General features: G+C 37.3%; 2 protein-coding genes across 3 annotated transcripts in view; one reads left to right on the forward strand and one right to left on the reverse strand.

The window, feature by feature from the left end:
* The window catches only part of LOC121342031 (mitochondrial intermediate peptidase), a 66,158-nt gene extending 32,031 nt beyond the window's left edge, over positions 1 to 34,127 (forward strand). Inside the window, exons 14-19 of the mRNA XM_041416088.1 lie at positions 1,298 to 1,407; positions 6,490 to 6,564; positions 12,213 to 12,332; positions 26,123 to 26,244; positions 27,037 to 27,110; positions 33,886 to 34,127. Of these exons, the coding sequence (XP_041272022.1) occupies positions 1,298 to 1,407; positions 6,490 to 6,564; positions 12,213 to 12,332; positions 26,123 to 26,244; positions 27,037 to 27,110; positions 33,886 to 33,980 (596 nt within the window). The 3' untranslated portion in view covers positions 33,981 to 34,127. The remainder of the gene's footprint in view (positions 1 to 1,297; positions 1,408 to 6,489; positions 6,565 to 12,212; positions 12,333 to 26,122; positions 26,245 to 27,036; positions 27,111 to 33,885) is intronic.
* Positions 34,128 to 50,388: 16,261 nt separating this feature from the next.
* Positions 50,389 to 107,068, reverse strand: TNFRSF19 (TNF receptor superfamily member 19). Of its 2 annotated transcripts, none has more exons than XM_041416109.1 (10): positions 106,997 to 107,068; positions 95,492 to 95,580; positions 94,836 to 94,946; positions 85,422 to 85,600; positions 82,690 to 82,775; positions 59,764 to 59,928; positions 58,375 to 58,500; positions 57,461 to 57,563; positions 55,035 to 55,435; positions 50,389 to 52,619 (listed from the first exon to the last, which is right to left on the reverse strand). In XM_041416109.1, the coding sequence occupies exons 2-9, from the start codon at positions 95,555 to 95,557 to the stop codon at positions 55,042 to 55,044; spliced, it is 1,230 nt and encodes a 409-aa protein (XP_041272043.1). In that variant the 5' UTR covers positions 95,558 to 95,580; positions 106,997 to 107,068; the 3' UTR covers positions 50,389 to 52,619; positions 55,035 to 55,041. The 2 variants fall into 2 exon arrangements, with proteins under 2 accessions (XP_041272043.1, XP_041272044.1); XM_041416110.1 differs by lacking the exon at positions 106,997 to 107,068 and adding an exon at positions 102,132 to 102,260.
* Between the last annotated feature and the right edge of the window lie 14,828 nt (positions 107,069 to 121,896).

The following is a 121,896-nucleotide window of genomic DNA, read 5'->3' on the forward strand; positions in this document are numbered from 1 at the left end:
TACAGTGCAGATCATGCATTTTCAGAATATAAGGAGAAATTTTGCTACTAAATGGATTTTTCAGCAGTGGTGCACAAACAGAATCACAGTTTTACGTGTCAATGCAGAAGTGCATATAGCTAATGTGTCTGTGAAAAGGTTTAGTGTGATTTGAAATTACATCAGAGTAAGTATTAGGATGGTAAAGGTACTGGTGAAACCTCATGCAGTATTTGGGCATGTTCATTTTTTGTGTCTAGTCTGAAGGTGAGTTCAAACTGCAGCAGGTACAGAGAACTGGAATTGATAGTTTCTTAGACTTTATCTTGCCTTTGGATAATGATGGCTCAGAGAGGATATAATTTCTCTCAATTTAGTAGGTAAAAACCAGTGTGATAAATGCTATTTCTATTAAGAGCAGTATCAGTCTGAATCACTGAATGTAAACAGATTATAAGTTAAGACTGAAAATTAGAGAAAGGTTTGTAGAGGTCAAAGGAGTGATTTTAAAAACCAGTCTTCAAATAATAGTAAAAGCAGACTGGGATTTAAGACTGATTCTGAATGTTGACGTTGTCTCTGGCAGACTGGGGTAGAGGTGATGACCCAGTGTGTCCACTACGAAAGCAACAGCTTTTCCATTGCTAACTTTAAGATAGAAATTAGAAATTCACCTTTGATTTGGCAATATTTTACGTTTTTAGTAACTTCCATTGGGTAAGATGCTGATAAAGATTAGAGTAAATAAGGTTTTTGGTAAAGTGCTTTTTGAAAATAGGAACAGCTGAGATATTACCTCATTGCACTTACATAGAACATGTCTTCAATCTGCAAGAGTGTTCCTTGAATGAATGACTCGGTATCATAAAGTGAGGTTAATATAAAGCATAAGAAAGCTCAGCAAACAGATGGAAGCTAAAACTTGTAACTGTGAATGGGATTAAGGCAGAGTTTTATTTACATTGTAGTTTAATTTAGGTTTAGGACACTTAAATAGATTTGGTGTTTCATGTAGGGCCAGTTTGGCTACAGTCTGGTTTAGTTTAAAAAGGGTGTGATCCAGAGCTTTATAAGGTGCCTCACCCAGCTGTTCAAATATTTTGTTTTACTTTGTGATTTATAGTAAAATGTGTAGGATTATAATGAAGCTTTTCTGGCAGTATGTACAACAATGGAAATAAAATATTGACTTAATAAATGAAAGAACATTAAAGTTCACCAAAAGTCCAAACTGAAAGTTGCAAAACCTTTTGGGAAGAGTTAACTATTTGTTAGTGAAAATAGCAGATGCTAATGTGTACAATTATTCTACCTCTAGGAACCAGATGTGCTACTGATTTTGCTGAAGTTCCCTCAATTCTGATGGAGTACTTTGCAAATGACTATCGAGTGGTTAACCAGTTTGCAAGGCATTATAAAACAGGACAGGTAGGGAAAAAATGTAAAATTTTGAAAATAGGAAAAAATGTGTGTAGGAAAAGAATCATCTTTACATGTGTTATTATTTAATAATGTTTAAAGTGGAAATAAAAAATGGATAAAATTGTTTTAGTATTACAATTTCAGTTATTCAGAAAAGATGCTAATATTGTCATTGCAAAAAAAGATAAATGTAATCTGTGGAAGAATACTAGGTTCTTATATCCTAGGTTCCAATTACATATTTAAAACTTCCAGCTTTTTTTCCTACAATGTATAGTAGGTGAACAACTTCTGTGTGAATCAAGTTGTTTGGAATGATTTAATATAATTACAGGTAAGTTATGACAAAAATAGCATTTGTCATTGAACTCTCTAAAGTCTGTCTTAAAATAAAGCTCAGGTAGCGAATCATGGATGCAAATGGACATGATCTACAGTGTTTCAAAATTTCTGTTTTTAGCACAGTGAAGGGCAGTGAGTGAAATATTTTGTGATGAAAAATATACTGTTCTATTTAGGATTATATTAGGATTAATTAGATTCTGTCAGTCATGAATTTCTGCATTGAAACTCTGATGCCTTTCTTACATGAGGTTATTCTTTATCAGTCTGTTGCAAGGATCTGCTTTCTGTGGGGTATTTGGAAAGCAGTGCTCTTTGGAACACAGTGATTTTTGGTGGTCACTTTAAGATATGATAATAGAAGATGATTTATATTTATACAGACATTTCAAAAATTCCTTCTAAGTTGTGTAGTGTTATATATCATTGGAGCTTATTATCCAATACTAAGCATTCAGTGAATTTCACTATTATGGTATAGAATTAATGTTTGCCTCCATTGAACAGTTAGGAAAATATGTTGTTTAACTTCTATTTTAATAGATACTGAAAATTTTGCTCTGTAATTTTTCTCTTTTTTTTCTTTTTTAATTTGCAAGAGAGCAATCATTTCTGCTGAATTGATTGTGCTAAGAAAGGTCTCTTTGAAACCTGGGAATTAAATTCAGTTCAGGAGTGTTGATCATTTGTCTACTTGTTGATCATTATCTACTTCCACACACAGAAATAGGACTTTCTAATGTTCTCTATAAAGTTCATGTAGTGTTTAAACAGCATGGAGTTAATTTTATTGCATATGAGTTCAGAGAATGAGCTTCACTAAAACATCTGAAAGAAATTTGTAAACATTATTTATGGCTTTGTATTTTCAAAATGACTTGACAAATCTAAACCATGTTTAGTTTCAGTGCAAAAGCTAAGAACCAGACACTGTCCCATTTGGCATTTTCATAAACTACTTCTGTTTATTGGTGGTGAAATCTTCCCCTTTCAGAAAGCAATTGAGAGAGGTTTGATGTAAAAATCCAGTCTCAAAGGGGACAAGAATGGATTATGCTGGAAGATGAGAAGAAGAGCCTGAAACTGCTCTGTGGCTCTTGAGAGCGTTACATTCCATCCTTTTAATTTTTTTTTTTTTGGGTTTTAATGTTAGAATGCATTTTTAAGCCATTATCCAACATCTACAAATCTGCTTTTGCTTATGTTGGTTCATCTAAGCTGACTTTAAGAATCTGATATCAAATTTCTATGTTTGTCATTTAAATTCAAATAGATTGAAGCAATCTTTTCTGTTGTGTATATGTTATGAAGTAGTTTGACTTGAAAATACCATCTCTCTTATATTTTCAACTTCACAAAGATCTGTTTGGGGCTTAATTTCTCTGCTTGTTCACTGATTAATTCTTTTGTTGTGCAAACAGGAAATTGGATTTTTTTTTTGTTTCTCCAGTTTTTGATTTATTTGGAAAAAAAAGAGTCCACTTTACCCCCTTTCCCAGGGGAAGTAAGGAAGGTGGACAAAAAGGGTAAAATGTGAAAATTGTGAAACCATTTTATCAGTATGTTGTTCTGTATGAGAACTTCCATTAATTTTCTTCTTATGAATTAAGAGACTGAGCTTTTCTATGCTAGAAGGCTGCTAGAAAGCTGTTTCCTGCACCAGCTACGCCAACGGAGCTCTGCTGGATGTTGGCAGAAGGTGGACTTACTACTGACCTAGTTTGTGTTGGTGGCAATGCAGATAATTTGACAAAGCATCTTCCTTTTGGCGTTTCTACACCTACATTCTAGTTTTTGCATGTAAACTTCAGGTGGTGTGGTTTCTAATATTCCTACTAAACATAATTGCATCAGAAAAACTTGCCAGTGTAATCTCATCTTATATTAGCCATTGCTATAAAAGTTAGTTGTAGAAGGACTCATCTTTGAGAATCTGCACTTACAATCAGTGCTTATGCTTGTGGGAAGAGGAGGGGAAAGAGGTGTTTTGATTATTAAAACATGTGAACTGTTGAGAATTGCATTTCAGTAGCATTTCAGGAAAAGAAATTGGTGGGCAGACCTTCAAAGATGAGAGTTCATTTTGATGTAGATCTTGAGGTTCTGGTCCAAACTATCTTGAAGTTTATTGAAAGCTTGTCTCTGCCTTCTGTCTCTTTTGAAAGGTTGTGCTGTTGAATGTTGAGGAGTGACAAAGCTTGCAAGCTCTTCTGTCAAGAGGAGCAGGTCTTTTGAAGTTAGTTGGAAAAGCTGGCCATTAGAAATCCATTTGTTTCAAGAAAATAGCAAGCCTCGTTTTCCTTTCATCCAAAAGATGACTCAAACCAAAAAGTCCTTGAGATAAAATGAATAAATAGAGAGGACTGTAATAATTAGTTACTAAAGTTGGATTAGTCAGGTAAGCTCATGAAGTCAAGCCATACCAAAATGAGGGCATTACAGTACTTAAGCAGACAGTCTGGTGCATGGGTGCCATTCTCTACCGCTGTGATTTTGTTTAATTCCATTTGTAAAGTGCAGAGATACATGGTAGGTCTGAGCTAAATAATTTGAAGCTTGTGTGTCTCTGGAGGCTCTCTTTAACAAAGGCCAGCGTTTCAGCTGTTCAAATTTGAACTGAGTTCATTTTTCACAGAGATGGAATTACAAAGACAGTATTGTATTAGCATGATCTCAAGAATAAGCCCACAGATAGTACAGTTGTATTGTGTTGCAATTGCTACACAATGATAAGGAGTTAAGCATGCTTTGGATCACAGTGAATTCTTTTCTTTTAGCCACCATGAAAAACATGCTGAAAAATTCATTCCAAGATCTTAAAGTTACTTAATGGAGAAGGATAGAAGAGTGGACTCAAAGTTAAGAATGTAGTGTTTAAATTTGAAAAATTGAATGGTTATTCAATGACATAGTTTTAGGCAAAGCTCTGTGAAGTCTTTCTTTTAGAAAGAAGATGACAGTCTCATTCTTGTTTTATCAGAGTTCATCTTTCAGGAGAAGTGAAGTAAGAATGCTGATACCTTTTTAAAATTAATTCAGCTGCTTATTAAGCAAATGTGTGAGATTGTAATGGAGCAAGGAGGAATAGTTTCTACTGCCTGAAACAGTACATGCTCCAGTTCAAGACCTCAGTGTATCTATGTGCATGACATTCACAGAAACATACCTTAGAGTGGAGTTGTGCTCTTTGAAAAACTCTCTGGAGTTCTGCTTCCCTGAAATGTTAAGATCCAAAAGGTGTTTTAAAATAAGTGACTTCTTTATCAATTTAAATTCTTTCAATTTAATCTGATTTCTGCAGTGTTTTTCTGGTGCCAGACTCTGTTTGGCTTGTGAATTATGATCACAACACAATCTTTGAGCCAGGTTAGTAACACTGATAGATTTAAGAAAGACATAAATGTTTTTTTCCTCCTTTGCCTTTTTGTCAACAGGTGGTCATAAGAGTGACCTGTACTTTCTTCTTGATTTTACTTTTACTTTCTTCTTGATTCTTTTGATTTTCTGCCTTATTAAATTCTTTGGTTCTATACCCTGCTTGACCTAGCTAACTTTTGACTTGGCGAAGAGGTTGCAAACCTTAGCAATTACTGCATAAAGCAGCTGTGCAGGCAGAGAATTTTTCTTATCTGTTTCAACTTTGAGATTCTAGAGTCAATTGATAAAATTTTCTTCACTTAGGTGTAACTTCTCTAAAGCTGGGTTTTTATTCTGTGGACATTGTTTGTCCACAGAATAATTGCAGAGAATCTAAACATATGGCTCTGCCATATCTGTAGACTTTCTTGGATTATTTCTTGAATGCTTCAACACACTATAAAAGCATAGGTATGATTTTAGAGTCAAGTTTGATACCTAGCATCTCTATAACATAGAGATGCTAGGTATTAAACTTGACTCTATACAAGTTCTACAACTTCTAGTACCTTTCTTAATATTTTAGCAAGAATGCAGTTATTTTAACCGTATTTCATTTGTTTGGTTAAAGAAGCTGCTAAGGAAAAAAAAAATGTTTGTTAGGAAAAACGTCTCCTGAAAAGTTTCAGCAAGTGGTGGAAGAAGTGTAAGGTCAAGCATTTGTAGACAGATGTTCCTAAAAATCTGGCATTGAAAAGTCTTTGGATGTATTTGCAGACATCTGGATGGAAAGTCAAAAGGTTTTTTTATAATGACTTGAAAAGTGTTTCTGACTTTTCAGTATGTGGTGGCATGGATAATTTTATAGCCACAAATGTGGAATAAATTTAACTTTGTTAAAAATTTCAAAGGGTAGATATTTACTGTTCAGTACAACTAAGTATTTTTATGTGGGTTAGGGTAGAAGGTCTGATGCTGTCTCAGTTGAAGTTATGAAAACCCAGTATTATTAAGCTCAGTATTATGAGTTATATGATGTGGGAGGGCTTTAACTGCCCCAGTCTGTTCTTTATGTTTAAAAATAGTAATAACATCTTTAACAGGCATGTAAGGGAATATGGAATCAGTTTATAGAAAAACAAAGAGATTTCGCTTAGTGATTTCTCTATTGCTATGTGGATTAAATGCTGATATCTTAATTGGCCATTTAATGCTTTGCTTGGCAAATATTTCCTTCCTCAATACAAAGCACTTCAAATGTGTTTTATTACCACCAGTTTTTTTTTTTTTTTTTTGTATCTTCAGCCTCTTCTAGTAATTAGTTATTTAAACACAATTTACAAATATACAATAAGTCTAAATGTGGCCTGTTTTTTTTTTTTTTCCAAGCCACTACCAAAAAACATGGTGTCAAGACTATGTGAGTCCAAAAAGGTGTGTGCTGCAGCTGATATGCAACTCCAGGTATGTGTTTCACCTTCTAGTTTCTACTCTCTATTCAGCACTTACAAAACATATTTTTGTTTATAATTTGACCAATCTTTTTATTTTAATGTAGATGTGTTATCTAAGTATATGAAAATTAATTAAAAATAATTAATTTTTATATTAATTGTTATGTTTGTTTTTCTGAACATATTCTGTGTTGCCTACTTAAACCTAAATGCTTATATCTGTAGGAAAATATCATGAAAACCACAGCTTTTGAAAGTGGTTGGATTATCAGAATTCCCAAATGTAGTTTAAGATTGAATTCTTGAGTAATGGAATTATTTAAGGACAACTTGAATTAGAGGAAGTATTGTGTACCTTGGATCATTAAAATACAGTAGGACTGAGAGATACAGGCTACCATAGTAAAATCAAACCAGCATGTCCATTTACTAGAATGTGATTTGAGCTCCTTGTCTTCTGCATCTCCAGATGAAAGTGGCCACTTGTCACATCCAAATTGCTAGCTGAGCAGTAGGGATGTAAGACTTCTCTCTCACAGTGTTAGGAGAAGTAACTACATTCATAAACCTTTATTTTCTGTGGGTAGGTGTGATTGATCAGTCATTTCTATAAACAATCAGTGATGCTGTTCTTTAAAGGAAGTAAAGGAAATCTGATTTCTATCTAGAATGGTATTTGGCCTTTTTCAGTCCTGCAACAGCAGTTCTCAAATGTGTACAGTAGCATTAGCATCCAGCCAAGTTTTTTTTTACAATAAGCATTTGGCTGTGCTTAGTGTGCTACAAGTTTTTGCTGTTTGATTTTGTTTTCTTCTTTGTTTTGCCTTAAGCCCAAAGCATGTAGTTTTTCCTTCTACAATTAACTTGGTGTTCAGGTGAGGTAACTCTTCTGGTACCTTAGGGAAGGTTAGTTACTGAGATGTGGAAAGAAACAGATTTACAGATCTTTGGTATTTCTTCCTTTGAGAAGTGGCCAAATTATCACCACCCTGTCTACAAACATGAGCTGGGCTGGTTAACTGAAGTTGATCTGAAAGAGAAACTTCAGTATTTGCAGTTTTTTCTGTGCAGTTACATAGAAAACTTTAATCAGAAGCCTGGAGCGTGGACCTGTAAGTTGTATACATGTTATTTACACTAATGTCAAAGCCAGACTGAACACTGTTTTCAGTGTATACATGTATTTTTCACTGGCTAAACTTAACGGACTTTTGATTTGTGCTTTCTACTGCAGTGCTGGCTGTCAGTAGCCAGTGTTGGCTGGGTAGGTGCTATCTGTGGCTATACCTCCATGACATGAAAAAAATAATTGCACTCTCTCAACAGGTCTGATATAAAAATGCACACTGCTGGCTTTGAACGATTGTCATAGAGATGTTTGATAATCCAGAAAGAATGTGGGCAAGAATATAAATAATTAATACAGGAGGTTTTTATTGGGGAAAAAAAAATCTGGATTGAAATAAAATTTATACTGTGAATGCTTAATTGTGGACTTTCATTCATGGGGGCACAACACATGTACAGATTAGTAACCACCAAAGTGCTGATCAGGTCCTTTGACATGCACCCTTTCTTTTCTGGGTCTCTGTCCATAACAGCTATGTATCAGTCTGACAGATTTCTTTCAACTTTTTATATGTATTTGCTATAATCTTGTCAAGGTTTGAGACCAAGTTGGCATTGTGGATGCTAAATGGGCTCAGATATCAAGCAATATAAATCACAAATATACTCACAAGTGACATGGCCTCCCCGTTCTGTGGTGCAGAAGAGATTATTCCAAAAGGAGAAGTCATTGCATCAGTTGCTTGTGGTGGGGCTGTGCAATGTCCCTGCTGTTGTTGACCCTCAGCTGCTCCTGGGGCCTCTTTAGAGTCTGTCTTGGAGTCATTCCACACCCTGTGGCTAAAGAACACCCACTTCTGGTGGGCTCAAGTTCCCGTGGGTGCCTAATCATTGACTGGTGCTGCCAGTGGTGCAGTAATTTAGCAGGCTGCTTGCCATCACATTTTTCTTGTGTAAATTAAGTTAAACTAGTTTCAACGCATGCCAAATGACCACAATGCCATACTGAGTAATATTATTAATTTCCTACTTTCAGCACTGTGTTCTTGGAGATGCCAGGTGTAAAACCTGCAGAAATGTGCACTCATTTCAAAGAGACAAATTGGCAAAGCTCTTCTGTTGAATAATTCAAAAAAATGTCCCAGAGAACTTGACTACATGGCAAATGCAAAATTAATACATTCCATTTTAGAAGTGCATATTGTAAGTTATGCAAATAAAAAAGTATAATAATTAATTGAAGCAAAATATATTTTAATTTGCAGATGCCAAAATATATACATACTGCTAGCTATATACTTGAAAATACTGGGAATGATGTTTCTAATACCATTCCTTCAGACTTTGCAAAGACTATATTCTGTATTGATGACTAGATGCTATGTTAGCTATATTTGACCTTTAAAATTAGAAAAATGCTGACAAATATTCCAGCAGTGTGGAAAACACCTGGAGGTTCTTCTTCTGTGGTCTGTTCAGAAAATAAGTCTATTGGCACATGAAAGTAAGAAATATTGCTGCTTTTTCATAACTATAATACCTCTGAATTTTCTTTTAGGTCGTGTAATCAGTTACTCAGAAGGAAAGATAGGAGAGCCTTACATCTTCTCCTAAGGCTTTTGCCAGGCAGATTGAATCCCAGAGTCTTTCAGTCAGTAGTAACTTCACTGGAAAATGCCTAAGTGTGTGCATATTAATGCTATTAAGCAGACAAGGAGCTAGAAAGAACTGGAATCAAGTGAAACTAATAAATACCAATGTAAGTGCAAAATAGGCAGACAGTATGAAGATTAATGAGTATTTGATGACGTTTTTATATTTTTACCTCTTTTCAGAAATGTGTTTTAATGAAATGAGAAATCATCTTCTATCTACTGCTTGATATTAAGTATTAGCTTGCTCCTCAGCAGTATAATCTAAAATCCTGTGGTCCTGGGATGTGTTTCCCTTTGCCATTTCAAAGGCCTGTGTAAACACACAGAACTGTGGTTTGTAGATGGAAATGCATGTGGGTATAAAGTTCATCCAAGTTTATTTTCAGGGATGGTTTTTTTAACCGTGCTGTCCAGGTGGCCTGGCTCATAGCTTTCTTCCCACACTGTATATGTGCCAGGATCAAGGGAGAGCTTATAGCTGACTTCAGTGACTCATTTCCCTGTCACCACATTGTTCTTTAGGCAGAACATTTCACCGGCCTTTAGTTGACATTTCCCCACTTCCTAGCTGTGAGTTGAGCTTTTGCTCCTTGACCACAAACTACTTCACTCCAAATTTTACTTTAGAGAAGGTCCCCTGCAGTGCAGATGCAGCACCCCCATCTTGTGAAGGACACTGAAGAGCAGCTGCAGACTGGTCCAAAAAATCATCTCCAAAGACGGGAGATAGAAAAAAGAGGATCAAGGCTGTGCTGGAGCTTGAAGCTAAACTCTGTTGTCAGATGAAGTTTCTCATGTTTGATTTAGGTTTTGTAGAGAGGAGAGGGGAAGTTAGTGTGAAATGACTACTGCAGAGTTAAAAAGGTCTAAGGTGACAGGAGAAAGTGAGCTTTTTAGGACTGTTACATGAGGTAATTTTCAGGTCTTTTCACGGTACTTACTGTGGGTCATACTCTCAGTCACCCTTACTGTCATAAACCTGTAGCTTTTGTTAAAGTGTGTAAAAAAAATGAATGGGATTCTAGTGACTAGGATTGCAAAGCCATTGTAAAGCCTCTTTCTCTTCTTAGCTAAATAAGAGTAAAAAAGTACTTTTGCAGTGTATTGTAGATTTCTCATTATATTTTTAATCTGAACAGATGCTTACTGGCTACTCTGTAGATGGACAGTGTTGAGTGCTTACATGTCTTGTTCAGTTTTGCTACCTGAGTCATAAAACCTGCAATGACATTAGTGGGTGATTGTGCAAATTGAGTCTTACTGACCTCTCTTCTCATTAGCCGTGGCTAATGAGGAGAAAGCAGGAAATCTAGGAGTAGCTCCTGCAAGTCACAGTTTATTCACCCCTCCTCCCCCACTTAGAACTCTCAGTTTTTCTTAGAAAAAAAATCAGTGTGCACACTTGTTATTTGCCAGGAGAGACTGTCAAAGGGTTTATCAGAATTCTGTATGTTAGTAGACAGCTTATTCAAATAGAAGGATTATACTCCTTTAGAAGCAGTAACAGTTTTGGTGAAACTGCATGTTGTATCCAGAACAAATAAAAGGATTCTGAATTCTGATAGATTATTAAAGAGTTCAGAATCATTTGTACTAACATTTCATAATAAACAATCTTTTCAGAGGTTCAAGGGGTTGTGTTATTTAGGTAACATAAAATGTCCAAACAACTTTTTTTTTCATAAAATTCCATGGTTATAGTTCCTGGAACAGTGTGTTTATGTCATTGGGGATGGTATTGCACCCTGGGAGTGTGACTGGGCCTGAATCTCTAGCCAGATTATTTGCTTCATTCCATGCAAAAAAGCTTTTTGAGGCTCCTTATTGCCAAGTTTCCTATGAAGTGTGCTGACCACAGGATGATCTGACCTCTTCCCTTAAGCATCTGGATCCATCAAACTACTAAAAAATAATCTTGTGTTGTAGAGCAGTGGGTGTCCTCTGTCTTCCTTGCACTTCCACAAAATAGGGAATCTTCATACCAAAAGAAAAGACTGCAATCATTTCTTCTGTCCATGTGTGTTTCATGTTTTTGTTACTGTTCCAGAGACTCTGCTTTGCTGTCTTTGCTTGGAAAGTCTTTTTAATGGTGCTGCTTTCCCAGCCTCTCAACACCTCAGTTATTTGGCCATGCACCTGTGTTCTGCTGTAGTTCGCATGCATAAAAATTGCTTATGGAGCAGCTCTTGCTTCTGGCAAAGTACCCTCCTGGTGCAGTGTGCTTTTAGCTAAGCTTACACTTAAGGAATTCATTGCTCTGATGGTGAGAGCTAAAATAAAGGAAAGATCAGCCTTAGTACTACACTGTTTTAGGGCTCTAGCAGAAAGGCAGTAGTGTCCACAGCTCTGTGTAGTGGGCATGGTCCTTTTAGGTCAAAGGTTGGGCTTGGTAATCTTGGAGGCCTTTTCCAACCTCATTGGTTCTGTAATATTCTTAACATAATTCTTATGTTCACTGCCTAAGCCATAACTTGCCCCTGCAGAGGTGAAGTGTTATCATGGCTACATGTACAGGTCTTGAAATAGCTTATTTTGCAGTGTCCACTTAAGTAACTTTAAAATAAATAACTTAAAAATAGGAGTTTTTATTAAATCTATTTTAAAATACTTTCTTGAAAAGTGGAATTGGTGGAGGGCCTTAGGGACAGATCTTAATTTATTTAAAAAGTGCAAACAATTTAGTACTTCCAGTGTGCTAAATGACATATGCATGGATTTACAAAAGGTCATGATGGTGGTGGTTGGTGTACTCTAAAAACCTGTTTCTCTCCTTGTGTAACATTAGTATGTTATACTAATTATAGAAGATTTCCAAACCATATGTATTTAAAATATTCCCTCTCTCGAGTCCATCTCTCATGTTGTTTTCTTTGTGTCTTTTTTGGTTTTCATATGCCAGTAACGTGTGCCAAAGACAAGTGTTTTCTCTCTTCAGGTTTTTTATGCTGTCTTGGACCAAATCTACCATGGTAAACACCCTCTAAATAAGTCAACCACAGAAATTTTAAAGGAAACACAGGAGAAAGTTTATGGACTGCCATACGTACCCAATACAGTGAGTAACAACAGAATAACTGTATAAGCTGCACCTTTTCTTTGGTAGCACAATAACACCCCTTCCTCTCTCTGACCCTTGCCCTGCACACTCATGTGTTTACTGCTGTATTGTTATACTGAAAGAGTTTTCTTTCTTTCACTCACTTTATCCAGAGAGTAGGGATGTTTTTGTATAAATGTAGTCTTTTAATGATGAAATTCATTACCTTGCCTTTATTTTCTTAGTAAAGAAGGCGCTGGAAACAATATATTGGAAAGAAGGTTTATTTGAGCTTTTCAAAGGCTGCTTATAAAAGGCAGCAAAACACTGTGCTGCACATTGGTGTGTGTATGCTGTCAGCATGAGAGAAAGTGTGAAGCAGGAAATGGAAGTGTGTTCTTCTCACTGCATTCCTGTGACCTTTGTCATGTCATTTATGCTTTCATGTGTGATCTGAAAGTGAAGAAGTCTTGAGTTCTACTTAGCTATCTAATTTTGATCTTCATCACGACATGTGTTCGTTCTGCACATCATGTGACAGCCAAAGGTGTAGTTTGTATACAGCAGTCATGGGATTTCCTGGTCTGTGTGAAGCTGAATTCCTGCCTGGAGCCTGGCTCCCCCGGTCACTGTTTGACACTGTGGTCAGAATACCCAAATGCTTTTGCTGCTTCACAGGAAGTGTACTTTTCTCCTTAGCAAAATGTCTTTCCTTTTCTGAGAATGGTGTTGGAAGATCCATTTCCTTGTCATAACTGTACTTCCCCTGCTCACCCCTCCAAAAGAGTGTAACATCTTATAGTGAGGCTATGGTAATTTTGAAGTAGGACAGCAGGCTTTGGCCTGGAACTTAATCCCAGCAAAATATACTGTGAATTTCAAAATAGTCAGAAAGTCTGTGTTTATATTTATTGAATGTAAAGTTAGTGTCAAGAACTGTAAGACAGTTTAAATTTCAGTAAAACATTGTGAAAAATTGCGTTAGGATAACGTTAGTACTCTGTAGAGTATTTAATGTCTGTAGTTTATCTTGCTGTCCTTTGCTGTTCCTCCTTCCAAACTTGAGACACATTTGCATGTTTAATTTCTAGTCCAGATAAAAAAAATAAAAGCCTTGAAGTAAAGGTTGGGGTTTTTGAGTGAAGAGAATATATTTCTTCCTTTCCTTTGATTTTAGAGCTAGACACTGAAATACAGTCGTAAGGACCAGGGTATTTTTTTGTCTGTTATTTGGCTAGGTACTTACAGAGCTGGCAGAGAAAACAAAGTGTTTTGATTATTTGAATTTATCTGTTCTCTATACATTTAGATTCCATTATGTATTGTTAATTCAGGTTTCTATATCTTAAGTTAGTGCTGTTGCATAAGAGTATTTCTTCCTTAGTGAAGATCTTCACAGCATTAATGTGATTTTTCTGTAGCAGCATTGTCTGTTAGGGCTGCAAGCATCCATTATTATCTCTTCCTGATGAAACCAAATTCTCTTTTACTGCTCTTGACAGGCAAGTAAACTCTGTAAATATCCTCTGAATGTACTTGGTTGGGCTTCAGTCTTATTGTGCAGACTTAATTCCTGGAGTAGAGCCACAGCATGTGTCTTCTGTCATTCTCAGGCACAGCTCAGATAATAGGGCAATTTGCATGTGTCTTTTTGTTTTTGTCTTTTGAAAATGAGGCATATAGACTACACCTCGTAAGTAAAAGCTGCTGCTGCACCTGTGGGGTGTGCCTATTTAAGGTAAACGTAAGCATCACGTGTTATGTGCCAGCAGTAGGAGGGATAGTGCAAAAAAAGTCCTGTTGAGAGATAGTGGAAAATAAGTCCAGATGAGTCTGTATTTGCCATTCAAACAGATTTTGCAGGCACTGGGGCAGCAGGCATTGCATGCAGCAGTGTTTGCATTGGCTCCGTTGATGCAGGCGAGCACGGGAGCTGGTGCCACATGCAAGGCAAAAAGGAAGTCGGATGGAAGCAGGGAGAAACAGCACCCCGCTAGACTTTGTTTGTCTGAATAATGCAAATCTCAATTTCTGGCTGGCCATTGCTTATCTGTTCAAAAGTATACAGAGTTTACTGCTGGCTCCTGGAGAACGAAATTCCCCTGGGAATTCATTGCTCTGTTACTGAATCCAGAAGCTGATGATTACCAGGCAGGGGGCAAGGAAACATGTCTGCCTGTTTTTGTAGTGTCTGGCAGTTTTTGTTGTCAGAGGAGATTAGTGTTACTGAGTTTGGAAAGTGAACAGCAATTTTGCACAGGCTAGATTCTTGAGTCCTTGTGATACCTTTAAAAAACAACCAGTCTTCTTTTTGATTCTTCTAGGTGAGCAAGATAAAGTAGTAATGACAATACTTTTTCCAGCCATTCCTTCCTGGATGTACATTGTGTCAAAATCTGTGCACTGTGGGGAATTCAGTACTCTGCTTTTGCTCCAAACTTTTGTTCAAATCATAGCTTATTTCTTATCTCTTGTGAAGTCAGTTTTCATTAATTATGGCCTGCCTTGCAGTTGATGGTACTGTCTGCTTTTAGAGTGTCTCCCCTAGTCTTCTCTACATTTGTCTTGTCCCCAGGATGCCCAGAGAGGCTTTTGAAAATGTATCGGGTGACTCTTTGATCAATCTGAGACATGATCAAAGTTTCTCCCCATAATCTGTTGCTTAGTCCCCTCATGTCCCCCAAGTTCAGACTTGAAAAGTACTTTCCTTTGAGACGGTCATCAAGACTTAATGATATGCCATGGCTAGTCCTTCGCCAAGCATAATAATTCCTATCTCCTGCTGGGGGCTTGGTTCAGTATTGTAACAGAAAATGACATACAGGGTAAGCAGACTCTGCAATGATAGTGGAGTTTGCAGCCCCCTGCAGTCACAGGAAGAGCTCTCAATAATGAAGTGGTACAATAAACACCACCTGCCCAGATTGTCATACCTGTATTTCTTTGTGAAGTAGTTTGAGTTATTAATTCTTGTTTTAAGAAAATGATGGACTTACATATTAATTGTCTGTTCATTGTAGTAACCTTTCTCTCTGGAATTTTGGTGGGAGATGGTTTGACTGTGACTGTGAGGAAAAATGGTTTGGAAGAGTGAGGCAAAAGGAATCTGGGTTCTTTTCTAGATCACTGCCAAATAGTCCCTTTTGCATTTTTCAAAATTACATGGTCTTCTGGTAGGCTTTTCTTCCAGAAACAGCTAAATTTCTTGTGTGGTACTTGAATACAAAGTGCAGTGATGGAATTAACCCACACACATAATTATAATTACATTTGGTAGGAGGCAACATGTTGGTATGTAGGGTGCCTTTGATATTTTTTTGGAACACTGAATAATTTACTAGATGCCTTTTTGTTTTCACATATTAAAAATACACATTACTTCAGAAGGACTACCTTTACTGGTACCCTAAAGTGTGCACCAGGTTACAGGTTTAATTATGGCTATATAGTTTTGTCCAGAGTGCAAGCTTCTTTGGCAGCATGGCCTGTGGTTGCTAGTGTTTGGAAAGACCGAAACACCTGTGAGACCAAAAATGTCAGCCAGCCAAGTTTGCCAACAGAAGACAAGGCAGGTATTGTGAGAGATACCCTAGAGCAAAGATGTGTATGAAAATGGTGTATCACCAGTGTGGTTCTTAGTCTGCCTTCTTCCTGCAGCTGGGAGGACTCTGCCCAGACAGGGATCCTGACCTTGGAAGGCTCCACCTAGGTCCTTGTCTTAACTTGCTATGGTTGTGTCTGTCATGCTCCTGTCAAAGGAAATCAATGGATGAGATGCAACCTAACATTTGGAGTGCTTGCTCAGGGAGGCTGTCAGGCACTATGGGAAGATGTGGCTTGCCATGGGAGCTGAAAACACAAGTTTTTCATTAACAGGGAACATGCAGAGGCTTGGGTTTTGGTCAGCTGAGGAGGAGTTGATGTCAATAGGCAGAACTGGCTTCTCTACAGAGAGAAAATAGTTTTTGCATCACACGTGGTTGCCATGAGCCAAAGCCTCCTGTTTTGTTGTTGTTGAAGAAATCTGTGTGCAAGAGAGTGTAGTTTTAACAGGCTTATTCCTCAGCCTACTGAGCTGGCAGTTCGGGTGAAGTATCTTGGTACAGAATTTGCCATCTGTGTCCTTGTGGCATCTGTCGTCTTAGGATTTCTTGTTAGGTTTTTGGAGTGACTACTAATGTGCAGTTATATATAACTCTGTTTTTGTGTAAAATTTTGTGTGAATATCAGTAATGCATATAAAAAGAATAAATAGACAGAGCAAGCAATGACACAGCTGGTTTAAAGTAAATAAGAGATAACCTTTAACCTCTGATGGTAAAAGTGGTTTTGAATTCTGAAAACTTAACTCAAGTGGTGAACATAAATCTTAAAATTATTGGTAAGTAAGGCTAAGTAGTGGCCACCTATTAAATTTTAAACTGTAATTTGACTTCATATTTATTCTGTCTAGAACCTTCCAAAATTCATTTTAGATTTATTAGGCTAAACTATGATGTAACCTTAGAACCTAAGCAAAACTGAAAGCCAGATTAAAGAAAATGTAAAAAACCAGTTAAAAGGTAGAATGGGTGCTATTGGCAACGAGCTTTTAAAGAAACAATTCTGGGTGGCAGATGAGGGAGTAAAATTTATGGTGCTAATCAATAAGATGCTAAAAAACTCCGTGGGAGAAAAAGCCTGTATATCTGACTGTCTGACAAAGGGGGGGGGGGGGGGGGGTGGGTTATTAGAAAAGTAAAAGCCATATAAAAGTGTGAAAAACAGCATACAGGGTAAGTTCTAATGAGCCAGATGTAAAGCTGTGGAAGTTTCAAGCAGCTTAGAAACCAAACCCAGCAATAATAATTAAAAACAATGCATCAAAAAGAAGAAGGCTGCCAGATATTTGCTGGAACTGGAACATAGCTAAGTATGATGATTCAAAAGACATTATGTAGTTATCCAAGAGAGTGAACCAAGGATAGAAACCATCCTGATGCAAAAAAGATTTGGCAGTAAAGGACCAAGCCCTTTAAAACTTTATGAAGATAATAAAAAGTAGAAATCATTATATGACTAGAGATAATTACTAAAAGAATGCAAGAATTCGGAACAAAAAAGGCTAGAAATACTGAGTTGAGAATTGCAAGTAGAGAAGGTAATAAATTCCATAATTACTCAAGAAGCAAGAGGAGAATGCGAGAAAGAGCAACAGTAAATGTCAGAGAAAGCAGTGATATTCTATTCTGCCTCAACATTTTTTGAACAATAAGTGAATTTTAATTAGGTAAGTAATACATGCAATTTTTGAGAGGCATTAAAACAGTAATGAGATTACAGAATAAAATAGAATAACTAGATTAGATATAGTCAAGTTTTCAGAATATTTAAGCTTGTCAGAACAGTCAGTGACTTGGAGGAATTACCATTCCTCCTTCAAACTCATGAAGAAGTAGTAGTGTTATGATAACTGCTCTTACGAAGGGAGAAGAACTTGAGAACTGTAGACTAATTGTTCAGATTTTGTCACTCAGCAAGTAACAGAAGCAATTATTAAGCAGCTCATAAATACCTTTTATGAAGAACAGTCAAGTGAGCAAAATAACCCCTGTTTTGTTAAGAACTGCCTAAGATGGAAAAAATCCACTTTCTTCCTAAGACATTGATTAATCTTGGAGACAGGATGTAAGTAATTGACAGCATGACTCTACGCTTAACAAGCTTTCTAACACTTGCAAATCATAAGTGTACAACCAAACTGTAGATTTGTGGCTGAGTCAACACACAGAAAACATGCTGACAAGGCAGGTGGAAGCTTAGTTTCAGACAGGGACATTTTAAGTGGACATCAGCAGGAATCTGTCCAGATTGGAAACAGGAACTATGAGGAAAGTTAAGGAAATCCAGTACTGGGCTAGCAAAGAGAAATTTATATGAGCACACATGAATGATACTGAAAATCTTTATGAAAAAATTATTTGGAATTGAGGCTGTGATTATTTGTTTCTTATTAATGAGAAAATAGTAGGAGGGGAAAAATGATATAATTTATAGCAAGTGCGACTATGGGTAGTATCTAATATTTTAAAGTATTGTTCATTTTTCCCTCATTTGTTGAAGAGGGAAGCAGACACCCAGTATGTCTCGCATCTCTCGTAGGCAGTTTTAAAGAAACCACTGTTGTAGATCACAGGCACATAAGTTTCATAATAAAGCCAGAGAGCCTTCCTAGAGGATGGCTTTTCCACTTCTCCCTCTGCAGTTACTTGAAAGGTACTGATGTTGCTCATATGGCACTTTTTTGAGTTTTGAAGAGAGGTCAAGTCATATGTTATTACTCAACCCCTTGAAGTTTGTGTAACCCCTTCAAGGTAATTTTTTACCTTGCCATGTTGGAAACTAAAGTTGTTTATACAGAGTGCAAGTTCCTGGATTAGTTTTCATATGAGCCTTTTTAAAAGTATACTGTAAAATCAAGTTGAAAAGTCTGAGTCTGAGGCAAAGATTAATAAAGGAGTGCACAGTGAACTCTGGGAAAGTGATAGTTCTATAAATAATTAATAGCTAAAAGCCATTTCAAGAAGATTGGTGCCCTGCTGAGGTCAGTATTAAAGTAGATGCTGGGACTTTCAAAAGCTCTTAAAGTCACCTCTCAAGGTTTGTTTAGGTTTCTGTCTTTGTGGAGTTGAGTTCATTTTATGATAAAGAAAATGCTGATAGCAAATACTGTGAAGATTTGTTTTCCAGTGGTTATATGACACTATTCACTGGGCAACTATCTACAGCAGTAGAGTGTTTACAGATATCATAAGATATGAAGCACTTTTAAGAAAATTCTTTTTCCAAGTGTTAGCCCCATGAAACTCAAACATACTTTAGTGATAGCATTTGCCATATTTACCATGTGGTAGACCATTTTAAGGAGCAGTGCAAGAAGTAGTTGCATACGTCTCCTGTTAAAATTCTGAATATATTTATATGTATTGTACATGTATGTGAAAGCACAGATAGCTTCATCTAGTTTGATATAGTTCAGTTTCATGGCTCAGAGGTTCTTTTTCCCCCCTGAGATTGCACTACTGGAGCTATATTTGACAGTGACAGATACAGCTGAATACCTCATTGCCATAAACACAGCCTAGAGAGTCTGAAATGAAATTCTCTTCAAGTGCCGTGGGGGCTGTCCTTTCTATGAAAAGTCAAAACGGAAAAGAGCAAGACAGAGGAACTGTTAGCACCCTTGCTTCACAGGAGGTGGCTGAGATGGGGTGAATGTAATTTCTTTAAATTCACTCTGCACTTATGGCAGATTAAGGATTAGAGTCATGATCTCTTAAATCCATTTCTAAAATGACTCTAGCAAAAGATAGTAAATAAACAGTACTGTAAACAGGTAGTGATGCCATCTTCCATTGTTGGTTCATATACTTTACTTGATTAAATTGTACTTGCAAATATATTTTGCGGTTACCATGTTGCTTAAAGTATTTCTTGGTTTTGTAAGGGTTTATCTTAAGCAGTATTCATGTTGTTTATTTTAAAATAATAGGTCAATACTTAAAATTAGGTTTAATTGGAAAAGTAGTGTAAGAAATTTGGGCTTCAGTGCAAGTCTGTATGCAAAGGAAACAGTGACCTGGTTCTATTTATCTCAGGCTTATGAATTTAAAGCTTAGGCAATAATAGAAATTATGAATTATAATTGAAAAGGGGGTATTTCATGTATATGTTTACCTGTGTAGAATTGCATGGTATGATGTGAAAGATTTGTTTGAAAATCATATGTTTGCAAATTTCTTATATCTTACTTCAAAGACTAGCTATAATGTTTACAAGTAATAGTGTCTCTTAAGTTGTCCAAATAAGATCAGTTAAAGAACACAATAAAGAATTAATTTTCGTATCTCTGTGTCTTTTAAAGATTTGAAGCAGTGCAAATCATACATAAAGATTTTTGATGTCAGTATACTTTATTATGACCCACATCTTCTTCCCTCAGTCTGTTTCTGGGGAGGAGAAAAGAGGGTATAGAGTAAATAGTTCTAAATGATTTTGCTATAAGCAGCTCAAATTCATGAATAGTTTATAAATAAAAATGAAATATTTTTCTTTAAGCAATTCAAAGACCATATGGTACATATCTAGAATCACCTAAGTGGTTAATTGAATGTTAAATTCCTTTTCTCTTTCTTAGTGTAAACAACTGCAAAAATATTTACATTTCCTGCCTTGCTAGATTTATTTATCATTTTATAATAAAAACACGGAAGTGTTATAAATCGAAATCTTAATCTCTTGCTTGACTCACTTTCTGAAATGTCAGCGGTGTCTCTGGTTTGGTTTACTTTGTGTTCTGCCCATTCCTAACACAGAAACTGGAAAACTGAAGAGTATTGATATTAGGCGAGTTAGAGGTGCAGCACAAGATGAGGTTTCTTGAAATTAGTTTTCTGTTATTCTAAGCAAGATTAGAAACTGCAGGAAAGAAAGTGGTTCTTTATTGCATTTTATTATTATTGTGAAACTCCAGAAGAATGATGATGTAATTCTATAAAACTTGGAGGGATTGAGGTCAAAAATCCAGACTGTAAGTTGACCAAGCAAGCCACTGTTATCTACGGAGAGAGTCGTTTCTACGGTCAGGGAGTGCTACAGCTTTTCTCCAAAGGTAGCTACTGGCACAAACAGTTTGCAAACTCTGCGCTCTGATACTCATCAAACCATTTCAAAGCACTGGCCAAAGTGTGCTTGTCTGCATGGCAGAGCAGCATTGTCCTGGGTTGCCGCTGGCGCTGATAAACCTCAGCCTCAGCAGAGGGAAATAGCCTGTGCTGATTCCCGTGCTGCCCGCCCTTCTCTTCTGGCTCCAAGGAGCCAGAGCCTGCAGCTTCCCTTGATCTCCCAGAGCTTTCCACCCCTGCTGATAGCTAAATTCAAGGGCTTTAGGAGCAATGGTGTCACGTAAGTGTCAGACACAAGGAGTTCTCCACCCAGTGGCCCCCAAAGGAGATAAGTTGGCTGCTCCTTTGTTGGGTTTTCTGCCAGAATAAAATTTTAATTAAGAAGGGGGAGGGCACCAGATATCATCTCCATCAAATATTGTTCTTCATGGAAACAATTCAACTTGCTCATTTATGTAATTACTGTAGCACACTTCTTGTAATTAGAAGTCTTAAATGACACAAGTACTTCCCTTAATTTAGTATTGGGTCTTTTCAGGTTCTCACTTGTGTTTTTGTCTTAAGATGCTAAGCAAAATGGACTTCATGGACGTAAATGTACTTCAAAGTACCTAAAGTCACAGCAGAAACTGTTGGAAGAACGTTTTGAAAAGTCCAAGCAAGAGTCAAGAATTTCTGTAGGATTTCTTTTCAAAAGATGTAGTAGGATTTTGTAGCACTGATTTCTGATGAAATTAGTGGAACCCTCCAGAACCATGTTTACCCACTCAAGCAAAAGCTAGCTTACTATATATTAAGATACCCACAGATTTTCTTTCAATTTTGTCTTTTTACCATCACATATAAATTTTTGTATCAGATTATTTTTGTAACAATATTAACAGTTCAAAACTTAAAATTCAAATAATTGAATCCTAAAGTAATGTAACCTGCAAAATAGTTTGGTTTAACTGATCCTACCATATTGTTAAAATGAATGAAGGAGCTTAACTTTTCAATAGAAGATGGAAGGTGTAGTAAATTATTCAGATTTCTCCTAAAGCAGTAATCCTATCCTCTCAAAAGATAACAGGATAAATATTTCTGTCCTCTGCTATAAAGGAGGCCTATGTGACTAGTTTGGGCAAGACACATTGAGTAAAATGAGCTGAATCTTCCCTAAGAATGTATTCTACAAGGACTTTAAAAAAAATTCCCTGATAAGGTATGAGAATACAAAAGTATCACTAAGGTATTTTTGTTTTCACATGATGGGGTGGAAAGTCATTGCACATGGAATTTTGGAAATGCTTCAGACATGGTTATAAGAAAAGATTGATAATGTTGGTGGAAAAAAAGCCTGTTTAATAACAGCAGTGGATCAGTCACACACCTTTATTGCAGTCTGTTGTGCTGAATAAAAAGCAGGCATGAACATGACCTGTGGATGGCATATTATCATAACCCATGGGCTATGCTGTAAAATGCACTGTTTTATAAACTCCTGGAATAGGTTCATGGAACTTTTTGAAGTAAGCAATTACTCAGAGTCTTCATTAACTTTCTAGCTGCTTACCAAAAATACAATGTTTAATAAGGAGACTGCCCTACATGTCTAGCCTTTACCCTGTCCAGAAGGGAATTTGATATGTCCTTTTTTTAAATGAAGAAATGTCTCCTTGTTGAAAATAACACAAGAAATCAAGTCATCTTATAGCTGAATCTATTAAAATGGAGAAATTGATTTTTATGATATGATGTCAATCATTTAGTTTTAAATATTTGTGATAATCTTTTAAAATTTCTCCTTTTTTGGTGATAAATATTTTCAAATATTATTTGTGCTAATCACCCCAGTAATGGGAGGGCATCTTTTTATTCATCATAAAACTTTTTAATGGAGCAATAGCCTATATATTCTTGTGGTTTTTTGAACATGTTATTGCCTAGGTCATAATCTTCTGTGTAAGAAATAGGAGAGGAAGAGGTTTTTTTATGTGGGCAGGTAGCTTCTTGTGAATTAGGGTAGAGGATGGGTGTTTTAATGTTTAAATATATTTTTATAGGTAGCTAAGTCCAGTCTTGAAAAGTTAATTGTTAGGACAGAATAGAATCAGAAAATATACTTGAATAATGTAATGGTTTCTGGGTAATATTGAAGATTGGGAGTTCCTGATCAGGAACTTTGTGTGAGGACTTGGACAAAAGTAGTGGCAGGAAATGATGACATGCTAGACTTATTAATGCTCTAGAGTGGGGAAAGTCTGTACTGATTGAAAAATAAAAAAATACAGGCTTCAAATTTCCGTAGGGAATAGCACTGTTTGTTATTGGTTTTCCTTTACTGCTGTTTAACAGTGAGAAAACAATCTTAGTTTCAGTTTGACTCATCCTCCATTTCTGTGTCTTGTTTTAGATACTGTTCTGTTCCAAATGAATTTTTGAAATTTCCACTTCATCATATTTGCAGGCTTCCCCAGATGCAGAGAGGGAGATGAGCAGTGTCATTCCTTGGTCTTTCTGTACTTTCCTTTTCCCTTATGAAAGAAAACAATGTGACATTTGTTACTAAAGCTTAGCAAAGACAAGGTCCAACAAAATTGAGCAGAGGGTACGGAGGCCATTTTAGGTACAGACTTTGAAATCAAGCTTGTGGTCTTGGGCAGATTGCTGAGAAGTTGTTCTTTTCTCCTTGCTTAACTGTGACACAGAGTTTCAACAAACCAAATGAATGGAATAGTTGATCAACCTGGAAGTGCAGATGAGCTGGTTTAGGTGCAAACCATTAAATGCCAAGAGCATTTGAGGAAACAGTGTAATCTGAGGTTTCAAGTAAGACATACTGTCTTAGTTACAGCTTATATGATTATCAAAGTAATTCCTTTCTGATGGGAGAGGTAGAAATATCCTTCACTATGCCAAACACCTGGAAATTATTTTTGTTTGTAGCCTAAAACCCATTTTTGAGTATATGAAACCAATTCATCAGTCAAGTTTTCCACATTCCAGAGAGAGAGAGTAGAAACTTCTAATCATAACTTTAAAAATTTATTATGAAAGAAACTGACATGTTTTCCTGCTCAGTCTTCTAAAAACGTAGTCTCTCTGCTCTGTTTCAAAATGTGCTTTTAGTTTAATGATTATGGTTGTAAATGAGGGACTAGTTAGAAAAACTATAGCTATAAAGTATAAACATGGCAACCAAAATACCTTTCAAAGCAAATTGGAGACTCTGTGTCTGAGCTGGATGTTGTAACACACTTGCATTACAATGAGATACAGTACAGTGCTTTACCTTAAAGAGAAAAAAAGTTAATAATTTTCAAGAATTTGTACCATGCATCAAGACCCATAGGAAAATTGAAGTCCAGAGATACTTTTTCATCTCGTTTAACCTTGCTACTCTACTTCAGTTGTGTAGGTCATCAGTACAGGCTCAATTGTTCACCCATGGCAAATTCCATTTGTATTGGGCACCTGTCTTAGGCTGGAGGTAACGATCTTGTAAAAAGTAGATTTTGAATGGCTGAACTACAGCTAACTTTGAGAACTTTATTTGTTGCTGTTGCTCAGGAAAGATAGTGGAGCTAGCAACCTGTTTCTCATCAGCTGTTAGAAGTACTTTAGATTATGAAGCACTGTTTGTTCCCTTTTCTTTTAAGGAAAAAAAAGACTAAGGAAAAGCCGAATACTTACTTTTTCTGCCCTTTTAGTTGGTAATTTTTTTTCTTTTTGGGTAATGGAGAATAAGATCATAGTCAGGACTTTCTTGAATAAAGAAGCATAGTTTATTTCATCTGTAAAAAAGGAGTTTGTTAATTGCAGTGTGCTAAAGAATCATAAAGACAAATAGTTTTGGAAAATTACATATGTCCTTTCACTTTTTTTGTTTGGCTTCATCAGAATTTTCAGCCAGTGACTGTAAAATAAGAACAAGCATCTGAGAGCCCACGGATTTAAATTTAAAACATCTGTTATGCTACCATATTGTGTATCTTTGAGTTCCTCTTTGAAACTCTGTTTTTTATAGTACCTGCAAAAATCATGACAACAGACATATTACAAGAATATTAAGAGTTTTGACTTTGGATAGGAAGGCAAATAAGATAGGGCACTTGTTTTCTCTATGGAGTTTCCTCAGAGCCAAAGGGCAAAGGAAGTTTCATACTCCTTCCTTTCTACAGTCATCCATTCTCATTTCAATCTGTTGAGAAACAGCATTTCAGTTTGGACCTACTTGCTTTACACATCACACTGGAGAGGTGATGAAATCTCATCCCTGGAGACTTTAGACAGGGCCCTGAGAAATCTCTTCAAAGCTGGCTTTGCTTTGAAGGTTGGACCAGATGACTTCTGGAGGTCTGTCACAATTTAAATTATTCTGTTGCAGTCAGGGAAATAAAAAGGAAAAAGTATTTTGATTTCTGTGAAGATAAGGCTGATAGTTCTGATTTGCTTTGCTGAGAAAACATAAGGAAACAGTCAACACTAAAAAGCATTAAAAAAAAGTCTGTCATCACTTTAATGAATCAGTATGTGAAGTAACAACCCATAAATGAATAGCAATATAATTGTGGAATATAATCTGCTATATATACACACATTTAAAAATGTGCAGACAAATCTGTGAATTACGGCATTGCATGTGGATGGAATTCGTGTACCTCTAAGATGGTTGCCACATGGACAGCTGTATATTTTTGTAGCATTAAACACAAATCACTATTACCATTTTGTTTCTGACAAAAGTTATAAATTGAACTTTTCTGAGTGTGATACTGCATGTACCCACATGGAAAATTATAAAATACTGTGTTACTTGTGAAAAGGTAATTGTTGGCTTTGTCCAAGACCAGTAGAACTACACAGCTATTATCATATATGAGTAATTTATTTTACTGCTTTATTTTCTCCCCTTCTGATCTTATTTATATATAGTTTCAATCCTGATGATCAACGTATTGGATGTACACCATTTAGATTGAAAAATGCTTCTTCTGGTAAAGGATTGTTCATTCTGGGATTTATTTCTGGTGGTTATTTTTTTTTTCTTTTTTGTTTGTCATTAATAGGATCATATTTCTTCCATCATACATAAGAAAATGTTGAACAACATAAAGAATTTAAAAAGATAACTTGGGGTTTGGGTTCTTTTTTGTTTTACAGGCCTGGCAGCTCCGATTCAGTCACCTCGTGGGCTATGGTGCCAAATACTACTCCTACCTCATGTCCAGGGCTGTTGCCTCTATGGTGTGGAAACAGTGCTTTGCTCAGAACCCCTTTGATAGGTAAAAATACAGAAATGTTAAATAGGTTGAAATGCTAGTTGTTTTTGGAAAACATGAAACAAATTGGGTTGGTGGGCTTTTTTGACACAAATAAGTTTTTAACATTTTTCTGGATTCTAAGAGGACTACAAAGCAGAAATTAACTATAGCTATGTATATATACACACACACATGTATATGCGTGTATATATATACTTTGGGACATGTTCATTGATGCAAAAAACATTGTGTCAATGTTTTAAAATACAGGTGTGTCAGTTGGGAGGCACTGAAATCCCTATTTAGATGTAATTAGAGAGCTTGAAATTCATAGATGCCTAATAGCTTGTAATTTTCTATTGAAATCAAAGCAACTGTGGGTATTAAACAAGCTTCATGTCACCAACATCAAAGCTCAGTAGAGCTATCCTACTCATTTTGCTTTGTGAAATTAAAAAAGCAAATTGTGAGGTCACAAATTGTAAGCATTCTTAAGCCTTTGCTGAATGTTCAGGACATTGTAACAGGACAACTTTTCCCTTTGACACAATGAAACCTGAAATGTTCGCAAATTACCTTCTATAAGCACCAACACACACTCATATGAATAAAATTTGTCTAGTTCAGTTCCTCATAGTGGTATTTTAAATGTAATTTGAATTTGAGGAGCCAACATGGCATCAGCCATTGTTTCAGGGTGGAAAATTTCATTTGGTCTCCGTCTGTGAGTTCCGTAGAGATGCTAGAAGCAAACCTGAGTGAAGGCTGGGCAGGTTGTGTTTGCAGATGGCTCTAACACCTGTGTTTCTCCAGGGCAATGGGGGAGCGCTATCGTAGAGAGATGCTGGCACACGGCGGTGGAAAGGAGCCCATGCTGATGGTGCAAGGTAGGAAATCAGTTACAACTCTTTTATTCCTCTGCAAAAGGAAGGAACTTCATCTTAACTGCATTTCCTAACTTGGTCTTTTTACTTTAATTATGATGTTCACTGGATTTATGAAAGAAAAATTTAAGTGGACTGGTCATCACCTTTGTATCATGGTCAGTAGAACTCCTTGTGGTATGTGGAGTACACACAGATAGCTGGTTGAAGTGTTGGAAAGGTTTGTATTACAAGGCTGCCTAAAGAATTCAGAATAAACTTGAAGGAAGATAGATTACATCATTTATTGGCTACAGTGAAGTAGTAACGTTTTTTTTAGTAACTTTTCCATACATGGAATTCATAAAATCTCTGGTTATTTTGTATAGAAGGTGAACTTGCTTTGGCCACATCATTTCAGTGTCATTAAAATATCTTTGGCTCTGTCAGTACTTCAGGTGTACATTTTCATGAAATGCAGCTCTTACAACTGTAGTAAAGAAACACAATTCATTATTCATCTTACTACCATATTTGCCATTTGAATCTGAAAAATAACTTTTAAAAATCATTCATACTCTTAGCAAAAATACTCTGTGTTCACACCTTAAAATATAATGCCAGGAGAATGAAACAATTTTGAGAAACTGTTGACTATCTCAAATCTATGAAATCAGGGTAAAGACTTTACTCTGTAATGTTGCAGAATTCAAACCAAACATTACTTTTGCTGTTCCTAAGGTGAGCGCTTAATAAGTCCTGGCACATCTTTCAACTTTCTCTGAAATTCTTAGTATTAAGAAGGAGTATGAATTCACTGGCCTCTGTAATCTCCATTTTAGCAGACTGGAACTTCTGGGACTTGTTTCTACAGATAAGGGAGATAGTTGCGTGTCTGTATTTCATCATGAGATTGGCACAGTTTCATGACTGGAACATTTCAGTTCTTTGACCCATCTGTTTATATTTGAGGCCATGACCTCTGCTCTCCTTAGACTCATCATATATTAAGCAACTATATATTCTTTAGGTTGTCTATTTATGTTTCTGATTTACAGGGTTACTTTTAATTCAATATGACTTCCCAAACTTACTTCTCCTTACTTTTCTTGAATAGTTTGTGTTTGTAACCTTGAAAAACTGTAGCCCAGAACTGTGGATTAAGAATTTGCAAGACAGGATTGTGCATCTTTACAAGCATATCCAGTTTTTACATTGTAAGTCATATGTTGGAGAAAGAAAAAAAGGTTTTAAACACCAGATATGCTTATGATCTCTTTCTGGGATATATTCTTTATTTTACTGAACATGGAATTTTCCTGGAATATCCCGGAGACTATGTTGAAGTTGCTGGCAGTGTGCTTCCATGAATCAAGTAGTATTTGAATGAAGTTTCAAAATTCATCTGTGGATGGTCTGACAGAAAATCTGTGGAAGTAAAACTGGCTTTCCCCCTTGCATGTGATAGGATCTTATGGGAGACAGTGTCAGAGGGCTCACTGAGGTCTAAAGGAGGTGACGTGCACTGCTCTCCTCTTTTCTGCCAGGGCAGTTATTTCATCATATCAAGTTATTTAAGCATGACTTGCCTTTGGTGAATCCATGGTGACTATTCCTGATTTTTTTGCTGTTTGTGAGTATGAAAACAGTTTCCAGGATTAGCTGGTCCAGACCCTTCCTAGGGACTGAGGTGAGACTGACCAGCCTCAGTTCCTTGGGTTCTGCTGCTCGCTCTTCCTGAAGATAGACATGACTTTTGCTTTTTTCCGGTCTTACAGTACCTCTCCTGTTTTAGTAGATTACTGAGAGTTGTCTAGCAATGCCATCTGCCAGCTCCCTTCATGCTCAGAGATGCATCCTTGCAGGGCCTGTGGGCTTGTTTATGCCCAGTTTTTTTAAGGTTCCATGATCTGATCCTCTTCCATCAAAGATACACCTCCTTGCTTCAGATTATCTGCCTGGCCACTTTTGTATTCTGAATTTCACTTTTACACTCTTTATTCAGAAATCCTAACTGATATTCAAGATCGTAAAAATAACCAGTGTTCATTGGCAGATTCTTATCTGTGCATATCATGATGTTCATTTGTAGACAGTAAAAGTAGTTAAGTAAAAAACTTAACAAACATGCTTGAATGACTCCCTGAAGAATGAAATCAGGGGGACTCAGGTGTTCTGACAAGACAATAACTTGATTTTTGATTTGGGATTATTGGAAGCTAAATCGTAGAACACACCTGATGAAAAAAGTTATATTTGTACTTGATTGTATTTCTTACAAAAAATGGGAATTTATGGAGAAAAGTAGGAACAATTCAATTTGTTTAGGTTCAATGAGCTTCTGATTCCTCTTGCTGCTTTTTTTTCATTATCGATTTTCCAGACTACTTGATTTCCGTCTCCTGTTGGTTTCCATCAGTTGCAAAACTGTGCTCCCATAGCAAATAACAAAACATATCTGATTAAAGACAGATTCCACTTTAAAGCTTGTTGATTTTACTCCTCTTCAGATAAACAGTCCAGAATCTGTGCTCACCAGCACCCTATTTCAAAAAGTTCTTTAGGTTGTTATTTCAGGTGGTTTTTTATATGGGCTTGCACATGTCTGGCTTTCGAATGCACATCTGCAGCCTCACCCTTGAAGTGTTTCCGTACCTCATTAGGAAGTTATCCATGTTCATTGGCTGCTTGATAGCAGGTTACTTCACAAACACATTTCATTTATGCAGATTCTTTGTTATGATTTTCTTCTCAGAAGCTATCTATTGTTTTTCTTTTGTGTTTGGATATGACCCTAGCTTTTCATCTTTCTCCAACATGATTCCATAGATGTACTGATTAGGAAAGATAAAGGATCTGACCTGTGGAGTTGCTGGCAAGGTTCCTGTTTGAACTAGTCTTTAATTAGGAAACACAATATACTTTTTGTTATTGTTGTTGTTTGTATTTGATTCTCTTGGTATTTTTTCCTTTAAAAAAACCAAAATTGTCGAGGTTTTTTGAGAACTGTTTAAACATTTTCTGAAGAGACCCTTTTTATCTTACCCCCTTGATAGTCAATGAAGTACAGAAATAGTCACAAATATGGGTTTCAGGAGCAATTGAAAATAGGTAGACAATGTTTTGTCTGAGAGGCTTATTTTCTTTTAAATTTTCCTTAGAGAAAAAATATGTTTTGAGCAGAACTTGTTTCCTCTGTGATTTTGTGTTGATTACATGGCTTTTGCAGATTTTCTCCTTCCTAGGATTACATGGCACTAGGGATTCCAGATTCCTTTAAAGTTATATAACCCAGGTATCCCTCCAGGTCCAGTTGTGTGCTGGTTGCAGGTCTGAACAAGATTCAGGTGTGCACCATTCCTCTCTCTCTCCCTTGGCACTCTCTGGCTGGAAAGAAACCCAGGTGCATAGGCAGAAAGTGAATTGCAGTGTGAAAACTACTGGGTTGGATGTTTTGGGAGCTAAGAGCATGGAACATATCCTGGAGTGCACTTCTCCTGCGGCCTTGATGCAGTCACATTGCCCTTGGGGCTTCTGAAGAAGTCCTTGTGCAAAATGCGTGTGAGGTTGCATTCTTGCTTTGTTGATTACATTACATTGCAGACAGTCATACTCAGCACTGAGCCTACATGGTAACCAAACCAACTGACTGTATAAATAAACACCCATTTGCTACAATGCTGTTTGAAAAGTTGCTTTTCCATGCCTCAGACTGTGCTTCGTGGAGTAATTATAATTTGAAGAGGCTGTAAAAATCTTCAGATCGTGATGGTACGTCTGTTTGAAAGTGTAAGAAATATGCATAAATCCTGGAAGGTGATGTGAACGGCAACATATGTTAGCTCAAACTACATGGACCCAGAATAATTAGTGTTCCAGGGGGGCAGAGGCCAAATTTTGCCACAGGCTTTATTCTTCTCTCAATTTTCAGTGATTGTAGGTTATAGCTAACCATCTCTCAAAAGGGTGTGGTTAACCACAGTGCTGTAATGTGAAAGAAACTTCAAAGCGACGAAGATAAGCTATGCAGTTGCCTTAGGCTTGGGAGAGACTGAGCTGAAATAGGAGTTGGGCTGAACGTATTAAAATACACTCCTAAATTTGAAAACTGCAACCATCAGACCTTGTGGACATCTTACTAAATCATTTAGACTGAAGTGCTGAGTACTTACCATATACCAAAGCTGATCTTGCTTTGATATATTTTAATGGGGTTTGAAGAGAGACATGACCACTCTTTAGCACATCAGTGTAGAGTAAGAGGTTAAAACACAGAAATTCCATCATTGCCTATTTCTTTTGGAGCTGTCTTACTCTAAAATCTGCAGTTATTTATTTAATGAGGGCATGATCATTTCACTACAGTAGGAGTTCTTTAGCAATGACCTCAGTTACTCTCTGTCCCTTCTTTGCAAAAGCGAAGTCTGTTGGTGTCTGCTTTTGATGTCAGTGTTGGAAAAATAGGAGTGCAACAAACCACTAATGCAAGAAATCTGAAATCTGTTTTTGTTATCAAAATCTGGAACTACTGGACTGGAGGTCAGTTGACATCACCATTGCCAGAATTATTTTGGAATCTCCTACATATTTAAAGCAAACTTGGTTTTAATAAATAAAATTTGTAACAAGTTTCGTGTGATATTTGATAAGACTGTATTCAGCTGCCCTCAAATACAAGTATACTGTAATTAATTATATTTCTCTTACTCATTTTTTAATATTGAGGGTTGGAATTTTTTTGTTATAATTTGCCATTTTTATGTAAGAGGGGAAATTAAATCTCCTTGAAGAAAATCCCAGCTTCAGTTTCTTCTCTTCTGCCTATCATTATACTATTGGCTCTTGGTTTTTTCCAGTGTATTGATAATTGGCAGAGTAATTGTTAGTGTGTTAAATAATTGGCTGAACATCATCCAGACTGTTTTGTATAGTCAGTAATGGAAGGGGAGTTTTATATAATGGGGCTCGAGGAGTGGTGGTTATATCTATTATGGCCATCTTTATGTAACGTCTGTGCAATATTTTATTTTGGAGTCAGGGGTCAATATGGAGTCATCTCTCCATATTGATCCCTGGTGAAAAAGGAATGACTGTACATGTTCCAGTGGGCTGCCATCCTTGTCACCTTCTTAAGGCACTCTCTCCTCTCCTCTCCTGTGAAAACTGCAGGAAAATATGAGTCTAACTGGAATTTTGCCAAGGCTGCTAGGGAGTAAATATGCATGTTCCCCAGCCAGGAACCTGAGAGAGGGAATCTGCAAGAGGCCACGGCTCTCTGGGGAGCTCAGATCAGTAGCTGAGTATCTGCACACATCTGTTTCTTAGCCCAGCACATAGCAAGCCATTTTTCATTGTGAACTACAAGTAATTCCACTGTGATTTTTCCAACATTAGAGAAGATGACAAGTTTACCAAGAACTTGGAAATCTTAATTCTGTTCTCTTTCATTTTGAAAATAGCTTGATGCAAACTTCATTTAACAGCATTTCAGTCAATCTATATATAGTGTGAGATTTGTTTTCCTTTTAGTGCTTGCTATTAATCTACTGGGTCATGGCAGTTTGTGTTGACACTTGTAACATGTTTTTAAATCAAACTGAAATGGAATTCTATAAGGTCTTAGCAAGAAAATTCTTTTAGGTTGCTCACACCAGTTTACTTTGAGCTGGTCTGTTTCCTGATGGGTTTTGAATCATTGTTATAGTAAAAGATTATAGTCTTTTAGCAGCATGCAATTATAATTTCCACCAAAAGCAAATATTGTTGAGGATGTGAAAGAATATAAATTTATGTTCAGTAGGTACTGATCAGAAAGGGTAGAACAAGGTTATATTTACATTGGCAGATGACAGAAAGATCACTTCAAAGAAATACAAAGATTAAATTTTACATTATTTGGCACTTGTACTGTTGTTTTTTGTAGAGTTTTTTTTTTTTCTGGTACAAGTTATGCAGTAAATTTTCATGTGTAATCTTGAAGATGTTAATAACAGTGAAAAGACCAACTATATGTGATGTAAGTACAAAGAAACATCTGAAAATAATTTAAAGGATATATTCTCATGCTGTCTAAAAATTGGGATTCTGTAGAGGAAGGGGTGAAACATTTAGTTTCTCTGTTTATAGAATTATCTGATGAAGTACTTGGGCATGATTCTAATTCTAATTTGTGATGCTAATTTGCTTGTCTGTTACTGTGTAGCCAAGTGCTACAGCTAACAGATATAGGAATTTAAATTCTTAAAAAAGGTAAGTCCTAGTACTGTAAAAAAGCAAAACTAAAACTGCAATATATTGAAAACGCTTTTGTTTATGTTTTGTGCCTTGTCAAAAATTTCAGATACATGTGTATTTTAAATGCTAAATTAAATAGTTCTAAGGTGTCTGTAATGCTTTGAGAAAATACATTTTTTTTCTGGTTTGGTCAGAACAGAGACTTTGCAGATAAGGATTTATATACCTGCTCAATCACTAATTTGTTTCATCATTTTGGAATGACTGAGTCTGCGGTTACATTGCTTTAAAACAGATATAATTCCCTGCTTAAACAAGGTCTTAATGACAAAAATCAGTTAACAGCCTTGAAACCTGTCAATTCTGTGAAAATGTGTAACAGGTATCTTGAAGAAATTAAATAATCCCTCTACACTATAATTGCACTTTTTCCTTGAAAAGAAATCTTGACAGCTGTTTCTGTTGTATAGCGACATTAAAAGTTAGCAGTAAGTGCGATCACTGATGAAGCTGTCAGAGTCACAGAGCATCCTGATGAAGAGTGTCTTGTCTTGCTTTTTTGTAGGTATGCTGCAGAAATCCCCTTCAGTTGAAGATTTTGTGGATGCCCTTGTTTCAGATTTAGATCATGACTTTGAAACATTTATCATGGACTCATAACAACAGAACTGAATTCTTTTATGGAAGATTGTGTATGTCTTCATAATTGTGCATAAAATATTGGCGTGACTGGTTTTGCTTTTTGGTGAACACTTTTAGAGTTTGACTGTTCATGTTGGTGGAACGGTAATAAATACTTTCATTGGATCATTTGGTTTCGTTCATGAAGATGACTGTTTTCCGTTGCACAGGAGTTTAAGCATGGCATTTGGGAGAACAAATCCTCTAGCATGGTCTGTTAGAAAATTTGATCTTGTTGGAAGAGAGTAAATGGGAATTGAACTCATGTTCAGGGTGACTGGAGGGGTTTGAAAGGTCTTTTGGTGCACACATTGATTCACTATTAGGATTTACCTCTTGATGTCATGGCCAAGAATTGCTCACACAGGTCATTCCCACGTGCTCATGGATTTTCTTTAACTTTGTTTAACCATATTTTTTTGTAGGAGTCCTGCATTGGGGAAGAGCAAACTGTGTTTGAAACAAAGGGAAAATTGGAAAGAAAGAAACTAGGAGCTGTATTTGAGATAAGGAAGAGAAAGATGGGAGAAGTAAATCTATATATAGTGGTCCTACTATTCTGTAATGGAAAATTTTAGGTGAGGAGGAAAGAGATATGTTGCAGCACATAAGAGAGACAAAAGAGTAAAATAGGAGTAAAATAGGTACCCTACAGATGATCTGGTCCCTACATGTTTGTTCACATGGAGTTTCCTTTTAATGATGAGTGGACAAGTTTGGGGAATTGTTTAAAGTACAAGAGGGTGGGTTTTGGAGGGGAAACAAAATAATTCAGAACAAAAATGTTTTTCCAGGATAGGCTGGAGCAGTTTGGTACAGTTGCATATTATATAATGGATGATGAACAAAGGGAATGTTATCAGTGCGTTTTTCTTTTTCCCTCTAAGTAAATTATGAAATGGTATTTGAGGGTGTTTGGGGGTGGGGGGGTGGGGAAACAACCAAAAAACAACCAAAACCCAAAAAACCAAAAAACACAAACCAAAAAAAAACAAACCCCAAGACACCAAAAAAGCCCACCAAAAAACCCTGGTGATTTTTGCTGTAGGAATGGCCTTCTTTAGAGGTCCTCTGTAGGTTGTTATAAAACGTATTGTATGTGTCCTGCTCAGTGGAAATGCAGTGAAAGAAGCAAGAAAGGAAGAAAACCAAAGCTGAGAGATGAGGGCAAATAACTGAGAGAGAACTAAAGGTAAAAGAAGCCAACCAGAAAAAGTGGGTGGGAAAGAGGGAAAGGATAAATAAGAGTGAGAGCTGATTGGATGATTTGCCCTCGTTTTAGCAGAATCTGTGCAAAAGGCTATTGTCTGGTATTTTGCCCAATTTTTTCACTGCCTGTTTTTGCAAGGTGGAAGTTACCTTGTGTGAGTAGCACTGTCATGCTGGTAGAGCTGGCTTTAGACATTTTTAGATGCATTGGTTAAACCATGGTGGGTGCATTTTCAGACTTATACCACAACTAGGCTTATTTCTTGTTCCACTGACTGACTCCACTGTGTGTCTGCAGTTGGTCCCTGAGAGGAAAGAATGAATGGTTTTGCTCAGCAAGCTAGGTGGGCATTTAGCTGTAAGTAAAGTCATTAAAAAAACCACAAAGTAAGTGTCAGTTTAGGTGTGAGTAGAACCACATTGTGAAGATGGGAAGGTCTCTAAAGTATACAATAGCTGATGAATGTAAATGTAACAGCCCATAGTGGGGTATTTAATGGAACTGTATTTCAAAGGGAATTCAAGGGTGTTGCTAAGGGAGCCTCTCATTGTTTGTTGCCTGGGTTTTGTACTGGAACAAACTAGCGATTATGTTTATCTGGAGCTGGCACACGTTGAAAGATTCATTGTGACAAAAAGAACTGAGCAAACGGAAATCCTCGTGCTGACACGGCTCTGGAAGCGCTGCGGTAAAGAAAATAAAGCATCATAATTGGCGGAATAAGCAGAGCATTTACAATTAAGAGATTGCCCCTACATTTTCATTTGAAAGAAATTCAAGTGATATTGGATTTAGTGTATAGATACCTCTTCAAACTATATGTAGTAGTCACATTGCTTTATGTTCATGGCTGCTATTACGTCACCATCTCATTTTATCCTTCTGCAAACAACAGTCTTTTCAAGGTTTTATCAGAGTGGCATCAAACAATATCTTCCTAATATGAAAGCAGATGTCAACAAAGAAAGGAAGAAGATCTTGCCTTTTGCCAGAGCATGGTGGATTGCAGCTTATTGCTCAGATTTATAACTCGTGAGATGTCTGACAAAGATGAGAGCTGGTAGAAAAATAAATACATCTCAGAATGACAGCTTCAGGTTCTTTTATGAAGAAACTCTGTTGACTCCACTGATTTTTTTTTAAGAAATAACCTTTGAGGATTGAACAGTAGACATGATTAAGGCTCCAGGGAACATATTATATACCACCACCACGAGGCTTACTACAGAAGGGGAAATATTATTCTAAATTTTTTCTCTTTTTGTGATAGTTTCTAAAAATGCTTCCAGCTGTTCAAATGTCTGATGCTTTTTCCTTTTTCTTTTTTTTTTCTTTTCTTTTCAAGAGACTTTTATTTTCCAGCAAATAATGTGTACTCTCAGTAACATGAGACCTCTCTTGTGACCAGCAGTGTAACTCTTCATAAATGTAAAAACCACTGTAATCCTTTTCCAGCATTCCATGCTTTCCCACTGGGGCTGCTGAACCAGCTATCCAAAAGTTTGGTTTATAATACTGTAACTCAGCATCATGCTTTTAATCTGAAATTTTACAATGTTTTGTATTTTGGCTGCTATGGAAAATAAGTAGTGAACATCTTCAGAAGAAATTATACCCTTATGCAATCCTGAAATAATAACACATAATTATAACACATCAGAAGAGCACAGGTGGATTACATTTGAAAGTCTGAGGTGTGAACTTTGCTGCTTTCATTTTTTTTAATGTTTGATGTGATTATTTTTCTGATTCATTTAAGATAGACTGAAATATTGTGTAATAATTACTTTCAGGTGACATAAATACAGCTGGTGCAGGATGAAGTTCTCTAAACCTCAAAGAAGATAACAGGAGGAAAAGGCAGCAGTTAAGAAGGCAGGGAAGAGAAAGGAAATCAGACAGGCAAGAATTTAATACAGATTAGAAACTAGGCATGGTAATGGGTTGATACAGAAGCAAAAGAAACTCTGAGTTAAAAGCTTGGGCACAGAAAAAGAGGGCTTTCTTTGCAGAGTAAGTCCAAAATGGAAATTCCAGCACTGCCAGTAACACAAAAGGCAGAGGTGTTCAAAAATGTTTCTGCTTTGTGTTCAGTGGAATGCCAGATGGAGGAATTCGTATCATATGCTGATAAAAGCTTTTCTGCAGATGTTGAATAGCTGCTTGTACAGCAAGGCAGAATCTAAATCATTGTGCAAAAATAAAAAATGAATTTATATCCAAGTAAGAGACTTTACTTATAGATTATGCTAAAATGGAAATGTAGAGAGGAGATTATTGTAACAGCAACATTGATGGCTTAGAAAACATGCATCTTAGTCTATCAGAAGATTAATGATGATACAGAAGCATAAATTTGAAAGATTGAACATTGATCTGAAAACAAGTGTTTAACAAGAGCTGGTAGCTGAAATTAGACAAAGTTGCACCTGATTTCTAGTTTATATGTTGACAGCAGGGACAACATGTGAGAAGAGCTGGGGTTGACTGATCAGCACCAGAAATGTACATCAGAACAGGACTGTTTTCTGAAAAACCTGCCCAAATTCAGATTAATTCAGAGAAGCCCTGTAGCCTCAGTTACACCAGGGAAGAGCCACCTTTTGTGGACCAACAAGCTGTGAGTGAGGAGAGTGTCTTTAGAAGGAGGTTTTTCCACAAGGGTAGCAAGTCTGTGCTTGCTGGATAACTGTCCTGCTGGCAACTTCCCTTGTCTTCTGTGGAGAGCTGGAAAAGCAGTGCCAGCCAAAGCACCTCCTCTGCTTGCTGTGAAGTGGGAGGCACTGTGTGTCTGCTATTTCAGATTGCTTCTGGGCAAAGTATTGGAGATTTTGTGTTCCCAGAGCCAGGGATTTCTTTGTGTGCTCTTGGGAACAAGTTCAAATTGGCGCTTTGCCCCAGCAGGTTCGCAGTGTACCAAAAGGGGAGTATTACATTAAAATTAGAAAGAACTCAAGAGTTAAAGAACTTAAGAATTGAAGATGCACGATAGCAGAAGGCAAGCACACAGATTTTCCTGGGAGAAGGACCGTGGGAGAACAGCTAGTGTGCTCGGGGAGGAGAGGGAAGGAGATAAAAGATAAGGAAGTATAAATCAGCACCAGCAGGGCTGTCTGTCGGCCCTTCTGATCCTCCCCGGGCTGAGATTTGTTTATTTTCAAGTCCGCTGTGGCTGCTCCTCAACAGCTGGCATGTGGAGCTGCACGGGTGTAGGAAATCATTACGACTTCTTGTTTGGAAGAAGTATCCAAAAAAATCTCTTGGAGACAAACTACTAAAACCAGAAGCAAGGCGGCGATACAGATCTGACAGGATGACTGGTTGGTGCTCTGCTGCTGTGTAGATTTAAAAGCACAGAGGGAAGGGAGTGGGATGCCTCTTTCCAGCAGTTGCCAAAGAGCCTGTAGCTTCTAAGGCAGCTTGTAAGTGGCTAAAACTTGCCATTCTGGCTGCATTCACGCTTTATGAAAAGAAAGAGACATCTTCAAAATGGAATATATCCTACCAGTCTAAGGATGGGGTTGAACCAGCTCTTTTATGTGCCTTTTCTTGCTCCAGTAACTAGAGAGAGAGCACAGGTGGCTGGAATAGAAGTGTCAGGAGCCCTGGTTTCTGTTCAGAACACCACAAAGCACTGGACTTTTTTTTTTTAATGTTACAATTTTTCAATTGTCCAATGCCACCAATGTTTACTTTTGCTGCCTGTCATACATGACTGAGTTCATGCATCATTGACAGCATCACGTAGTACAATACTAAAATAAGGTTGCTCTTAATTAATCTTCAGGGCATCTTGGGTCTGTGAAGTGCCTTTTGGCCGTTGTCCCTCTGAACTCCTTACTTCACTTTTTAGACACCTCTAAATGCCCCCATCTCCACCTGCTCTTACACTAGGACATGACCTAGAGGGTAGGAGGAGGCGAGGGATGCTTTGAGCTGTGACTGACCCAGGGGTTGTGGTCAGAGGAAAAGCAAAATGGCAGCATGGCAGGTTCTTCCCACCCTGTCCACAGCTGCTGGTGCCCATTCATGCTGGAGTTTGTATCGTGCTCAAACGGCATTTCTCATCTGCCTTCCCCGTGCTGTGGGAAAGCTGGGCCTTAGGGAGATGCCCTGAATGTGACCCACTAAGGAGCTGAAGCGTTGCCAAGCTGGGCCAGGTTGGGGTGGATAAGCCCCTTTATGTTACAGGCCACAGGACAGCAGCTCTCAACACACTGCAGGCAGCTGCTCCTCATGAATAATTTATCAGGTATGTGTTTGAAGGTGTTTGGCTGATGTTTGCAGCAGCCCTTAACCTCATCAAGCTCCCCTGGCATACTCACAGCAGATTAGCAGGGCAGTTGTTAAAAATAGTCTGTTTATTAATGGTGCTCTTCAGAAGTAGCCACAAGGCTCAATCTAGCCTACTTTCAGTATTTAAAATACACATGAAATAAGAAACATGTATAAGATCAGGAGGGCTTGCTGGTTACACTTAGTGCACTCTCCTACCAGCCCCACTTTTCTTCCCCACAAAGATGGAATCCAGTTAACTCGCCTTGCAGCTCCCTGCACAGAGACAAATCCTCTTCTAGCATACCTTTCTGTAGCTCAAATGAAGTTATTAAAGACTTGTGTTATTTATGTTGAGTGTTTTCCCCCAAGGTCATTTGACAGCATCCCAGCTCCTGGGTTGCTGATCTGCAGCATCTGCTGTGGGCAGCCAGGGGCTGTGTGGAGGTGGCTGAGCGACAGCCTGGAAGCAGAGGGTGTCTTTGGCTTTGGGCAGCTTTTTGGAGCCCACAAGTGCCTGCATTTCTTCACATGGGTATTAGAAATGAAAAAGGCATTAAAATTGCCTTGGATGGCTTGGCTTACAATGCTTCTGACAAAGAAATGTGCTCAGTTGTCTGCAATTCACTTCCAAGGAGAATACAGTTGTAACAAAATCACTATAAGAGAGCCCTGGGGGAACACAAGTGATAGAGCAGCTTTTATAACATACTAAAACTTCTATAAAACTAATTATATACGTTATCAAAATGATTCATGCTAGCCTGAGTAAATCCTACTCATTACAAATGAGTGTAGAAGTGACAGTTCATTGCATCTTAACATTTGCACAAATATATTGCCTTTTCTCCCTGTGCTGTGACAGGGAGGTTGGGGAAGGAATTCCCCAAGAACTGGAGGTGCCATTGCAGGCAGTGCCACTGGGGTCTATAACCTCAGCTGACGGTGACAAGGTAAGTTCCCATCACACCTGATTCCTCACCATCATGGCAAATTTTCTTCTTATCTCCTGTAAGTTTAATTTGTTGTCTTGCCCTGAAGCCTGGCCAGCAAACGTGTCCCCTGTGCATGGAGAAGTGCTGTATGTCTGTAGGTATTGCTCTGGTTAAAACTATTTAACATTGAAGGTCTTTTGCAAAACAGTGCTGAATTGCTGGTGGTGTTTTCCCTAAATAGGGACTTAGATAGCTTGTTCTACTTAATCAAATTAGCTATCTTTGATTTAATCTGGTGTTTAAGCCAAATTCCCAAGACAAAGTGGTTTTAATAGTCTGTTCAGTTTGTAATCCCTGTTTTCCAAGAAAATCAGCTTGTTTGTTTGTTTGTTTGTTTTTGTTTGTTTGTTTCTGACAAATGTACAAAGAACTGATGTAGGCTGGCTGACTACAGGGAAATAGCTAATTTGACATTCAGTTTCTTCCTTTGTGAGCTATCCCATTTCCCATACCTTTCCCTCAGTCTGTCAGAAGTGTCTGTTAGCTGGTCTGGCACCTCTGCCTCTCTGGCTATAGCCTGTATTTTTTTTATTCTTCCCTGATTCATGTTTGTTTTTCATCCCATCTTGCAACTCCAGATTTTTCTCCTTATTTGAAAAAAAAAAATGTTTTGTGAATTAAAGTGGGTCAGTAAAAGCTACAAACTCCCCTTTTTAAAACTCGTTCTCTGTCTGTTGGGGGCCTTTGTGCCAGCTGAGACCACTGCAGATCCCAGTCACCACACCCTATGGAAAAGGTCACTTCAGGAGTGCAGGACTTGCTGGAGTAAACAGGAAACCTTGAGCTTTGCTCCTCCTCTCCATTATTTACCTGGGGTTTTAGCCTGGAGCAGAGAGGCTGTGCACCTCTTATCAGCGTCAGGACTGGGGAAGGTGACCCTCAGCTCTGGCTAGAAAACCCATCAGTGCTCTCAGTCAACTAAAGGACGTATGTGAGAGTGCTGCATTAGCTCTGGACCTCTGAAAAAGTGTTTAAGGGCCAAAGTCAGCTTGGGGCTTCTGTGATTGTTGAGAGGCTTTTAAGTGAACTCCTGGATAGTTTATTTATCAAGACCTGGAACCTCAGTCACAGTATGAACATGGAAATAGGAAAAATAGGAAGTTTGAGCTGGTGGTTTGGCTGATATCCTATAATTCTATCTTATTTGCCCTGAATGTTGGGAAAAATGACGGGGTAGATGAAAAGCTTTGTTTTCTGCATAATGGAGAAAATTCCTTGTTATGCCAGATTATCAAAGCCCGTTTTGGGTCTTTCCATTTGTACTGCTACTGCTGCTTGCCATCCTCCACTGACCTGAAATCAAACCTGAGTAAATCCTCCAGATAAATTTTACCCTGTTTAGACTGACTTACCCTACAGAGAAATTCCATCTGCACTCAGGGTGTTCCTCTCCAGCCCTGCAAAGCTGGTCCTGGGAGAGACAAACTCTGTCTCTGCAGCCAACTCATTCTCCTACCTTTTCTTTGCCTTTTTTTTTTATTACTATACCATAAATATTACAGCCTCCTGGACACTGCTATTTGTACCAAAAAAATAATGCAAACAGAACTGTAACAGAAAGGCAGGCAATTGTCTGGCAGGGGTGTCTGTAACTTCTCTCTTAATTATTACTGCTCTAAGCAATTTAAATGTGAATAAACCAGCTCAAAGTGGACGGAAGCACTGGATTCAGCATGACATGGTTAGAAAAGAGTAGGTGTTGATATGCCCAGAGGTCATCTGGAGCTCGTAACATCCTTTGTCAAGGCCCATGGCAGGCAAACTGGTATTTTCTTACTCTTCAGGAGTGCTGGGGTGTTTGCCAGCTGCCTCCACATCTCACTCCACTTTCGGGATCATTATCAGTGAGGCTGCTGAATTGCCATCTCTGCTGCAGGGACTGGCGGATGTCCATAGAAATTTGGGCACTGGTGACACTGAGGGGATGAAGTTGTTGATAATTGGTGGATTTTCTATGAGAGTGCTCTGCCAGTGGAGACTGGGCCTGCTCTTGCTGCTCAGCAGCACAGCCACAGTGTCAATGTCCCAGGAGTGTTTATGCCTTCTGTGGCTTTTTCTGTTGACCTGAGTCTAGCCTGCCTCTTCTCTCCCTCCCAGAAAATGCTGAAGTGACAATAGTTGTTGGCTGGCTCAGCTGGAAGTTTACAGTATTTAAATTACAGTTCCAGGTCTGAGTTCCACACTCAGTGAGGTGGGATCAGCTAGCAAAGGAGGAGGTAACTAAAGGCCATTACAGCAAGCTGGTCCCAAGGGAGCCATAATGGTCCTGGTGAAGCTGCTCCAAGTGGGCACTCAAGTCACATCCTTGTCTGCCTCGCTGAACTCAGGGGTCGTGTTCTTACGGGTTGGTTTGAACTGAAATGTGTGAGCACAGCTGTGCTCATTCAAAAAGGAATTCACAAAGCTCTGTAGAGGGAATTAACCTTTCTGAGGCCCGCCAAGAAAATGTTGAGATTTTTTAGTTTGACTGGAAACATGTAAATCACCTGAGTACCTTACTCAGACTTACTTAAAAACTGCTTTCAGAAGTGTTTATAGAGAGAGAGGCCACTGTCACTGTCTTCATACAATCCCAGATGGCTTGATACAAATTTTACTCTTTTCTAGGATCTGTTTTGTACAGCCTACTTTTAATCTTGATTTTCTTCCCTTTTGGCACTGCTGATGAATATGTTTCATTTCCCCATGGCTTCTACTCCTCAGTGCTGCACCGAGTTGGCTGCCAGCTACACCAGATCTCTGTGCTGTTTGAAATCCCTTTCCTTGGCCAGATCAGCCTGAGACTTCACTTTTGCTTAATTAAAGCAAAAGAGGAGCAAAAAAAATCCCCACCCAGAAGAACACTGGAAGAGCTTAGACATGGTAGTGGCAGCATGACAGTTGCCACTCAGACAATTCTGAATCTGGGCTTCCACATACCACAAACTGGTGGATTGACTGCAGACAGAAGTACATTCTTCAGCTGCTGGAGGTCCATGAGTAGTGCTAAGAAAAAGGCTCACTCATCGACCCAGTTTGCAGTTTCCCACTCCATCACCTCATAAAGAGCTGGGGACAAGCAGGCCAAGAGCAAGCGCTCCTTTGTGGCCACATATCGCAGCACAGCGGGACATCGCAGTGGTGTATGTATTTCCTGTGTAAAAACCACGCACCCGGAAGACTGTAAGCAAACAACAACAAAACACTTTGCAAAAGCAAAGGGAGGGGCAGATGCCATGATAACACAGGATTGCTCCTGATGCAGGGACAGACAGAGGAGCTGCAGTGAGCCATGGCCAGTGCGTCGCTGCTGACTTCACTGGGGCAGGTGAGGAGCTGCAGAGGGACTGGAACAGCCAGAGCTCAGCCCTGACTGGCAGCTGAAGGGGCTCTTGAAAGCCTCCATTTTAGGGCTCTGTAGTTTTCTTTCCTGTAGAAGTGTAAAGATTGTAACAGCATAATATAGAAATATATCATTCTATCATTTACACTGGACCTGTTCACCAGCAGTAGCTGGGGAGGTTGAAGAGATGACGGTGTGAGGTGGGAGTGGGGTGCTGCCAGCAAGCCTGCAGGCAGTGGGTGTTTCCCTGCTCAGGCATCCCCTCCCAGTGCCTGTGAGAACTCTTGCCTGTTTTGGCCAAAATTAGATTGGATTCTTTCTTCCACTACTTCCATCTCGCTGTTCTTAAAGTTTTGAAGTGTTTCAAAACATTAGTGTTAAAAGAATTTCTGTTGAACTGAGTACAACCAAATAAACTGGATGTTATTTGGGCTGATTTATAATTAGCAGTTCTAAGCAGGAGACTAATTTAACTGTGTCATCCTTTCTGCTGTAAGTTCTTTGCTCTTTGGTGCTGTTTTCCACCAGCCTAAGAGCACGGGAGGGAATGCCCTGCTGTGTCCCAGCTAACAGCTCAGCCCAACCTGCTTTGACTCACCCATTTAGGAAATTGAGTCAAATACCAGGTGTGCAAAGTAGATCTGATATGAAGGATTATTTGTTTTGCTATAGCATTTCGTGGTAAGATTATCTTGGGGAAGAGAAAGTGAATGTTCCACACCAAAAAAAGATGACAGCTTTGTGTTCCCAGCCAGTTTAAACCATTACACTTCCCAACTGACCTGTCTAATCTTTTCTACAGATGATTATTTTGCAGCACCTGAGGGTAAGTCCTGTTAATCAGCAATTTTTATGTACTGTCATGGATAGCTCTGTCTCTGCTGTGACCAGCTCTTGTCCCTAGGAAGGTTCTTGCAGAAAAATCCTGATCGGGGCATGCACTTTAAAAAAATCACCATTTTAAGCACTTTACATTTTTTTTCCATTTCAGAAGAAGCTGTCCACAGATAGGAATCCAACCAAATAAATCCCTGGGTAGATTGTCTTTCTAAAAGCAAGCCTTACCTTGTGCATGTGTTACGTCTTCCAAATTAATGAATTTAAACCCCCGGTTCTGTTTTCCAGTGGCAATGGGGGATCAGACCAGGCAGTTGAGGAGAATGGGAAACACAGGCCTGGAGGAAAGCAGGCAAACAAGTACCTGACAATTGCAGCAGTGATAAATAAGGCAGATGGGTAGGAAAGAGCCATAAAACAGGAGGAGAGGGGATAAGAGAGAGACATTCCTTTCCTGAGTGGAAAGAGTCTTCACTGTGTTACTATTTCTGTATTGTACACGGGGCAGGGGATGGGGAGGAAAATCCTCCCGTGTCAAGAAAAAGGGGTAAATGCAGTATGTCTTCTTCACAAAATGGATATTTTATGAAGACTAAGAAGATAAAATGCCTGGTATGCTTGAGGGGCAGGGTAATTCTAGAGAATAGAAGAGTTTTCTTTCCTGCTTGTTTTCCCATGCAGCCCAGGGTTATTTAGCTAAGCTTTTAATACACAAGTGGGAATTTTGCTGAATGATTCTCCAGTACAATTTTTATGCAATTTTTTCCTCCTGTTTCTTCCCCTCCCCCCTTTTCTTTTGTTTTAACTACCCATAGGCAGTGGTTCAAAAGCAGACTTTTAAAGAATGGGTTGTTGGTGTGGGTTGGGGTTGATCTGGTCAAAGATGTGTTTTTGTTTTTTGTTTTTTTTGTTTTTTGTTTTTTGTTTTTTGTTTTTTTTTTTTTTCCCCTGGCCTGGTTACCGGGCCAGAGGACAGAGCAGCAGTAAGAGCATGAAGCAGTAGCTGATTCCAGGGCCGTTAGAATTCTGGGTGGCATTAGGATTGCCTTTTTTTTTTTCCCATGAGAAAATGTAATGCAAGTTAAGCAAAATCTGAATACGGTCTTTTTTTTTTTTTTTTGTCCAAAACCTGAGGCAGTTAGGAAAAGAACAGAGATTGTCAGGCATTTAAACCCTCCAGCTGTCACAGTATGGAGTGTGACGAGGCTGAACTGAAAGCCAGCCTCTCTTCCCGAAGAGCAGGTAAGAACCACAGGAGTATCCTCAGAGGAGCTGCAGCAGCTGTAGACCTTGGACTGGATAAAAAGCAAACATCAGAAAGCAGATCCAAGGAAGCCCTGAGTCCAAAACTTTTAGTTGTTTTGGGTTCACCCGCTCAGCTAACAGATGATAATAATTGCTTTTTACTTGCCTCTCTCAGCTGCTGCAGTTGCAACACTGGTGCATCTGCAGAAGGTGCAATATTGCATCTTTGGGGATTTTTGGTCTCCCAAGCACTTTTACAGGTTATGTCTGCACCCCTAGACTTGCAGAGGGAAATCAGCTGTAAGAGGCTGCCATGTGCTGGAAATGCCAGCACTGCTCCCTGTTCTCCCCTGCCTCCTCCAGCTGTTCCTGCTGTTCCTGCTGTCCCCACTGCCCAGAGTCCCCTCGCTGCAGAAAGGCAACTAAAAGATTTCTTCTGTAGGAAAAGAAAGCATCTGGGCTGTAAATGCCACAAGCCCTCCTTAGTAACACTCTGTGTATTAGGAAATATCATCTGGCACTGAGATTTTTTTCAGGAATCGCTTCTACAGCACTTGCCAACACCTTGAGTAAACTCCAACACAGTCAATTTGTTGTTGAAAGCCACAGGAGATGTAATTTATGGCATTCTTCAGCTCTTCCCTGCAGATCCCACAGCTTCTCTCATTGTAATAATGAGAGGGCTGAACCCACAGGGCTCGTTTCTAGTAACCCATCAATACAATAGGCATTTTATCACCTAAAGGATTTAATGTAAAAGAGTGTCTTCTGCCTGAGTCCATCTGTTTGCCAGTTTAAAAACCATGTATGAAGATAACTTTGAGGTAGTTCTTGCCCATAAAAAATTGATTGGTCCTCCTTGAGTAAGCAACACATTCTCCAAGGTTTAAAGTCTATTTAAAGGTATATTTAAATTTAGGATTTCATTAAACTGAGGGTTTAACATGGAGAGTAGCTGCACAAACCTTCCAAGGGGAAGCTTCCTTATGTGAATTTTCACATTTTGTCAAAGTGTATATATTTTTTTGATCAAGGAGTTTTGTCTTTTTGTAGTCCCAAAATATCAAAAAAGCGTGATGAATTTTGACTAAATGCAAGTGTTATTTGCTGGAATATTATGGGTCTGTTTTGGTATTATAGTCAGAGATATTCTCACTCTTGCACTGGTGCTGTGTCCCCTTAACTTTAATTGTTGAATATCCTTGGGGAAAAGGTTTATTTAATAAAGCTGAAACTCTGATAAAGGAACACAACGATTGTTGTATCTAACAACATAAACCAGCACCAGGTTGGTCAAAAGCTTTCTTTTTTCTCTTACAACAGAGAGACAACAAATGGCGAAGCTGATACTTGCTGCTGAATTTCTTCAGGTTAAACTCAGCTACCAGATGTTGCTGGAATCAAGGTCAATATGCAAAAAGCACATTTGCAAGGTATGGACAAAACTGGCGTGGTAAATGCTGTTACTCTGCTGATTCCAGATCTGCCTCATTTTGCTTTGGGCTGCTGCAGAGTTTGTGTGTTTAGGTGAACGTGAAATTAGAAAATTAGAGAAGTTAGGTGGCTGTAGACTAGTGCTTTACTTTGGCTTTTAAAATATATGTTGAAATGTAATGGCCCATTTTGCTTTTTTTTTTTTTTTTTTTTTTTTTTTTTTTTTGTGCACTAAAATCTAGATATTCTTTTCTCATTCGTATTTTAATAACAAATAACCTCTGCTGCTGCCATTTTGTTCCATATTGGTCTGTAGAACACCCACTGTGTGCAACTTTTTTTCCCTGCTAATGCTCCCATATTGGCCTGTGAAATGTCTATGGTGCTTGGATGCCTGGGATGAAAGGCATTTTAAAAAGCTGAAAACAGAATCTTTAGTATTTTTTTTATGTTCTCAGTTCATTTTTATGTTCTCAGTAATCTCTGCCACATGCAGAATAAGTGCTTGGGTGGTGGATGTACAGGCCTCCCCTGAATTGGTCCACAATGTTCTGTAATTTCCTCAAGTTTAAGGACTTAGGAATAAAATTACTGACTGACCTGGACAATGCCCTGCCTCAGGTCATGTGCAAGGTGACAAGTTCATTATTTTGTACACATTCTGTATTTATAGATGTTTATTGTTATGTTCCAATGAACCACAGTTCATTGGATTGTGATACGGACCTGGGCAAATCAAAATGATCTCTGGAATTACAGTGGTTTAATATTTTTTCTAAGCTGTAAATCAGTGCTCTCCCTTAAACTGTTGGTTACAACCAGATTTTGATATACTAGCTGCTATACTTAAGGGAATTTTTGCATGCTAAATAGCATGTGAATTAGCCATCCATAAACTGAGACCAAACCCTGGGCAAAAGAAATGGAAAACTCTTCAAAGACTGAGGCTCAAGAGAAGCACTTTCTATAAGCTGCTTTCTCTTTTTGCCTGCTTTTCCACCAGTGCTTTAGAAAAATGTCATTTATAACCTTTTGAGCAAGCCAAATCTCCTTTTGTCAGATCAGCCAAAAGGGAAAAAAAATCCAACTGTGATAAGGATTTAGAAAATCAAATGATGGGAAAAGCCCCTCAGTCCTCCTCGGCTGACCCTGCTGTTGAAGTTGTGGTGCTCTGTAAAAGCCTCAGTGTGCCCCCAATCTGCCACCCTCTCTGTCAGCTGGCTATTAGAAAACATTTCCTCTAATCCCATCATTCACTGCTGTTGTGGAAACCAGCAGGCTCCCCAGCAAATCCACCCACGATTATTTTTATCCTATTGAAAGCGCCACCTTATTGGACATAATCGGAATGGCTCATGTGCTGCTGCGTGAAGAGCAAGTGGGTTTTACCATCACTCAGGCCAAAACTAAATATGGATTAAATTGCACCCTGCCAGCACAAAGTGTGCATTGTGTGGCTGTGCTCGGCAGTGCCCAGCCTCAGCTTGCTCCATGCCTGATAAAACACTGCGCCCTCCTTCAATCCCCCTTTTTTAAAAGGGCAAAACAAAGCAGCAGTGTCTGTGCTGGAATGTGCTGCAGGTAGTGATCTAAACTTCCATCACCAAAGACAGTGAGAGGATTAATTTAATGCATGGAGGTTGTTGCTTGGAGGGACTTCATAGGAATGCAAACCAAAGGCCCTCAAAGAGCCCACAACAAAGGGAAAAGCCATGTGATCTCAAACTCCTGGGCGGATGAGGAGGACTGGATTAAAGGCTTGGTCTACCTTGTAGAAAAGGCAGGAAATACTGTTGTACTGAATAGGAATGCAAGCAGGGAAAAGATTTTGGGGTGGGTGGGTTTTTTGTAGACCTTCTGGAAAGCTTGGATGGAAAATTGCAGCCTGGTTAATGGCATTTATGTAGTAATTTATATGAGCAAACAGCTATGCAAATTTGGTGGTCAGGTACGACATGTGTTCTCAGTTGTACTTTGTTTCCAGATAGAGTAAATATCTGTTTTTCAATTCCTGTTTATTGATTATATTTTAAAAATTTTTTGTCAGGGGCACTCCATTGCAACCCTGGCAGTGCTGAGAGTCATGAAGATCCCTGACTTGGCACACAGTGACCTCCCAGACATGCCACGTGCTGCTGTGCAGACTTGCAGACCTCCAGGTGAACTCCAAGGACACTCAGGTGGGCTGGACATGTGGCAGTCACAGCAGAAAACAAGTAGAAGACTGCTCAGGAGTGCAGCACATGGGCACAGGGGTATAAGGAGTCCTTGCTATTCTGGACAGGAGATCCCCAGTTAGGCTCTGAATTGTGTACTTTAAAGAATGTAGAAATAAAAGCATTACACCAAGAAGAACCAATGTGAAATTTGCTCAACTAAACCAGAGACAGGCACAGAACAGCTTTTGAGTCTCCCCCAAACTTTCCCCCCAAAAATCACATACTCCAGCACAAGCATCCTGGCTTAATGTTATCTGCAATCCCTATCTGGATTCAGTTTCCAGTCACTGCTTATGGCTTTATCATAAGGACCAATTTTATGCAATTATCAAATTACTCTTTCTTCTCAATCTTCTACTCTTGTCAGTCAGACTGTGCCATTCCTTTTTTATTCATTTAAATTGGGGGCATGACTCCAATCCTGCTTCAAAAACACAGCTCCTCTCATTATTTGCTTATTTTGTTTCTTGTCTGAAACAACCTAGTGCTGTGGAGCACCAGGTCCTCTTTTCTAAGACATTGTAAAGACAGCAATCTGACTTTTTTCCCCCACCTCTTTTTTCCCCCCCTTCTTGAGAAGCAGAATTTTTAAACAGTTTTGAAGTACTATGATTTTAAGCATTGATGTTAATTTACTGCTTCTTCAGGGCCCTCCTGCTTGAAGAATGATGTCACTGCTAAACTGCAAACATCTCAAGACAAAGACGCACCAAATTCTACCATAACCTTAATATAATTACCCCATTATGGAATTCTAAAAGAATTAGAAGAATTCATCACTAAATTTGTACAGAAAGCTATTATTAATTAGAGGTCAACAAACCAAGACTGCTTCACGTAACATTTTATTCACAAGTAGAAAAAGAATTACAAAACAATTTATACAAGGTTTTAATTTACATTTGTTAAAGGAGTATTTAAAACAGCACTGTAAGTCCCTAGACATGACATGTGGGCAGTCTAAATGCAGGCATAGTGGATGTTTTCTATTGGCATGTACAACATTGCTTGCCACAGGCAATATACAAAAGACCAATTTGGTTAAATTAAGGAAAAAAGTATATACAAAATATACACATATATCTAAAAAACACTCTCTTAATTTTTTCCTCCCAATTTGCTCTCAAACTTTCACTCATTAAAAAAAAAAAAAGTATATTTTTCTAGGGTTGCTGGATAAAAACAATTATACAAAGTTTAAATTCCAATGGGAAAACATTACTGTGGCAGATGCTGGCAAAATTTTTGAATATTGCTTTTTCAAGAACTGTTATTAGTGAAAAGTTAAACCTCCATATGTTCTGGAAATATTTTGCCATATACTGAAATGCACATTGGATTTTTTTTTTCTATTTACAAAGTATATACAAAGAAGCATACATATCTTCATGCACGTGTAGTGAAAAGTAATGTTTTGTAACTTCTTAAATGTATGAAAGTGTACAAAAAAATTATTCAAAACTATTGATATTTAAATATATATGTGAAGGTATTTATCTGAGTAATTGTACTGTATAAATGCTTATTATTCCATCAGTGACCAAAAGGTGGTATCTACTACTTAAACACCAAACCCAACAACAGCCAGAAAATCACTTGGGTAACTTGTTCACTTTGGTTTGAATTTGGGAACTCTTATCTCTTTTGCACAATGGATAATCTCACTGGTGAAGAGTCTGCCATGGCTGCCTGTACTGTTTTTAGCTATTTTTGTGCAGGTCCAACCTTCTGTGTGCTTCAAAGCAAAAGTCTTTTTCCAGAAAGGATTCTGAACACTGTCTCAACATTTCCATTGCCACATAAACCATGTGTGGAAAGATGAGTAATATTTATTGCCAATTTGTTGGCATCAGTTTTGCTGATTGCTTTGCTTTAGTCAAGGCACATTGGGTACTTGAAGGAATAATTGCTAGAGTTCATCACAGACAAGTGTGAGCCTGTTAAGTGTCATGAATCAGTGGAGGTTACTGGCATTATCCACAGAAGAAAAACTATTTTAAGGATGAAAATGGCTGAGAAAAAATGATATTAAGGGATGTGATAAAGCAAACCACTTCTTATGTTTTGTGTGGAAAATTTGAATTGATGCAGTACTACAGTGAGAAGGACAGAGGGTCTTGAATGAAAGGGACTCCTAAATGAATGAATTAGTTCACCACAGAGCTTGACCCTTAAAAATAACGCATTAATAAAAAATCTTGGTAACAGTCTCACTGTATAAATACTTTCATGGCACACCTGCTATAGTCTGACATTTTGATATGACAGTTGATTACAATTATTTCAACATTCAAAATTATATGCTATAACAAGAAGTGCTGTATTCCAATACTGAGACTACTAATTAAACACAATGTCCTTATCTATATGTCTGACCTTCATTAAACTAAATCTAATTTAAAGCTAATCTCCTGCTACACTTAACAGAACAATGCCACCTCTCAAAAATGTAATAACTGGATGGAGGGGGCTTCAACCACACATACTGTAACATGCTAATTCTCTAACTCCCCAAACTAGCTTATTGACTATAATGTAATACATAATAAAAGCTTCAGTTTATTAATAGGTGATCCTTGTATAAACAGAAATTGATTTTTTACGTCCTTCAATAGCAGGAATACTATTTAAAATGAGAACCAGCAGAAAAAAAAAATCCTAATGCATGCACAAATCTGCAGGCAGAGTAACTGGCACCACGTTGTCCCACATCTTCTGACACCTGTAGCCATATTTGAGACCCCCCCACTACACACACTGAAGTATTTTTATTTCTTGCTGTATTTACATATACTATTAAGCTCACTTCATTAGATGTTTTGAGACTCTGAGGAAATAGAAATAGAGATTGAAAAGGTCATAAATCCACTTTCAGGGTCCTCATAGGATGCCTCTTGAAGTTTAACATCACAGCTGTTCCAGCTCAGACACAACTGCTCAGAAGGTGTGAAATGATGCCATTTTTTCCCAGCTGGATTGGAAACCATGCAACACTGAAGACCAGACTATGTTTGATGAGAATCAGCAGGGGAATGTAAGGGAAGCATTCAGCTTTAGTGTTGAGAGAAACAGCTCCAGTCCCTAAAACAAAGTGACAGAAGAGTGGTTACATACATTCATAAGAAACCTGTATGTACTTCTATATTTGGCTAAACACTAAAAGAGTAGAGGTATACTTACTGCTTGCTGTAAAATTCACCTAAACCTGTATTAAAACCCACATTAAAAAAGCTTAGACTTGTGTGTACATATATAAAATCTGCTATATTCTGATTTTGTGTTATTCTTTTGAAATATAATAATAAAACATTGACATATGAAAGGCTATAATACATCTTCAGGCAGTACAAAGACCATCCTTGCCTCAAAATATTTCAAAAAGACATGAAAGATGAAGAGATGGGAAAAAATGCTATAGACTAAGATGAAATAATTTGTCTTGGAGCTGAGCAGCTGGCCAGTGTTCATCCTGAAAATACATCTCAAGTAAGCCTAGTCCTGGTCCTGTCCCATGAACACTACTGAAATTTCTCTGCCAAAAATGCACACATAATGATGCACTGTAGAGTCTGAATGGGGAGAAATTGTACAAAATGAATCAGTAGGGTCTATTATAGGAAAAAAAAAAAAAAAGAAGAAAAAATTAACCCTCCTGAAGACCTTGATTATTCAAAATTATACACAAATCTCAGTAGTAATAGAGAATAGCAGAAAACTATCAAAGCATACAGGATTTTGAGATTCTAGAAAAGCTGTCTCCATACACATAGGAATCAATAAGAAAATTTAGAGTTCATATACCATAACAAGTATAGTGAAATAAAAACTAATTTTTGTAGTCATATTTTGAAATCCTGTGGTTCCTTTGATCTAAGAAAATTCTTCAATAATATGAATTGCATACCTCTGAAGTTGATGCATGGTTTAGTGGGAAAACACCCACAAAATTCTGATTTTTAACATCTTGTTAATACAGAAATGCATCCCCTTAAAACATCAAGAACTGCTGGGAACTAGCAGTGCTGAGATCTGAAGTTGTATCCATGTCACTTTCCCCTCCTACACACAGCTACAGAATATGACTGTCACCAAACGATACTGGGCACACAAAAAATAAAACTGTCAGTGCTGCTATCTGACACATGGGCAGGTAGTGTCCAGCATTATTACAGACAAAACTTGACACTGTAAATAACACACTGAGAGAAAGGTGTGCCACCTGGATAAGGCTCATGTGGTCAGTGACACAGCAGATGTTCAGGGTGACAAGTTCTATTGAAGTCAATGGCAAAGCCATTCTTGATTTAACAGTCAGTTCTCTTCCCTTTCCTCCTCTTGACAATGTCACCTAAACAATTAAGGCTGGATTCACAAAGAAACTACTGCACTTACACGCTTTCAGGATATGTGTGGTTTTTGCTAAATACTAATTACTTTCTGCTTCATATTTAGGAATAACACAAAAGTGTTAATGCAAACCAAATGGAAGAGGATCAAAGGAATGCAGTTTTTCTTCTGCAGACGGCCCAAAATTTTCGTAATTACAGATAGCATAATTTTCTTAATTAAGTTTGGTGCATTATTAATATTAGTGGCAATTTCTTGTGCTCCTGCCTCTGAGTTCATGCACAGGAGATTGTTTCACCTTTCCAGCCACAGCCTGCATAGGCCTGGAGTAACAACACCACTTGCCATCAGAACATAGGCCACAATTTGGGATCCTTTCACAGATTATTTACTTGAGGCTCCGGATTACTTCCAAAAGTAGAAAATTCCATTTAAAAAATATGGAGCACAGCTAATATTCAAAAAGATATAATGATAAAGCAGCAGCAATGTGACTTTTTGCAACAGTTCCATTGTTTCATAGTTGAAACAATTGTTCATCACCTCTTTGCATTTTGACTTCAGACCTGCATTTTCTCTGAGCTTTTATAGATAAAGTTGCATTTTATGGACTAACTTACATTTTATCTGATGACATGGGAATATAAATGGCATTATGAGTCATTTGAGATTCTCTTGTGTTTCTAGTACTACTGCAGTAACTCCACAGAAAAGCCTTGTAAATATTTTTAGATGAACACTTGTATGTCTTTTATGCTTTGTTTGCAACAACCAAAGCCAGTTCCTCAGTTCTCACTCAAACAAAGGCTAGCCACACATGATGGTTTAGTCACAAGGCTATTAAAACTGAATTTTTCTCTTAAAATTTAATGAAAAAAATCCTTGATAAAAGCTGACTGATGTACAGACTTACCCCTGTATTCTGAATAATATTTCAACACCACAGTTTGTGTAATTACACCTTTCAAATTTAGTTAATGATTTAAAAATGTGCAACTACTGGATCTCTTGTAGAGGTTTAATTTATTTCAGCAATAGCTAGGTGTAACCTATGGAGAAATATAACCCTAGAACTTCTTACAATTCTATATTTATCTAGCTCTACATGCCTGGAGCATTCATTCTCATTCCTTTGTAGTTGTTTTTTACCTCTTTATCAGTCCGTAGAGTCATTTGTTGTTCCATTACACTTTGTCTTTGGCTGGCCTTCAGTAGTCACCGAGTTCTGAAGTGATGAAACTTCTGTGCATGTTCTATGTTCGGAGATTTCAAAGGACTTTGCAACATTTCCAGCAAGAGACTTAGCTGAAATAAGTACTTCACTTGGTTCCTGGTTATTATCCACTTCAACAGCGGCTGCATTTTCAGTCTCAGGGCTGCAGGATTCTGCAGATCCTCCAGCCAGTTCTGAATATGATTCACAGATAGAAATGCTGTCACAACAAGCTGAGTTTTGCATAAGAGGCCAAGCATCTGGAATGTCTCCACAGACAGAGCGTGAAAGAGAACCAAGGAAAGCAGGAATCATTTCTCCAACAGAATCAGAAGCTCTGCAGAAGGATAAAAGGCACATGATTTACAAATCATTCCAGAAAATATTATCAGTATTTTAATTACTTATCATTTGTAACAGGCATTTCAAGAAGGTTTAACAGGGTTATATTAACACTCTAGAGACATCCTGTACAAACTAATTCTATTGAGAAGGAATACAGTTTGTTCCTTGGCTGGAAATGACAAAAGCTCTGGTGACCAATACTTCGGACAGTGAATCCAGGATTCCACAAAACATGAACTACAGCTGGGGTTATTTAGGGTCAGAAATATGACAAAAAATACTGTAGTGGTGTTCAGGTATAAACACTGTCACAAAGAAGAAGGATGGGGTTTTTTTCTCAGTGCATGGATAGGAGAGTATTGAGACAAGATGTAATAGGCTTAATGTGCAGGAACAAAGATGGTTGGGCAGAGTCTAGAATCTTCAACACATTGGGGGGGGGGGGTTGGTTGGTTTGATTTTTTTCTCCCCCAAATTGTAGATAGACAAATATCTAATGGAAGCAAATGAAGTAAAGTGGCTTCAGACTGGGAGAATGGAATAGGCAACAAGGCTTCTTGAAACTTGGTGTTTGCTTTAAACCTGAAAATGCATTCACTTTAGATTTTTCAGTTTGTTCTGTCTAGCCTTCAAAAGTTTTTCTTCTATTCTCTTTTACTTGTAAAGGACATAATGTTAAAGAAGAGCAAGCATTATTTTTATTTTATGGAAAATGGAAGAAAGTGTAGCTGGAAACTCAGTATTATCTACTTCAAGTGTATTTAAAGTGCATGATAATAGTGACATGTGCCAAACAGTGTTGAAAGTCCAGTAGCGTTTTTCACTATACATACACCAAAATAAGTATTAACAAAACCAGGAAGTTATGTTTCATTTCCAAAAACCGTCTACAGATTTTTAAAAATGCAAGGGCTATATTAAGTCTGATATGCAGTGTGACAACACTCGTCCCATATTAACATGCCTAGAACAGTTTTTAAGTAGCCTTACTAATTTCCAAAACATGGAATAGTTTGATATACACACAAAGCATTTTCAGAGATGAGGCCAAAAGTCAGGACATTGCACCACAATTGAAGGAAATACATTATTCTGGCAAAGGAAATTGGCACATACTCCATTTCTACTGGAAGGAACCACAGGATCTTTGATGTCCACATAGCATGGATATTACAGTTATTTTTAAAGCCTTAACCAAAAGATTCCTCAAAAAGTACACAACTCTCAATTTGTCAGCCTTGGTGGTATACAAGAATGACTCAAGCTTGTTGGTATTTAAACAAGTTGTTATTGAAAACTTAGATATTTGTACTTAGGTCGCTAAGTCACCTTGCACAAACAATACTTATGAAGAAGCCGCCTCTACATTTTTAGTAACATGTGGCCATAAGAACAAAACAGCTGAAGGCCAATTTAAACCTTATATGGAAAATCGTTCTAGCTAAAAGAAATAAATACATCCTGTATTAAAATCTGTAACCAGGAAACTCTGAAGGACACCATAAATTTTATATATTTAGCTTGTGGCCCTGCTGTAAAAATAACTACTACTATACTTATACGCAGCTGATTGGGAGAAAATAAAAGTTAAAACCTGCTAAAAATTCAGAAATAATAGATATTTCAAATCTTGCAGTCCTAAAGAACTCCTTAAAAAAAAATCATGCCACTTGTGAACTGTACTGCAATCCCCCCAGATTCATGGGTTTATGCAGCAACTTGTTAACAGTTAGCAGAAGAGGGGGTGGCAAAAGCCTATAAGGTGCCACAGAGAAAAAGGAACATTATCTGCTTGTGAGAGAAGGCACTTCTTCAGAGAAACCCATGGATCAAGTCAGTATTTACTAATACTTAATTTTTTCACCATAAACCCATTCTTGTACAATATGGGATGATATGGGTACAGCTCATCAAAATCCCTCATTCGACTTCAAGCAGCTGTTGTTTCTGTATAAATATTAATTTGACTGCATTAAAAATACTTAATGTTTAATACACATTTGTAAAACTAAGTTACCTTTCATTGAGTGTGGTCTGTGAGTGGAAAGCACAACTGTGACTGCTGTGCTCCATGCTACAGGTTTCATCACAGCACAGTGAGGGAATCAAGTGAACTGGTCCTAAGGAATGAAAATTAATTTTAATAGTGTTAAAACTATCAAACCTCTGTATAAACCTACTCTCTCATCTTCTTCAAACTTGAGTATTAGTTTTCCAGTTACATTATAATACATGGATTGAGAAATGTTTTTACAGCAAGAGATTTCTTGCTGTAAAAACATTTTTAAAAACATCTTTATTCCTTTAATATTGAAATATTTATAAAAGCCAAGTCCTTCCTCTAGTAGTAACATAGAATCCAGTCATGAGTACCCATTTTTAAAATTAATTTTCTTCTCAATAGAACACACATAAGTGGAGGCATTCTGAGTAAAGCTATCAGGATGATATTTAAGCCTATGCTTTTGTGTTAAACTATGCATTTCTTAATTATTATTATTATTTCTGATTGTCTTAGTATGTCTTCTTATTATTGTTTCTTAATGTCATAACTGCATTTGTTGTGATATGACTTCACAAAATGACAATGATTTGAATTGTCCAGATTGTTAATGTCCTTTAGCATTCATACCACATTCTTAGATACTCTCTGGTAAATCCTTCACACTAATTTAAGTCTCAAAGCCATATGCAGTGCTATTTTTATCCGAAATAAATGAGATAAACATTTTCCTTTCTTTTTCAAGTGAAGTCACTGAAATGAATACAGGAAGAAACCAAGAACCTCAAATAGCTACTTAAAAATCCTTTTTGCTTATTAAGAAATTAGCCTAGGACAAAGGTTAGTCTGACAGTGTTAGCTCTGCAGTTGAATTGTCACAACTCAGGTGTTAGATAAAATGAAGTCACCTTTCAGTAGACATAACATACCACATGTCTGTGATGCACTTCTTTGGCACTGGCAACATGTTCTGTGCTCATATTCACTTAGCCGTGGTCTATCAAAACAGGACAACTCAGAGCCATTGTAGTGAATGTCTTGTGATCTCAGAGACCCTTTGAAAAAAGTGAATAAAAATCCATGTCAGTAAGTGTTACCCTTTTTCCTGCTCAGAGCCCTCTGTCTTTACAAAGTGTGTAATTGTCATGCTATAAAGTGTGTCCATACGTTTTCTAATTGAAAGACACACAGCAACCATGTGGCTTCCAACAACGTAAACCACAGACTTTGCAACAAAGCCTGGAACAGCTGGTTCAACTACAGCCTCTTCTAGGAAGACATCTGCTCTCATTTTGATGACTTGAGAGTACATTTTATTCACTGTTACATTTTTGCAATGTTTAATGGTTCTCACTGATTCCCATCTGAAATTTTCCAGAGACAGCTTTCGGACACTGGGATTTTGTTTATATTATCTTAAAGAACTTTATATTAACAGCAGACTACCTTTAATCTCTATAATTGTAGGCCAAGGCAAACAAGTTACTGCACTTCACTAAATGAAGTCTGAACTCATTGTGTCAGAATTTCTCAAAACTCACGTGTAAAGCAAATTCTAGTTTAGGAACAATTCTTACAATGCCTCTGTAAACCTCTGTAAATGTCTGCTTGTGCTGAGAGCAGCAGTAACAATTCATCCTAGATAGTATTCTTGTTTGGCATCCAGGGTTCATTAGATGCTATAAACATATTTTAATAAAAGTTTTATAAAACTATAAGTGGGAACTGGAGTGCTTTTCACTTTTTTCTTTCTTAATTTAAATTAAGAGGCAGAAAAATGTTTCTTATAAACAAATTACATTGATGAGCTGTTAAGGATTTAAAAGAAATTCACAGATCTGTCTCAGGCATTTAATTCATCTTGAATATGCCCATAAAACCAAAACGGCTAAGGACAAATCTCTCATCTACACTGGCCACATTCATTATCTTGATGACCTAATCTGTGTTTCACAATAGCATTTGATGCACAGATCTTCCAAACTGGTATTTCCACATTGGCATGGCAACTCTGTAATGTCCCATCTTGGATCATGAATAGTCCAAATGTATCTGTGCAGCCTCTAGCAGAGTATGGCATGTGAATGATGCAATTGGAATATTTCTGGGCATTTACACAGCATTTTCTCAGTAGCAGCTGAAACTTTCACACTGAGCTGGCAAACTTGGATGGAATCCTGGGCTCTGCTACACTGACCATCTCAATGCTAGACTTGCTTAAATGATGTAGACATTTAATTTCTTTACCTACAGAGGGATCTGAAAACTAATACCACTCTATAAATATTACCAAGAAACAGTAAAAATTGGAAACTCACAGCTTGATTTCTTCTCCATGAACTGCCTCTTGCAATAGATAACGCAAAGGATGAGAAGAGCCAGGAGCACCGTTGCAAGTGCACTGCAGATAACAGCTGCCAGAGCAGTGTCTCGAGGGCTGGAAGCAGTTGAAGGGATCTTCACAAGATTTACCTTGGTAGTACCTGAAATATAAAATAATAATTAAGGCAAACTGCAGACATTTCCAGAATATAGTCATGTAAATGAAAGTCTGGGAAACAGAAGAGGATTGCAGCACAGAAAAAAGGAGAAAGTTTTTTGAAAAAAAGAAAATGTAATTATATGTGCAACATTAGTTGAACATATAGATAGATATGATCATCAGCACCTTCAGTATGAAAAGGAGTCTTAGAAAAGATATATTGCAAAATGTGCCATAATGAGCGGAGATGCACACAAACACATTCAGACTGTCCATGAGAATGGAATCAAATCCTCACCATGAAAACAAAGATATTTGCATGTTTAATGCCACATGAATTTAATATGGAGAACATTTTCTAGGGCAGAGTTGAGAGAGTGATCCACTAGAGGGAGGCACAAGTACATGAACTTCCCTTAATAAGGAAACTTTCAGGGCACTGAGACACCCACAGAAGTTCAAATGCTGTCAAAATTATCATCCTGCTTCGTTGCATATGTCATGACACCATGGTCATTTCCAAGATCAAACCGAAGATTTAAACTCTGCAAACTCTTTTTCTTCAGTGATTTCTTTAAAAATACTAGATAATACCTCTAGTCAACATCCAACAGATTAACTTTATACCCAAATTAGTAAAGACTTAAGCAATGTTTCCAGCTGCAAATGTTTCCACCTTTAGGTAGAAAGTGAAAAATATTTTTAAAAGATCAAAACTTTAACTACAACTGTTGAAACTGTCTTAAATTATATATTTTAAAATTAAATTATTTTTAAAACCATCTATGAATTTTGACAACCCATCTATTTCAATCTACTGCGAATTCTTCCTAAATTCAATAAGAAAAAAGGAATAAAACATTGAGTACTTCTATGACAGCAAAATTTTAAGAAACCACAAACTATATTTTACTAACTTTCAAAAAGAAATTACTGTGCCTATTTACCCCACAAGATATTTGGTTAAAACCTAAAGACTATAATATCCTAAGAAATGGTCCATGCAGTCATAAGTTTAAATTGTGAGATGTCTGCCAGAGTATATTAAAACCTCTAATCAAATTGTACATAAATACAAATGTTCAATATCATTACTGCAATTTCATGATGGCAGGAAAGAACTTCCTAGCTTAGTAGTGCAATCAGTAGAATTGTATTACTAAGGAATAATTTTCTGCAATAGTTATGGTATTTCCTCTACACAGATCAAACATGGGCACTGAAGTGTTTGTGATACCGTATTGCTTTGTTATAATACCTATAGGGATTGACAGAACCTAGGCATTTTGAAAAATCAACTTAATTTTAAGACTTTAGACCACTTAATGCCAAAGAAAACACTATTCTATGAAATAAAGAATCCAGAAAACGAAAGAAATAGCCCACCAAATGAATTAAATAAAAACACTTTTTATAGCTTATAGGATCATGTAGTTGCTAGTAAATAGGGTAATATAAAAACGCAAAGAGATCAGATCACGGGTACATTATACAGAAGAAAGTTAGTTTAGTTGCTCATTTCCTGATTTCAGCATGAAGAGAAACAAGTGTTATTGCATTTACATCTGCTTAAATATTTCCATTTACCTTCAATTTGTACTATTATGTTCCACTGTCACATCAAAATCTGGAGAGCAAATTCACAGCAGATCTTTTTTACATGCTTTCAACTTGCCAAATTGCACAGAGTGGAGCAACTGGAGGAAGTACAACAGAGAGCCACAAAAATGGCTGAGGAACTGAAGATTCTTTCTCTTATGATCAAAGTTTGAGAGAGCTGGGATGGCTCAAGCTCAAGAAGGCTCAGGGGAACTTCATCAGTTTGTATAAATCCTTGGAGGGAGCATGCAGAGAGGACAGAGCCATGCTCCTTTCTCAGTCAGAGCTAAGTTCTATGGCCTCTTTTCCAAATCTCCAATGTTACTTTTAAAGAAAATGCAATAAGTGTCATAATAATTTTGTCATAACTTGAATGGTCTTGGCAGGAACACCTAGTCTTCCACAGAAAAAACTTTTCACTCAGTTTCTAGGATTCTTGCAGCTGTAGTTTACAGTTCATAGTTTAAGCAGACAAAAAATTTCTGCATGAAGTTCCAGGATATCTGTGAGAAGCAGTACATATATATAAAAACCTGTCTATATAGCAAGGTGTGCTGGCTTAGGTGTGAAGATCGGACTGTGTTTTGGTATCAGGTTTTCAATTTATTTAACTGCTTGATCTAGTCTTTAGAAGGTTAAAGACAGACTAGACAAGTATTTAAAAACCAGACAATAAAAAAACTGATCTGAACATCTTCAAATAGTTTTCATATCAATAACCTATTTGTATTAATGTACATAAGAGCACTAAACAGTTCTTAGCATTTAGGCCTTCATAATTTGCAGAAAAAAAATTGTGAACTTTGAAGGGCAAAAAAGAAAAAGAGCACAGGAGATGACGCTTCCAGGTTTTTGTCTCTATTCATTTGCTTACAAAATACATCTATTTTCAAGTATGGTTACATATTACGTATTCTAGGAAATTATAAATTATGTATTTCTTTAACGTCCACCAGCAATATTCAAACTAGAAATACAGTGATTTCATCTTAAATAGGGATGGCAAAACTGAAAATTTTTTTAGCCATCTAGCTATTTAAGATTTATTTTGTTGATTTTTTTTCACTTGAGAAAGCAATTTTCTATTCCTGAGAATGTCTACCACTCATCTTCACCTTCAAAGAACTTTTTGGAATAGCTACTCTGAGCAGTCCATTATAGTCTAGTTCTAATTATAATGATAGCGATCTTCCCTGCAGAGACCAACATTTCAGAAGTGGATTGCTATTGTAGAAGTGGCCCGTTGGGCATTGCTGAACTCTGCTTTCAGTGTTACTCAGACATGTATGCATTTTCATAAACTCTTTCTTTTTACAGACTTAATGGTCCCACTTCAGTAAAGCAAGGAGTTGCATTTTAAATTTAAACTTGTACTTACATCTATTAGATGATTACATGATTAAATTTAAATATGCAATTAAACACTTTGTGAACTGGATGGGATACATTCAGAAAGGAGGGAGGAGGTGCCCACTGTTTTCTGATTGTGGAAAGCATGTGCATATTACCCATATTTTATTTAAGAAATTGATTTCCTTTTTTAAGTCTTAGTTTTAACATATTCTGAAAATGTGCTAATGTGCTAAAAGGAGAATTACCCAAAATATCAAACTGTCTCCTGCATAATTTTGAGCAGTAAGCCTAAATACACATTTTTTCCCTTAATTAACCAATATTACATTATATGCAGAGGTGTGGTCCTTGAAAGCAAGTAAAGTTTCTGTTAATCCAAGACAGTTAAACAGCAGTAACTCAGCTAATATGGAACATATGAATCCCAGCTGTATCACTAAAATTTCTGCCAATAAACAGAATAGCTGAATTTTCGACCTATTATACCAAACAACAAGAGACAGGGCAAAATGTAAAAAGACTTCCTTTGTCACTGATTTCATGTTTATTTTCTCCGATTTATTATTATTATTTTTTAGAACCATTATTAATTAGAGTCACTACTGGAATCAGCAACTTAAAAGAAAGCTTTTTGTGGTAGATCAACCATGTGAAAACAGAACTTGCAATGCTGTATGTTTCTTCCATGGATATAGGAAACATATACTAACTAGTAAAGTTGAGAATAAAATGTTTGGATTTCTTTCTTAGCGTGTCCAGTCAATGCTAATCTAAAGAGAGTTTACTCAAAATAACAAAGCTAAACCAAATTGCACTAAAAAAGCAGTAAAATGGTAACATTGTACAGAGTGCCATCTGTTACTATCAGGATTAGAAGTAAAATGCAAAGCTTAAAATGTTTATTCCTGGAATATAGGTATTCCTGGTCAACAGGGGAAAGGAATATTTGTCTATTACAAAAACTGTTTTCCCATTACCTTTATGTTGAATGGCCCAACTCAGTGGTATCCACCTTAATTTAACAAGAATTAAGGGCTCAGACATACCCTCAAGTTATGTAATTTAACAAGTTGCTGCCTGTCAGCCGCACTGCAGTGGCTATCTGTGTGTGTGTGTGTGTGTGCCCTTGATAGACAGAAAAGGCAAGCCAATGTAGGGCAATGTGGCTCACTTTGAAATTCCTTCATTTTGGGAAAAAAAAAAAAAAAGATGTTTATATTCATTTAAAAGTAAGAAGGCAGTATGTTTACCTAGCCCCAAACAAGCAAAAGGATGTATTATATAGCTTTATATATTATATAGACAATTCAGACACTATATGAATCTACAAGATCTGCATACATAGATTAAATACGTATGTTTTATATACCACTGAGCATCAACATAAATGGAAAGCAAGTTTCCCTGAATACATCTCTGAGTCTTTACAAAGCAGCAGATTGTCTCCCTTCTCCTGGTCTTTCAAGTAGGAGGTAGGAAACTTTATCAAACATTACTGTTGGAGACTGTGGTAAACACTGGGGACAGAGTCTCCCAACATCTGTAAAAAGACAGCCTTTTGTGTGCACGGCCTACACCCAAAGTTCATCATGTCAAACCACATTTTTCAAATGTGCTCCAAGTGCTGACTACAATTTTTTTCTTTTTGTTTGTTTTATTTTGCTGGTTTTGTCATTTTTTTAATAAATGGACCAAAAAGCCCTAGGGGAGAAAATGACTATTCAAGTATTTATCCATTGTTTGGAAATCCTGAGAAATATACTTATAAATTAAAATCTTTGAAATGTGATTCATTCATTTCCAAGACCATTTCTCTTGCACTGTGTATTTTCATGAACTGCAGCTGCTGACAGGCTTTTATGTTTAAAATAGTAGAACAATTGCACTGTGTATGTGAATTTAAAATATATATGAACTCCACAGTACTGGATACACACCACAATGTCTGTAAGACAACCTCTGCTACACATTTTTCTTTTAGCACTTCAGAGATGTGAAATCTTGGTATTTCCGTGGTGATCTAAATTGAGCCACTATAGGGGCATAAAAGTAACATTGTTTCATACGAAAAACTTCCAATTTCAAGAACTGTCTAGCCATGTGAACACAAAAGTTCATTAGAGTAACAGCTCAGACCAACCACTGCTACCCTCAAATAACCTGAAAAAACTTAAGAGTAAGAAAAAAAAATCAGAGGAAGTGGAATGAAATCTGTGTCACCATTGAACTACACATTCTAGCCCCCAACATAACTGGTTATTGATAAGAAAAGACAGATCTCTCCTCCATAAGGGTGGAAACACCCAGCATGATCTGATGGCATCAAGTCCGTGCTGCTGTTAATGACTGTGGTGATGTCAACAATTTCCTTTCTGACTTTTGCTTCTAGAAGCCAACTTTACATTGCTGACAGCTGCAGGTGGGCAACATCTATTTTCTTGAAAATGTAACTTCTTTTTTAGGTATTTTCATGTGTTAAAACAATGTCCTGTAAAGCTTATGTCAGAACATATGAGATTACTTCATACAGCAGAAAATCTATTTTCTTACAACACCTCTAACTTATACTTTCAAACACATTCTTTGCCAGATATGTTCTGTGAAATAGAACACGTTATTTTAGGCTATTCTCTTGTTCAAATCCAACTCTAGAATTTATCCATCCCACACAGGCTATGAAAGGTGTTTCATCTTTTCAACAGAAAATGAAAGCAGGAAGTTTTTTTCTTTATTTTTGTACTTTGTATTCTGTATCTGCAGTCTATTTAATCTTTAGGACTATCCAGTTAGAGAACAAAACGTCCCTGTGCAGAATTTGAGTCAATTTGGTCTGTTTATGACAGTTTCTGCTCTATTCAGTCTCTGTACACACGCTGTTGCTCTCAGTCCCAAAACACTTCCACAAGATGTGGCCCATATAAGCAGAGGAAGAGTTTGCTTTGCTGAAAAGCAAATCATGTTCATGGGAGCAACTACTGCCATCACCCATTTGCTAAGGGAGGAGAGTGGGCCATGAACCCTTCAGAATCTACCTGCATATTCACCAGTTAAGTGACAATGGCACACATGTAAATAGAAGAGAAAGCACATCTGAAGGTTGTCTCTTTAGCCAATAGAGAATAACCCACTTTCACTAATCAAAACTGTAATTGAACATTGTGAATCCTGTGCATACAGGCTACAGATCTGTTCCAAAAGGTTGAAAGAAGCTCTTAAAGCTGCTGGGTGATGAGGTTGGATTGGTGCATAGGTTGGTTTTCAGTAGGTTGAAATACCAGCGTGCAAAGCTCTCTCCTGTGTCCATGACTGAGGGCTAGTAGGGCAGCTAAGCCTTCCCCTAGGCAGGGAATATATGTGCTCTTCCATATACATCTATGTATTTATTTGTACAAATACCAGTAAAGCAAGAAATTATATGTCAATCAGTCATAGGAGAGCTTTTGTCACTTTCTATCCCAAATATTTCTCTCCTTATTCTGGTTCAGCTGTGCTAACAGCCAGGGAGTAAAGCAAAAGATTTCATAATGATTGCAAGTGTGCCCTAAGTTTGTTGACACAAATTTCCATAAACAACACTGTGCAATATGTATTGCATTTGTTTATGCAACACATTTTAAAGAACTATGGCTTTTGTTCTTGCTTTAAAAATTATTTGTAAAGGTAACAGTACTCAGCTATGTCACTTCTGTTTGCAAGCTGCTCTGTCATCAGAATAGCAGAGTATACAGTGATATAATTCATTCATAAAGTTTCAAACACTTTACAAAATAGTGATTGTATATTCAAAAACAAATATATCAGTAAGTGATACATTAAGAAAAACTACTCTATTTGAATATCAAATTTCCTTATTTTGGTCAAAAAGCAGCTTCTTGAATTGGCCAAATAACTTATCTAGTCCAGACATGTAGATGTTCCAGCAGCTACCAGAAAATTCAATAAAGTTAAAATCCTGATAGTTAGAAACATCTTCACTCTTCAAACTCTCTGTAATGTACTAATATCTTTTGCTACCAAATATGAAAAATATAAATGCCAAGGAAATTCTTCCAAATAATAGAAATCCCATGCAGAAAGAGCCTAGTTATTAGATATGAATAATAAAAAATCAGTAGTCAAAGAGATCTGGAAATACATAAGTATTTGCATGTGTGTTCAACACTGGACTATTTATTACATTAAAATTTAAAAAGGTTATTTCCAAATTGAGAGAATATACAAGCAATAAAATAAAGAAGACCCACAACTTTCAGATTGCAGATAATTCAGGGTAATCTAAAAATTAATACACATAAAATATTGATGCCATTGTATTTTGGTATCCATTTTCAAAAGTGGCTAAGAGACGAGGCTTAAGTACACAACAGTTAAGCTGTAAAACCTATAATTTAAAATTCAAATCTATCTGGGAAGCTAGAGGCCTGTATAGGTCACATACTTGCTATGCCATGTAAAGAAAAGGTTAAATACAGAATAGAATCTGAAATATCTGTCATATGAGTAAAAGTTCCTTATGTCACCATGCTCAGCCTATAGATACAGAAACCTGGAGAAGGATAATGTACTTTGCTCTTCCCATAAATTACTCAGAGGCAGAGAGGAGCCTGCACTTCTCTTAAATCTCTATGGAGAACAAAAATCTATGCTCTTATTTTAAAATTAAATTAGGAGAAAAATCACAAGCATGGCTTATAATGCCTTTCAGATGCAGCTCTTGAAAGAGGAGGTAATGATGTGTTTCTGCCTTCTGAGAAAGCTTAAGAGCTCTTTGTCAAGACGTACAAAATTAAGACTCTTCTACCACCTTCATGGTGGTTGTTTTAGTCACTAGGCTAGAAGCTGAGCTAGGTAAAAGCTTATTTCTCCTCTCCAGTTGAATTTGTCCAGTCGTAAAGCTTTGGCAGAAGGAGCAAGGGCCCCTCTTTGCACAGCCGACAGTCATGTGATACGCAGACCGGAACAAAATTAAATAAACTAGACTTAGGCTTGCTCAGCAATTACATTATTCCTGTTTACAATTATGTTTAAATATCATTAATTTACCTTAAATTCTCCACACAAGGCACATGTTGGGGAGATAAATAAGTATGCACTAGGGAAAACAAAAAGTATGTTTATGTAATTAAGACAGTTTCATAATAGACTCCACTGAGCTGAATTACAATTCTGAATTAAGGTTAAGAGTTGCATAACCAATGCTACTAATATTTTTTAAGTTTTTAACTTTGCAATCCCAAGATCTTTTAAAACCACTTTTTTTTTGGAGAAGGGCAACTAACACAAAATACATTGGATTAAATATAAATTTTCAAAATTCTGTAACACAGAGGTTAACACCTTTAGAAGTTGGCCATACATCCCCAGCTTGTTGAATTACTGCAGAAATTATAAATGCTGTAATTTACTGCAAAGAAATTACCTACAGTGCATCAGTGTACATGCACATGCAAACTGTATTACAAATGAAAAAGCTGTAGCTTTGACATCAGAAATAACAATAGCTTATGAAAAGCAGTTATTAATTCACCACTTAAAGCTGTGGGGATAAAGTCAAGTTATACAGAACAAAAGGCTGCTATATACCAGATCCTTGCTTTATTATATCACTTAATCTGAAACATAACATCTGCCCTCTTTAACAGAAGTCAGTAGGAATCAGCCATAGACAGGAATCAGCCATAGACAACAGGAGACATTCTGAAAGGTTATCTTTGACAAGTCAAGCTCTGCAAATGAGATTTATCTGAGCAAAGCAAAGATCTGCTTTGGAGGGAATCACCTGAACTTTCTCTACAGGGGATGGGGAGGGATGGGGGGTGTGTGGGTAGGAGAAATTAGGGTGCAATTAGACTGATTTGTTTTAAACACCACCCTTGATCTCTCCATATAGGGAGAACTTCAGATCACCAGCTCACAGATGTAGCCATTATACATATTCACAGTCAAGAAAGGTGGCATCCTACTCTGGTTTTGTCAAGAAACAATGAAGGGTTTTGAGGGCCTTTGGCTTCCTCAGTTTAACAGATGTTAAACATTTTATGCCACTTCCATTTAAAAGATAAAAGTCAGTCAATTGAAAAGATAAAAGTCAGTCGCAAAATCTGTAACTTCTATCAGTGGCAGAACCCCAGAAAAGTCCAGCAGTATTTAATACCTCACAGTCTGCATGGAATATAAAATATTGTGCAGCAAATAAAATGAGACTTAAAGAAATACAGGTTTTGCCTATCCTGTGCTTTAAATGAACACAGGTCCTGTATTAGAATAACTATATATGAGGGAATCTCATGGTTGCAGGCCTCAGTTCTGGCATATTCTAACTTTAGCAAGTTCTCTTAGAATATGGACTTTGGTTAGTGAGAGACATTTTATCAAAAAGTAAAAAACCCACATTTTTCTAAATTTTTATTTAGAAAATAAAAATCACTTATTGTGATTTTATATGACACTTTTATTGTGACACTTTATATGACACTTTATATTGTGATTTTATATGACAATTTTTGTCACTTATATAGCAGGAGTGACAAAAAAAAATCTACACAACAAAAATAATTTTCCTCCTTAAAATGAATTAAAAAGAAAAAAGAGTAAGATCAGGTTTTAGGGAGTCAGACACAATCATTCAATGTTGAATTGCAGTTTTCATCTCACTGGATATTGTCACCTAGGTGAAATTCATTACTACAGAAGTCTGAAGGTCTGAAGACAAAGGCAGAGTTAGAAATCCTCAGGCTCTCTTTCTAAAACAAAGCTAGGAACAGAATATCCTGAGAAGTAATTATTCTGAAAAGGCTTGAAAGACTGCTTAGTGTTAGTCACTGAAGCTTACCTTATCTGGCTTGCCCAAACTCTTGAGGTACCTAATTCTCACCCCTGACTGGGAGTTTGGGCTGGCAACTTCAGTGCTAAGCATTAACTTTTAGATGCCCAAATTAGGGTGCATTAATCCCATCTTAAATTTCCACATGAAGACAGGGTAACTATAAATCCCATTCAGTAATAAGCACATAGAATCATACCACTGGACTAAAATCAAACTTTACTAAAACTGGTGGACACAACCCTTTAGTTAAAAAAGCTCATGTGTTTAGGAAACAGTCACAGACTATATGTCAAAGGCACATGTCACTGCCCAAAATAACATGTGAGATTATTCTATGATCTTTGCAAAAGAGGAGTTTGGCAGAACACTGCTTTAGCACAAGTGAACCAGTAGGAGTGAGAATGTGTAAGGTCTATCACCCAAAAAATTAAGGGTGAGCAAAGTATAGGACAATAATTTGAAGGATACAAGTGATCTGTAGGAACATTAGGCCCTTCTGCTATAAGGCTGCTCCCAGCGCATAAGGTGATGCTTTATAATGAATCATTACTGCTAAGCTCCTCAGCACACAACTCTTGTTATTGCATTCTGTCCTGCTTCCAATACATTCCAGTCCTCCAGGTAATTCCAGTCCTCTGGTGTGGTATTTCAGTGTTCTTTTGCTTGACAATGGTTTTCTTAATAGACAGTAGGCAGTATGGAAAGTTTGAGCCTAGATGGATGTTTTCTTCTGTATTTTCTTAAAAACAAAAAATTTAAGTGGAACACAGCCAAAGAATTTTGTAGCTGAGCAATTTAGAATTATTGAATCCTTAGAAGCTGAGACAGACCTTTGAGATCATCGAGTCAAGTAGTACCTACCAGCACCAAGTAGAATAAAAACCCCAACACACTACTGGGCACTTGTTTAGCAGTATTTTATATTCACATGCCAGTCACAGCTTGGACTTTGTACCCAAAGTCAGCATGGATTTGTACCAGAGGTACCAAAACTCAGCGCTCCTGAAGTGGTGCTAATGCAACCATTCCCTGTTGAGAGACACATTTGAACCAGTATTTTCAGTCTGAACACAGCTTAAAAGCATGTTATTAAATTAATATATTTAAAACAGTCTAAGGCTTCTGTAATTAGAAATTGTCTAAGAAGTACTGAAAAACTGTTACCACTACTTATTTTTTTCAGATTGCCCCTAAAAACAATAAAGCAAAAGTTAAATGAAAAAAAAAAATGTTTTGCAGCTTTACTGCAATGCATGCAAACCTGGAATAATTTTGAATAACCTAATGGCCAAGTTAAATAAGAACCTTGCAAATCTACTCCATACAGAAAATAGATAATTTCTTATAGCTACTGCAAGCCTGGACTGAAGGGCTACCCATATTAGTAAGTGCACATAAGGAAAAAACCATAGGAAATAGTACTTATTCACTGCAGGTCACAGATTAGCCCCTTCTCTGTAGCTCAGGAATTTCAAGCTCACTTTAATCTAGTGTAATTGAGCTAACCAGCTCTTACATTAAAAAGTAATGATTAAGTTAAATTTCTTGCAGACTTTCTGTACCTAAAACAAACATGCAGTATGCCTCTGGCAAAGAAGGATACTAATTATAGGATTGACTCATAAGATGAAAGGTTGCACAAGTTACTACTAGAAACAGAAGTATGGCAAGCTGCTTTGAAAAAACACATTGAAATTCTCATAGTCTGCAGTTGAGAATTTAATGTTCTAACTGTACTTAACAGTGTCAAGAAAAAAAACTAAATATGCTTGCAAACTGCTTGTTCACATTTTAGATGAACAAGATAGAAGTGAATACAGTGATTTCTTCATCATTCTATAATAAGGATTTTTTAAAATTTAATAAAGAAGTGAGCTCTACAGTGACTTTATTACATGAAAACATGCAAAATTCACCATTTTTGATCATTCTTAGCTTTCTTTTGTTATATAAAACATGGTCTTAAAATGAGTATTCAAGGATTCATTGCTTGACTTCACTCTTAGTGCAACAATTAATTCCCTAATTTTACAGGAATCATAAAAGAAAGTTTCCAACATCTCCAAGGCTTCAGACATCTCTGGGAAAGGATATGCAAGTTCAAAAATTGCATCTCCAGCTGCAGCTTTCATTGGGATTAGCAGATAGAGTTGCCAGCTGTGAGTTAGAAGAAAGATACAAAATATGCTCTATGTGTTGTCATGAACTGATCAGATGCAACCTTCTGAAGGCCGGATGGGTACTGCTTATGTGAACTCCTATTATCAGCTGCATGAGCTTGGGATGGGAATTCATGAAATAAATGAAATTTGATTTGATTTATTTTAAAAATCACATGTTGACATTACTACTTTCATTTTAAGATATATACTTTCCATCATATTCTAAGAAGAAACGAGGAATGTATTTTCAAAGAACACTGCTCAATACTGTGTTCTCTACAGAATACATTAAAACATGCTTTAGTAGATAAAAATGGATTACATACAACTAGTGCAATTCTCATGCTGAAACTAGACAGCCAAGGCTACTCTGAGCAATTCAGTTTGGTCAAACTTCATATCAACTCCATCTGCTTTAAGATTTACTGGATTATGACCATATATATTTTATATATTACATTTCCAGAGATTATGAACAAGTAGTATTAAAAAGAGACATTTCTATTCCTAATTTATTCTATTATTTCCATCTATATTAGGGAGCTGTTTACATTATATTTGCTCACTCTGAAATAATTTAATACTTATATTCCTAACACCTTACTAAGTAGACTGCTAATACTAATCTAGATTTTATATTAGATAGACTGTTTTCTTAAAGTTTTGAACTTTAGTATTCAAATTTTTCTGTTCTTTCCCCCCAGTAATAATAAATGAACAGTTTCAAGAGGTTCAGAAATTATAATTTGTTTTCCATTATTTTCTTTTCTGTACATTTTCTGCCATCAACAAATGTGGTAGGAATTTATGCCACAACCTTCTCATCTCAGTAAGTGCACTAATGTGCATTTCACTACATGCTCTCTCTTCACTACTCATTCATTTGTTTTTGTAAAATCTGAAAATTCTTTGTCCGAGATCTGTTACTCTGTCAGCACAGACAAATTGTCATCATGGTCAAAAAGGACTAAAAAGGGATAAGTGACAACAATATAGATACACTCTGTTCACCTAGGAAAGCAAACGGAAAAACCCCACAATTCTGTTCTTAACATGTATCTTAAAAAGTTTACAATAACACTTAAATTTACAATTCTGGAATTATTTTTAGCAGACAAAAATGACAACTGTCACACCTATGGGCCACTGGCAACATTCACCACGCTTAAATACACAATAGTTAAAAGCAATGGAAGGCAAATTCCCAGTTCTCAGAAATCTAGCCTTCTGTGGCAAGGAAGGAAAAAGCAGTTTCCCACAAAGAATAAAAAACTGTCAGGAAAGAAAATTCTTGTACAGATCCAGAGATTAGTGTGATGCAGGCATTAAATAAATGATCCTTGTCCTCAATAATAACCACCTGAGAGGTGTTCAATCAACAAAGCCAACTCCTTTCTTAACTCAGAACTTAAAGAGAGTGATGAGAACTTAAAGAGAGATGTTTGACTGTGAGCAAGAAAGCCTTTTGTAACTGCAGCAGTATCTGTGAGAGACAATCAGCACTAGTGTGGGACACAAGCTCATCCCGTTCTAGAAGAGAAAACTTTATGGCTGCATCCCACTTGTGTTACATCACAAGCCTGCACAAAGTAACAGCAGGAAAGGACTAGGAAAGAACTAGGCTTTTCCAGTTTGGGATTTTTCGTCTGTTGCACAAGCTACAGAATTCCTTCATATAGAAAAACTCTTCAGTATGGAACTTTTTATGTTTATTTTAATCCAGAAAAACGTGACACAATCCATCTCACACAGCTCTAATTATGGAAACCTGTGTGAAATCAATCTAACAAACCATATTTTGTCAAAAGAAAAATCAGATATTAAAATTACCATATGTAGTTAAAGGAAAGGCTCAACAATTTGCTGGGAAATTGACACACAGAAAAGGGGGATTCAAAGCAAGTTCTCTAAAGCCTCCAGAAAGAAATACTACCAAGACAGATGCATTAAAATCCAAATTTTGTTTGGCTTTGTACTTCTACTGCAAACTCTGTTACTGAACCATACCTGGTCTTGCATACTCCACAGAAATATTTATTTGTCTAGCAAGGATATTTGGTCTTTTTACACAGAAAATATTTGCATTTCAGAAGTGCAAATGCAATTATAATGAGGGAAAGACAAGAAGACAATACATTTCTGAATTAAAAGGGGCTAAACCCACACCAGTTAACACAGCAGAATGTCTTCTAGTGATTCTTTTGTGTAGATTCATTCCCTGATGTAGAGGATTACTCATTATCGTGCATGAAGCAATGCATTAAACCTTTGCAAAGCCTTTACAGTGCCATATTCAGCTTTTTAAGTTTCCATTGGATATTATCAACAGTCCTTTATGACTTACTGGTCAGTCTCAATGCATCTAATAACACAAAAGTAGTAACAACCAAAACAGAGGACTGCCCATTATTTGAGATTAAAGAGCAGAATAATTGAAACAGGAAGTCTGACCCAATCACCTGTACTTTACACACATAATGCAGGAAGTAGGGAATAGAGTTGAGTTGGTTAGTTAGATAATAATTTAAATACAAATTCAGTAATTTAGAGCCTGAGTTTTACTTCAAAAACACAACTTAAATTCTTAACTGTTTGAACAAATTCTAGCCAAAAAAAAGAACAGTCTTACTGATATACTTTCATCAGGATATCCAAACAGGAAACAGAGCAGATAAGCTTTTCCCCTCATTTTGAAAAGCTGTGAGTAGTAAATGAGATTCTATTATTTAACCATGACTAGGTTGCAGTCAGAATGTGAAAATTATAAACAGTGTAATTATCTCAACAAGCGATCTTGGAGCCATTGAGCTGTATTGCAACTTGCTAATTTGAGAAGGCATGAAACCAGGATCTCAAACAAGCCCAGGCCCTGCAGTGCCAAGCAGGCAACACCTGGGCAGCATCCTCAGTGCTGGGAACACACCTGGGACGGGAACACACTGCTGAGGTGGGAACCAAAGAGGGAGCCAACACAGCCAACGCAGTCACTACACATGGTAAGGGAAGAATTCTGCACTCAAAGAAGTCACCAAGAAAAGGACACCCAGACATTATCCCAACCTGCTCTGCTGAGTTTGCCATCAGAAGGCACCAAAGATCAGGCTGTTCAGAGATGAGCAACAGAGCAATTAGCTCGTAGATCCTGATGGCTTCGGTGGCAGCAGCACATGTAACTGCTCGGTGCTGAAAAGCCTTTGGATGACCACTGAAGGGTACAGAGAAAAATTTGGAGGTGCCTCCTTAAATTCCAATTCCATTACCTCTTGGATCAGCTGTGATAGAGAGCGGGGTCTCTATTGTCCAGTTATACACCTGTTAGAGCATCCTACTCAGTCCATGCATAGGTACTTCCTGCCAGGGCAGTCACAGCAAAGCAGGTAAATCAAACCTTTCTGCCTAAACTAAAGCTGCAGTGTGTCCAAGCCTCCTGGACCCAGAATTAGTGGAATACTCCTGGAGACCAAATGAATTGTTGTGATCCCTTGGGCTTTTAAACTTTTGCACAGTTAGGAAGCTGTCAAGCAGGACAGTTGGTGATGCAATTTTGGAGTCAGAATCCTCGGTCTGCGTGAATATTTACACCTTACATACCTCTAGATACTTGACAGGGCTAATGTAATCTATACTGAGATACCCCTAAAGCATTTGCTACTAGCCTAGTTCTTTTGTAGCTTGAATTGGCTTCTTGAAACGCACTTAGAGAAATGAAATTTCACTGTGCAAAGAAATCTAAGTTAGACTTTAGGTAGCAGGCACAAAATAAGGATCCTGCTTATTGTCATTGTAAGAGCTTCAAAGAAGATAAAGAAATTTCAAACTCATTACTTGAGGTTACTGTAGACTTTCATAATAGAGAAGACATGCTATACTGAGTACTTTGTTCTACAGAAGTTACTAGTAAGTGAATCAATTCATTGGAAGAGCCCTCACACCTACAGTTTTGCAGAATTAAGCTGTAATACATGTGAGTAGAAATGTTTCGGATAAAACAAATTTTCCACTGTAAAAAAATTAACTGAATGGTAGAAAACATTTAAGGATAGTGCAACAAAGTGGGCAGAAGTTCAATATTTTAAACTGACTGGATGCCCTGAGAGCTTCAGCTTCCAAATCTTGATTCCTTGGTAAATCCTTGGTAAACTCCTTGGTAAAGTGTCTGGTTTACTTAAGAGAAATTCTGTTAGGTTTGGGAGCTGCAACTCCTTGCAATGTCATTCCAATTAATAAGCTAAATTTTCTTCTATGGAAAATTTGTGGTGTTTTTTTTTGGTTGTTTAGGCTTGGTTTTATTTTTTAATTATTTTTTTTAAGAGGCATAGACAGGATAGCAGATAGAAATGAGGGAAACAATTCTGACCCTTTCTGTCTATTTACCAGAATACATATGTAGTGTTAACAAGCTACATAATGAAGTTCTTCCGTACATATAGGCACAGAAATGAGAGGTACATGCAAGGAAAGTTGATGAGAATAAGCTGGGAAAGTTTTAGAACATGATTAAACTGCAATGTATCTGAATTTCCTCTCCATTAAGTAACACTTAAGAACTATTTAAACTCATTTTAGTGGTAATACCTCTGTTATTAAAATAAAGAAAAATCTGCCCTTTTTTTTCAACATTTTTTAGAAGAGTAGCCAACATATAAAGTAAATTCATAACATTAAGAAAAGGACCTATTTGACTCTAAGTTATACATGAACCCTAATGGGTCAGAACCAACTCAATTACCAAGGACAATGAATTAAAAATGTTTAGGTTTCCTAGGCTAACTCTCTTTATGTTGAGTGAAAGAAATGAAATTGTAATAAAACTTTTTAAGACATGAATAGCAATTCACATGTCTCTTAAACACCTCATGGAATTTGTTTCAGACTTCCTGAAGATAAGTTACTCTATCATCAGGTCACATATGGAAAATATCAGACTGACTTACTACATTTTTACAAAAGTCTACATTTCAGTTTTGAAATAATGGGAAGGCAATGTCTCTGTAATAAAACAGTAATGATATTTATAAGCTAATGATGCTATTATCTGTACTTAAATTAGCTGTCACTGCTTATAAATGTTGTGAAAGGTTTATGCAATATTCCAGCTGCTTTCTATCACAGTGTTCAAAATGGCAAAGAGGACTATGAGAGATGCTGTTAGGTAACCTCAAATCAGAACAAATACTGAAATAAGAAGGGGGTATATTTGGAACAGAACCAAATAATTAAGAATAATTTCACTTGCCATATACTTTCAGAAGCCATTTGCCTCATGCACATAAGCAGCCTTCCTTGAAAGGCTGCTTTGCATTAGTAATACAAAGTTTACTGCCCAAAGCAACCAAATAAAATTACAGAAAAATTCAGTTGATGGGAAAAAATTATCTGGAGCCTGACAGCTTTAAAATCACAAAATTCTCTCAACAGAAAGAAGAAAGTGACACAAATAAATTAAAAATCCGCTATATAAACAGTGGAACTAATGTGGAATTGAATGTCATCCAAAAGTTACTCTCAAGTTAAAAAGCTGTATTTATGTTTAATGAAATAATATAAAAAGTTTCAGCAAAGCTGACACAGTGGGATTTTTTCTGTTTTACCACTAGTGAAATTATTTTACAGAATACACATGCAGCCAGCAAGCTTCCAGCTCCGCCCTTACAAAACAATGTAAGTCATAACCCTGCAGACTGCAATTTTTAGCTTTTCAGCTTCTTTGTTCTGATGTTTAGTCCTTGCATACCCCCAATACCCATTACATTCACATGAAAGTTTACAAAGTCACAGATCTTAATCTTGTTAATGTAAATAAGTAGATCTATGTGAAATCTTACTTTTCCTACAGCATCTACTTTTAACACCAAGAAGAAGGAAATAAAACCAGATTTTGTCCCCTAAATAGTACTTTTCATTAGTGAAACAACACACATTTTAGACTTGAAGAGTGACACTCTGCTCCAGAACTTATATTTAGTTCCCACATAAAACAATACTTTAAACCTAAAGAAAGCAACTAATAAAAAATCTACACAAGAAAACTGTAAAGGGAACTTTGTGATCAACCTTAGTAACGGCAGTCAAAATGTCATAGGAGTTCCTTAAAGGAACAAAATTTAAAGAAGGTAAGATATGGATGCCTCAAGAAAATGTAATGTTTTCACATTTAATGATCTTCTTTATGTATTTTGTCTCAACAAGCCATACTCTCTACTTTTATTCCACACCTTAGTAAAAAACTGTTTATTTTCTAGTTTGAGACATTCTTTATAATTGAAATCAATATGGTTCATGGCAAAGCAGCAATTTTAGACCTGCCAGTTTATTTCAAATGCACATGATGTTACAATCAAACTGCAGATATGTCTACTGCTGTGACTTACTCCACAAAACATTTCTGCTTCATTGAAGCAAAGAATGTGTTTATTTCCTGGAACATGTAGAGACTAGTTTCCCAAGCTCCACAAGGAATGGTATCCCTCCCCCATCCTGTCCTCCCCAGATTCCCATGCTCCTTGATCTATGCCATGAAGACAAGCAGAAATAGTAATGGAGAAGGAAGAATTAATTTGGCTGGAAAACCTGTGCAATTTTTCATGATGTAAAAAATTAGTATTGCTATAAATGTAAAATACATTTATAAAAATGTATTTTACATACATTTCCATGTATGTTACCAGAGGGGGAAAAAAGGATAAGTCTGTTCTTTTGGTGGCCGATTGGCTGTAAAATACTCTCTTGTGTCTACGTGCTAATTTTCTCATTTCCTTGACTCTCTCAATTTATTCCAAATTATCTGTTCTGTCAAATTCTACACTGAATTTGCACATAAAAAGGGAAACATCACTGATTTTAGATTGATACAGAAAAGAACATTAATGTGGAAGTTCTAGGAACTATTTTTGTAATACATCTCAAAAAAGTTCCATGCCACAGGCTCTTCTGCTTAGTAGAAAGACTGTCCAGAAAATAAAGGATTCTTGTGACTCCAGAGCTTTTCTGCATTTTCAGTTGAACAATACAAAAGGAACCACTTGTAAGAATATCTGACATAATAATTCTCTTGCTTCAATTTTAATCTGCCATGTTCTTATGACTGAAAGAAGGTAGCTGTGATTTCTAATGATGAGGGGTTTTTTTGTTTATTTGCTAAGACAGACTAGCTGAAAACATAATGGTTGTTCCAAGGAAGCAATGGTATCTTCAAAAAATCTGCTCATTACCTGAACCATTCCCATATCTCTCCTTCACTTGTGCCACCACAAATGCTTTGAGGTCAATGGGCTCATTAGATTTAAAAATAACCTTTAGAAGGGAGTTATTTTAATTCTTTTCTATCACAGATAGATTCAGAGCCTAGCTTACTGAGCAGTTTAAGCATAACCGTGGGTAAAACACAACAGTGGCCTGAGCAGACAGTGAGTGAACTCTGCAAATCTAAATTGGTACTAGGAAAGAAGAATCATTGAACCATATCAGCATTACTGTTTCAACACTTTTGGACTGTCTGTGTTACCTTCTATTTCAGAATTTACATCTATGATAAATTCTAATTCCACTCTAATTCCCAGTTCAAAGAATTCATATTCTCTCATTCAGATGAGAAAAAAAAGGCTTCAGGTGAGAAAAATGTCTTCAGTTTACAAAGTGAGCATAAATAACAATTTAAAAAACATGCTTTCATTTCTAATGTTTAGATGCTGACCAAATACATAAGATTGGTCTGTACAGTTTATTTACCTGAACTAAGTAAATTAAAATATAACTATATAATTGTGTATTTAATTTTCTGACATTTTAAAAACACACATAAGTCATTGTGTCCCCCTTTAAAGTTTGCACAAAGGTGATAGCAATCCTCCTGGCCTCTAATACTCTCTTTACTTGTTCATTATAGAATCCTTTCAACTTTGCCTCCGGCAATTCACAAACTCATTTTTTCGTGAGTAAATATTTAAACCAGATCTGTTTTAAAATGTCTACAGAAAGGAGATAAAAGCAAGTATTTAGATTTATAGCTAACTGGGTAATAATCAACTGCTACTAGAAAGAATTTGATCCATGTCTGAGCTTTAACATGAACCTGTAGTCCAGGTAGGGGTCTGTGAGCCTTTGTGCCCTTATGGTAATGTTCTTAAGCAAACAAAAGATTGCCACACACCTTGGAGGACAATTAATTCATTGAAACAGGACATTTAAACTTTTCCTTTTCATCTGTAACATAAGAGCTAGCTGCACCAATATTTGACTTTCTGTTTCACAGTGGAAAGAGAGAAGGATAAGAAAGGCAGAGAATTAGAACTCAGTTCTCTGATCATTGGGAGCTTGTCCCACACACTTAATGGTCTGTCTCCACTTAGCTTCATGTAGTGCACAAAACACATCCACTATTGAAATAGACCACTAACATATTCAGCATTACATGGAAAATATTCCACACATTATTTATGTATCCTTACAGAACCATAGTTTTTACTTGGACCTAAATTTCCCCCTATTTGACACTAAGTAAAACCCAGAAGTACTTCAGGTCATTTAGTGACTGTTGTAGGAAAAATTTCCTAGGCTGCTTGAGGAAAGCACTTACACTTTCCAAAACTGAGGCAGCTGCTGTTAGAACCTGAAGAATCAACACACAAATTCTGAACAAAAGCCTTCTGAAAACCACAGCAACATATGGCAACTGTGCTTCATGTAGGATTTCTGTTATTTAGGATCTTAATGGGCAGTTACTATGCAAATAACAAACATTTTAATGATTTCAAACCTTTTATTATTGCTTCTGTAAAAGCTAGAAATACTTGCCAATTCTCACAACTTTGCTGTTACCACTTCTGTTATTTAGCCAAAGGTGGTGTGCCAGCCATGAGAGTAGGGAATGAAAATGTCTCTAATCTGGATTTACCACTGCAGCTTGTGCCAAAGAAAATGCTCTTTTCCATGGGGCTGCCTGATGTCCATTTAAAATGAGTAATAGCTTCCTAATGGTTCAATTTAGGATCCAAGCTCAGGCTCAATTACAAAAGCCAAATCACTATAAACTAAACAATATGAGTTATTTCAGAAGACTTGGCAACTGTTCTTTCATCACCTTTTCAAAATAATAATTTGTGACTTTGAAAAATATGAAATAGACAAGTCACTAATTACAGTCAAAGCTGGGTGATAAGGCAAATAGTTCCCCCTTCCCTGTCTTTGATTATGCTAGAGAACAGAATTCATGTTTGAAGAGCACACTTTCTTAGAAGGGAACAAACAAGAAAAGAGAAAAAACATGTAAAATGAATTTATGAGTTAGAAATCCTCCATTAGAATAACATTGTTCCACTTTACATTTCACTACGTTTATTTTTTATTGCAGATAAAAAAAGATTAAAAACAGATGAAGGGGATAATACTGAATTTGCCCAGTTGAAGGAATTAAAATATATACATATATGAAATGGCCTGTCTATACTCTGTCTAGAAATAACTTCTGCAACTCATTGCATTTGAGTGATTTACTTCAGCAAGTTGAGATCAGCATTTCATTCTTGGCATCAAACTCGACAGTGTTTGGTATGAAGAACATTCTTTCTAGACACTCTAAGTTATTGTCTAGACTACAAAAATAGTTTAACATTTTTGAATTTACTTTCTAGGCTTATGTTATACATGGGCATGAGTTACTGCCGCAAACATTGGAACTTATTTGACTTATTCTCTTATTTACTGGCTTTGAGTGTTGCAGTCTTTAAAAGTTTTCATAGATGTGGAAAATGTTTGAAAATCTAGTTTTAAAAGTTTATTACCCAAAAGGTACTAAAACTAGGATGGAAACAAAAGAAGAAAGTTTGATTTATTTGAAAAAAGAATATTTAAGCAATATACAAATGCTGAAGAAGAATTATTTCATTGAAGTTAATACAATATAAAACTATTGAAAAGTATGGGTTTAATGCACAATAGCATACTCGATTCTATTTTAATTTTACACAATTAAAAGAAAAGAAATTATATTTATAAGAGACTGTGTGTATTTATCAAAGTAGCATAAAGTATTTTAGGAACGTGGGAATTTATTCTTTCTATAAACAAATGTTCTGGTTTGAACTAGGGGGAAAAACGGATAAAACATAATTTCACCGTTTCAGAAACAGACAAGTAAACCCAAGATTTTCCACATAATTATTTTGAATCACATGCATTTTTTAAATTTTATAAAGTAGACAGCAATAAACAGAAAAAGAACAGTTCACTCTTTTCATTGAATTAAAAACATGATGCAATGTAGACCACCAGCAGTTTTGGAAGAAGTGGTAACAAGGCTTCTGCTACAGAATAAAGAAATTCTCTCCTTTTGAAGATAGTCTAATTCTCTCATTGGCAAAAAGCAAATAGAGAAGCCAATTACTTACTTCCTTTTAACAGTATACAAGAATATAAAGTTATTGTCTATATTGTTCTCTCTTACTGTAACCTTAGTATAAAAGTTATTTTAAACGTATCAACAAATACCTTTTTGGGTGTCAGGAAAAGATACTATCCTACCTGATAGTTGTCAGAGGGTCTAGGAAGATTGCTTTTCTTTTGGCATTAACACAGAAATTAAAAAATTGTAAGACAAGATCAGAAGTGGAGTCAAGACTACCTGACCATGTGCTGTGACAGGAATGTTTATCCACAAGGGACTGGCTATTTGTGGGTACTGGACCTGCTGGAATGTATGAACAAAATCATTTACTAACAAGAAAATGAATTTAAAAAAGAGTTTGTAACTGTGACTGTATTTTTTTTTTCCTGCCAGGCTTTAAAGTTAAAAGAGAAAACACTGTAAAGGAAAACCAGCACTTACAGTGAGGCTCATAGGGAGGAGGAGGATCACCACAAGGAACACATTCCATGTCTTGAAAGCCTCCAAGCTTAGTCTTCCTATAAAATCTAGAAGACAAAAGAATGTGAAAAAAATAGTTAATCAAAACCAGTTATTATTCCTCATAAAATAATTCAGATGTTTTAATAAAATCCTCTATAATTACAAGTTTTGTCAATCTGTGTCTCAATGTAAATAATCAGGAAATAGAAGAGAATAAAAGTAAATAAAAGTACAGTAGCTATTAATTAATAGTACAAGACAGATCGAAAATAAATTGAAGAAAACATCTAGATCTGTTAGTCCAAATGCATGGTCACTATAATCTTATATTCACAGAAGAAATAAACAGTGCTGGAGATTTCAGACAGAAATCAATATCCCATTTTCCACACAGATCACAACATACATGACCCACATTAAGAACTCACCTTATGCAATCTTAGTTACATGTCTAAAAAATGAAAGTGAAGCAATTGATCTATATGTTACAAGGTAATTATCACCTCTAAAAATATATAACAGGCCAGATATCAGTGACATTTTATTTAAAGACCCTTCAAGAACTTTATTACTGAGCTACTGTTTGAAGATCATACTGACTACAGTGACTGGCAAAACCCTACATGCCCAATCAGGGAACAAGAGTAGCACCAAAGAAAAAGCAGAACTTTAGAATGCTCTATTTCAAATTTTTATGTATGACATCCTCTATGACATCTACCTACAGCTTCTGACCAAATAGGTCTGTCTATCTTTCAGCATTCATTAGTACTAAGGCAGAATCAGCAACAGTGGCCTGTCCAAGATGAGTACATGAACATTTTTCTGCAGTGGTAGTGCACATTAAATAAAAGGTACTAACACTACTGATGTTATATTCCTAACACTGCAAATGCCATTAAACTATGAAGCTTTTATCAGCTAATGCAAACAGCTTTCCAACTGCTCAAGAAACTCCCACTTTATCAATGTGAACAGAAACAGATCCATAGGCTGCAAGACTGAGGGGGTCACTGTGATCATTTACTCTGAACAAAATATGTTAATATTTGTTTTTAGCTGACTTGCTCACTGTAGTATTTTGAAGCTGAACAATAGAGAATGGCATGTTGGAAACCCATGCAAAACAGAAATCAGTAAGTCTGCTGAGAGGTAAAACATCAGTTAAACTATTTGGTTAGTCTAGCTGTATCCTCCATTTGTTTGGGCAGCATCTAAACAAAAGTTTGAGTGGTGGTGTGTTTTAAACTTCTGTTACTCAGAACATCCAGAGCAGCTGTCCCGTGACTACCCTTGCCATGGCCACAACTCCCTCCCTCCTTCCTCCTGTTTCCAGCTTTGCTGCCAGAAAACTCAGGTTGTGCAAGCAGCTCTCATTTGAAAACACTCAGCACAACTATCTAGGAGGCATTCTTGACTGGAATACTGAGAAGCATTCCCATGTCCCCCAGTTTAGCTTTACCTTTAATTAATGTCCTAATGTGGCTTCTTTTTTAATTCTTTCTCATCTTCCAAAATTCAGCTTATATTGTTTACAGAAGAAGAAAATCTTCTCCCTGATGACAACCAAGTAAGCCCTACAATACTTATATATTAATATGCTATAAAAGCATAAATCAATTTACTATGTGGCTGCAAGTAGTATCAAAAGTAGTTGTGAGTAACATATACAATGCCTGGGGCTGCACCTTCTCGTGCAGTGACTTAAGTGAAGATTAGCTACCAAACCTGCACTAAGTGCTTTTAAATGAAGAGATTTCACCTCTAGCTTGAGAAGGAATAATGGCAGATGCTTCAACAGTGTTCAGGTATTTGATAGTTGGTATTAAAAAAAATTATATATATATATATATATAAAATAAAACAGCTGAAATATAGATACTAAACAAATGTATGAACTTTTAAGCATGTCTGAAATATATACTCTGAAAATATAAAGGCTGTTACAATTGCAAATCAGTTCTCATACACTACTCCTATCAGTTAAATTACCAGTTCAAAAAAGCAACAAAAATGTCTTTTTACAAATTCATGGCAGGTGTTTATAATATCAGAAGTTGGCAACAATGTACAGAATAGCTTTTCAGAGATTTAGTAGTACAAACAGAGAAAATTAGTAACAGAGTTTTGGGATGACAGGACAACAAACAAAGCACGGCTCTTGATTTATAACAGCAGTTTTGGCAAACAATTCTTTCAGATTAATTTATGATTTTCAGCTAGGATCATGCTTTATGAATTTTGAAGAAAAGAAAAGTGAAAGAAATTTCAGACAGTAAACCATAGCCACTGCTTTTGACTTAAGAATCTGTGTGCATGAGAATTATTAGGCATTGACATAAGGAGGGGAAAAATGCAAGCAAATAATGTGATAATTTTTGAAGGAGGTAGTAGTGTATGTTTTCAGATGTTTAAACGTTTATAACAATGAATTAAGTCACCAGTAACACTGTTTGAAGTATTTTGCTCGGGTGCTGTACAGACAATACTCTCACAGACAAAGTTGTTAATTATCAAACCATTTTCGTAGATAATTATTACTGCAATTCAGAAATTATGTGCTCAGATAATACAGTAAGGCCAAGATTAGAACATAGGACCTTCATACATACACAAAGGGTACCAACATTTATCCAGGAAACATGAACAAGCAATTTTAATTTAAATTAGGTTAGAATTTGTTCAAGTCTCATCTTCAGAAATGGTCTTACCCTGGTAAACAGTCCCCACATAGTGCATTGCTGGTGGCAGAACAGTTGGCCTTCTGAAAGCGGTTAACCAAGGCACAATCCAGACAAGGCTTGCACTTCTGAAAGCCCCAGTCTTCCTTGAATCTGTTTGGCCTGCATGTCATGCACTGTGCATCCTCCCCATATCCAAAGCCGCATTCCTGCAGGGATTAACAAGCAATAGCAAGCTATTCAGTCACTGAAAGCGTGAACAAGAAGAGAATGCTGGGATAAAATGAAGACCTGGTGTAATTATTACTGAGAGTAGGTCTTTCTCAAGACAAAAGCCAGCCTTTCAGCAAGTTCAAATGTGTCTTCCACTGCTAATAATCTCCCTTACTTCTATAAGTAATACTTAGTCATCCACTTTATTCATGAAACCACTGTGTATTTGAATGATAAAGGGCTTCAAGGACTCCCACAGTTTCATTATTACTAGCTTATGGTAGAATTATTGAGCTGTCTGTTTTTTAATTAGGTCAGTCATGTGAAAGAGAAGAAACTGGGACAAGTGAAGTATGAAGGCACTTACTCAGTTACAAAAACAGCAAAGAAGCACTTTGATATTAAGGTTCATAGCTAAGGTGAACAAAGTTAATTGCCAAAGAGAGTGCACTGATCTTCAAAAGCTTAGGACTTCTGTTACCAAATAAACCAGAGCTGGTTAATGACCATCAGCTAGGCACAAAATGTTGCTTAGCCACTAAGAATATCAAAAACTCAATCCACTACAGTTCAAACAGTTCTCAAACTGTTGGAAAAGTTTAATAGATCTGCAGATCACAGGGAGGCACAATATTTTACTATACAAATAATATTGTTATGGTTGGTTATTTCTACCAAATTTAGCAGTTTAAAGGCATTATTTCCATCCATTTGCAAAAGGGCACCTAATACAATGGACAAGCTGGAAAGATAAATACCAAGCCATATGTAAAAGTTTGGGGACTGAATCCTATGAACTGATTACCAAGAACTATCAAGCAACTTCTTAGGAGTTATCAAGTTAGTAGGAACTGCTATTCCCTCTTATCATCCAAATATCCTATCAATTTTGCTCAGTACTTTGAAGTTCGATTTGATGCATCAGTGATACAGCGTAAAACTGCAAGGGGAATGCAACAAATTGCCAGAAAGAACTTATTAGGAAAGGCACAATATTGGGACCTTGCTCTCCTATGTATTTTCAGTGGAAGAATAGGGCATCTTCCCAGAGGGAAAGCTGCAGGAAATCTTCAACTAGGGCAACTTCAGAGGTTTCCACCAGTTTGATGAATATAAACATGCATGATGCATGTGTTTGATGCATATAAAAACTTTTTCCAAAGTCACCAACTTAACCAAATCTGCTGCAAAAAACAAGCTTTTAAACTTTAGAAACACTCTCAAATTGTCCAAGATCCAACACACTTGGATTCTCCAAGGCTTTGTGCTGAGAAAGCATTTATGGGAGAAGCTTTGTGATCAAGCTGGCCAATAGGCCTCTAACCTGAAAAGAAAGTAACAAAAAACAACTTCAGATGCATTTTACAGGACATTCTAAGAATTTTGAATTTTTGTTTATACTAAGTATAAACTTTACTCTCTGAAGAACAAGCCCTCAAGTATGCAGAAAATGAACAATTTATGAAAGTAACTACAAAAAGACAGTAAAAATAGATCCACAAACTTAGTCTCTAGATCCACAAACTTAGTCAATAATTTTTAGGTTTTTTTTTGCTTTCTTTTAGCTGAAATGTAGTTTATTACTACTGAGTATTTTTCAGATCAAGGAGCAGACAGGCAAATCATTGCAATTAGTAACAAAAACAAAAAACATCCTACGGTTTCATACACTGTACAGCACAGTCCTCCTGTGATATACTGGGACCATATTAAAGCTGGTAGGAAAAAAGTTTTTAAAAAATATAAAAATATTTATTTTCTTTTTTTTTTTTTACTTACTTTGGATATAGAACATTTTATACAATTTTATTTCAAATTGACAAGTTTCTACTAGAAATCAATGCCAAAGCCATGTCACCTTCCTGTGTTAATTTTTACACTCCATTTCATTTATGTAATTCTAAGACTGTATACAAAGCTACATGATTACCACCAGGGACTGGAACCAGACAAACTTGTGTTAGATTTTGCTCTCCCTAAGTATAAATAAACTTTTTCATTGAATATCATTAATCTTTAACACACTCTTTCTAAATACCTATTCTTTCTAGTTAGCTTACCAAAACAGTAGCATTATGGAATATATTATACCATTCAGTTAAACCATTTACATTTGGATCTTTTGATAAATCACTTGGAATCAGTCCCTCCCAAGTTCTATCAAACTTTCAAATACAAGGCTTGAATTAACTTAATTATAAGTTTTCCTTTCCAGACTACCTTTGAAGCTTTGGATTAAAAAAAAAAAAAAAAAAAAAAAGCCGGAAAAAACAAAAGTCAGAATTAAATGCTTTCACTCACTGGCCCAAACTACCAAGCTGAGTAAATTGTTTCTAGATCAGATCTGCTTTTCTATAGCTGGATGTATGGACACATCCCAGTGATCCTTTGCATCATGGAATAGTTTACTTTAAACCTATAAAAATGGTGGATGCAACATAAAGAAATCTTCTGCCCAAGGAATTTACAGTCTCCCATCCTTTCAAAGATGGTTTCTAAGTCCTTGCCAGGAATTCCGCAGATACCAATTCATAACAACTAAAACTTTATGTATGTGCTTTTTCTGTTCACATAATATTTGAGGTAGTTAACTGCCTGGCAGGTGCAAATAAATATTTAAGCTTGTAAACCAGGCAGAACTTCAAAAAGATCTGTACTCATAATTAACCACATTTCCCAAACTGAAGGATATGATTTAGATGATGGATTCAAACCCTTTGAAATCTTGGACTTTATAATTTAGCAGTCCAGCAAAGATGCAAACAATTGACTGTTCATTTTTTATCCGTGCATGTGCAAAACTGATGTACACCAGTTTTCTCTGTGTTCTATTTACAAAGCTGTCAAGTTATATGACTGATGAGATCTGAATAGTTCCCAACTCCCCCTCACCCTCTCCATCCTCCCACTCTTAACTTTAAAAGAGAGCTCATCTCCAGTGGCATTTGACCTCAGAACTGCAGAAAAGAGAAATAAAATTTGTAATAGCAGTCAGCTAGATTTCAAAAAAGCATTTTTTATTTTTGTGCCAGAAAAAAAAAGAGCACAAATATATACTGCCTTTATTTTTGCTGTTGCAAAGCTTGCTGTGAAGAACACTTAGCACACCCTCCCTTTCTACTTTCCCTTTTCAATTAATGAAAATTTTCTCTCTCAAAAGATACACAGTACAAGCCATAAAACTCAAACACTTCTTTAGAAAACTGAATTTAAGTTAATCACAAAAAAATCTGCAAAATTCAAATCACCTCAATTTTCTTGATGTCTCTACAGCTTTCACTACCACAGTAATGTGCTGTCTCTTGACCTTTGACTTATGTATCTCCAGAACAACTCTGTTCAGAAGTGTTTCGCTGAGGTATCAAGTGGGGTGACTGATCAAGGCTGCCTAGAAATCTGTAGCAAACTAGTTAACCAAAATCATAATTTAGTTTCTAGCTAGAAATATTAAAAGCACAGAATAATGCAGACACCTCTTCAAGAACTACCAGGCCACTGTTAAAGTTTTCTTTCACTATGTACTACCCAAATATCAATCCAGACAGAACAACCATAACTTGAGCAGACTATAAAGGATACTGGAGTTAAGTGGTATGGTTTTTCCCTAAAAGTTGAATCCAACACAGACAGTAAATGAAGAGTAAATTAGATTTTAAACATTATTTCAATTAAAATAACCTCAAATTTCATTTAAAAAATGCTTTCAGGCATCATTAAGATCATAATCTGCAAGTAAGTATATTTTAGAATTGTTTCCAGTTCCACTGATTATCCACAAACTATGTAAATCCCTAGACAACACAGCCAAAGCAGTTCCACTTATGCCATGATGATTACAAGAATACTTGGTATTCTCAAGAAAAAGTCTCCCAGGCATTAAGACACTTAATTGGTGTCGGGTCACATAACAGGTTGCGGCACTACGCTGGTGCTGGGAAATGAAGCTTTTCCTAATACCTTAGAGTACATGGCCTTTTTAAATAGCATACAGTTTTAGCTTCCTAAAGTACCTCAGGCTGTGGGTCAGCCTCATCTAGAATCCAATAATGAGCTGGGTCCATCAGCAGAAGTCTCTGAGCAGGACAGGCTGCAACAGCACGCTGCAAACATCAGACTTAGTGCTGTGTCCAAGTGCACAGCTAGGGTCAGAAGAGTTTCATTCTCAGTGAAGATGATTTGACATGCCTACATGCAGCTGCTTCAGTTTCCAGAAACACATGCTGGCCTCTTCTGAGCTGAGATCTGGCAGGCTTCTCACAAGCACCTCTATTGCTTTGAAAATTTAAGAGTGACTGCTAAACATGGCAGCAGCTGCTCTCGGTAGCTTCACTGTGACAACACATCAGTCGCAGCACAGCACTCTGATGTCCTTGTGTGAGGACTGTCACATGCAGGAGAAGCTTCAGACAGTACCTGCCTGTTTAATTCACAATTCCCTTTTCTGAGACAACATGCAGGTCTCCTCTTTCTTCATCGTATACCTGGTAGAAGGAAGCAAGCTGTGACACACAGCCCCACCTCAGCAGCCATCGAGCTGCCTCTGTCCTACCAGCTCTCTGCACAGCAGCTGTCTCCCAGTGACACTATTTATCATGGCTTACTTGATGGCAGCGCTGGCTTCAGGCACTCTCCCTTTCACCTCTTGGTTTCTATTCCGTCCTTGTCGTGTATTGTGCTCAGTGCACTGGCTCAGCTGATAACTTAAAAAAAATGATGGTGAAAGAACTGGAAGGACTTTCATTTCTGTACTTGAATATCTTTAAGAAAAAGGCTGAAACACAAACTATGCCATTTTCTTTTTTCTGCATTAATTGTGATTTGTATAAATTTCAATAATATATGAGGCTTGATTTATTTCAGAAACATGTATGAGATAAGATGAAAGGCTGTTACTATCAAGCCAAACCAATGACTATTCAGGCACTGGCAAACTGAAACCACTTAAAGAATAAAAGATATTAAATGATTCGTGCTTAACTATGTGATGCTTTGCTATCTACTAAATGAATGAGAAATGCAATAATGCTGAGCCATGTGAAGCAAACACTTCCTTCTGAATCAACACAACCATTTCAGTCTCCCACCCCAGAAGAAAGCCCTGCTTAACACAAAAAGAAAAAACCAAAAAAACCTAATAACCCCCCCCCCCACAAAAAACCAAACAAAAAACCACCAACCCAGAAAAACAACCTGAAACAAAGACTACACACACTGAAAACAAAGCTAATTCAGTGATTCAAAGACTTCACAGACATTACCAAATACCCATTTATGAGAAGAAAAGGCTATACAGACATTTTTTTTAAATTAACAAAAAGAAGCAAAAAAACATGGGAAGCAGCTTTCACTCTTTTCCCCATCAATTCTATTGATACAAGAACAAAGCTTCCTTTTTCTGATGGCAATATGCTAAAAGTACTTAATAACAATACAACTAGCATAAGTGATCAATGGATTTTAGTTCTAAGCTAATGTAACATTGCAGCATTGTTGTTAGAACAGTATATAGGCAATCAGAAAGGAAAAGCTGAAGGTAATACTATTTCTTTCTTATTGGAAGGAAAAAAATTAAGAACATTTTTGAAAAAGAGAGCCCCATTAAACTGTGACAGCAAAAGCTGAAAATAATGGTCTAGATTCAGAATTAGTTACATGAAAGAAGGCTGGGTTGTTTTTTTGCTAGTTTTGTTTCATGCTATCAAGGGTGTCTGAAGTTGCTTACCTATACAGGAAGGTCAATCCAATAGACTGAGCATTGGTTTGCAACCAAAATTAAAAGACTCACCACTGAATCACAGAAGGAACCTTGAAACTACATCAGAATCAAATTTTCATGGGTCAAGGACCTGAGCTGATCTGAGATGATCCAGCACCCTGTCCAGCTGCATCCCAAAAGCTCCCAGAGATGGGGACTCTAGGGAGATTGTTTGAGTGAATGAATGTTCTCACTATAAAAAAAAAAAAATAAAAAATTCTCCTGGTACAATTTGTGCCCATCACCCTTTGTCTTGTCTATATGGTGCCTTGTGAAGAGAAAGCTTCTGTTCCACTCTATGGCCTCTGTCTACTCTGTTCTACCAAAATATTCCTGCATTACCACTGGCAAGGTGACTTATGTTAGTGTCTCATGTATAAATTGAGAAAGGGCAACAGCATTTCCCTCATTTAAAAAGGTGAAACGCTCATAGAATGTAGCAACAAAGTTATATATGTCTAACTGAAGTTGTAAAAATAAGTATATATACACACACACACATACATATATGCAGTCTGTACAGCTGGGTTTTTGCCCTCTATTTCTGTAAAGTCAGTCGTGACAAGAAAGAAAACTCCATATTTAGACTGTAACTGAGATAAAGCAATTTCTCATACACAAGATGAGAAAAGCTGGGCTTTTGCATTCAGCAATACAGGCTGATGTGTTTTGTTACAAATATAAAAACAAAACCTGTCTGTCAATTGCTTAAATATCTCAGGGCGAACTGAACCAAAAACCCCACCATTAACATTGCATTTTACTATACACTTAGACACACAATCATGCTCACACATCCAGCAGTAGATCTGGTTTTATCCAGGAGCACGAAATATTTAATAGCAAAACTAACATATTATTTAGTGTTAAGAAACTGTTATTAAACTATAGCATTATTATATCATTGCTTTCTCATATGTAAAAAAAACAAGCAATCAAAACTTCTCCTGGGCTGTAAAATTACTTCAAGTGTATCATTAAATGCCTCTTCCCTTTATGTTCTGACCTTTGACTTTACATATTTGTTGCTTGAAGCTGTAGTTCTACATGACTACTTTTAACCACATTTCAGTTACAGCCACAGCATCACATCCTTCATTATGATTCACAGAGAATTGTACCTCTATTTATAAAGTAAATTATGATTCCAATCATTTAGGTTTGAACAATATCTGTTATTTCATTTCCAGTATAGAAGAAAAAATATTTTTTGAAAGTCTGTTACTGTCTGTGAGAAGTAATTGCTTGCATAGTGATATCAACCAAGCATTCCTATTTTCAAAACCACCAAACTAGTCCTAGAAGAATCAGGACTATCAGACTGTAGACAAAAATAAGTGAAGCAAAACCATAGCTTCAATAGTGTACTACTGTAAACTATAATCTTGTTGTTTTAGTTTAGCATTTCTTTATTAAATTGAGTGTAATTACTGAGAGTATGAGTTTTTATGCTTTTGGGTTTTGTTTGCCAGCTAGATAAGTATATTATCTGACTATATAAATGCACATAGTACTGGCCCACTGTTACAAAATGACACATTTACAAGTGCCTTTAAAATTAAAACACCCCCTAGAACATCTGAGCTCTCAAATTTAAGGCCAATCTGAAAAAATCCAAACTAAACCACATCCATGTCGTAAGTCATGTCTAAATCTCTGCTTTAAGAGCATTGCTTGTATGACTAAACCTTAACTAATGCTGCCCAACATACAAAGGGATTCCCACTAAAGTGTGAAACTAAGTATTTCTGTTAATGCACTGAACAATCACCATAGGGGGTCAAGAGATAGAGAAAAGGTGTCACTCAATTTCAGTAAATCCCTTCAAATCTCACACAAGCCACAATACTTAACTTGTGCTTTTTTTCAGAGCTGAACATAATAGGAACTACAGAGCCATAAACTGAAAGCTTCTTTTTCCCCCTACAGTTTGAACACACATACACACCAAACTTAGTAACCGTTCATGTTAAAAAATCTTCAAAATAAACATTTCAAATTCCCTTAAACACCCTAAATTTCACCTTCAGCATCCTTTTTACACTATCAGTAGAAGTACAAGACAGAGTTTGTCCTTCTGCATGCTCTTTATGGCCCCACCTCTCAGGTATGGATCTCACTGCACAGTTATGTCAGGGTCACAGCTTCACACTCCAACAATGGGCATGATGTGGGTTTAGAGCTGGACACTGAAGAATGGGTTTTACACATGCATGAGTCTTGGTAGGTCTGCTCACCCTTCCTGACCCCACCCTGCACCCTTTGCCTTACCATCCTCACGTCTCTGGCAGGACTCTCTTGCTCCCTCAAGACATCCAGTCTCCCAAGACACATAACCCATTTTGTTGCCTCTTTCACCTCCAATAGCCGAGTTAATGAATCCCAACATATATCTCCCTTTCAGCTGTGTTTTCCTTCATTGTTCTCCATCCCTGCTCATGAACTGAACACAACTAAGATCCCCCTTGCATTCAGACTTGGAATTTTGTTGAAAATTTTGCCAAGTGAACTTTCTAGTTCTACTGAATCCCAGCCTGTAATCATAGCCAGCATTCATCTCCGTTGATTCATTTCCACTGTCCCAAAATCCTAGTAATTCAAAAACCTTTATGGGCATTTTCTTTTGGAAGAAATGCAATTGTTATAAAAGCAAAATGCAATTGTGTAAGATTCACAATAGTATTTCCTTCTCCATGAAATCAGAAGAACTTCTTATGTTCCTTCTAAATATTATCATGTATTTTTTCTGGCCTCAACTTTTTCAATTACTTTACATGGCATAAAGATAAGAATTAGGTTTATAACATTTTTAATGAATTGTAAAACAAAGAAATTGTTCAAGCCTGACTTGAATCTGGCTTCCTAAAGTGCTCCAAGCACAGACATAGTGAAAACAGAACAATCCCCTATTTCCCTCCCGTTCTATGGAAATATATTAGCTCTCATTTGAATCTTATTCTGTATTTATTTACTTATGACCTTTTTATTATAAACCATTCTGTTAAGACAAAATAGTCATATATAAAATATTTAAACTTTGTCACCCAAAATCTGGAACTGATTGTGAATGTCAGCACTGTAAAAATTAAGCCACTCCATGTCAGCAGCCTGTACCAATCACTGGTTTGAAATTAATTTTTCACATTCTCTTCTACAGAGTAAGGTTATGCAGTCTTAACTCCAGGTAGGTTTTTTTTCCCCTTTGTAGTTTTTCCTCTCCTTTTTTGCACTAACTCACGTTTCAAACAACAATTTGAGAGCCCATCCAGATGGTACTGCCTACTTTAGTAGTGGCCCCATCACTTTCATTTAATGTAAAATGAAAGTGATAATATGGTTCTTGAAAAACTGCAGAGGGCTCAAATGCCAAAACAGTACATATTTTCATGTAAGTACAGATATCCACCATTTTAGATCAAATACATAAATGCACTTATCAGAAATAAAGTAAATTCAAGAAAGCATGATTTCTTTACCTTTGAGAGTTCCATTCCAGGACCACATTGTTTGCAGAGGATACAGTTTCCAGTCTGGTCCCTAAATTCTTGCTCTCTGCAGTCTCCAGTCTCACAAATTACCTTACTTAGCTAAAACACCCAAACCAAAAACAAAACGAAAAAAAAGTTAAATTCATCAAAATATATTAAATCTGAAAAAAAAATTCCATGTTTTGATCTTAAAAATAACTTTGATTTATTAATTACCCTTAGTTCTACAGCAAGCCAGAGCGAAGTACACTGAGCAGGCAAGGTAATTGTGTGCTGTGCTACAATCTGTCCATAAACTGAATACTCCAAGCACTAAACTGTGTACACAGCACAGTAAGAGATGGCCACCTCTGAAGTGAAGCAGCATCACCCCCACAGCACTATATTCACCTATATTTTCTGTTCTCGTTCACTCCTTCATCCATGAAGATGCTCACAAGTAAAATTTTGTAATTGTGTATGAGGAGCAGCCAGAAATTATATGAATCAGTGGATCAAGCTTAAGCTCAAATCAATAAAATGTGTAAGCATTGTCTGCATGCAGCATTTGAAGATCTTTAGTGTTAACATCAAACAAAAGACACAGTTTCTGTGTTCAATACAATTTTTTCAACATGGAGGAAAAATATTAATTTTTAACTTACCAAATATGCCAGTAAAATGACAAGCACCTTCAGTTTATCATCTCTTTGTAATCCTTTAGCATCCATTTCTTGTGATTAAACCTTTCTCCCTAGAAAAATACAAAAAGAAAAAAAAATTATATTTACATTGTTTAAATTGCAGAAGTCACATGTCCATTGTACTTCATGACACTTGGCATGTCAAAATACAATCTGTCAATGCCATTAAGATTTCCAAATGGATTCCTGGAAGCTGCTAAACAACAAACACATGCTTTAAAAATCATATGCCTTTTGAAGACAAGACAATAAACACAAAGTTTCTATATAAACACAAAGTTTCTATAGTTTTAAATCTCAAAAGAAGAGATGGCTATCAGTCCAGATTACAGAACATCAGCATTTATTAATCTGACATCCCTAACATATGCTTCTTGCTTGTTAAACACTCAATAAGTATGTGATCAATAGACAAAAATACATTTCTTCAAATATACCATTTGTTGTTTTTTTCATTTAAGAGTAGAGGCTAACAAATGAAAGGATAAAACCCAAAACAAAAGGAAAATAACAGAGAAAAACTTTAAGAACAGTTGCAAAATGCAACATGGAACTACTGCAAGAATAATATGCTTTCAAAAATATACAACCAGAATGAACAAAAGCTATAATGAACACACAATTCCACATCTTACTGCATGAATACCCTAGTTAACAAATTCTAATCAATAAGAAGAAAGTATACCTCAGTGTCACTATGGATATTGTTTGAGATAAGCTGTATCTTGAAGCGTAAAAAGAGCAAAAGTCTACTAGAAAGAACAGAGCAGGCAGAGATGTGTCAGACAGCACTCCTCAGGAAAGCCAAGATGACATTTTTATAGTTATTTCTCACTTAGTGATGGCAATAGTCTATGGGCCAATGACAATTACCAGATTCAATGCATGTCAACATGGGTAAAAAAGACGACATCCTCTCAAGGAATATGAACACATACAGATATAGTATTTGACATAGGTTTCTTTTTGAAGTCTGAGGAAAAAAAATTAAGGCAAGAAACATGAAATGGAAAAATCTCAGAAATAATTCTGGATGACCAAATCGCGACTTCATGTAAAAAGTACTGTAGAACAACTATAAAAATGAAAAAGGAGAGTCAACAAATGTTACAAGTTCTGAAGTCATGAGAAGCTGACAATTCTAATGCTGAAAAAAATAGGTATGCATGAACAAAACAATTTCTAGTAATAACAAAGAGTAAACAGTGGACAGAGACAGTAAAAATACTGTTAAGGGAACTCAGAAATTTCAAGAAACATTTGTCATCTGTTTTTAGAAACACAGAAAATGGATAAATACACACACCATACATTATATCATGTACTGGCCAACAAGTAACCAAATATCTTCTAAGTAAAACCTGATTAGATAAGAGACACATTGTGACACTTAGCACCTCAGTAACCTTGAAATAAGTATCAAGAAAGTCTTAAGTTTGATCCTGTTCAATTTTGCTGTTCATTCCCTTTGGAATGCTACAGAAATTCAAGCATAATATATAAAGAAATTTAAAAATAACTAAGAATCATCGTACAATAAACAACTCTACACTGCATTACAGAAAGAGTCCTGTAAAACAAGCTTGACTTCACTTGATTCAGAGAAGCCAAGACAGAAAAGCTAAAAGTCTTAGAGTTAAATTAAATAAACTGATTAAATACTGATTCAAGAATCATGCTGAAATTAATGGGACTTGGGAGAAAAATCCCCATTAATTTTTTTATATCACATAATACTGTTTAGTGGAAAAAAAATACTTCATATGTTTTCTTAATTGTTATAAGACTTAAAACTTTACAGAAGTGCAAAAGGGAAATAAAGTTGCAAATATAATTGAATTTCTTAGATTTGAATGTCAAGTGCTTACTGAGAGTCATATGCATTCCTTAATAATTAAAAAATAGCTAAATCATAATACAGTTCTAATGCAATTATGACCATCTATAGAATACTACCAAAACTTCAAAACCAGGATTCTTTCTAAGGTTAAATGCAAGTTTCATTTTAAGTTTCATTTAGGTTTTACTTTTGCTTTTGAAAATAGATGTGTAACATACCAAAAAGCAACTGACAAGTGTAATAATTGTATACTTTTCTGTCAAGTTTCACATAGAATTTTCAATACAAAAAATACTGGTGAGCTGTGATAAGCATAATGATCTAAAATACGAGATCATAATAATCTAAGAAGTCTATTTTTTCTGTGTAAGCCACCTGAAGCACAGAAAAAATAAAGCAAATTAAGAACAGCCCAATTAACTGCCATGCAGACTAATTATCTGCAATAAAACCACATTAGCTTAATGTAATTCAGGTATATTAACCTCTATACCTTTTCTCCAATACTCAATTGTTGTATCGTGCTTTTTGTTTTATCAGTGGGTCTATGGTTTGATTTGTGATTTAGTGCTTTTCCTGGTGCTGGTTTTTCCTTTTGTCTCCACCCTTTTCCCAGAAATGTCGTCAGCTAGTTTCTAGTTTCTATTTCTCCAAATTTTGCCCATTTCCTAAAAACTGGTTTTCTTCCTTGGAAGTTTATTGGTTCGCTCCTGTTATTCCCCGCCTGGGTTTTTACTCCCAGCTCTCCTGATTTGTTGGAAGTTGGGTCTGCCCCTGCCTTTCCCCTGAGATATAAGTCTTTGTTGGCCCCTTAGTTGGGGCCCAGGAAGAAAGAGGGGAAGAAACACCATCAAATAAAGTTTCCCTGGGATCCCTGTGCGCTGCCTGTGTTTTATTCTGTGCCGAAACAACTGACAACTGGGATCAAGGAGCTCCAGGGGGAAAACTGCCGCCCCTCACTCTCAACATCAGCTAGCCGGGGAAAGCGAAGCGGCACTCAATAACTTGAATATTTAATACTGTTAAAAAATCAGTATATATACAACTTATCAAAATCAATACTGAAACAAAGCTAGTTACATATTCTCATCTTTTAGTATTCTGGAGTCAAAATGGAATAAAAATCAAATGCCAGTACAGAAGAGAAAGCAGTATTAAAAATCTTGCTGGTCATGCTGACATATTGTATTTCAGTTTTCTTACAGCAAGTACTTCAAAAACTTTTAGAACATAAAAAGCACATGGTAAACCATCCTGTACCACAATACATTTTGCACACATAGGTGTGAAATTTGATTGCAGCTGCAAAATATTCTCTATTTAAAAGAAAATCTACTGCCTTTATAACAGTCTTGGCAAGTCCATTCACCAGGAGTTCCACAACCCAGAGTAAATTTTCAAAACCAAGCATTTTATAACTGGCATAAAACTATCAAGGACTTCTCCAACTTAGCCTACACTTGATTAAGGTTCAGTTTTTTGACTGATCATTACAAGTTTCATGAGATCTTCTAGGTTTAGGCCTATGATATATCTTGTATATAACAAGTCTTCTATAATCAACAAAGACTCCAAAAGAAGCTTGCATGCCTGTGGACCTTAAACTTCAGAGCACTTCAGCAGCACCAAAACACACTTAAATAATTTCAGCAGACTTATATGAATGCCTGTGGTACTCTATCATGCCATCATTGTGCCCATTGTCACCACTCCTGCCAAAACAACACCAAAGACTTTGTACTGACTAACATAAGAAAGAAATGAGTCAGAGTATAAGAAATAACAATTGTTAAGAGGACAAATAAAATGTTTCTTTCATTACAACATTTTGATAAAAATAATTGAAAGTTACCTTAATAACTCATTGTATTGAATGCAAGTCCCAAAGGAGAGAGAACTGTCTCAGTTGCACATTTCCTGCTTCAATCTCCAGTTTGGTAAAAAGTCCTGCTTAAAAAGCAGAGACTGCAGCACTTAATAATAGCCAAGTTGCTATTGGGCAAATTTCTTCTCTCATATCAAATGGCATGATACTGATGTCTGTTGGACACCAGCCATGCACCTCGTGCTTTCAAGTAAGAAGTTATTAGAAGTGTTTTGCCTCTAAAACACGTGAGAGTAAACAGAGGTTCCATATCTTTAAACACTATTTGCTCTTGTCCAGATAGTGATATTTAAAATGCCAAGTTCAGTTATACTCAGTTTTATTAGAAGAAAGAAACCTATGGACAGAGCTTTTTGAGGTCACAAAATCATTTCAAATACATCTTATAAAGTTAACAGTAATATGCTTGCCTAAAATACTCAGGGAAAAGCAATCATTACTGGTAATGTACTGAACTCAGGATAGGGAACTTGCATTAGGGAATGTAGTTGCATAATTTTAAGGTCATTTGGGGCCTGCTATGCATATGCATAAAGAAGGCAATATCAAACAATAAATTAGAAATATGTAATAATGTGTTGTGGAAGTAGGAACTTCCAGCCTTTTAGGGTTCTAGAATCCATGGCTCTCTAAAATTTACTCCCACATTTGCCAGCTTGCTTGAATAGTACTCATCATTTTATTTCCAAGTCCATGTCAGAAAAATATTTCTTTTTTCTCTCCAAAAACCTCCAAATTCCACTGTGAAAGACACACCACCTCAAGAATCAAAGCAGCATGACTAAATTATGGCTGACTAGCAGGTTTCTCAGACATGGAAGCCTCAAAACTTTGAAGTCAACATCATCCATCTTCTAAGGGAAACTTTAGAAATGGTGAAGAGTCCCAACTTCACATTGACTTAACTTGAAGTTGTGAATTCTCAGTTAGTTCACAACCAGGTATTTGAAATTTCCCGTATTTGATTTGATATTTTCACTTGATGACCACTTTTCACACACTCTATGACACTGGCAGAGTACTCTGAGAAGTTCTGGGTAAGAAAGAGGGATGAAAATATAATCATCTTATCTTGCCAACAGAGGTCTCTGGTATCCAACAAATAGGGTCTCAGCTCCTTCCTAAACACCTACTTCCCACCCGCAGCTGTCAACTGCAGGCAATAAAACAAGGAGTGGCAGATGGCTTTAGCAGAGTCAGTGCCCCAGGGGCAAGAAACAAGAGAAGGGAAAGTACTCATGCTGCTGCAATGGGAAAGACAAAGCAAGGGAGCACGTTAGGGACAAGAACTTCCACTACAGCGCTGCACATTGTTGTTTCTGTCTCACAGGTCTAGAACACCCATTACACCCTGCCCTCAACCCTTATAGTCTTCCCCTTTGTGAAGTAAATGAGGTCTTGTCTGACCACATTTGCTCCAACTTTTCTGAAAAATGTGGCGGAAAAAACTCCATACTGTCAGCTAGGGCACATTCATCACATTAAATATCACGTTGAAAAGATCTGTATTTTACAAACCTGCCATGCATGAAATGTACGGCATTAGGCCACGATGGATTAATTTCTAATTTTGTAAAGACAGAGGTAGCAGATTGAAGTTAGAACCTTGCTGGTGATTGAAAACAATTAGATGTATTTTAGAGGTTGAGGGAGATGAAGAAGACAGGACCACAAGACACAGCCAGGAAATATTTGTGCTGCTTCTGAGTACCACACACTTCAAGTTACATTAATTGAAGTACTTGTCTTTACAGGAATAATGGTGATAAAGCAGTTTATAGTTTGTGTTCTTCAACTTACCCAGCTTATCATTAATTAGACATTAGAGTGAAACATTGTAACAAAGGTGCAATGCGGTAACATTTTCCCTACACATAAACAAAGCATTTTAGAGGATCAGAGCCTGTGATTCACACAAGAACTCCCACTCTCACCAGAGTTGATGAGCCTACTCGCACAACATCAAAACTGCGGTAAAAAAAATGTTGCTCCTTCTGTTTAATACATCTCACCCATCTCAAGTTCTAGGAGACACTGGTTTGCTAGATGAAAGCTCAGTGTCAAGGTGCACTTGTACTTTTTTACTCAGATATGTGAATAAGCAATACATTGAGAATGCCGGTATTAAATTCATACTTCACTACACCAAAATATACTAACAGTTCTTTTTCAAAGTAATTTTTAGGGATCACGAATTATAAAGCATTGAGCTGGTTAACACACCTTGCAATGATGCAATGTCAATATGCTACATTTATCCAGCCAGCCTTCAGCAGTTTTGGATGGCATGCAAGGTCTTAACCACAGACATGAGTTACTTTCATTCACACCATTCTCTTTTACTAGGATTGCAAGTTGTTGAAAGTGAGAAAAAGTGACATTACCTCCTTAACTGACATTTTAAGCATCTTACTAGTAAACTAATAAAGAAGCTTACTTCTAGGTCTAAAAGAAACAAAAAAACCCAACAAACCAACCAACCAAAAACAACAAAAAAAAATCCCACTCCAAAAACCCAACCTTCTTCTTTTATGGTAACAACCTCCCAGGTAACATACCTAAGTAACTCGCCTTACACCTGATGGTGAAGGTGTGCTTGAAAGAGATTATGCAGTAGCTAAGAAACCTACTTACAGATTGAATCAATTTGCCACTTAGTCACATTAAATGCTACTGGACCACTTTATAAACTTGATAAAAGCATCCTTCTAAAGTAGTTGTAAACATAAAGGTGGTAAATAAGTATTTAGACTTTTCACAAACATCAGGTAAAGGTTTCAGTCCAAGGTCAGATGAAACGGAGACAGGAAAGGAAGTCAAACAATCAAAACCTTTTCAATAAACCGAACTGTAACTGGAGCTTTTAAACCTCTTACCAGCCGAAAGAAAAAGTGGAGAGCACCTATTCCTTCAACTCCAGCTCTAATACTGTTTGAAGCAAACAGCAGCTCATTTGCGCAGCAGACACGAGAAGCGCTTGTGAACATGAAAGCCCAGCTTTCAAGGGCTTTTTGTTCGCCTCGCTCCCGGGCGTGGAGCAGCCGCTCCAGGGCTGTCGAGATCTGCGGAACCCACCGGCAGCAGCAGCCGCGGCTCCGTGCCCCGCGTACCCACCGCGGGGCGGCTCTGGGCGGCAGAGCCGGAGCCGCCCGGGGAGGCGGGCGCTCGGCCCGCAGCGCCCCCGACGCCGCCTCCCCTCGGCGGCCGCCCCGTCACCACGGCAACGCCGCGCCGCCCCGCCCCGGGCCGTCAGCTGAGCCCGGCGGCCAATGGGATGGATGGATGGATGGATGGATGGATGGATGGATGGATGGATGGATGGATGGATGGATGGAGCCGTGTGTTCATGCTGGGAGGGCGTGAGTGGGGGTGTGTGCCTCCTATCACTCGTGCAAAGCCAGGGTGAATCACAAGTGCCCTTTTATCCCACCAGGAGGACAGGACAGCAGGGCACTTCTGTGCCCACCTCTGTTACTAGATGCTGCCCAGCATTGGGACTGCAGCCTTGGCATTGCTGATCCCCCCCAGAGAGAGCTCAGACTTGTGGTTGCTGGGCTGTTCTAAAGGCACTGGCTCTTGGCCACTGTTCAGGTGAGTGTCCAATGTGTCTTTGTAATCCAGCAAAGCCCTTTCCACCTCTCCTGGCCAAAAATCATGACAAATGCTTTCTGACAACACACTGCAAATTCTCCTTTCTTGAGTAGCTATTTTTCCTGCTAGCTCAGAGCCTGAAATATTTTATCTATTCTGCAGGTAATAAGTTAACCAATTGTAAGCATGGTGTCAATACCAAATGTGAGTATCCATGGAGAAATGGAGAAATCCAGCCCTTCATGGATAGCAAATTTTTCATAGTCTCTAGGTTGGGTGTTGCTGCGATTTACTGTGGCACAAATTAGGAGCTTTTCTGAAGTTAGTGATGCTCCAACATTGGTGAAACTAGTCTTGGAGACCTTGGTAAAAGTACTGCTGCTGCAGGGATTTCAGGTTATTAGTTTTACTTGTAACGAAAAAGTTAATGATCCACTTACAGTCTAGACAACTGTATGGACACACAAGGAACAGCGTTAGGCTCTGAAAAAATGAACAAATTATTATACTGGGAGGTAAAGCATTTTCAAATAAACAGAATTTTTGGATCTCCTCACCAAAAAAAGTTTGAAGATCACCAGCCAAAGGGCTTCTCTAAAAACAAGGAATGCTTTTTGAAATCCAGCAAGTTGTATGCAAAGAGAGAAATAATTGCTGCAAAACTAGTTGTTTCCAATTATAAAACCCAAACAACTCGGAATGTACAGGGGCTTTCATGTAATTCTCTTCTAAAGGGCCTTCAAAGAAGAGCTTTGCTTCAGGACCCGTGCCAGGAGGAGCTCTGCAAGGGGCTGGAATTTCAGTGAGGAATGGCATACTGCAGCACAGCAGCAGCACATCTGTTGTGAATAGCAGCTGCTGCACAGCACTGAGCATTGTGCACAGTCTCACTATTTACAGACAATCTTTTGTATGCTGTTTGCTGGAGCCACCAGTGAAACTATTGCGTGAGTTCTTCTCAGCAGAATCATCATGTATGTTTCAGATACTTGTTTTAAAGCAGTATAGTTAGACAAAGGTATTAAAATATCTCAGAGTTCTTGAAGTGTTGACTAAACATTCAGCATTACCATATAAAGAAACATTAAGACTTTCATCAGACAGTGGGTTACTATGCTAATGAACTCAGAGCAATGTGCTGTCTGTAACACTGAAACTTAAACGTTTAAATCCTTGTTGTAGCATGTAAAATCTTTCCTCTGAATGTAAAATGGTTTAATTAGTTCCATCCATCATTGAAAGGTACTGAAAACTCTAGAGTTTAGTTTGTTTAAATCATGATGCTTCTCAGGAAATTGAAGAGGTGAATTGTTAGAACTAGTACAGAGATTCTCATTACAACAGAGAAAGCAAAAAAGAAATATTTGGAAAGCAGTGTCAGCTGACCCCTTTGATAAAACTAAGTTGCATGACATATCTGATGTGGAAGCAGAAATTGTACAGCAATAGGAAGCTGTTATCTCCATATCTCAAATGCTAACACAGTTCCCCCAGTCAACTCTGAGATAGATCTACTCTTGTTATGACAGCTGTTGGAAACTGATGTCAGTATAACTGTCCAATGTCTTTTGATAATCTTAACTATTACAAACTTTAAAATATGTTTATGATGTTATCTAAGGCACACTGTTTGAAAATGGCTCTATTTATAATCAGAGATTGTTCAGCTATTTTAATAAATAAATCATATACTTGGGAGTTTCCTAGCCAGATCTGCTTGAAAAAGCATTGTGAACTTTTTGTTTCTGAAAGCTTAAGCCTGAGGATTAATTAGTGTTTATACAGCTCTTAGTGAAAGCAAAGTTACTAGTGCCAAGAATTATTAGTATTTAATCTTTAAAAGTCAGATCAATGACAGTCTAAACTGTCAGAGAACTGCTATTTAAAACAACAAAAATTGCTGAAAATCCTCTTCCCACCATGCTTGAATGTGTTCAAGTGTGCTTTCATTTCAGCCTCACTTACATACAGATGAGCAAAGATATTTTTCAGCTTATTTGGGTTGACACCCATCTTTGTTTAAATATCTGGGGAGATTACCTAAAATCTTAGGGACTTCTTACAAAATTAAAAAAAAACCCTTTCTTTCTTAAATGCATTTTCAGGGCCTAAGTGTTGCAGATAATTATCTGTACAAATCCTACTCTACAGTGTAATCTATCTGATTAACCAGTGTTCCTCCTGTGTGCAACTTCACCCATTTGTGTGATAGGTCAGACCCTTGTAGTGATAGTTTAATTGCATTAGACTTGCACAGCTCTTTTGACTTCTGAGGAAAAAGACTCCTTGTGTTATTTTTTAAAAATTTGCTTCCCTTTCTACTTTACACCATGCAGAGGTAAAGTTTAGGAACAATTTTCCTCAGAAAAGGAGTGTACATACTGGAAAACAAGCAACAAGCAAAAGGGGACTGGAAAGGCAGAGAAGCTCATCAGCAAAGCATAGAATTAATAAATAAAGCCATTTTTCAATGTTACAGGAACATATTTTAGTACATCATTGTTACTTATGGAGAAATACTAAATTTTGCTTTGGCTATGCCTTAAATTATATTCTTTCTTGACAGCTATACACATATTATTCATACAGTGCTAATTACTTTCCTTATAATATAATTGACTTGTTAAGTAAGAATATGAATTAATTGGTGGCATAGAAAATTAAGTGATTCCAAGTCAGGCCTAGTTAATCTGTGTCTGGCATATTATCTCTTGATACTCAGTAAATTGAAGTATTATATATACAAATATTGTTTTAATTAGAAGAAACAAACTTTGCAGACTGACTAATGAAAGCTATCTACATTTATCTGGAAGTGTTGATAACTTGACCTTACTCAGATGCAAGCAGACTGTTAAAATTTGGGTTTGCATGTTGCACTATAGTGCATACTGAAATATGAACATCTTGAAGGTCCTGTGGACTGGTAGACATCTTAAAGAATAGTGTTCAAGTGATGCTTGACAGCTATAATTTATGCTTTTAGTTGCAATTTGTTAATAAATATATTTAAAATTTATATACACTTAAATTTAAACCTAAGACTATATAAGTCAGTATTACTAGCCACCATTAAGAGTAGATCTTCAAAGACCTCATTGTCTGGAATGTTTGCAAGTCTGGTCCCAATTATGGGTTCTAAGTTCTTCTGAAAATCTAAATTATATTTAAATACTACAGAAGGACTTTGAGTCTTATTTTAACAGTCTGATTCCAGCTGCAGGCACAGAACACTCATGGATTTGGCCCAAACTCACACACAGATCTGGCCCTTTAAAACTGAAAATGTGTGAATAATCCTGAGCCTTCAAAAGATTGTTTCCTTATAATGAGCTTCATGATTAGATGTCTTAAAATTTCTTCAACACAATACTTTTCATAAATATGAGTTTGAGGAACAGAATACAAAACACAGTGAGTGGAAATTGCATCACTAAAATGCAGCAAAACTTCTACGAAGTTCAGCAAAACTAGCTGTTTGCGTTGGACAAACCTAAGATTTCTTTAATATATTTATTAAAATGTCTTAGAGGAAACTTCTATCATCAGGTTAGACAATTACTTTTATTTTCAATATTTCATATGGCACAGCTGAACTATAATCCCTTCAATCTTAAAATAAAACCATTTCCTTTTGTGTTAAAGGATGCTATGCTTATAAATTTAGTTCTAATAACTTGTGGAAGTGGAGACTTTTTTCATCTCAAGTATGGAACTATTAGGCTTAAAAGTGTTGTTTGAAGGAGACACAGTTTAATAAATGCACTGAGAGCAAACAAAGTTTTACAGTGTGTAGGAGATATGGTTGGTCTTTCCTTAGAAAATGTGTTCCCCTCAGTCATGTAATACATGTATTCAAGTATACATTTACAAAACTATGGAAAGTATGAATGAGCAGTTTAACCCAAAATCTTATATACCCCCAAAGCATTGAAAAATACTGGGTTTGCTTCAGTTTTTCTATCTATTATTCTAGCCTGTCTGTTCTCTATATAATTCTGCCCAAGAGCTGCAAACAAAATGCTGCATAAATTACAAACAATCTTTTGAACTTTGTACACACAATGTGTAGTATTATTGGTTATGTGAACTTTATAATTCCTTAAATTCTTGCAACACAAAACTGAAAAACAACCCCAAAATTCAGTACCTGTTATCTGATGAAGTTTTCCAGTGCCAGAGTTTCTGCAGCTTAATTTCACACTGCCGGAGCTTCTGTATTAAGTGCTTTTACCTCCTTAAAAAAAAAAAAAAAAAAAAAAAAAAAGAAAAAGAACAAGAAAAGAAAAAAAAAAAAAGTATGTCAGCGCCTGTCCAGACGAAACTCCAAATCCGGGAAAATAAAATTAACCATGCAGATCAAAGGCAGACGAGCACTGAGACCAAATGCCTGTAATCTGATCAGTGATCTGTTGCCGTACATCAAAGGCAGTGCTTTGGCGAGGAAAAAGAGCTCCTTTTCCAGCAGGTAGCTGCACTCAAATTCTGCCTTTCAGTGCTCTGCACTGGCTCTTTTCCCCCTTTCCTTGCTTGTGCTGGGAGAATGCACACGATTCTGAAATGCTTGGGGTTGAGTGGCTGGATCTGTAGCTTTTGAGTTCCCAAGCTGTGTTGTGGATTGTGCGTTGGAAGCTTTCCCCAGTGCCAGCGGGTTCCGCTTTATCCCTTTCATCTCCCTGAGCTGCAGATCCCATGACATCATTCAATGCTGTGGGACTGGTTAGAGAGCTGTAATACAGCCTGTGGGGGAATGCAGCTAAAGAGCAGCAAGAGTTTGCATGATTTCTAATCAGGTTAGTCCATTGTAACAAACCCAAGGCTCACTTCAAAGTCTTCACTACAAACAAGTTTCATCCCGAGAACAGAGAATAGTGCAGCTAGAAAGTTTTCTTTAAAGGATTCTTTATAATTTTGTCTGCAAAAAGAAGTTACAGTCTTCCATAAAGTTCTGAAAGTCAGACATGAAGGTCGGTTTGCCAGGCAGCTGTAACACACGAAAGAAAACTACTTTTGTTTATCTCTTTGTCGAGATTTGGAGCAGAGAAAATGGTGCATTTTGCACGCTGGCGTTGGATTTTTGCACTGGCAAAACCAAGCACAATAGAGCATGCTCTTAGTCCCTGGCTCACGTCCTCCCTGCTGCTTACTGTGTGGCCTTTTGCAAATAATTTTATTTGAGCCTGATTCATCTGTGGCTTATGATTCCTCTACGTAAATGAGCTGAGAAGCTGCCATAAGTAACTCACAGAAGTGTTTTTCAGTGTAAAGGCATTTTTTAGCTAGAGTAGATTTGAGGTGGTCACCACTGTGATTCCACAAAGGGAGGAGGAGGCTTTTGGGGTCATGGGAGTATATGGACAGACATTCTTTGTGCTGCTGCAGGTCATAGCTCTGAGGATAGCTGGAGGGTCCTGTGTAGCCCTGGCAAGCAGGGAAATCCCCAAGGCTGCTGTGTCTTTTCTGTCTTGCAGTGCAGAGGAAAGGCAGAAGAAATGTACTACTGAATTTCATATTCAGTGATCTGAAGCTAAGTTACTTTTTGGCACAGAGATCGATTCAGCCCTCTGTACTTCAGCTGTTAATAAAACATCCATATATAAAAGCAGGATGAATTTTAGGATAATGAGCCATATTGAAGATGTCGCTAAGTTCCCATCCACGCATACCCCATACTTTGGGCATACCACATGTGCAGATGAAAGCGATACGAGCCTGTCAACTGATAGAGGCATGCAAATATTTACACACCGAGTAACCGAGAATTCATTTAAAAGGCAAAAGCAGAAAGAGGCAATATGCTAGACCCTTTTGCCTTAAGCGTCAAAACAAAAGCAAACAATCAGCGGATAATGGGCACCGGATAGCCGAGCACGGGAAGACAGAGGGTCCGCTGGAGATGCCTCGTTCTGCCCCTCGTGTGTGGATGCAGCTCCTCCCTGGCCGCGCCCGTCCCCCGCTCCTTGCCCTGCGCGGCCCGGCCGCGCCGCTCCGGAATGGTGCTCCCGCCGCACTCGGTGGGATAGGGAGCCTTCTGCTGGTGGGACGGCGCACTGTGGGCCGGCAAGGAGCGCTCTGCCTCTCGGAGACGGCAAGGAAAATTTCCAGGAAGGCTCGAGAACCTTACAAAAGGTGTTGCAGAATGTAATTCTGTTGCTAGCTGGGAGGAGTTTAATTATTGGTTTGGGTACCTGTGCAGACAGGCCTTTGAGGGGTGTTCTGGTAACTGAGATGGAGAAGAGCTGATGCACGTGCGGGGAGTATGGTGCAGGTAATGAACTGACTTTCAGGTATACACTGCTGGGAAAAAACGTGAACAAACCATATATTTCTCCCTTTCTCTAATTTCCAATTCCACCTATTATAAATAAAAGAAAATTATCCAGGCTGCTTACTTTTCTTTCAACATTAATTTGCATTCTTCTGACATACAACCCTCTATCACCAGAAAGTTTTTTGATAAGACTCCATTTGTAGTGTTCGTGGTAAAACTGGAAATGCATATATTGAAATAAAATTCATGGGTGGGCTGTGCTGAACTAAAATAACCCCTTTAATTTCAATAGTGCTTTAGGAACAAAGTTCTTCACAGAAAGCGCCTCTTATTTCTCTGGATTTTAAGCAAAAACAAGTCCTGATAGTTTATTATAGGTCTTTGATCTTTATTTCATACATATGGAAAAGAGAAGTAAGGTTAATTATTGCCAATCTAACTTTCTAAAGTTTAGGCATTGCATTTTGCATTTATGACACTGCTTTCCACAGTGGAGTCTGTCAGCCTGAACTATCTGCTATTTCCTATTCTATGGCTCCTCAAAATTTGGCCAGATATGTGCAATAATAATAACAACAGTTTTCTCCATAGTTCAATATTTTTCCAAAAGCTGATAATGATTTTTTCTCCTTACATAGAATGAGGGTAATATTGTGATTTGTATAAAGCACAGAACAGTCTAGAGCCAGAAACAGAACCTACCTAAGATGACACTTCACTTTTATACTTTTTGATCATCAGCTCATGCTTTCTCTTGTAGTCATTAACCTAGCAAGGCATTAAAGCACAAGGGGTCTGAAATCCATCAGGTTCCTCTCTGGGTGCTTGATTCTAATCACTGAAATCACTGGGGTAGGAACAGAAATTACTGAAACTGGGGACCCAAATTGTACTCACTCTCTAGGTATCTAAAAAGCTTTTCTGGGAGAAGCACTTGTGATTCCTGTGGGAAACCAGAGGGGTGTCTCTGAAGTCTTGCAGAGGGAGATATTCTCTTCCTAATTAATTACTTAAATTTTTCTAAATTTAGACAGAATCTTCCTTGAGAAACATTTAGTGAGTTTATCCTTCTCTTTTTACTATGTGAGGATCTCAGGCTCTTAGATTCCTCTTTAAGAATTTTTATTGAAACAGAAAAAAGTTCGGGACTGCTATTCATAATCAGTGCTTAACTGGGTCGAAGTCATAAAAGATTGTCAGCTGATAGAAATAAGAACTTTCTGGAGATGTTTTTTAAATATAACTAAATCTTGGGAAAAATTATTTGTGGAAGAAACAATCAAGCCAAATAAAGGGGTTTGTACCCCTGCTCCATTCTTAACATATGTAATATTCAAGCTATGCCTTATACACTTGTATCATATACATCAAATGACTTGTCATGTTGCTTTATACACGAGCTGTCTGCACCTCTTCACTGCACCTCTTCCCTCTGCTTTCCCTTAGTACATAGGAGCTCCAGTAGATGTTCAGAGAGGAGGTCAGGAACCATCACAGGAAAAGCAGTGCCATTGTTACAGCCCACTCACTGGCCATGTCTGTGCTAACTGCAGCCTTTCTAAGTGTGGCATAAATGCTGGATATCCTATTATAGATACCACACAAGCAGCATTGGTGCAGTTACAAACTTTCATCGTGCACATCTACTGTGGCTGCTTTCTCCTGATGATAAGTGGTGAGATACTGATTTATAGAGGTGGAAGACCATTTTCAGAACCTTTCATGGCAGATCAGCACTATCTCTGAAGCAATGCTTATCTATCCTGGTTCCAGTTGATGTCAGAAATGCTGATTGTTACTCTCCTAAAGCATTAGGGGGATATTGTTCCATGAGGCAAGTCAGTTCTGTGGTCAGGAGAGATGTTTAGAATACCCAAATCCAACCACCTGCATAATCTGCATTGCCATCCTGATAAAATCTAACATCCTGTTTCTGCTGTATCACACGGGTGGTGTTAGGCCAGGTGTTGCTGATAACCACTCCCACTTCCTGCTCCAGCACTTGCAAGCTCCTTGAGAGCTGTCATGTGTAAGAACTTCAGATACGGCACCTTTAGGCAGAAAAATCAAGACCCTTTGGCATATCCTGAAAAACTGGCTCACTGTTATCACCTAGTGTGTCATCGGACCCGCCCTAATCTGCAACACTCTGTACAGTCAATTGCAGTGCAACTTGTTCTAGTTAATGCTAGCTTTGGATGTAGTTCCATTAGTTTTTGATTTTCAGGGAGAAAAATTCTGTCGGCCATTTATGTGTTCTGCAATAGCAGGTCTCTGACCTCATGACTTGGGTGGAGAAAACAGCTTTTTTTGCGTGTCTTTGGTCCTGAATTTTTATTGCAGTTTGCCTGCGGGTTTTTTCCCCTGTGGGTCTTCATAGCAGACAGCTTTTACTTGTTCTCTTATGAGTACCTTAAGATCTAAGCAAAATGGAGATTTTTAGTTCTTAGCTCGCCAGGTGGATAACTCTGAGGGAAGCCTCAAGGGCATTGCCACATCTAGATAACATAGAAAGTTTTGAATTTGGCTTTGAGGTTGTCCTTAAGGATAATGTAGATGCACACTATAGGAAGTAATAGCTAATTTACCTGTGATTGGGAGTCAGAATTTGTGGTTTTATTCCTGGTTCTATTACATGGCTATGACTGGAGGCAAGTTACTTTTTCTCACTGTGTTAGATCCTCAGTTGTGTAAGTTTTAGCTAAAATTAAATCAAAGGAATAGTGTCGGTTTATGCTGTATGGCCATCCAGTTTCCCTCAGTTTCCCTCAGTATGTTTTCCTATCCCTTTAGAATAATGTAAAAATAATTGTTTGTAATACTATACCTGAAATATTGCAAAGCAATTCTGCATGAATTCCAACCCAAAATAATCTGGTTCTGAAACTTCAAAAGTTTCTGTATTGAAAGTGTTCTTGAAGATTAATAAGAATAACAAGCATCCCTAGGGCAATAGTGTGCTTTTCACTTTACTGTGCACTGAAGTTTCACAGCCCTTACCTGTCCTCACACACACCCAAGAAGTGAAGAAAAAATCTTCTGCCATGTCTTCGTTCTTTATTGTTTCATTAAATGAAAACACAAAGTTCCTTCTCTCTTTTACATAGAGTTTTTCACTTGTACTGAAATGGTCCATTGTGATTTTCTGCCTGTTAGGGTTGGTGAACTTCTGCACCAGCATGCAAACTTTAATAACCTAGGACTCTTTCCAGAGGTGCTGGTGGAGTTGTGTCAGTGAATTGACTTCCCTAAGGCTGCTGAAGCTTGATTAGAAGTATTGCTCATGTAGCTGAAATGGGAGATTCAAAGATTTTGTAATTTGTATTTCAGAAGTCAGCAGATATTTTTGAAGAACTATATTCTCATCCTACTTTAAAGAAAAATTACATACCTTGTAGCACAGCCTTTTCTTCAAAGCACTTAATTACCCAACCTTTACTCTGAAAACATACTGAGGTTTCACTCATGAGCTGTCATGCTTTGCAGAAAACAATATAAACCACCCAAAACTCCAAATCCAATTCTAACTTCTGTGTAGAAGATGCAATGAAATCAGGCTAAGTGGAAAGAAACTGAATGGAGAAACAAATCTGAGATGTGCAATTCAGTGATCTGGAGCAGAGATCCTAGCTGGCCACTGGCATAATTGTTATCAAAACACAGAGTTTCAGAAGCATTCCCTAAAGGAAACTCCAGCAAAATAATTTCCAAAAGATCATGAAGATAGTTGCAACTAAAGAGAATGTCCTTATTTTAGACAAAATATTGTTTGTAAATACTTATGTCTGATCATAGAGACACTGCAATCACACCACCACACTTCTGTCTTCAAGCATTTGTTCAGTTTTGCTTTTTTTCCTCTCTTCATAGTTCAGAATTTTCCCCATTTAAATAAAATGGTCTCAGTCTATTTCACAGATCTCATGCTACTTTTCCCTTCCTCTTCCCTTTTTTTTTTTGCCTGTCTTAAACAGAATTGGTGCTCTCTCCCAATCTTTATTTTCCCCACAAGTAATCAAGAACAAACTAAGAACAAGTATGCTGACTTCTTTTTGGTCAGTGTTTTATTTGGAATTGGTTTTTTTTGTCAGTGCTTTATTTGAAATTGTGTTCTAAAATACTTTTATACCAAAGCTTTGATTCAGTATCTCTTTAGCTGAAGCATGGACCTGTAGGAATGCAGTAGTCAAGATGCTCAAACAATACTTGTAGCTTCCTGTGAATTAGATAGTACAGACCTTAATGATACAATTCCAGTTTCCCTTGTTTGTCATTACTTTGGCATCTGGGAGCTCACTTCAGTAGTTCAAACGAAAAATCCTGTACTGCTTAAATCCTGTATTCCAAAGTGCACACACTGCCAAGAAAAATCCAAGTTTCTGTGCTGAGCAATTTAAGTTCCTTATGGAATGACTCCAAACTGTGGGCACACAGTCCCTCTGCAGTCAAGAGCCTAATCTTAGTCACTAAAAAACTTATATCATATTCAAAAGTCAAAAGGGGGAGAGAGTTGAGATTTCATTAATTCTGTCTGTATATCTGTATAGCAAAGCACTTATGTGTCCATGTCTTTAAGTAGGAGACAGCCAGTAGGACATAAATAAATGCATATTTCTTAACTGAGGCCTAGCCTGCATGTTATTTTTGGATATTCAGACATAAAGAACCTGTCCTCAGATGATGATATATAGTAACTGACTCAGAGAGCAGCATTAGTGTAACTTTTGGCCAAGTTTCACCTCCCAGAGAAGAGTAGGTTTATTTGAAGAAATTAAAGACAAGAAGATATACAGATTGTCACCACTCTTAAATAGGCAGCTTTGATAAATAGCACTGTCATTAAGAAGGCATCTGAACAGAATCAACGTCTCAGAAGAAATAGTAACTAGATCTAATCCCTAAGCAATTGTCTGCAGTCCCAGTTGCAATACATCATTTTTTTTTCACATATGCTACTTTGAAAGAGTTGATAGATTTGCTCTTTTGCTTTTTTTCCCCTGTTTCCTGGTTATAGATGATAAACTATACTTTTCCTGTATGAAGTATTCACATCTTTATCCTACTGTCCTTAAGAAATCTTCCATATTAGCTACAGCCATTAAAAAACCAAATGAATAAGTAAAAATATAAACAAAAGAGCAGAGGTTATAAAAGACATCAGGCTCAGCTGATCTGCTGCCAGATTTTTTCACAGCAGATGTTCTTCTTCTGACATTCATCTGTTTTCAGTCTGGAGTTCTGTATCTACTTTAACACATTTTCCTAGCTTGTGATTTGCAAAGTTTCAGTATATTTTCCCTAGATACATTTTTGCACACTACCTCACCTTAAGGCTCTTTGTGCTCTTCTAAAAAGCAATGAAAATTCTATGAAAAAATATTTGAAAACCATGGAAAAACAAGAGACTATAAACACTAAGTGAAGATGACTCAGGAAAAGCAATCATAAGTTCTAATAATATCTTCAAAGTCATACTCTAAGTGATGAGAGGGCAGCTTTTTTTAATTCCTTACTGAATTTCCACAGAAAAGTAATTTCTTAGAAGCCTGTTTATTTTGTGGAATATGCTCTTGAATGACAAAGTGTTTTATTTCTTGATTTATTTTTGGGTGACGTACTTGTTCACTCTCCAAACATTGAGCTATAGAAATGCGGGTCCATTATTTGATATTTCCCAACTTCTGGCCTATTCTATTCACTTGTTTATTAAACACACACTTTTATCAAGAAATGAACTTCATAGCATGGCCAAAACCAATGACAATGTCCCCATTGTTCTGCAACTAAACATCATGCTAGATGAAGCAATTCCTTCTTTTGTTTATTCTGGATCTCGTGACTTGTTTTATTTGATATCCACAAATTTTCATACTGAAATAAACGGGGAAAATTTGTTCCATACCAACACTTGGGACTTTGTTTTAAGTTTTAGTAGTAATAACTAGCAATTGAAGGGTGCCATTATCTATGAGATATTGGATTCCTATATGTTCCACAAGATCACAGTAAATGTCCAGACTAAGCCCTCTGTCTTGTTGGACTCGTTTTGTGAGCAGGAACTGTGTGAAGATGCAGTGTACAAGAAGCTGCAGAATGGGAGTAGATCTGTAGGGCAATTCTGGGTTATATACTCACCATCATCAGTAGCAAGTGTTTCCAGAAATTTTAGGTGCTGCAGCTATGTCAGTGTAACAGTTTACAGTGATCTTTTATTCTGTTCCTCCTGAACCTGCAGCATCTGGCCCTACACTGCCTCTGCCTTTCTCCTGCAAGCCAGAACAGCTGTTACTTGCAGAAGCTCTCTTCTTTAGGAAAAGAAGGAGAAGAGTCTTGAAACTCTGTGCTTTCACATCCTTTTCTCTGTCTTGAAACACCTGCCTCAGAGCAGACTGGAGTATCCAGTAGAGAATTCTTACACCCTAAAACAGGAGGAGGATGACAAAGTGGGTCCTGTGAGACAGGAGAGGTGAACACAGAGGAGACCTCAGGACTTTGAAAACCAGTCTGCTTTGTGGTTTTTTTCAATCATAGAGTTAATCATAAAATACCAGGTTAGAAGGGACCTCAAGGATCATCTGGTCCAACCTTTCCTGGCAAAAGCATGGCCTAGAAAAGGTGGCCCAGCACCTTGTTCAGCCAAATCAAAAAATTGTCCAGTGTTGGGTAATCCACCACTTCCCTGGAGATATTATTCCAGTGATTCATTTTTCCCATTGAGAAAAATGTTCCTCTTGTGTCCGAATTGGAATCTCCCCAGGAGAAACTTGTACCTATTACCTCTTATCTTTTCCATGTGACTCCTTGTAAAAAGGCACTCTCCATTTTCTTTGCTTTAAATACTTGAACATGATGATAAGGTCTCCCCTAAGCCTTCTTTTGTCAAGACTGAACAAGCCCTGTTCTCTCAGTCTTTCTTCAAATGGCAGGTTTCCTTCATCTGTGTGGCCCTTCTCCAACCTGTCTCCAACATCTTTTATTGTGCAGTGGGGATAAAAACTGAGCACAGTATTTTAGAACAAGACATCCTGTATCCTCCATAGTACAAAAGTGGCAGTTCTGGAATGGCACTGACCATTTCTGCAAAAGATTGTATTAAGACTAAAACACTTATGACTTCATGATACTTATTTGGTAATGGTATCAGTGAAAGGTTTACAAAGTGTCACTCATCACTACTACAGGAAAAACATGTAGGAAAGGATTACTGAGAATGGTTTGCTCTTATTTCCTGATCTTTGATGATTTTTGCTGCATTTTCTTACTTAAAGTGAATAAAACTTGTTATTTTATCAGCTTCTGTATGTCTGTCCCCAGTATTTTATTTGTTCAGATAAGGAAAAATAAATAATTCCAATCAGCTGTAAGTACCTGTTCTGCACAGCGATGCTGTGCTCACATTCTGGTAAACTGCAGCTGCACTGACTTCTCCAGCCTTGGTTGAGCACTGGGCTTCCTACAGAGGTATCTTTTGTGTCAAACAAAATTGTGCCAGTATTCAAATTTCTTTACTGAGAGTCTAATGGAAGAACCTGTTTGACCTTCGCCTTCACATGCTGGAAAGTGTTTGTAACATGCCAACATGCCAAAAGTTTATTGAATTTTATTTTAAATTCAATAAAACGCATAAGGCAATGCCCAGTCTTACTTCACTCTGTGACCTGAGTTACAGCCATAGCCAAAGAGCAGCATTTTATTGCAGGGTCTCCTTCTGTAGGAGGCAGAAAGGCCATCAATTTCAAGAGCTTTGGCTTCCCCTCTGAGGATTCAGTGAGGGGCTGGCAGGACAAAGTGTGGATTTGCCTATGAACTTGGCATTATATCAACACCAAGTGCTGATTTAATTAGCTGTGTCATCTTCTGAGCTAAACTTCTGAGTGATCAGAAGCAGGTTGGCTGATACTACATGTTGTCAGGCTACATGCAGGCTGCCGTCAGTTCTGTCAGGCTGAGCAACAAGCACTTCTGTCAAGTGCTACCTGGAGATATTCTGGTTGGAGAAAGAAAATTTGTGTTGCTGGGCATTTGTGAGACAACTATTCCTATGATTTATCCAATCTGCATAAGCAGGGTTGATGAATATTCACCTTACTGGGATACGGGAACAGCTAGAACAATCAATTTTAAATGTGTGCTCTTTATTTCACTTCATATTCTACTGGATAAATATACATAAATAATTAAAAAAAATAAATAATAAGAATTATTTCATTCTATACTTCTTCATCAGCTGCAGAAAAAAGAATGAACAAACACTGGTAATGAGGCAGTGATGGGACATCCGATATCTCTGAGACTCATATATCTAAGGGATGAGGGGGGAATCTTACTACCTCCCAATAAATGTACAGGACAACTGTTCATTGTTCACTCAGAGAGCCCAACCTGTTTCCAGTGCCCCGCACCACAAAGCTGTGTGCTGTACCTTGCAGAAGATCTCATTACTCAAAGGCTTGGTGCTTGGTGGTGGTAGAATTTTGGCTGATTGAAAACAAGAGGCTTTTGTTCTGTAAATCTGTCTGAATGGTGAAGTGACCAGTACTGTTCATGCTATTTATGCTGCCAGGAAAAAAACCTTAGCCAGCAGTGGGTTCAGGATATACTTGATGACAGGTGTGGCTTCAGGAACCCTCAGAACACCACTACTATGCGGATGTATCAAATGCCACTCATTTGAGGCATTGTGGTGTAATTTCAAATACACTTATTTCCTAGACTCATTATGTTGATAGGAGTGTGCAGACACAGGCCAAATCCCATTACATAGAGAGTCTAACTTCATGAAAGCTGTCTTTTCCTGATGATGGTCAGCACATCACATGAAGAATGAAAACCAGTGGAAGATGCTAAATTATTGGAAAAGATCTCTAGCACAGAGTAATTCAGTGGGCAGAGTGGCAGGTGAACACAGATGGAAATGTGTTGAAATTTGCATTAAGACGATAATCTGCAATTAAGAGGTTTGCTGTGTTATTTATGAAAATGCACAGAGATTTACAGCTTAGTGCTATATTTTCAGGTAAGACTTACAGCACAGCAACTTTGAAAAGTATGGGACCTTGCATAATATTACAATAATTCAAAGACAGAATTACAAATAGCAAGTACTATAATGAAGACCCTAACTTTAGCAACATAAAATGAAAGGTTCTGATGTAAGATCCTTTTAGGATCCTCAGTGCTGTAAATATATTTGTGTATGTTATTGGCACTATGATTTACTACAGTATTTTCTCACCATTAAAAGCTTATCTTTTAGCCAGCTATGGGAAAGCGGCTGAATTGCCAGGTGTTTGGGGCAGTACCAACACATTTTACTGAGTACATCTGCTCTTCCTTCAGCCCTACTGGTTCAGCCTGGCCAAGGCTCACTGTTGTCTGGCGCAGACCACACAAAGGTTTTGTGGGGGTGTTGACTCCTTTGCTGAAAAGCAGCTTGCCTGCATATCCTGCTCAGCAGAAAGCCGTTCATCCTCCTTTCCCCAGCCACAGGCTGTGCAGGCTCCCTGGGGCCCTGCCTGCAGGGACAGGTGCTGTCCTGGGTGCTGGTCAGTGAGCACGGGCTGCCTTCGGCTTGGGCTGCCTGGCGGGACACAGATCCCCTGTGAGCCAGGGAGCAGATGCTGACTGCCATTCTGTGGGAAAGGCAGTGTGCAGCACATCGTGTTCTCCTTGATTCCTTCTGCCTGACACAGAGGGAGCAGCATGTCATGCCACTTCGAAATTGACTGAATCGGTATAAATAATTGTATTACTTACTGGATCTTTAATCCTTCGAAAATCATGTTAATATGGGTCTTGCCATTTTGATTTCCACAGCTTTCATGTGCCTCTTCCTCAGCATACACACCTTGAAAACAGACATGCGTGTTGGAAAACTGTATAGAAGGAGAAGAGTATAAGCTTTACATTTTGGGAACTGGTAATCTCTCTGGTTTAAAAGGCTTTGATAGCTACCTTTTAATTAAGGATGTGCCAACAGTAATTTTCATCCCTATTTCACAAGAAACGTAGTTCTGTTCAAAGCTGTATTTTAGTGTCATTGTATGGTTGCCCCAACTACATTTTACAGCTAGGCTCTTTTCATGCTGAAAACATAGAGAAACTTATGATGAAATAGAAGGTACTGTGGACATAATTCAATTTGTCTGTCATTATGTCCATTTCACCTTCATCTTTTGTGAATAGTATTTTGTATTTCCAATAAGTGATTTAACTTAACCACTGCCTTCCACAGAAGCTCACAGTTAAATTCTAAGTGTTATTTACTTCCCTTTAATTATAAAAATACACCAGGTTAGTTTGTAATTAAAAATAATGATAATGTTGTTTGATACCTTGTGGGGAAAAGTTTAAATATTTCATGACCAAGGAGTTCTAGAAAGGAGGGCAGCAAAAATAGCCGAAGGTTCTTTTTTCCTCTCTCTCTTCTGGCATGGAGAACAAAGAAAACAACCCCCAGGAAATTTGGTATGTAAACAAAATGCAGCAAGTTGGTAAAAGCTGAAGAATCACTGGATGCAAGAGAAGAGAGCTAACACTGAAAACCACATTGATGAGCTCAGGCAGATCTTGAGACCCACCTCCAATAGGTCACCACACAATTCCTAGCTAACTGCCTGTGTTCTCCCAATGGAAACAGCAGGAGCAGTGGATCAGGGGCTTCTGTCCAGACCTACCTCTTGGAAGCACAGAATCACTGAACATCCAGAGTTGGAAGGGACCCACAGGGGTCACTGACTCCAACTCCTGGCCCTGCACAGGAGAGCCCAAGAACTACACCATGCGTCTGAGCACATTGTCCAAGCACTTCTTGGGCTCTGTCAGGCTGGTGCTGTGGCCACCTCCCTGAGGAGCCTGAGCCAGTGCCCAACCACCCTCTGGGTGAAGAACCTTGTTTTGATATCCAACCTAAATGTCTCTGTGAAAGACAGTTTCTTCCTGATTTAAGCTGTGCATAAAAAAGACTTATTAAAATGCTACACTTGTCACAAAAATGGCAGAGGCTTTGTTTTAGATCCCCCTTGAAGGAATCTTCCAAAGAAGTGGAACCTAGAGCTGGAGCTCCTAGTTTTGCTAAGCCACCACAAAAATGTGCACTAGAAGTGCTTTGTCATCTCTCTTAAGCAGAATAGAGCACTGGTGAACGACATCTTTGCATCCTCATGATTAAAAACAATATCTGCTACAGACAAATGTGTATATGTGAAATTATTTTGTTATTTTTCAAGGCTGAATATTTATTGAAAAGATTGTTTTATATCTGATATTCAGGCATAATGAAATTTTCCTGCATCTGTGCTAATTATGTCTTTATAAAAGGGAAGATATAGTGAGAGTGAGGACCACTCTTTCACAACTATCACTATTTGAAAATTCAATATATTCTCCTACCATATAAATAAAAAATTTACCTTGGCCATTCCTGTTGTTTCAAACTATGAATGCTCAGCAATATACTTACTTTATGTACCTCTGGGGGTTTTAAATTCCAGCCCATAAAACACTTGTCAGGGGATGACTTTCCTTCCCTACCTAGTTAGAGGAGGATAAATCTGAACTGGTATTTTTTAGTTTGCTGCTATTTCATGTTTTTAATGCTTCATATGTGTATATACTAATAATAATCTCATGTGGGAGTTAATTCATCTTGAAGGAGTTCTTTTTTACATGTGAAGTATGCTGATATATGTGGGAGACAACACAAGAATAAAAGAAAAGAAGGTCCTTAACTCAGCTATAAAGAATGGACCTAACTCAGTCTGTTCTCTGTGGGTTAAATGTCACTTGCTGAACCTGTGGGATGGACTGAAGACTGGATGACTTTCATGGAGTTTGGAAGACTTGATCATTTATTTTGTAAAAAACTGTAAAATATGCTTTGTGAGACATTGAGAATCTTTAAAACCTGTATTACTGTAATGTTTTATCTACCGCTATTTTAGAAGGCAATAAAGTTTACAGCTGAGATCACATTTAAACTAATATTTGTAATATTGTCTGACTTGATTTTTAAACATTTTTTACAGATGTAGCTGGCCCTTTGTGAGTGCTTTCAGCCAAGGGAAGTGGGGCTATTAGTCCTGATTCCCTACCTTCTTAAAGTTTCTTGAATACAAGGAATGAGAAGAGTACAATTGCATGCTGACTCTGTAGGGATTAGAGAGGGTGAAGAAACTTAAATAACACTTTCTCTGAAAAGACCAAAGCCTCTCCTTAGATGTGGGTTTGCCACAGCAGAATCAGCCAGAAAGGTTTTGGGTGTTTCTGTGAGGACACACATTGCTCTGCCATCCTCAGTACAGATAGACTACACCCTAAGTAGTAACAAGTTACTGCTGTAAGCAGTAACAACCCCTTTTGGAAAAGCCCTTTTGCAAAATAAAAGGATCTTTGGTAAGATATCTTGTGAGGTTGTCCACACGTTGCCATTGGGAGGTGTGAGTGCAGTATGTGTGGGCATGGTGAGATGACTTTCATCTAGCTGACAGACTTCTTGGTGTCTGTGCTGGCCTTAGATGGTGCTGTCAGGCAATACTACCTCGCAGAGGTCTGAAGCAAAAGCCTATCTCTTCCCTTTCTGGCAGCTGCAAAGAGCCTTATGTGTATCCCAGAGAACTGCTGCAGTGGACAGAAGTGCCCTGAAACATCTGAAGGATACAGCTCACAAGGGCTCTCCACACCTGTCCAGCTGAGCAATCTCAGCCCACTGAGAGGAGACTGCTGCAAGCAGATGTGCTGAGGGTGGGACTGGCTGGAATTGCCACAACATCTCCTATGTA

Source organism: Onychostruthus taczanowskii, unplaced genomic scaffold (assembly GCF_017590055.1).
Source record: "Onychostruthus taczanowskii isolate IOZ18803 unplaced genomic scaffold, ASM1759005v1 scaffold50, whole genome shotgun sequence".
Taxonomy (NCBI): domain Eukaryota; kingdom Metazoa; phylum Chordata; class Aves; order Passeriformes; family Passeridae; genus Onychostruthus; species Onychostruthus taczanowskii.

What these genes read in the sequence shown, in the direction of transcription:
- TNFRSF19 (XM_041416109.1), bottom strand. Translation starts at nt 95,557, where the DNA reads ATGGATGCTAAAGGATTACAAAGAGATGATAAACTGAAGGTGCTTGTC. An exon ending in AAGTGCATCACAGACATGTG is followed by an intron (nt 57,564 to 58,374) that starts GTATGTTATGTC and finishes TTCATTCCTTAG; the next exon opens with GACCAGTTCACTTGATTCCC. An exon ending in CAGACCACACTCAATGAAAG is followed by an intron (nt 55,436 to 57,460) that starts GTAACTTAGTTT and finishes ATCCTTCTGCAG; the next exon opens with AGCTTCTGATTCTGTTGGAG.